The sequence below is a fragment of the Camelus dromedarius genome, chromosome Y (genome assembly GCF_036321535.1).
Source record: "Camelus dromedarius isolate mCamDro1 chromosome Y, mCamDro1.pat, whole genome shotgun sequence".
NCBI lineage: Eukaryota > Metazoa > Chordata > Mammalia > Artiodactyla > Camelidae > Camelus > Camelus dromedarius.
The window spans coordinates 18,747,300-18,891,478 of NC_087473.1; the positions used below are offsets into that span (position 1 = coordinate 18,747,300).

At 45.7% G+C, this 144,179-nt stretch overlaps 1 protein-coding gene, 2 long non-coding RNA genes and 1 other non-coding gene across 4 annotated transcripts; 1 reads left to right on the top strand and 3 right to left on the bottom strand.

The window, feature by feature from the left end:
- Positions 1 to 33,742: 33,742 nt before the first annotated feature.
- On the bottom strand, positions 33,743 to 42,580 carry LOC105097367 (uncharacterized). Its single transcript, XR_837922.3, has 3 exons — positions 42,526 to 42,580; positions 40,557 to 40,691; positions 33,743 to 38,307 (listed from the first exon to the last, which is right to left on the bottom strand). It is a non-coding gene; the product is annotated as an uncharacterized LOC105097367 (long non-coding RNA).
- A 1,634-nt stretch (positions 42,581 to 44,214) lies between these two features.
- LOC105097368 (protein kinase X-linked) lies at positions 44,215 to 103,447 on the top strand. The gene is made up of 9 exons (XM_064483568.1): positions 44,215 to 44,371; positions 68,547 to 68,715; positions 75,250 to 75,513; positions 83,426 to 83,545; positions 89,475 to 89,570; positions 92,943 to 93,000; positions 96,414 to 96,491; positions 97,107 to 97,255; positions 99,057 to 103,447. Exons 1-8 carry the CDS (start codon positions 44,215 to 44,217, stop codon positions 97,230 to 97,232), a joined length of 1,068 nt encoding a protein of 355 aa, XP_064339638.1. The 3' UTR covers positions 97,233 to 97,255; positions 99,057 to 103,447.
- Positions 50,611 to 50,742, bottom strand: LOC135320464 (small nucleolar RNA SNORA72). Its single transcript, XR_010379617.1, has one exon. It is a non-coding gene; the product is annotated as a small nucleolar RNA SNORA72 (small nucleolar RNA).
- Positions 68,777 to 69,764, bottom strand: LOC135320443 (uncharacterized). Its single transcript, XR_010379597.1, has 3 exons — positions 69,599 to 69,764; positions 69,448 to 69,494; positions 68,777 to 69,208 (listed from the first exon to the last, which is right to left on the bottom strand). It is a non-coding gene; the product is annotated as an uncharacterized LOC135320443 (long non-coding RNA).
- Positions 103,448 to 144,179: the final 40,732 nt, after the last annotated feature.

Here is a 144,179-nt window from a genome sequence, read left to right on the forward strand (position 1 = left end):
TCTTGACTAGAGGTACTTAAGGCTTCGTTGACTAGGACAGCCTGTGAATTATTTACATGCAGCATGAAATCTGTAATTGTGAATATAATTGATAATGCAATGCCTACGGCAGGAAATAAAGAACAATTTCCACAGTCCTGCTCTTAAACTTTTCCTTTGGTTCTTAAGACTGGTCACAGGGAGGGACTTGAAGCTTTGGAACCAAGCCAAGGCACCTAGGAAAGCCATCACTGTGAGTGATGAGAGATACGAGACTTGAGAAATCCATACAAAATTCAGCAATATAAGTTAATTTAACTCCTTCATGTCCTTTAGCAAGAAAGCTCTTACTGAAAGAGGCGGATTTGGGAGATGAAGCCTGCACGTTGATAAAATTAACGGATTCTTTAGGTATTTCCTCTTGCAAGGAACACTAATCTAACCCAATCTTTAATTTCTGTTACACGTACTATTTATTACTCACAGCATTTAACCACACCGTTATGAGGGTATCTCGTTGCAGGTATGTAAATGTGGGAGGTATTGAGGAGTAAAGGTGAATTTGAGAACAAAATTCCTTCTACAGTATCGATGTAACGTAAGCAAAGTGTCATCTGTTGCTGTGGTATGGCCAATTTCATGCTATATAGGGACAATACTATTGAGTATTGTCAACATTGCTTGGGAATTTCCCCAAAAGCTTTGGATTTATACTTTACCTAAAATACTGGGGAGCATATAGTTCAGTGGTAGAGCATATGCCTAGCACACACAAGGTCCTGGGTTCAATCCCCAGTACCTCCGTTAAAAATCAATAAATAAAAACCTAATTACCACCTCCTTCCCCAAAATAAATAAATAAATAAAACTTTAAACTTTACCTAAAATACAGACAAAACAACTGCCTTTTAAGTCCAGAGTCTCAATTTGAATTTGGGTAGGAAAAATAAAATAAAATGTTTGGCCTACTGCTTGTTTCTGAAACTCAGTGTTACACTTTTTCTGATACTCAGTCACACTTCTTGTCTGAGGTCCTCAGGGTTGCTCTAAAAGATGTAATAATTATTTCCCGGTATTTCAGAGGATAAGCTGATTCAAGGTCACCAACCTAAAAGGAACCACTGGGAAAGAGAGAAATAGAAGAGTTCAGAGACAACATTCAACCAATGACTGATAACGTTGAAAATGATGGCAGCCTTTGTGTTATCTTGCTCATGTTCAAACATCATCAGATTCTCTGGCTAGCCAGGTTACTCAATCACTTTGTAAACCTTTAGAATGTAATGAATTCCAGTGAGACTTAGTAAAGAACTTTATCAAAGCAGATGGGTTTAAAGGGTATAAAGGTCCCCTACTCCAAATCTTCATCTGCTTGCTTTTTTTTTTTTTTTTTTTTTGCTTTCAAATTCCTCTTCTGCTCTTGTCAATGAAACTAAAGAGGACGTGGATCTGTCAACATCCACTTGTGTGAGAATCCAGGAGTCCTGGGACGTCGACAGAGCCCACTGAGCAGGTGAGAAACCAAGATTGAAGCAGAAGAGAATAGAAATAACACATAAGCATGGGGAGAGGAATGCAGTGGGGTGTACATGAATCCTGAATTTAAAATAGATGGAGGTAGGGGGGAAGGTATAGCTCAAGTGTTTGAGCGCCTGCTTAGCATACACAAGGTCCTGGGTTCAATCCCCAGCACCTCCTTCAAAATTAAATAAACCTAATTACCTCCCCCCATCAATCAATAAATTAATTAATCAGTTAAATTTAAAAAATAGAAGGAAAAAATCTTTTTTAAAAGATGGAGGTAGGAATCCCAGATCAAAACGCTTGAGCAAAGTGATGATGGAAATCGGCAGGTAAGATAGAAAAGAGGACAGGTGAGACTTGGCATCTGGAATCAAGACTGAGCTGGGAATTCTATGAATCCACGCGGGAGGGCTGAGTGGGACATCTGCTAGGCCTTCCCTAAAGGATGCAGGCTTGGAGTAGCCAACCTCACATGGTGCACTTGGTGGCCACTTTTGACGTGCCAGGCAGATTGGGGATCCTTGCCTTCACAGAAAGCTCAGGAACCTAGGTCCCCCAAGACATGAGAATCAAGCAAAGGTGACGCTTTGGGGAAGGAGACGAGAGTTAGGAGACGTACATGATGGGGCAGACTCCAGCTGTGTGCTGTCCCCGCCATTTCCTGTTCGTGTCAACAGCACCCTGTGGAGGGCTTCTGCGACTTCCCCTTGAGACGTTTCTCTTCTGCTCCTCAGTGTGCTGAAGACTGGGACAGTCCTCTGCCAGTGGTTAACTGGAAACCGGATGTGATTAGCACGGCTACCTCAGACCATTGGGTGACAACCTTGAGTTCCCTGGGAGTAGGGGGTTTTGGTTGGCGACAGTGGCTCCTTTCTCTGGTTGTTATTCTTTCCTGGTCTCGCCACACTGGTCCATTACCATCAGGGTTTCTGAGATCCTAACCCACATAAATCACACCAGGAACATTCTTCAGCTCAGGGCGTGTTTCTGGGGAACCCCACCAAGACCCACAGTCCTTACGGAGATCGGAGAGGGGCAACACCATTGTGTTCATTGTGCTGAAGGGAGAAATCTGAGGGGTTTTCATAAATGGGCTGACATTTGAGTAGGAGTTCAAAAAATAAACCACATTTGGATAATCTGGGGAATTGGACATTCTAGGCGTGGGTGCCATTGTGGACAAGGATGTAGCAAAAATAGTTGGAATAAACTGGTAATGCAAAATAAGACCGCACAATCAGAAAAGATGAGTCCTTACTCTTATTTAACCTCTTTGTTTAAAAACAGCAAAATAAAATAAAATAAGATAAAAGATGTATTCCTGTTTCCCCACTACATGCTAAGCAGTAAGAGGAAAACCAAAAACCGGTGTCCTGGGGCTTCTGATTTAGTTAACAAAATCGTTTTCCCATGTCTTGCCAAAGTGGCTAACGAGAAAACCAGTGACAATACATTTACGAAGATGAAACACCAACGATGATCTATGTGGAAGCGTTAGCAAAAGAGCTAATTCCTCCAATTATTCTCCTTTATTTTACTGTTCAGCTTGGGCATGTTCTATGCATAATGTTTATTTGTAATTTGCTAAAACTTGAAGGCGCTAAAAAGAGTTTGATGAAAACTATTTGCTGCCCAATGAAATTATCATTTCTCTTGTGAGCTGCAATTTTTTTCTTTTTCTTTTTTTTTCTATATAAAGAAAACCTTATTAATTATAGGACAAAAACTTATTTGGGTTAATGTTCAAAAGCCGTAAGATTTGAGTTGCTTCTAGATTTGGAAAAATAAGTTATCCACACTCATCCGAATTTCTTCTTTCTTCAGTTACTTTTGCCAAACTACTTTTAAAAGTGAATGACAGATATGCTGTGTCTGGGAGTTCTTTATTGATGTGTTTATCTTTCAATTGAGATGTAATCTGTTGGTTAATAAAAAAAAAAAAAAAGAAGCATTAAATTCAAAATCTTTGAGGATTATACATAAAATTCGAGGTGAAATTTTTGGCCAGTCTCTCTTAGAAAAACATTCATTTAGGTAGAGTCACCTAAAATCAGTTGGAGAAAACCAAAACAATGTGTGATTGTTAAAGTACCTCCCTGTGGTTTTCCTTTGGTGGTTTTAAAAAACAAGAATGACATACTCCAAAGAAATGCAAAATCGTAGGAAGAAAACATCTATTCAAACTTTACATCCCAAAAGTCAGATGCTCCCAAATGATCATTTTTTATGTCCAAAGCCCTGGGCACATGTCTGAAAGAAAAGGTCAGCAAGTGCTTTCTGCAAAGAGCCAAAGAGTTAAAACTTTTGTGGGCTATAGAATCTGCTTCAAAATATCCAACTCAGCAGTTGTGGCAGGAAACAGCCACAGACAGTACTGATATGCAAATGAGTGTATGTGGCTGTGTTCCAATAAAACTTTATTTATAAAGGCAGATGGTGGGCCAGACTTGACGAATGGTTCACAGCCTGCTGACACTTGAAATAGAACAATGTGGCCGTTTCCAGGAGCTTATTAAGAGTTTGCAGCTGATATGTGAGGCCATGGAATCTCACTTAGATCCTCCGTTCCCCGAATCCTCAGTTAAATGTTCTGTTTCATTTTCAAAGCACGTATCTCTGCCTCTACACAGGAGCTTGACCACAAATCCATTTAAATTCTTAATGAGGAAGGTTCTGGAGACTCTCAGCGAGGAATTCTCTTTTGCCTCTGCATTAGTGACCACAGGCTCTCAGGAGCCTTTCAGGACAACGCCCTGCTCATTACCAGCAAAATTCTAGCTCTTAGCATTTCACAGGGAGTGATTAAAGTAAATCCCATCAAAGGAAATGCTTGTCTGTATCTGGCAGTGCTTCTCAAAATACACACGAAATCTGAACCAGTGCAGAAGTCCTACCCAGCCAGGCTCTAGAAATTTCAAGTTACAGCAACTCCTCACTCTTTCCAGTCTGACTTTGCATCAGTCTGTTTTTTTTTTTTTTAATTTTTTCCCTATAATGAAGAAATTATTGAAGGGTATCTTTAAAAAACAACAAAAGGAAAAGATTACTTTTGGATTCCAGAGGAAGCTCAAATGTTGGGGTAAAACAAGAAAGTGCCGATACACAAATGCATAACCTATTTTAGCTCCATTAAAGGAATTATCTGTGAAGCACGTGGCTTGCGCTGAAAGCCACTGCTCACCACTCCCAGTAGGTCAGCACCCTTGGGACGAAATGGTATCACTCTCTACTTGAACCTCATCAGTCAGCAAGTGCAGGTAACTCCTCCTCACATCTCTTGAGCTGTTTTTTTTTGTTGTTGTTGTTTTTTGTACAGTTGATTTACAATGTTAGGTTAGTTTCAGGTGTACAGCAAAGTGATTCAGTTATCTATATATATATATACATATATCTTCTTTTTCAGATTCTTTTTCATTATAGGTTATTACAAGCTATTCAATATAGTCCTCTGTGCTGTATAGTAGGTCCCTGTTGTTTATGTATTTTGTATACAGTAGGGTGTATCTGCAAACCCCAAACTCCTGATTTATCCCTCCCTGCCACCCTTCCCCTTCGGTATCCGTAAGTTTGTTGTCTATGTCTGTGAGTCTGCTTCTGTGTTGTAAATAACTTCATTTGTACTATTTTTTAGGTTCCACATATAAGTGATACCCTGTGATATTTGTCTTTCTCTGTCTGACTTACTTCACTTAGCATGATCATCTCCAGGTCCATCCATGTTGCTGCAAATGTCATTACTTTATTCTTTTTTATGGCTGAGTAGTATTCCATTGTATAAATATACCACAACTTCTTTATCCAGTCATCTGTCCATGGACATTTAGGCTGTTTCCATGTCTTGTCTATTGTAAATAGTGCTGCTGTGAATATTGGGGTGCAGGTGTCTCTTCAGATTAGAGTTTCCCCTGGATATATGCCCAGGCATGAGACTGTTGGATCCTATGGTTAGTCTATTTTTCATTTTTTTAAGGAACCTCCATACTGTTTTCCACAGTGGCTGCACCAAACTGCATTCCCACCAGCAGTTTACGAGGGGTCCTTTTTCTCCACAGCCTCTCCAGCATTTATTATTTGCGGACTTTTGAATGATGGCCATTCTGACTGGTGTGAGGTGATACCTCATTTTAGTTTTGATTTGCATTTCTCTGATAATTAGCGATGATCGAGTATCTTTCTCATCTGATCCTGGGCTCCTGTTACATCTCTTCTCTCCATTCTATAACTCTGGATCTTAAGCATCAAGGTCTCCAGTACAAACTTCAAGCTTTCTCCTGGGAATATTTTTGTTTCCTCAGGGTCAGAATTCAAAAAAAAAAATAGTATTTTATTAAGACAGCTTTTTCTAACTGCACAGATAGAAAGAACCAGTTTTGGAAGAGTTTCGTCTTAACGAGTTTTCTCCAAAGAATATTCTGGCCACACAGTGTTAAATCATTTTTTCCTTAGTCACAGGTTCATAGCTATCATCAGGCCATTTTTCAAAAATGTGTCCCAGAGAAAATCCAACTAAGTAACATGATTGCAGTGGAAGTACTAGGTCAGCCTTCCTGCCAAGCCCTCTGGAAAGAGATGGCAGGTACCCTCCATTTAGTCATTCTCTCACGCAACTGATAATTATTTGTGTTGGTACGGAGTGCCCAGGAGTGGGCTAGACACAAAGAAATATAATGGAAACAACCTAACGCAGCAGGACCAAAGTTCAGATAAGGAACTGATTTGGTTAATAAACAAGGTGCTACTGGAATGCGCAGGGAACTACATTCAAGATCCTGTAATAAACCATCATGGAAAAGAAGATGAAAAAAATATATATGTATAACTGAATTACTATGCTGTGCACCAGAAACTAACACAACATTGTAAGTCAACTATACCTCAGTAAAAAAATTAATAATAATAATAATAAAAACAGAACAAAAAGAAAAGAAAAAGAATGAACTGACTTTTGGACGTTCCTTTTGTCTTTGCAATGTTGATCCTTTTTTTAATGAATGAGAAACCTCAGGATGTTTTAACATGGATTCAAATGAGCTAGAACACACAACACATACACACACTCACATTAACATACATACAAGATGTGTGTGCATGTGTATAAAATATATTTTTTTTTACATGCATTTTTTCTGTGTAGATACAAACACAGGACATATATGCATGTACATTTATGTGCATGTACAAGTAAAATACATATATACAGATAAAAAACATGTGTGCACATGTATACCCATATTATGGACATGCAAATACACAGACATTTTTATCACTGATTCAGATACATCATACAGCTATATATGTGTAGAAATAAAGACACAAAAGAATGTAAGAATATACATATAGAGAGAGAAGGAACTGATTAGAATTAAATCAGTCATATTTAGATCAATAAAACCAGAAAGAGATTAGATATAGAAATAGACAATAGATAGGCAGATAAAAGATGATAGGTAGATAGATGATAGATAAATGATAGGTTGAAGAATGGATGGGTGGATTGGTGGGTAGCTGAGTGGATGGAAAGATAGATAGGAAGGATGGATGGATGGATGGATAGATAGATAGAATGGCTGGCTGGCTAGCTGGCTGGGTGGATGGATGGACAGACAGACAGACAGACAGACAGACAGACACACACACACAGATAGAATCTCTCTTGCAAAGGCAAGCTTTGTCAACCTCAGCACTAGTGACATTTGGGGCTAGACCAACCCCTGTGATGGGAGCTCTTCTGTGCGCTCCAGGAGGTTGAGCCGTGTCCCTGGTCTCCATCCCTCAGATGACAAAAGCACCCATCTGCACCACTTCTGACCCCCAGACATTGCCCAGCATCCCCTGGGGTAAAGCCACCTAGACTTTGCTGCAGAACAAGGGCGTCCCAGAGACCCACGGTGATCTGCTGCTGTTCCAGGGTTCCCCACACAGTCAGCCCCCAACGGCTCACATGGTTATAGGATGTGGGTGAGTCCTGAGGAGAAAACATCCCACAGGGCAGATACTGAGATACTGAAAGCAGCAATCTGTTCCTCAGCTCCGGGAGAGAAATGCTGGGTTCTGAGTTCATCTGCAGCTCCCCTCTGCCCTTGGGTGGTCAGACTTGCTGGGCAGAGGAAGGGTACATCTGTGCGTCTGTCCCAGCCTCATGGCCCACATGGTGAGGGACGAGACACTTGGAAGAGGCTGAGATCATCACGACCCCATAGCCAGGGCACGGGACAGGATGGACTGCCTTAGGACGGGGTGGGAGGTGCTGCAGTGACTCACCAGAGGGTGCAACTCTGGGGTGATTGGAGACAGAAGCACAAGCTGCCCTTGGCCAGACCATGGCGCTCACCAGCCCCCGATGTCAGCCACAAGCGCCAGCAGCTCCTGGGACGTCCTGGCGTGTAGAAGGGAGGCCCTGAGACAGCAGTGGACAGCACCGGGCAAGCTGGCTCCTGGGCTCCACTGCCTGGAAGGCACACCCACCCCCCTCTGAGCCCACATGTCACCTGCGGATGGGAGATGGCGGGAAAGTCATAAAGACAGCGTTTTTCCTGAACGGATGGTGTCGAGTCCTATATTGGACTCCAATAACTGCATTGGATGAATTTTAATTCCTTTATGCATCACCCTCCAATTAGCACACACATACACACCAGACACTCCCCACGCATGCACGCACACACACATGCGTGCCCACTCCACATGTCTGCAAGCATGTGTAGACATGACCATGTGCACACATCGATGCTAAACACACTGCACATGCACACAAAGCACGCCATACGTCTATGCAAACCACACATGCAAGCGTGCACACACACCACACACGTACATGCACCTACTAAACCCAGCACAGTGCACACAGGCACACAATACACGTGCACATGAATGCACTCCCCACACACACACAACCACACACACACATACCCAGGCACACGCACACATGCACACACACCCGACCTCAGCACTTGCCTCTGGGAAAATCAGATGCTCTGCATTTTCCCCGCAGATCCGAGCGCAATATGAACAAATGAACGCCACCAGCATAGCCGAGGAGAGGAGCTGCTGTGTGTGAGGAACCTCAGGGTCTCAGCCCTCACTCCTCAGGCTCTTGGCTCAGCAGGCCACCGCCTGGAGGTCCTGGGCTGGCTTGACACCCCCTCCCCCAGAACTACCCCCGTCTGTGTTCCTGGGTCCAGGACTGTATGTTCAACCTGGTCCTTCAGTCCCTGGAAGACAGCTGATCTGAAAGACTTTTCTGTTTCTGAAAATCAACTTCATGTCAAGATCCCAGTTTGGGAAAGACTTCCACGGTGATGCAGTTGTGAAAATAATATGACACTAGTTCATGGAACTCACTCCTCCATCTTCTTGAGTTTTCCTTCCTCGGTGGAATTAAAATGAAGGACTTCATGAAACGTGCTGGATGAAACCGCGGGCGACTTGCATCTGCGGTTGTAGACGCTGCAGAGGTGGGTCAGGGCGGGATGGAAGCTGCACTCATTTCTCCAAAAAGCCTCACTGAAATGAAAATATGGAACCACGAAAATCCTGCACAGTGAGACAAAAAAAAAAAAAAAAGCATGTGGCTGCGGGAGGGACGTTGCCAAATAAAAAATATCAACTGTTTTCTGAGAGACAGAAAGAGGAAGTGAGGAGGTGAAATCTAAAATCTAGAGTAATGGTGGTGACTTTATTTTTTTGGATAATGCTCGATATTGTAACACTTTTAAGCACGCATTCAACATGCGTACAGATAGACTTGTCAACATATGACATAATAGTAAGGCTAATTTTTAATTAATGTTTATTTTCTCCTGTTTAGCAAATAAAATAAATATAGATAGAAGGCATGAGATTTTTTCCATACCCAGATAGACAATCTTCCTTCCTCCCTGGGGGAGCCCATAGCTTCTTTATCAGCCACTAATTTAGAAGAGTCAGTGAGGGAAAAGAGAAGGTGGCCATCCATTGGCAGCTTGAAGGCTGTCTCTCCCCCAAACATTTCCAGCCTCAGGAGCCTCAGCCAGTGGAAGAATCCAAGTGACGTCTTATTTTCTGAGACCCCAAATTCAGGCACTACGTTGGCTGGAATCTGTGCAACGTTGGAAGACTTGTGCCTTCCTCTCCAAGCGAACGCTATTTCCTCTCTAGTTCTGAGCGCTGTACAGACATCCAGAATGAATCTCTCTGTGGTCCTTTTCAACACCCTGGGGTGGTGACATCAGTAAAGAAAAGTGACCCAGCGCCCACACAGTCATCCGTCCTCTCCACTGAGACAATGACCCCCCCAACAGTGGGACCCGCCAAATCGACTGCAGCCCCATGTCCCAAATGTGTGTCTCAGAACCCCTCCCCCACGGACGGGTGTTTATTGACAATACAGTTGTCTCTAAGCCGATCTAAACCACACCACACTTCTGAGCCAAAAAACTATAGAAAAAACTTGCCTGATCTTCTCTGAGCTTGAGCGGTCTTCGTGTTAGCTGAGAAGATGATCAACAGACCGTGAGGTTCAAGTGTTGGCATGATTAGCTAACCCACGGCTAGACCCCCAACAAATAACCCCACGTGGCAATTTCTCTCTCCCTACAAGCTATTTGCTAACACAAATTCCTATCAGGTAAATGAGATGGATTTTTGCCATCCAGATAGAGAAATGGGAATTATCTCATAACAAATCGATGGTTAATGGTTCCAAAGAGAAGTTGGATTCTATTCTTACATCCAGAGAGACAGAAAGCAGATGAGGGCCTGGAGGAAAGGGGATTGGGGAGTGCCTGACCAATGGTGGTGATGTCTTCTTTTGGGGTGATGGAATTGCCTTGGCATCAGGTAGAGGGCATTGAGGTTCCATGTTGTGACTACACTGCATGCCAGTGAACTGCACACTTTACAATTATATATTGTGTAATATGTTGTATTGTATAGCCAAATACATTATGTGACCTTCACTTCCATTAAAAGAAAAAGAGGAAGAAATGGCATTCTAAATGCCTGTGTCATCCAGAACCACAATCAAAAGCGGGTATTAAAGACCAATCAACATTTTGCTTCAGCGAAACGAGTCACACGCAATTTCAAGATGCCGTAGGTAAGTGGCAGCCCCCACAGCAAACCCTCAGTCCTGGAAGAACCAGGATTTCCGTCTGCCACGATGGCAAAGAAATGTCAACAGTGGGCAAGGAGCCCACAGTCTGGCTCAGTGAGGCGGGACTGACCCATCCCAGCAAACGCAAGGAAAAGAGTGAAAACTGTGTTTCATAGTCTCCCTCCTTGGAGAGTTACAGGAATACAGTCATTGGAGTACAGTAATGCCACCAGTGTTCCTCGATGCACCAGACAATCCCAACTGGCTTTCCAATAACCCTCGTCAACTTCATGGGGACTTTGGTATCGATTCAAAATTTTTAAAACAAACCAAAGACGAAACCACAGAGGGGCGTGGGTGTAGCTCAGTGGCAGAGCACATGCCTGGCATGCAGGAGGTCCTGGGTTCCATCCCCGGTACCTCTGTTAAAAAAAAGCAAACCAAAACAAAGCAAAACCACAAAAAATTAAAGAAAAATACCACAGAGAGAATAAAACATGAGGGATGGCCGGGGTCTTGGGGACGGAGGGACTTTAGGACCCTGAAACTATTCTGTAAGATGTTATGATGGTGGACAGAGTTCATCACCTATTTGTAAGAACCCCCAGGATTAGGCAACAGAAAGAGTGAACGGTCCATGTAAACTTTCAGTGAACTAAATTTTAGTTCACAATATTTCACTTATTATTTTAGTTTGTAATTTTGCCATTATAGTTGTAGGACTTTAGTTAATAACAGTGCAGCAATGTTGGCTCGTCAATGATCACACACGAACCCCACTCATGCAAGATGTGAAAAACAAGAGAGATTGTCCTTGCGTCAGAGGGAAGAGGGCATATGGGAACTCTCTGCTTTCTGCTTTGGGTTTTTCTGTAAACCTGAAACCCCTCTAAAAAAAAAAAATCTATCAGTTTTTAGAAATAGAATGAAGCTTAAAAATAAAAATGAAGTGGAATAAACCTCTTGTTCTCCAAATTTAAGTGAAGAATTGCAATTCTGTTGGTCCATCATGACTCCTTCACTGTTGAAATCAACATATTGTGTCTTTATCACAAGACGAGAAAAGATTGTAACTCTGTGTAGTGTCGACAGACGTTAGCTAGATTTATTGTGGGCTCATGGCTCACCATATTCAAATACCAAGTCATTACGCTGAACAGCTGAAGCTAATCTAACGTCATATAGCAATTATACCTCAGTAAAGGAAAAAAAAACTCATTAGATGCTCAGAATTTTGAGGGCAACGTCAAAATGAGCTGACATCCTAAGCGGAGATACCTCTTGGCAAATACATCCATTACGGTTCTGCCAACATTGGTATTTCTCAATAGCGTCTACCTTTTTTTTTTTTTTTTTTTAACACTCAAGGCTCCATGAACTTGAAAAGAAAATGTGCTCAGCACACAGTGTCCTTACATTTCATAACTGCATATTGGGTGCTGTTTTCTGTATCTTTTAAAAAAGATCTGTTTTTAAATTTTCTTTTCTACCTAAGAATGACAAAATCGTTTGAAAAGCCAGAGCATTTATCTAAAAGGATTGGAAACTCTTTAACCAGTGTCCCTTATTTCCACACATCAGCCACATGTGGGTTTTAGTGACATAAAAGGGCTGATAAAAACTGGGAAAACAGACTACAGATTAGTTACAAATAACACCCCGAGTTGCACAGCCCCAAGTAAATTATTTATGTTAAATGCTGAAATCTCTCAAAAACTGGGAGGTGCCAAGCAGCTCACAGGATCTGAGCACCCGTGTACTCAGTCACCTCCTGGGTGATCATGTTTGATACACTTTAATGTTCTCATGACTCTTCATGCTTGACCTGCAAATGGACGAATAATTTTTTTTCAATATTCATTTCCCACACCTACAAAAACAATGATACCAAATTCTACCACACTCAGCAAAACGAGATGGGTTTCTATTTGGTGGCACACAGAACTATCAAAATATGTGAAATACGAATAAATTTTATCATTAAAATTTATATATAAATACACGTTGAATTACTATTGATTATTCACTAATTACCAAACATTGGAACACTTCCTTGTCATTACTAAGCAGTGTAGCAAACATAAAAATGATTATCATTATCACCCAGTATACAAAACATAAGAAAATCTATTATTATTACAGAAATAGAAAAGAATCAAAAACGTATTATTATTGTTATTGTTAAGCAAGGCTTATGATGGGTTCTGCACTGAATACCAAACATTATGATAAACTCTTGACATTAAGTATCTTGTGCTGGTTGGACAACAGTCACGTGACTCTGTTCCTGAGGCAAAGCCAGAACCCAACCCCAGGCTGGTTGGATTTGAAGGCCAGTCTTCCTAACCCTGACAGTCTGATGAAAACATAAACATTGAATTAAAAAAAAAAAAAAAAAAAGACAATGCTTCTATTTACAACCACAGATCCCTTTGAAGAAGAGGGACTCTCCTTAAATAGAAATCTTGGAGTTCTTCGGGGTCTTGGGAGGCACTGGATATGTGCCTTGGGGAAAGCAGAGTGGATTTTCCAAAACAGTGGATAAGGAGAAGTTCAGGGAGCCAAAGGGTATTTACAAACGGGCTGCCTCACCTGAGAGGAAAAGCGTTTGCATTTCTCCATTCTAAACTATCCCCACCCCACCCCCACCACTGGCAGGCAGAAGACAAGGAGCATGAAATTCAATTTTGGCCTCAAAATATGCAACTATAGAAATAAAGAGAAACAGAGAATCAATGGAGAAATAGAAGGATGAGTGGATGAATGGATGAGTAAAAGGGAAGGGTGGATGGATGGATGATGTATGGATGAATAGATGGATAGATGGATTATGGATGGATGGATGGTGGATGGATGAACAGATGGATGGATGGATGATGGATGGATGAATGGTGGATGGATGAACAGATGGGTGGATGGATGGATGATGGATGGATGAATGGTGGATGGATGAACAGATGGGTGGATGGATGGATGATGGATGGATGATGGTTGGATGGATGATAATCTATACTTGTGTGTGTAAAACACTGAGATTTTTTAGAAACAAAATTTACAGGAAATCCATTCTATTTCCTTATTTCCACCCCTTCTATTCCTCAGCACCTGCTGGAGTGATTCCAAAAGTGAACACATTTGGTCTAATCTCTTTTCATGGAACCTTGTTTCTAAGCAATAAAAAGTAACAAACAGAGAGCAGACCAAAACACACAACATTTGCAAGAAGGCCCAGAGGATGAAGCAAACTCAACAGCTTTCAAACAACAAGCCTCAGGGAATCTAGAGCTGAGGTTACATAAACTTGATCTAACCTTGACATCAGATGCATTCCCCACTTTGCAGCATTTAACCTACAAGCTGAGATGCTCGTGTCTCTTGAGGGAAAAGCATCCAGAGGAAATAGCAAAGGAGGGTCCAGTGGTCTCGTATCCCAGCCAGGTAGCCTGCAGGCTGCAGCACCTGCCCTATTGACATAGCAATGCTATTCAGATGCTTAGAAACTTGGTGGGGAAACAATGCTCTTTTTTTTTTTTTTTGCACAAAATGTAAATGACTCAATGTGGAAACAAAACAAGTAAATGTATCACCTTTGGAGCATCTTCATTTCACCTAATTCAAGGTAGTTCAAATTTAAATAGGATGACTGGCTCTTTTTGGACGAGGAAGGGAGGTCTCTGTATTCCCAAAGGGTGTGGCAAAGTAGGAGCTTCCCTGGGAAGTCTTGGAAGGTTAATTCAATGTATCAGTTTCCTACAACAAGGAGGCAATTCTGTGTCATCTTTCTCAGAAAACTTGCCAGAATCCCGTGGAGAAGTATCTCCACCAGCAGTGATTTTCGCGTCTTCATTCTCCTTAGTTATGGGTTCTGCTTTTTCGCGTGGGGAGTGGTGTCGTTTCCTACCCTTAACAGCTTTGTAAGTGGACTGGGAGGACAGCCAGTGTCTGAGGGCGTGGATTCTAACACGGGTCAAACCCTCCAGAGACAATCTGTACGGAGAAGCATCTCCTGGTCAAAATTGTAGAAAAGGACATCCCATTTGTCACAGAGTCACTCTTGTTTGGTTGGGGGGCTGGCTGGTGTTTCTCTAAAGACCCAAGCCCGGCATGGTCACTCGGGGTGTGGTTGTACCAGGAAGCCAATGGCGGGTTGGCAATGCATTGAGTCTTGGAAGCTGAAACATCTGAGAACATGGAAATGTGAGCCGGGACTGGTCGGCCAGTTCTCCAAAGGGCTTCATGAGTGGCTGTTGACTAACGAAGATGACCATCAGCCTTAACACTGGTCATAAAAATCCCTAAAATAACCCCAGCCGCCAAAACGGGATGGAAGCCGCTCCAAGCCAAGGCGTCAACTCCTGTTGCGCTTTTTACTGACGTATGGTTGATTTAAAACGTTCTGCTGGTTTCACGTGTACAGCAAAGTGATTCAGATACACATACGAGATTCTTTTCCATTGCACATTATTGCAAGATGTTGAATAGAGGTCCCCGTGTTCTACAGTAGGTCCTTGTTGTTTGTCTATTTTATGCACGGTGGTGTGTATCTGGTTATCCCATATGCCTAGTTTGTCCCTCCCCAACCCCCTTCCACCCTTGTCGTCCTTGAGTGCATTGCTAAGGGTGTGCACTCAGGAACGGTCTCGAGGGGGGTCTCGAATGGTGGATAATCCCAGACTCAAAATCAAAACAGGGTCACTCCATTGCCCGAGGAACCCTGGTGCACCCAGTGGTGCCCTGAAGCTGGGGTGTTGTCATATTTTAGGGGAGCTTCCATCTGAATCTTTGCTCCTTTACTCCTCATTTAGGGCCCTTGCCCTGATCTTCCCTTAGGCTCCTTTGGGAATTGCCACATCCCGTGGAATCAGCACACAATTCGGAGTAAGGCTGTTACGGACTGAGTTATGTCTCCCCACCCCCAAATTTAGATGCTGAAATCCTAACCCCATGTGTGGATGAATTTGGAGACGGGACCTTTAGGGAGGTAACGGAGGTCTCACGAGGTCCCAAGGCAGCACCCTGATCCCATAGGGCTGTGCCTTTGTAAGAAGAGGGAGAGATACCAGAGCTCTCTGTCTCTCTGTCTCTGTCTCTCTCTCAGCATGTGCAGAGACTTGGCCACGAGAGGACACAGAGAGAGGACGGCTGTCTGCAAGACAAGGACAGACTAATCTTAATGTCAGATTCCAGACTCCAGGACTTCCAGTGTGGGACTGAGAGCTTCTGTTATGGGAACCCCCAACTGACTCATACAAAGAGTTTCCTGTTTGTATCGTCTAAGATTCCTTTAAGACCAACCCTTGTGCCCCTTATACATTATAAGCCCTTAATAGATTTTTACTGAATCAAGATACGTTTCTAAAGATTTCCTTCTCAGAAGGGCAATACAAACCATCTGAGGAAAAAAAGTGCTGGACAGCAGAGTGGTCACGTTCCTTTGGCCATATTATCAGTGAATAAAGCAAGCAGAATGGAACGATAATGTGTTACAGAGACCTTTTCTTCCTCAAATTTATCTTGGCAGTATCGCCTATTTGCACATCCCCTTTAAAGTCAGGTTGCCAAGCTTTTTAAAGGAAATCTTGCTATAATTACGATTAAAATGAGAGCGAACGAAAGAGAGGCTGCCTGCATCTTTATGCTACCAAATTTTCAAACGTTTAATATAGTACCTTTCTTAAACTATATTCTTCAGTTATGTCTGTCAGTAGGACATTAAATCTGTGTTGTTTTCCTCATTTGTTCTTGCGTTTCTTTTGGTAGAACCATCGAAAAGACCTTATTTATTTTCTCATTAGTATAAATGGTTAATTTTTTTCATATGATTAAATATTCTTGTGTCAGTGTATTGAAATGAAATTGACTTGGCTTAATGATGTTATAAACAGCAACTTGATAAACTGTCATTGATTCTATGTTTTGTCTAGAAGGGTTGTTTTGGTTTTGTTTTTTGGGGGGGGGGGTTTGTTCACATCCATATAGAAAATGACACTTGCAAATAATATGATTATCTTTCTTTCCAATTCTTGCACTTTTTTTTTTCTTGTTCTGGTCTGCTTGTGCTGGCTAGAACCTCCCAGGTAGTGTCACATAGAAATGACATTAAGTTATCCCTGAATTGTTTGTGATTTTAAGGGGAGCACTTTCAAAAATTTCACTATCTGGTAGAATGTGCAAGTACGTTATTTTGTAGGAAGCTTTTATTTATTTTTTTAATTTTTTTTAACATTTTTTATTGATTTATAATCATTTTACAATGTTGTGCCGAATTCCAGTGTAGAGCACAATTTTTAAGTTATACATGAACATATATATATTCATTGTCACACTGTTTTCTCTGTGAGCTTCCACAAGATCTTGTATATATTTCCCTGTGCTGTACAGTAGAATCTTGTTTGTCTATTCTACAATTTTGAAATCCCAGTCTATCCCTTTGTAGGAAGCTTTTATTCGATTAAGGAAGCTTTGATTTATTTCTGGTTGGTGAAATCATGAATGCATGCTCAATGTTTATCAGTTATTTTCTGCATCAGTTGGCAGGAGAAGTGCTCTGTTTTGATTTCATTTTGTTCTTTCCTTCAATTCGTTCATATTTAATGTGCAGTCAGACATTGTAAGGTTGAACCTTGCATTCCCAACATAAACCAAACTGAGTGAATGGCTTACTTAATTTGTTTTGCTGGCATGCAGCTTCGAAATTTGCCATTTTTACTCACAGTGAGATGGCTCTGTAATTGTCTTTCCTGTGCTTCCTTTATCAAGTTTTGGTATAAAAATATCCCCAGCTTCAAAAAAAAAAAAAAATGCTTTGGAGATGGTCCTTGTTTTTCTGTTGTCTGGAGAAATTTGGACAACACTGGACTTTTCTGCTGTTTCACGGAACTACATGAACCTAGCATTTTCTTGGTGGCACGCTTTCTAACTACTGACTCAATTCATTAAATTTCTATAATATTTTTCAGGTCTTACACAGGTATTTCAGACAGTTTTGGTAAAATACAATGTTTTACGAATGCATCCTTGTGCCCAAGTTTTTAAATGTAAAGGGACAAAATAATTCAAAATGATATTTTATATATATTATATATATAAAAATATGTAAAAACACTATTTCGTCTTAAGTTATATCTGAGTTTTATTATTCCATGGCACATTCTATTTCCTTTGTACGTTCAATCTTACCAGAATTTGGTTGATTTTACCACTTCTGTTTCAGTGTGCTTTTAACTGTATTACAAATTAAAATCTAATTTAAAAGAAAATTAATGTGTTAAAAGTAAATTTTTAAGGAGAAGAGGTAGAGCTCATTGGTAGAGGGTATGCCTTGCACACATGAGGTCCTGGGTTCAATTCCCACTCCTTCCATTATAATAAAAATTAACAAATAAACCTAATTACCTCCCCCCCCCAAGAAAAAAACCTGAAAATAAAAATAAGTAAAATTTTCGGGAGGTAGAGCGGATGCTTGGCAGGCATGAGGTCCTGTGTTCAATGCCCAGTACCTCCTCTAAAATAAGTAAATGAATAACCCTCTCCCCTCAAAAAAAAAAAAAAAGAAAAGAAAAGAAAAGAAAGGAAAAAACTTTAAAAAGCTAACAAAATTAAATAAATAAATTTATAATAAAGAATAAAAATTTAAACAAATTACTAAAATTCAATTTTAACTTAAAATGACGTTTATTTAAAAAAAATTTAGATGCTTTTCATCTTGTCTACGTGGTTCCTTTCTGTTTCATTTTGCTTTTTTAATACAAGAAACCCTGTGCTTTTCCTTTTCTTTCTTCCTCTTTTGTGTGTGTGTCTGGCTGCTCTTTTTCTAAGCTCCCAGGTCGGACGCTTGGCTCTTTTCGTCGATGCCATGTGTCCCTTCCCTGGCACAAACACTGCACCTTCCAGGTCACGTCCGCGCACCCCCCAGCTTCTGAACCGTGGACATGAGTAGCAAGTGGACAAAACATGGAAGTGCCAATGTCAGTAGAAGGGTGCAGCCAGGTTTCAAAGATAAACATTTGCCCCTCCGCTCCCCCGTGAAGGTGGCTGTGTTCTACCCTCTCCCCAGGGAATTTGGAAAGAACGGATGCTCTGGGACGCATTTAGGGAAAAACATGCGTGTCTGGGAGCGGGAAGCAGGGACAAGGGGAGTCAGGGGTCAGGGGAGACTTCTGCGGTCGGAACAAAGGAAGCAGGAAGATGCATCGCCGTGCCCTGAGCCTGGGCTCAAAGCATCGTGACTCAGGTGACCCGAAGTGGCACACGCCAGACCCACGTGGGGAAGCCCCAGAGGGACACAGCCTTCACGCCTGTGTCTTTGCACGTAGACCAGAGGATTCGTGGAAGATGCCTCACGCGTCCCACCTTCCTGTGGGCGGAAGACACAGGTGCTCGCTCTGTGCTGGCTTTGGAGAGCAGGGGCGATGGGGTTTGGTACCCGGGTGGGCAGTTCCGCAGGCGAGCGGGACCCAGGCCCCTCCCAGACTCCCTGGCATCTTTCCTTTTTCTTCTTCTTCTTTTTTAAAAAATTTTTTGAGGGAGGCAATTAAGTTTATTTATTTATTTAGTGGAGGGACTGGGGACTGAACCCAGGACCTCATGCCTGCTAAGCATGCGCTCTACCACTGAGCTCTACCCTCCTCACCCTTTTCTTCTCCTTTTTTCAATTTTTTTTTTAAATTGAAGTTATTGAGGTACAGTGGGTGTGCAATGCTACATAAGTTTCAGGTGTGCAACATAGTGATTCACAGTTTATAAAGACAACACTTCGTTTATAGTTACTATAAACTCCTGGCTCTATTCCCTGTGTTGTACAATGTATCCTTGTAGGTTATTTATTTTACACCTAATAATTTGTTCCTCTTCCTCCCCTGCCCCTGTCCTGCCCTCCCCGCTTCCCTCTCCCCACTGGTCACCACTAGTTTCTTCTCTGTATCTGTCGCTCTGTTTCTCTTTTGTGACATTTGCTAGTTTGCTTTATTTTTTTCGGTTCCACCTGTAAGTGGGATCAGCCAGCCTTCGTCTTTCTCCGTCCGACTCACGTCACTTAGCACGATGGCCTGCAGCTCCGTCCAGGTTCCTGCGTCCGTGGCAGCTTTCCGGCGATGCTGAGTGAAGGAGGGTCCGCACACCTGGTTCGCCTCCCCGGGTACAAGGCAGGGGGAGGGTTAACTGACCTGGTGAGCATCGTCTGTGTGTACTGACCACTGCCTTTTTTTAAAAAGGCTGTTCATCATTTTTTTTTTTTTTTGCATTCATTTTGATCTTTTTCGACGTTGCACTAACATCGCACAGCTCCTGACGTGGCCATGGGGACTGACTGCTATTGTGTCGTGTACAAACGTGCTGGCAATCAGATTTCCTTTTGGTTTCAAAACAACACCGTATCTTGTGTTCTTCACGGTCCTGGAACAACCCACATCTTGTGTCCGTCGATGGCACTTGGCCAACACCGGTTGACATCTTACCTTTCTTAATATCACATTTACAAACACGTATCCGTGATTCCTGATGTAGCATTTACACGTCAATCTGTAGCTTCTTTGCAGGGATTTTTTTTTTTAAATCTTCCCTTTTAATTTAGTTAAAAAGAAAGAAACCATCCATAAACACGAACTGGTCAAATGGAAATTGTAAAATGTTCTCGCTTGCTAGAAGAGGGTTTAATTCCAATAAGCACTTTTTTTTTTTTAAAGTGTAGTATCATTTCCTTGTTTTAAAAAAAAAGTCTGTGGTTGTCATGACTGAGTTTTGAAATCTCTTGTGGGGTCTACTGTGTCCCCCAGCCGCCCTTACCCCCCAAAGATACCCTGAAATCCTAACCCCAGTATCTCAGAAGGGGACCTTATTTGGGAACAGGGTCTTGGCCGATGCAATCAGGTTTCAGACATTGAAAGAAGCCAGACCCGAAAGGCCGCATGGGTACGTGGTTCAGTTTATACAGAATGCCCAGAACTGGCCAGTCCGCAGACACAGAAGGCAGATCCATGGTCACCAGGGGCTGGGGGAGAGGAGGGAGGAGTGACCGTTTGATGGATACAGGGGCTCCTGTTTTGGGAGGGGTGATGAAATGCTCTGGAACTGGACAGAGGTGGTGGCTGCACAGTGTGGTGAACACACAAGCTGCCCCTGAATTGTCTGTTTTATGATAGTTCAAGCAGCAGGGGAGGAAGGTTGGGGCACTCTCAGAACCTCTGTCTCTTTCTCTCTGTGTGTATGTGTGTCTTTTACTCTCTCTCCCGCTCCCCAAATTCTGACAACGCAATGTGTCACCAGACAGTGCCAAGTGTCCCCTGGTGGGGCTGCAGGAACAAAGCCCATCCCAGCTGAGAAGCGTGGGACTAGGTCTAGCAACGCAGAGAACCGAGTCCCCCGTGTGCACCCCGAGGCCCTCCGCCCTCCCTGCCCCGCATTGCCCACGGCTGCGACCACGCCCGCGCGGCTGGGTGTTCCTTCTCTGCCTGCCACCCCTGCCCGCTGCCCGGGCCCGCCTTCTCTCAGGCCACCGCTGCCCACGCGTCCACCTGCTTTCTGCAACACAGCTCCTCCGTCCAGCCCCAAATGCACCCAAGATGCCGAGATGCCACCACACCGGCTGGGGGCTTTTCCAACAGTCGCCGTCCCCTTTTTCCACCACGAAGAGTCCAGAACCTGGTACGCAGACCCCCCCCCCGTCTCGCACCCGGGGTGGCATACGCTTGGAGCTTGTTGGATACAGTGCAAGCGAGAAGCAGCCTGTGGCAGCTTCCAGGAGCCTCTTCGGAACGGCCGGCTCTGGGCCACATGTTCTTCTTCGAAACCTCCAACCTCCCTTGGAGTAAAACAAAAATAATTCTGAATTCTGACGGTTTGACCTCTCTTCTTTCTCAATTCTGTTTTTAATTTCAGCAGAACCTTCTGGAAGATGCTCGGATCCCAGGAGTTGCCCCAAAGAAGGTCGTTTCAGGCATCATGCAAAGGGAACCATTTTTTTTCCCCCCAAACCCTTCAGCCTTATTCAAGTCGGACACCAGCATGAGACATGGGCCCCGCCGGAATCTGTCTCCTGGTTTACGTTTATTGCAACACCTTATACACTAATAGTAATTACGTTCTGATCATCGCTTGAGAGAAATGCTTTCACATATGTTCTTGAAGCCTCAAAACATTGCTGTGCAACACATCTCACTGCTAACGTTTCCAAGGAGGAAGCAATTTAAAGCATCGAGGTTCTCCAAGGTAGGATTCCAATCATACCACTTGGCTTGCAACAAATAACCTTCATTTAATCATTAAAAAAAAAAATGGGGATGAGCTTTCCTCACTCTGTGACAAACACACCACCTCATCGAATGCGATTCAAAGCTCTTCTTTGAGATCTAAACACACACGCGCATAAAGAAGCACTTTATTTAATAAAGCATATCGAAAGTCAAACAAAGAAAAACAAAAATTACCTTTTTTTTTCTCCCAAACCACTGAAACAGAACTAAAAGGACGACTGCAAACACACGCACACACACACTCCTTTCCTTGCAAAGAAATGTGCTCCCATTAGCTGGAAGAACGTCTGATTATACATAATTACACAGTGATTAGGTTTGCAATGGCACTTTTATTATGTGTTGCATTAGATGGTTAGCATAATTACAGCAACCCGTTTCAAACTGTTATTAAAACCACGTAATCGCTCGACGGGGCTGGGTGACAGCACAGAGCTGACGCTCTCTGGAACACATAGATGCTAAATAAAGCCTCCCCCAGCCCATCGAAAGTTCACTCCAAACACAGCGATTTCAGAATGAAGCAACTGCTTAAGCATCGAAATGCAGCTCAGAGGAGCCTTTCCTGGTAAAACCTAGAATAGGAAAGGAAAAAGAAAAAAAAAAAAAAAAAAAAAAAGACGAAATCGGCAGATGGAAGAGACTTCTGTGTGAGGATTTTTAACGCGTGCTGGGTTGGAAATGGGCAAGTTGTCAGTGATCAGAGGTGTGATTGGATTGAAGGCTATTTGAGGAAAAATACAGAAAGGGAGCGATGCAGATGAACTTTTGTGTTTCCTGGTCAGGAAATACATCGGAAACAGGTTGCGGTCAGCAGAATTCTCAGGCGGCCTCAGTTGTGGGGTGAACGAAGGCCCCCCAAAAATGTATGTCCACCCAGAACCTGCCAAAGGGACCGTATCTGGAAACAGGGTCTCTGCAGATGGGATGACGTGAAGGACCTGAGAGGAGGTCCTCCTGGAGGAGGTGACTCTACATCCAAGGACAGTGTCCTCAGAAGAGACAGAAGAGGAGAGACAGACACAGAGGAGACGCCACGTGGAGACGGAGGCAGAGACGGGAGGGAGGCGGCCACCAGCCCAGGGATGAACGCCTGGAACCCCCAGAAGCTGGAAGAGGCAGGAGGGACCCTCCCCTGGAGCCTCGGGAGGGAGCGCGGCCCTGGGACACCTTGACCTCAGACGTCTGGTCTCTAGGACTCGGGGATTCATGTTGTTTGAAGCCCCGCAGTTTGGGGTCATTTGGTGTGGCCACCCCAGAAAATGAACAGAATAGCGCTGTGTCCTCACCAGCCGGTCTACGAGAAGCAGAGGCCAGAATTCCACCTTCTGCAGGATGGGTAGTCAACTAAAAAGTCGCAAGGTTTGTTTACACAGTGTTCTCACCCCGAATTCCCCGTCCCTGGGGCTAAGGGTGTCCTGCTACCTACGCAGGCAGGGAGGGCACCTTTCATAGCGGAGATTTATGGGCCGCTTTCAGACAGACAGACAGGAAGGTCAGAGAGTCCTTCTTGCACGGGCTGTTTCTTAAGTAACTCTAATTCAAAATCATCTGTATGCCGTTGAGGCCTTTTTGGGGGGGGACCTGCCTTGGGTCCCAGCACCCCTAAGGACAGAGAGGGGAATTGGTCCCGTCCTTAAGAAAGCCATGGCTCTCACACGTCACAATCCCGGAGGCCACCAAGACCTACTTTATCCACATCACTTCCTCACGTAATTAATTCTCTTCTAATTCTGTAAGGAATGGGCTCCCCGGCCAGAAGAGTCGGGTGCCCGCAAGTGTCCACGGCCCCCGAGGCTGCACCCCAGGGGAAGAAGCCACGGGGGACACGGGCACCCAAGCAGAAACGTGGGGTCCAGCCGGGGAACGAAAAAATCTTGCCAGCCGTATCAGTGCACAAAGGATGCTGCGGCCATCAAGGCATCAGCTGCCACCACCTTTGCCCACAGCGAGAGGGCGGGACTCAGGGTGCGGACAAGCAGGCAGCCCGGCCTCTGCAGCCGCCCCCGGTGGGGCCCCCTGAGGGAGCTCAGATGTGGACGAACAGGACCCTGGCCCCGGAGAGCTGGGTGCACATCAAAGGAGTGATTTCAGTGAGCCCAGACCTTTGCACCTTCCCGTGCACGGAAAAGCGCCAAATCCCTTACCGTGAGATGTCTGGCTTTCTTGCATTAACAGTCATCTTCTGATGTTCCCACTACCTGGCCTTTGTTGCAAAAACTCCTGTACATCCTGGCTTCTCCCCTGCCTCTTTGGGACAGCCTCGTAGAGCATCTGAGAGGCTGTGCGCCGGGCTCAAGCCCTCAGGAAATCCGTCGAATGAGACATAACTCTCAACTTTTAGGTTCTGCCGTTTATTTCAGTCCACAGGCCCAGCAGAACCCAGGTGAGCCCAGCCAAGAGCAGGCTTGGATTTCCAAGTCTGGTGATGTCACAGGCAGCAAAATGAAATGTCATCTGTGGGGGAATAAACCACGTGCAACTTCTCTGTGCTCACAGTTCTTGAATAAACGCTGTGTTTTAAGAGCTTCTTGTCCAGAGAGAGAAAATGTTTGTGCAATTTTCTCTACCACTTGCCAGGGAACAAAGCCAACATATGAATCCTAAAATGCCTTTTGAATGGACCATACAAAAATACTTCACATTTTCATTCATCAGTATACACACTGTTTTTTGTTTTTGTTTTTTTTTTTTGGCTTGATTTGTTGGAAACATTTCACTCCGCTCCAATACCCAAAATATATTTTAGGAAAATGCATGCGGGTTTGGTCCTGCAATGTGGCTAAGCGCACCTGGAGCAGACCTCACGACTGTATCTCTTTATGTAGAAACAGAAGATCACACGTCTTGGTGGGATCACAGGATATTTAGAAATGATGGAACGGACACTTCTGTGCCAGGCGTCTCAGGGAAACGCAGGGGGATGAACACTAAACTCAGAGTTAACATTACGACTCACTTCAAATCCACGTCCTTAAGTCAAGGAAGGACTATTAATTTCAGTTGCTAAGTCTACACTCAGGAAAAACAGCCACGTCTCACCCACGTCTTCGTAAGAGTCGACTTAAACAGTGCAGGCTGAACGATACATTGTTTTATATCTTTAAAATACGTTATTACAATTATCCACATAGTAGCTTGTAAGCTTTGTTTTTGTTCTGAAGGCTATGTCTAAACAAAATATTAAATGGATACAGGCAGTGACATGTCCTCGTTCATAGAGCTTGGGGCTGCTTTATCCATTTGTTTGTTGGTTGGGTTTTGGTCCATGTGTTAAAAGGACCTCCAGTTCAATAAAAGACAAATGAGAGACATTCATGACTAAATGTTCCCATCTGAGTCACCCTGAGATAAGCAATTAACATTGGGAACGACAAGGTCTACGGACACAAACCATCTCCACCCCCAGAAACCGGGCAGCAGTCTGTTTAGAGCCCAGCGAAGTCGCGTTAGACGGACAAGATCAGAACTCCAGTGAAAAAACTCAGGACGAACACGGTTCTTTTTTCCATGTTTCCTGCAAGTCCCGATCGCTCGGTATCAAACAAGACACACAAAAACCAAACAGTGTTGATGTGTCCACGGATACCTTCAGGGTGATCAGCTCAAACATTTTAAATATTTTTAAATGTAATCATCACCCGGCTTGCACCTAGCCTTAAGCTGTTCATTTATAACAAAGGAAGTTCACCATGGAGGCAAGATTTATTTGGGGGGTTTTGTGACGTTGGAAAGAGACACTGTCATTCTAAGTGAAGGAAGCCAGAAAGAGAAAGAAAAATCCCATATGATATTGTTAATATGTGGAACCTAAAAAAAAAAAAAAAAAGGACACAAATGAATTACTTATTATTTATAACCTGGTTGACTGATTTCTCGAATATGTGTCAGCACATTTATGACTGGATTACCAACTTCTGTTAATTCTTATTTTGGGGTTGGCTTTATTCCCTTGATAACCATGCAAGTTTAGAAAGCCAAAGTTCTAAACTGTTCTTGGAGACAATGAATAGTACATATATGTAAGTTTTAAAACGGTTTTTTCTCTCAATGAGTTGTTCTTTCTAGAATGAACTTTGTTTACCCCTCCCCCCCCCCAAAAAAAACTGACATGATTTAAAAGTCTCAAGAAAATTAAAAAAAAAAAAGGGAAGAAAAGTAAGAGGACTTTGGAGATTTTTTGAAGCTGTTCTTTCCAGAGAAAAGACGCTACGGGTGATGTCTCCTCGAAGATGCGATCTAGTTTTTGCTTTAGTCCTGCGACCTTATAGAGAACTAACAAAATGAGCTTGAGAGAGACTGAGAATTAGCAAGTGAATGTTTCTCCTAATTCTCCGAGGATGCTTTGCAAATGGAAGTAATTCACATGTAGGCAATGGTGGGATGATGCTACCCAAGGGGCTGCAAACAAACATAGGTTTAAAAAAAAAAAAGAACTTCTTTTCCTTAGAGAACTTCTACAACTTAAAAAAAAAATAAAAGCAACATTGAATTAATTAAGTCTGATTTCTGCGTTGGGCACAGGTAATTGGGGGGAGGTATTCAGGCTTCCTTATGTTTTAATGAATTTTTTATTTTAGTTTTTAGTGGACGGACGGGGGGTTGAACCCAGGACCTTGTGGATGCTAACCACATGCTCTACTGCTGAGCTATGCACCCCAACCCTTGATTTAGGCATTGGATTTCTTGCTGCATGATGTTTCTATAAAAATATAATTTCAGCTTCCCTGAATGGAATTTGTTTCAAATTTGAGAACTTCACAAAGCGTGTGGGTTTGAGGTTTTGCCTACACACTGTGATTATGACTTAGTTGACTGACTAAGCTCCTCAGAGGACAGACACCTGGATGTGAGCTACGTATGTAGGATTATTTTTTCTTTCAAGGTTAAATGGAGACAAGTCAAGATAAGGAGGGTTTTGTTTAAATGAAAATTGTAGCCAAATTAAAAAAGATAAATTTGGGACTTTCTCTCTGTATATAATTTGTCTACTATATATGAAAAGTGTCTAATATGTAATTCTATATATCTATCATCTATGTAACTATTCATCCATCCATCCATCTAATCTATCTATCCATCATGTCTGTCTATCTATCCATCCATCCATCTAATCTGTCTATCTATGTATCTATCTATCTACCCGTCTATCCATGTATCTCCCTAAACCTATATACACACACCCACATATAAAAATTATATCTGTGATCTGTGTTGAATACCAACAATACATTGTGCTAAGCCAGTGGTTCTCAACCAGCAGCAATGCCCTCTCTTTCCAGGAGACACTTGGCAACGTCTGGGACCTTTTTGGTTGTCACAATTGGGGCTGCGGCCTCATTCCTGGCATCTGGTGGGTGGGGAGACCAGGACGGCTGCTCGACACCCAACAGTGCACAGGACAGTCCCCACTACAGCAAAGAATCACCTGGCCCAAACACCCTTGGTGCCAGGGTTGAAGAACTCTGGGCTAGAGGTTAGTGGGGAAGTATTCAGCGGGCCGCATTGAACGTGCACAGCAGGGAACGGTGCCCACGGAGCGACGGGCAGGACGACACAGATGCTGGAGGAGGATCTGAGTCGTGCCCATCTCCCTGGGGCTGCCGCCACCGGCCACCTGGCTAGTGCCCTGCCAGCATGTCTCTGCAGGCAGGGTCTCGCTCTCCCGGTCAGTGGCATGCCGCATTCACGGAGTCGAGCATGACTCTGAGCACTACATGCAAATAATCCACAAAGTCCCTAGACAATTTTTAATGAATTTTGAATAAATTGTGTATTTTCTTTTAGAGTGTTTTTTTTTTAATGAGGGGGAAAGTGGATGAGCCAGGGCTTAAAAAATTTTTTTTCATTGAAGTGGAGTTGATATATCATATTTTATAAGCTACAGGTGTACAGTAGAGTGATTCACAATTTGTAAAGATTATGCTCCATTTATGGTTATCGTAAAATATGGGCTGTGCTCCCCGTGTGGTACAATGTATCCTCGTAGCTTATTTACTTTCTACGTAGTGGTTTGTACCTCTGACTCCCCTCCCCCTGTCTTGCCCTCCCTCTTCCCTCTCCCCAGTGGTCCCCACTAGCTTGTTCTCTGTTCTCTGTGAGTCTGCTTCTGTTTTCTTACATTCACTAGTTTGTCGTATCTGCTTAGATTCCACCTATAAGAGATATCACGCGCTATTTGTCTTTCTCTGTCTGACTTATTTCGCTTAGCATGATGCCCTCCACATCCATCGAGCTTGTTGCAAATGGTAAACTTTTGTTCTGATTTTATGGCAGGATAAAAACTTCAAAAAAAAAAAAAAACAAACAACTTTCTTGAACCTCCCAAACCTCAAAACATGTCTCGTTTACCCTTCAAGATTGAAAACCTTCAGATGGCTTTTGAGTGCAAACGAAAGCAGGAAGTGTTAGGGGTGGAGTTGGGTGTTGGTGGCCAGAGTGTGACAAGTCGGGGTGACGATATTAAGGAAGGGGTATCAGATGAACGTCCTTCGGGCTTCAGTGGTACGTGACAGCTGCTCCAACGCACTGCAGAGCAGTCAGAGTACTTCAAATGGGTCACGTCTCCTTTTTCCACCATCCCTGAGAAACACGCGTCCTAAGGATGCTGCAGCTGATTGCATTTTCCAGAGACGACCTGACATCTCCCACCCACAGGTCCTTACCTCGCCGGGCCTCCATTAAGAAGTGGAGTCCAAGCCCCTCCCCTTGCAGTTGAGATAAACCTACTACATCTCACCCATCTTGGTCTGCTCGGGCCGCCATAACAATGCATCATGGACGGGGGGGTGGAGGGGGTGGCTTAAACATCACACATTTATTCCTCCCGGTCCTGGAGGCTGGAATCTGAGACCCAGGTGTCAGCAGGGCTGGTGTCTCCTGAGCCCTCTCCCCTTGGTGTGTGGACGGCTGTCTCCTCCCTGCGTCCTCCCGTGGGCGTCTCTCTGTGTGTGTCTGGGTCCTCATCTCCTCTTCTTTATAAGGACCCCCCTTCTATAGGATCAGGACCCACCTAGTGACCTCATTTTACCTTCATCCCCTCTTTCAAGACCCCATCTCTTAATACAAGCACATTCTGAGATGCTAGGGGTTAGGACACCAAGATATAAATTTTGCAGGAACACAGTTCAGTCCACAACATCACAGAACCTGATGGAAGGGACGCTTCCAAGACGAGATTAGGAAACCCCGGGTGGCCTCCTCCCGTTTCCTCAGGGATGCCCCCTGGTGGAAACCAGCCCCCAGGCCACATGGAGGTGGTCCCCAGGACAGCCCCTGCCGAGCCGTCTTCAAGTCATCGCGTTCCAGCTCTCGATGGGGTGACCTCTGAATGCTCATTCCAAAATAGGACCGGCTCGGGGACGAGGGAGGGATAAATTGGGCGTTTGGGATGAGCAGATGCACACTACTGTATATAAAACAGATAAACAACAAGGACCTACTGTACAGCACAGGGAACTATACCCAATATTCGTATAATAAACCATAATGAAAAGCAATACATTATGTATAACTGAATCACTATGCTGTACGCCAGAAACTAACACCACATTGTAAATCGACTCTACCTCAATTAAAAAATAATATAAGTAAACGTTGAGAAAACCAAAAACAAAAATAGGACTCGCTCTATCTACATATGGGACTAACCTCATGGCAGCTCATGAAAAACCCGAGGGTCAGTGGGAAGACAGAGGGCACCACTCGTACACTTTCGTGTCTATTCATGACGGGGGGGAGGGGGGGGGAGGAATCCAGCCCTTTCCTACATTCGACTTTTCTGGCCGCCTTCCCTTGAATGTCCCCAGGCTGGTGTGGCACCGGGTGGCAGCCAGCTGTGGGAGCACACGCGTGAGCCTGCCTTGCGAGCAACGGCTCCCTGGGGCCCCAGCTCACCGCAGCCCCACGGCCACCCCACAGCCACCGCGATGCAGGGAACAATGACATGCCGCGCCGCTGGTCGTGAGCCCTGACGGCGACGCTGCTGGTGTCCTCTGGGTCTCCGCCCACGGCAGACACAGTCCTACAAAGAACTCTGAGAGCAAGAAAATCGGTAACACTAGCTCCAAAGGGAGGTCGGAGTTTTGAAACTGTTCATTTTTTTTTTTTTTTGGAAATTTAAATTTTTCATTGAAGTTTACGAGCTGCAGCATATTATAGAATTTACAGGTATACAATATAGTGAGTCACAGTTTTTAAAGGTTAGAGTCCATTTGTGGTTACTATAAAATATTGGCTGTAAGCCCCATGCAGGACAGTATGTCCTTGTAGCTTATTTATTTTGTCCATAGTAGTTCGTACCTCCTAACCTCCTTCCCCTGCCCTCTCCCCACTGGCCACCACTAGGCTGCTCTCTAGATCCGTCAATCTGCTTCTATTTTCTTATATTCGTGTGTATTTTTCAGGTCCCATATATATGTCATATTGTACAGTATTTGTCTTTCTCTGTGTGGCTTATTTCATTTAGCATAATGTGCTCCAAATCCATCCATGTGGCTGCAAATGGCATGATTTCATTCTTTTTCCTGGCTGAGTAGTACTCCATTCTATAAATACACCACATCTTCTTTATCCAGTCATCTGCTGATGGACAGTTAGGTTGCTTCCACATCTTGGCTGTTGTAAATAATGCTACTAAGAACATGGGGGTGTGTGTGTATATTTTCAGGCTAGTATTTCCTTTTTTTTTTTTCCAGTTATATGCCAGGAGTGGAATTGCTGGGTCATATGGTAGTTCCATTTTCAGTTTTTTGAGAAACCTCCATCCTGTTTTCCACAGCGGCTGCACCAATTTACATTCCCACCAACAGTGCACCTGCCAACTGAAGCCATCATTCTGCGACAAGTGCATGCTTCATGGGTGGGCTGGATCCCGGAACATTCCTGCACCATCAGCCTGGGTTGTGACACCTTGGCAGACCGCCCCCCAGCCCCCCGGCACCCCCCCCCTATCATTTTGCCCTGACAGCAACGTGAGCCCTGACAGCGACATCCTGAACACTGATGGCCAGCTTGGGGGTGCCTGCGAGGATGCGTCTGTCCTTAACAGGAAGCGGCTCAACCCATTTCATCAAATTCTCACACGGATCTAAAGTAAGACAAGCTGATGTGCTGGATGTCTGGGGCTGCTGAAACAAAGTGCCCCAAAGAGCGGGGACTGAAGGCACCAGAAATGTATTGTCCCATTGTTCTGGAGACCAGAAGTCCAGAGTCACGGTGTGGGCAGGGCTGGCTCCTTCCAGAGCCTCTGAGGGAGGTCTTTTTCAGCCTCTCTCCTCTCCCAGTGTCTGCTGGCAGCCAGCAGCTCTGCTGGTCCTGTGTTTGTAGGGACATCACTCCCGTCTCTGCTTCCTTCTAACCAATGCTTTCTCCTCTGTGTGCGTTTCTTCACCCCCCCCCCCCCACCGTTTTCATATAAGGACATGCATCCATGCATCACTGAATCTAAGGCCCACGTGTTTCATCCAGGATAATCTCATTTCAAGGTCCTTAATCACATTCGCAAAGACCGCTTTTCCAAATAAGTTCCCACTGATAGGTTCCAAGAAGACATACCATTTTTTAGGGGGAGGGGAGTGGCGTCACTATTTAACCCAAGATCTGAACCTCATGTCCATCAACTTTATAAAGACATGCTAGAATCTCAACCTTTTGGGCAAAGATTGTTGAACCCCCTGCCGGGAATTCACATTCATCCAGATACCTCCATATTCCTCAGTGGTAACACATTAGAAATATGAGATTAATAAACATTTTCTAGTACATTGTACAATGTAGATCCACATCCTCCAGTCGTAGTGGCTTCATGGTCTGCAATAAAATGCCCCGTCTGCCCCCACGGAAGGCTGGATCCATTGACGGGTGCATCACCCTCCAAGCCACACATCTCCATCCCTTGAACACTCCTGTGACTCTTCTGGAAATCTGGAAGCCTTCTCACTGTCTCCGGACAAACCCATAGCCACTCCTCGCTTTTCACAGCTTAGGGTCCATGTCTGATGTTCAGTGAACTCCAGCTCTGTGTACATCCGTTCAGCAGATTAAATTTCACTTCTAAATTGTTTTCTTTTTTTCATTCTGTACTCCTCAGGGATCTCACACCACAGAACACCCTCCACCCACGAAGGTCTCTGTCTCTCCGTATTTTTAACTTCAAGCTTATCGGGAGCCCTCGCCTCATGTTCCTTCTCGCCTAAGAGGGCAGCCACGGATTCAGGAAAATTCAAAACAAATGATACCAAACCCCTGTCTTGTCCTAAAGTTCCACTGTTTAGTATGCAAACACATTGTCTTGTTGGTGGCGGCGCCGGCCCCAGACACACACCATCTACGCGTGCTGAATACTTCCTGTTGTTCATTTTACCATGTGGACGTATCTTTGCTGTTAAGTCCACAGATGAGGTAAGGCTGGCCTCTTTGCTTTCTGAACATAGGCGGAAACTTTTTGTTCTTTCAACGTCCATCAGATGGCAAGTTTGTGGGCTCATTTTGGATACTTCTGGCATTGCCTGTTTTTATTCAAGTGTACCCACATTTTGTAAGAATGTGCTGACTCACAGTTCTTGTGCTGCATGGTCATGCCCTTCACTGAGACCTACCCCTTCTGCAACTTTCCCACAAAACAAAACAAAAAACACCATCGCCCTTTCCACTTCTCTCTGTCCTTCCCAGGGCTGTGCTGCACCTGCTCCCTCCTGCACAGAAGGCTTTAGACGCACGGACATCTTCCACTATTCAATAGGGTCTCCGTATTCCTCGGGGTGTTAGTCTGAACAATTGTAACAATGACCTGCATGACATGTTGTTACCTCAGTGACAGAGTCCACCCGGTGGGAAGGCTGTCCCCCACCAGGAGCTGAGTTTTCCTAGTTCCAGGTGGGTCTTCATATGCCATTCTTTGGGGCTCTGCTTCCTTATTTTGCCCAGCTGTTTTGGGGAGGGGGGCGCTCTCAAAACAAAACCCTCGACCCCCTCCAGACCCAGTGCCTACAGGATCTTCACTCCTACACTGGACAGACAGAGGATTCCAGAATCCCATCAGTTCTGCAGAAATCTCATACCTCCCAGTGTCAACAGCACAAACACTGCCCGGTTGCAAAGTGGCAAACCCCCCTGGTGCCTGCAAAGCTCCCCCACGTTCTTTACCTCTCCCGCCCCAGATCCAAATCCTGGTAAAACAAAGTTAGCTGCGTTGCTGTCTTTCCCAAGAGCAGAGCTGAGTCTTATCTTACCAACCAGCCACGTCTTTTCCTTAGAAGGACATGGACTGCACGGTTTCGTTTCCTCTCTGTGGGTGTTTTCCTTCCCTCCCATATCTCAAGGCATCTTAACAATAAGAAGCGTTCTTATGAATTCAAAAATAAACAGTAATTAGCGGCATGAGGTATTCACAGCCCATCATTTGGGGGCTCACGTGGGTTGGTCTAATTATACCCAAGAAACCATAAAAAAAAATTAAAGTGGGAAATCTCTAACTCCACTGAATACAGAGTATATGGTTTTCTACCATGTCTTTATTTTAGGTGTCTTTTTGGTTCTGTTTTATTTTTGCCTCCATCGTCTTCATGGATACAGACTGAACTGTAGGAACAACAAAAGTGGTCCTAATTATGTGTCTACATGTAGTTTGTAGTCTCCCCTCCCCCCCCCCTTTTTAAACTAAGACAGTCCGTCATCTCTGTTGGGCATTAATAATACTGTTACTATCTCTCTGTCTATAAAAAAAAAAGTATGACTGCACCAGTTGTCTGGAAATAATACTCTTCGACCTGTTTTTCCAATGACAATGGCACTTCTCCTGTTTCATCACCATGCTGGGACCTCATGGACTTTATGACCCTTGGACATGGCCGGAAACTGGACCGCACGTACCTTCAGAACCTGGCAGCTCTCATGATTCCTTTATTTTAAAAAATTATGATAACACAGCATCGCCTGGGAGGAAACAAACTGAATAGAAGAGGATGAGCTGAAAAGAGTGAATGTTTCATCTGCCCTGGGTAACGCCCGCCACGGCCCCGAATCAATGCCCCTCTTTATAGGAAAGCCTTGCTTTGCGGACCCACTCAGGATTTTCAACGACTTCAGAATCAGTGCTGCTACACCTGCTTTCTTGGCTTTTCCATTTGCATGGACTATCCTTTTTTCCATCCTCTTATTCTCACAGTCTGTATGTGTCCTTCTCCCTAAAGTGGGTCTCCTGTATGCAGCATATTGAAGGTACTTGCTTCATTATCCAGTCTGCCACTCTGTGTCTTTTGATTGGAGCATTTAGTCCATTGACATTTACAGTAATTAATGACAAATGTGTGTTTACTGCCATTTTGAACTTAGTTTTTGCAGTTGATTTGGTATTTCCTCTTCGCTCCTTTCTTCTTCCTTTTGTGGTTTTATAATCTTCCTTTGTCTTATCTTGGATTTTATTTAGTTTTTGTGACTCAACTGTCAGTTTCTGGCTTGTGGTTACCCTTTTTTGTAAGTCTATTAGCCCATTACTATTATTGTATTAAACAGATAGTAATATAAGCTCAAACTCAACGACTTCGGAATCACCGTTGCTTTTACATGACACAAACAGACCTTACACTCTAAGTTGTCCCTTATCAATATTACCTGGAGATCTTTCCAACAATCATGTGCAGAGGTCATCCTTGTTTACTTCTTCAAACGGTTGTAAAGTTATGCATCCATTTATTTCTTTTACTGAAGTAGAGTTGATTTACAACACTGTCAGTTTCAAGTGTGCAACAAAGTGATTCAATTATATATTATTTTTTCATATTATTTTCCATTATAGGTTATTAAAAGATATTGGAGTTCCCTGTGCTCTACAGTAGGACCTTGTTGTTTATCTGTTTTATGTACAGTAGTGTGTATCTGCTCATGCCAAACTCCTATTTTATCCCTTCCTCTCCCTTCCCCTTTTGGTAGCCATAAGTTTGTTTTCTATGTCTGTGAGTCTCTTTCTGTTTTGTAAATAAGTTCATTTGTGCCATTTTTTTAGATTCCACATATAAGTGATACCATGTGATATTTCTCTTTCTCTGTCTGACTGACTTCACTTAGTATGATCATCTGTAGGTCCATCCATGTTGCTGCACATGATTTTATTTCACTCTTTCTATTTTTTTAAGTGGACTATTCCTTAGAGGAGAGCTAACAGTAAAAATCAACAGAACGTACACATGGTTCTGATGTACCCTTTCTAGCTGTGCACCCAGCTTCCCCCATGATTAACATCCTGCATTTATCACAACAAGTGACTCAATATTGACACATCATCATGACCCACAGTCCTTGGTCTACATGATGGTCCACTCCTGGTGCTGTACATTCTGTGGGTTTAGAGGAAGGTTCCACGTCGTATAATTATGACAGTCTCTCACCGTGTCACAGCTTCAGTGCCCCAGCCTTCATTAATTCATGACACCCCCATCATGTCTCTCTGCATAACTCCAGCAGCCTTCTGCTGGGAATCTCAGCTGTCAATATGCACCAGAGTCCCCTGAGGGAATGACAGAAATATCTACGCCTGGGTCCCCATTCCTTGAGACTAGATTCAGTTGGGCTGTGGTGAAGCCCGGGTACACGCAGAGTTTTCTAAAGCTCCAGCTGGTTCTAACCACTGCTGTAGGTCCTCGAATCTTATTCTCAACTCAGCAGGCAGAGGAACCCTTTTAAAATCGAAATTCGACAGTAACTCTGCATTTTGCTCAGAGTTAGGGTTGCCAAATAAAATGACGAAGGAGGCTGATTGAATGGTAATTTCAGATCAATCGCAAATGACTTTTTAGACTAAGCAGGTTTCAAATATTGAATGGGACTGACTTACACTATAAAAAAAATTATTCGTGGTTTATCTGAAATTCAAATTCAACTCAGCATTTAGTGTTACTATGCCCCAAAGATTGGATGGGACATATTTAGAATAAAATAATGATTCAGTGTTTATCTGAAATTCTCATTCAACTGAACGTTTCCTGTAAGTCCCACATATTTTATGGACATACTTTTACTGTTTATCTGAGATTACAATTCATCCAGGCGTTAAGTATAAGTAAATCCAAAGATTGCATGGAACATGCTGACACTAAAATTCAAATTCAGCTGGGTGCTCAGTCTAAGTACATCCCAAATATTGCACGGGGCATCCTTACACTAAAACAATAGTTTGTTGTTTGTCTGAAATTCAAATTTAAGTGAGTGTCCTGCTTTTTTATCTATTCAGTCTGGCAACCCAACCCGGAGTAAGAAGCAAAATCCTTTCGAGGTCCTCCCGGACCGCACCCTAGCCCTGCTGCACCCCCCAGCCACGCCAGCCACGCCGTCCCCGCCACCTCCCCACACACCTGAAGGTCACGCCTTCCCTGCGTCTACTTAAATTCCACCCCTCCTGGGGGACCTAATATATGTACATACAGATATGTGTATAGACATATATAATCACAGAGATAAACACATGCATATATTCTGTAACATAAACTGCTAATATATACTTACAGACATGGGACTATGTAATTATGAACATGGGTAATGACCACACGCTGTGGTACGCTCTCCCGCCTCTGGTCCTCCCACGTTGTTATTCCTCGTTTAGTGCCCAGTACTTTACATCCTCTTAACAATTCTGAGTGCGGGTTGTCCACCCCCCTCCATGCAATCTGAGTCCATGGGTCCCAGGGTTTTCTCTGCTTTATCCAAATACCCCTATGTCGGGTGCCTGGCACTCGGCGGGAGGTGGGGGGGACTCCATCAGCACCCCCTTGGCGGACAGACTTGCAATTTCAAAGTCTGCTGGAATGGACCGTTTTCCCCCAACACCTCCACGCACCTGGGTACCAGTCCCAAAGCCACTGCAGCGGGAGCTGGAAAGCGGGAGGATTTCCACAGTGCCTTGCCGATGATCCGCTGTAAAGTCTGCACCCCTTGTAGGGTGGGGCAGTGCCTGTGGTCCCCAAACCAGGCTCCGTGGGGTGCTGCATTGTTAGAGGTTGTTACAGGATATTGGATATAGTTTTCCGTGCTACGTATTAGGACCTTGTTTATCTATTTTATAGATACGTGTTTAGTCTTTTTATTGAAGTACAGCCAGTTACAATGTGTCTGTTCCCAGTGTACAGTGCAGTGTCCCAGTCACCCACACACAGACAGACGCTTCTTGTCATATTGTTTCAATCTCTTGCTTCCCTCGCCAGCACCAAACAACTTTAAAAAACAAACAAACAAAGAACCCTGGCTTTATCATGAGACAAGCTAGTGGCCACCTCGTCACGAGAATTTCAGATTTTCTGAGTCTCGTCTCCACATGGGTTCTTCCAGATCCACGGTGGCTTCGCTTTGCCAGATCCCCACACACGCCTCGGAGGGGGGGACAAGGGTGCCTTCGTCACCCGTGAAGGAGAAATTACCGCCGCAGCCGCCATCCTCCAAGGTCGGGGCTTGTGTTTCTTATTTCGTCACATCTTCTTTCTGTTTTCAAACTTCCTCCTTGGACCGATAAGGACTGGTGACTGCAACAATCTGTATTTCTCAGGTAAGAATTACCAAGTGTTTTCTTACTTCCCTCCAGGGAGTTAAGATAAACTCAGACCTCAGCAAGGTCTACGATAATTCTAACCTAATCCATCACTTTATAAAAACAAACAAACAAAAAAAGCAAAACAAAAAAACCCCACCAGGTTTCCAAATCTCTCAATCCGTGTCTCCTGCAAAATCTTTTAGGGCATGCTCTGAAGTCTGTGTCCTCATTACAAGAACGTCTGTGGAACATTGGGAAAAAAAAAATAGGAAAGAATATCCTAATCCAGATGTCACCTTTTGGGGACATCTTCCTCCCTTTTGGGCAATGTCATCTTGTTATACAATGAAGACCAGAGTGTGTTATAAAATTTGGACGACTGCTTATAATCCTTGCAATTTAGGCACAATGCTCCCATTTCGTTGACTATTTATGAAAAGTTTGAAAATTCCCTTCCATGAACAGACCTGCTTAGAAGTACACGTTCCCTGATTTTTCGGATGTTGAAAGTTATCTCTATGGATTCCTCTGTGATAAAAACTGCTCTGACTCACGGGTGTCATTGTCCGATAGGGTCATTACAACAGAGTGTCACGGACTGCTGGGCTTAAACAACAGACATTTGTCCCTCTCGGTCCCGGAGGCTGGCATCTGAGACCAGGCGTGAGCAGGGCTGGTGTCTCCTTGGTGTGTAGACGGCCGTGTCCTCCCTGTGTCCTCCCGTGGCCGTCCCTCTGTGTGCGTCTGGGTCCTCATCTCCTCTTCTTAGAAGGACCCCATTCCTGTGGGATCAGGACCCACCTAGTGACCTCATTTTACCTTCATCTCCAAACACAGCCCCATTCTGAGGTCCTGGGGGTTGGGACGTCAACATCTGAATTTGTGCGAGGCGGGGAAGCACATTTCATCCCATGACCCCGGGTAATTTTGCCCATGAAGCATTCAATAGTCCCCAAAACTCAATTCTGAAAAATAAATTTCGAGATAAAGAATTACAGGACCAAAGTATTTGATTGTTTCTAACACCGTAACGTTACAATGCTCTCATCAGCATGGGACATTTCATCTTTATGCTGTCAGGCTGATTTGAAAAAAAAACTAAAAGGCCCAAAACTCCGTCACATTTGGTCTCAGTCCCATTTCTTTGATTATTAGTTAGCAGAAAGATTTTTTTTTTCTCCCTGTGTGAAATCCCCATGGCTGTGCCCTTTTCTGATGCGCTCTGCTTGCTTGCTGTAAATGCGTTTCTATTTTGATTATAACTCCATTAACGTTCTTACATTTTTCGGTCGGCAGCTCTGGTCACCCGTTAATCCTATGACTCTGCCTCTCTCCACTTTAGAATGTCCTCCTATGATCAGCCAGGGATTTGCAAACCTTCTGCAGTACTTTCTTCTAGCCTTGTTTGATGTTTGATTTTTACCCCTCTCTTGATTTATTTTTTAAAAATTCATCTTATTTTTATCAAAAACTAAAAAAAAAATTATACAATATTTAGATGTTGTGATTTTCCATTGAGAGTTATTATAAAAGACTGGCTATCTTCCCTGTGTTGATATATATTTTTCCTCTCTTTAAATCGAATCCTCCTGAAATTTGAGTTTTCTTTCATGGTCACATCTCTTGTGCTTCTTTTTAACAGCATATGAGGTGAATGTGTTAAGCAGTTTTTAACCTGACATAGGTCACAGCTGACGCTAGAATATTATTTCTTACGTCCAGAGACACGCATGATGGGATTTGATACAATATTAGTCATGTTACTTTGCAGTACTTGGAGTTCCCGGGACGTTCCAGAGACCAGCAGGTGAGCTTTAGCTCCCTTTTAAGAGCGTGAACACTGACCCAGGTGATCAGGTGTAATTTTGGAGATTCTAGGTCCTCACACTGTGCACTGACTCATTGACACTCACGTGCTCAGACTGCAGGTATGAATGGAAACCCCGCTGACATAATTTGGAACAGAACTACGCATGTCTTTCATGAAATCCCTCTTCAGTCATCACAGTTACTAACCTGCTTACTTTCTAACCATCCCTGTGATCCCTTGGGCAAAACGTAACCTTTAAAGTCCAAGTTCAGAAATTCCATTAAACAGCAACCACAGGGGCGCAGAATATGAACTTCTCTTTCAGATGAAGGATGTCTCTTTCTGGCATCTGGGTTCACGTTTCCGGCAGCATTATCCACCTGTGTTCCCTCAGGACCACAGCTTAGATCCTCCGTGAACCCCTCTGGCATCTGAGAACTAAAAACTTCCCTGCCGACCTTGGGTGAGGAACAAAATCCACATCTTCTAATGACAGGCTGGTCTAGCCCAGACAATGTTATATTTGCAACGCTTACCTCTAGGGTTTGCTTTGAAATCTCTTAAGAAAAGCCTCGGAGTAAACAGACACACGTAAAAACATTGTTTTTAGAAGTCAGCACGCCATACGTGAATAAGAGCAGGCTGACAGCCAAACATTCTCGTACTTTTACAGATTTTCAAACTTCCACTTGTAGAGAAGGTGGCTGAGGGTTCTGTTTGATTTTAGTGACGGAGGATTGACTGACTTAACCTAAACAGGCAAATATTTAACCACCTGGCATTCCACGTTGGATGCGTTCACGGCTCTAAGCCCATTTGGGAATTCACGACCTTCCCAGCCAGGGCACCGTGTGTGATACCCCCATGGTGAAAACGTCCTTTCTGTCAGCAGAGACGGCATCGCCAGGTCAGCTTCAAGGAGCATGAACACGTATGTTGGGTCCAACACCTGTTCAACAAGTGAAGTGGATGGGGGGTTCTGCTTTGCATGAGATAGCTCTCGAGAGCCAGGAGCCAAAACACAGCCCTGCGGATGCTTGCAGACATGGGGATGCAGCTGGGCAAGCTTTGGATTACTGTGGGGGTCCTCATCAGAATGTAAAATAACTTTCACCACCTTTGATCAATCTTGATGGACCTGGTTCCATCCGTGGAGGTGTAAGTGCGCAGGATTGTAACAGAACACAGCCAACTAGCTGGGTTATCATGAACTCCTAACACACTGAACCAACGCACGCCCAGCACAGGGCTGTCCGCGACCAGGGAGAAGTAAGAAACGGGATCCCAAAGCTACCAACAACGGTGAGCACTTACAAATCCTTGAATCACTCCTCGCCGGGAAAATGTTCATTGGTGACGAAGGAAGATAGCCAGGCGCCCAGAAGTGGCTTTGCAACAGCTTACCTGAGAAATGGGGACGAGGTGACGGAGCACGGGGAGTGACCCGGGCTGCTCCCGCTGCGCGACTGGCCTCAGCTGAATGAGGGTAAAATCCAGCCGCTGAAACCGGAAACCGTGTTCCTGTGCCTAAACTCGCCTCTGAATTAGAGCACAGAATAGAACATGTTAGAACATATATTCCAGGATGCGTTAGAACAGAATCAATCATAGAGCATGTCATATCTAATATTATATACAAATTGTAGAGTCTGAGGCAGCCGAATATTTCTTTTGGAATATATATATATATATATTAGGACATGCAATAACACATATTATAATATATATATCACAGAACAGATTAGAATGTATGTGATATAAATAATACCTAATATTATATATAAAGTCTGAAGGCAGCTGAACATTTCCCTTGAAATATATGTATTAGAACATATAATAAAACATATTAGAATATACACCACAGAATAGATTAGATCTATAATATTTAGTAGTTATATATATATATACACATTGTAAAGCCTGTGAAGGCAGGAAAACACTTATTTTAGAATATATTAGTACATTAGAATATACTGGCATGTAATATGTATAATTTACATATAAATTGTAAAGGTTGTAAAAACAACGTATTGTTTATTTTTCATTTATTTTTTAGCACTTGGAACACATTTATTGATTTATTTTTTAACATAAGAGTCTACGGCTTTATTAATAAAAAATAAAATTTTCAACTACTTTCAGTTTTCAGCTTTATATTATTTACCTTGTGGAGTACATAGCAAAATCCTGCCTAAACAGACCTACAGACTGACACTGATTTCTCTGAACATAATCATTTCGGAAGAATGCGTCTTCCTAGTTTATTGGCAGTGGTAAAATATATGTGTCCCTCAGTTATTATAAACGTATTATTGTTTATTTTAACTCAGAATAGATACACGCCTCCTACACACACATACAAATACACATTAACAATTTTATACATACGTGTTTTGTATGTTTGTTTTGGCAGGGGGTAATTAAGCTTATTTATTTTTAATGGGGGCACTGAGGATTGAACCCAGGACCTTGTGCATGCCAGGCAGGCTTTCTAGCGCTGAGCTATACCCTGCCCCACCACGCATACATATTTTAAAAGAAGTGTCCAGCTGTCTTCACGGACCACCATTTTTACCTCTGCTCTATTAACACCACTACCCCTGCTGGGGCATTGAATTTATAGCCCATTCTAGGTCCAGGCAGAAATTACTCTTTCCGCATAACAGAGTTCAGTATCCGTCCCCCCCACCGCCCCACCACAACCAAATGCGCATCCTAAAGACGGTGATCACCCTATCATGCCTCGCTTGCAGAGATTTTTTCCTCTTTTTTTTTTGCCTTTCAAGTCATACGCCGTGGTTTTCCGAAGAATTTTTACGGTCGTCCCAGATGAAAGCTGCTTTTGTTCTGCAAGGTGTTGCGAAACCCTCCCAGGATATTTATAGGAACAGGTAGGTCTGTGGGCACGCTCAGGGCGGCAGAGGAAGGGTCAGATCAACCCTGAAATCCAGAGTTTAACTCTGAAAGTTTGTTACTCTTTTTTCTTTTTTTTCCTTCTCTGGCTGCCCTTAGAAGGGACAGGCATGCCTTTCATTGGGTGTGAAACCGGAGCCTCGACCCGCGGCCCTCAATGAGCCAGCAGGACCGCGGTCACCTGGCTGACTCCGCGCGGAGAGGGCGCGCGCTCCGCGGGGAGGCGCGCACGGGCCCCGCGCGGACCGCCTCGGTCGCCCCGAGGCCCTCGGCGGGGCAGGGCCCGGTGGCCTGAGCGCGGGGGACCAGTCCTTGTTCTTCCCAGGCGCTCAGGCGACGCCGTCCGCTCCTGGAGCGCATTTTTCGCATTCCAGCTCAAGATTCGGCAACCGGCAGAGAGCAGGCGTCAGGCCCGAGGGGTTGGGAGTGGAGGGGGGGAGTGTGGAGGAAAGCCACCCACCTTGTGCGGAGGAGAGCTGGGGCGAGGCTGGCAGCTCGGGGCCAGAAAACCACACCCAGAGCCGGTTCTGATTTCCTGTTCCTCCCACCAGCCCCCGCCCCTCCCAATTAGCCAAGCGAGGCAGGCCGGGCCTGGTCTCCGTAAAACGCGTCCGTGCCGAAGTTGACCTCACGCGGCCTGACCTCTGCGACAGAATGCGCCCCCCACCCCGCCCCGCCCCGCGGACTCAGAGGCCGGACACCCCCTTCGAAAGGCGGAATAGCTGGAATCCCGCCGAACAGGGGGGTAGGCACCGTGCCCTCTCGCTTCTCAGACTGGGCTCCGCGGACCGGCTGCACGGATAGTACTCGGGATCGTTCAGAAAAGCAGCTTCCAGGCGCTCCTGGCCGGGCCTGCGAGGTCCAAGCTGCATGTGACCAGATTCTCCCCGGGAAAAGGTGACCAGATAAAATACAGGACGTCTAGATACATTTGACATTTTTTTTGGTGTCACTATAATCAAATATGCCCTAGGAAAAACAAAAACTATCGTTGTGTGTCTGAAATTTAAATGTATCTGAACGTTCTGTGTTTCTTCTCCAAAATTGTCCCTGGTGTGTCCCAACCAGCGGCCCATCAAAGTTGCAGGCAACTGCATCTGGCTGTTCTCTGTCTTATTTTTAAAAACAATTCTTTTGGGATGATGATAGATTTTTCGGATGCGGCCAAGAAACGCACGGGGAGGTCCCGCGAAGCCCCGCGCCTCCCGCACCGTGCGCATCTGGCATCACCCCAGCCCCACAGGCCAGGGCTGGAAGCCGACGTGGTCCGGGGTGGGGAGGGGGGTCGGTTATCCGCCAAGACCTGGGGCCCGCCCGCCGGGACGCGCGGGCACCGCGCGGTCTGTGGGGCGCCCTATCCGCTTCGAACTCCAGGTTTATTTTCTAACTTTACTTTTCTTTGGACCACGCCCTCCGGGTCCCCAGTCGGTCCCGCCTCCCAGCCTTCCGGGCTGGCGCGCAGCGAGCGCCGCGGCGCGCCCGCGCATCCCCCGCGGGAGCCCGGCGGGGACCCCACCCCCGGGGCGGCCCCGGGCGCGGAGGGCGCGCGCGCAACCCGCTCCCCGCGCCCGCCCCTGCTGGGGCGGCGGCAGCCCGGGCGCCCCGGCCCCGCGGCCGCAGGGCGGGGCGCGGCGGCGCGGGCACCACCCCCGGGCGGGCGGAGGGAGCGGCGGCCCCGCCCAGGCCGCTTCCGCCCGGCCGCACTTCTGCGCGCACGCAGCGCCCGCGCGGGTGGCGGTGGACGCGGGACCCGAGGAATGAACAGGGAGCCGGGCGCCCGCGGCTGGGACCCCGCCTCGCCCCCGCCTGCCCCGGCCGCGCCCCGCGCCGAGGCCGCGCCGCCGCCCCCGCCGCCGCCGCCGCCGCCGCCCCCCCCGCCCGGCCCGCCGCGCCCGCCCCCCGAGGCCGCCGGCTACTCTCACCAGCTGCTGCTGCTGCTCCTGCACTGAGCGCCGGCCCGCGCCCCGCCATTGTCCCCGCCGCGCCGCCCGCCGCGCCCGGACGCCGACCGGGAGGCGGGGGCCGCGCATGGGTGGCCGCCGCTGATGCCGCCGCCGCCGCCCCGCCGCCCTCCGAAGCTGCGTCCCGGGAAGGCCGGCCCCCCGCGCCCCCCGGCCCGGCCCGGCGCCCGGGACCTGAGCGCGCCCCCATGGAGGCTCCCGGGCCGGCCGCGGCGGCCGCCGACTCCCGAGAGGGCCTGGGGGCCGCCCCCGACGGGGCGCCCGCGCGCGTCCCCGGCCCCGAGGCGCCGGCGCCCCAGCCGCCCGCCTACCGCCTGCAGGACTTCGACACGCTGGCCACCGTGGGTGAGTGCGCCGCGCGGGGCCCCGCCGCAGGGGCGCGTGGCGCCGTCCGGGACGCCGGCGTCAGACAAAGCGCTCGGGAGCCGCCGCCCGCGGGGGCCTGTTCCCGCCCGCTCGGGGGTCCTCGCGCGCGGCTGCCCCTGCGCCCGGGGCCCCCCGGCTCCCCGAGACCCGGAGGGCTCCACCCCGCGCCCCGCGAGCCTCCCCGCCTGCGGGGGCTCCGCCCTGCGTCTCCAAGAGGTCCTTACTTAACCTCCCCGCCCGCCCCTCACCGGCCACCCCGGTGTCTGGGCACCCCGACTTCACAGAACTTCCTGGGGGCGTCACCTCACATTGGGGTCCTCGCGCGCCCCCCAGGCAGGGACGCTCAGGGACGGAGGCGGCGCCCGGGAAGGCACCTGCAGACCTCACCTCGGCCAGCCTCCCCCTCTGCCTGGCGGCAGGATGCGCCCGCGTGGACTTCAGACCTTTTCCTGGGTTTGGGGCTCGGGTATCCCGTGGCATTTTGGGGGCGCTGGGCAGCGTTGGCGGTGCATTACACATATCTTCATACCGCGGTACTTTCCTTCTGTGCACCCGAAACTTGGCATTCTTTTCTCAGACACAGATTTCCTTTTGTCGTCTACCTTTGAACCTAGCCACTGTTAGGCAGCTGGAGGTAAAGGTTTCCAGTTTCTTGGGCGCCTGGACCCCGAGAGGTGTTTGTTTATGGGGCTCCTCCCTGAGTAGGGGCAGAACATCCCGACCCCACAGGGGCGCTGGATTCAGGCTGCCGGCACCAGCCAGCCTGTGGCTTCTTAGCAACTGTGTTGCTAAGTGGGCTCTGCCAACCTGCTGCTTGTCAGGAAGAGTGAATGGGGAAGGGGGGCACGCCCTGTGTGACTATGGGACAGGGGTGTTCAGGCACTTTTTGAGGTCCTCCTCCTCCTCTTTTGGAAAGGAGAAAGCATTGGGCTCAAGATAGTGGCTTGGTTTTAATAAGACGGAGAGGCACCGCCAGAGTGGCATTGAAGCCTTCTGTTTTCCTTTGGTTTTTCTCTTGCTGGTGAGGAAGGGGTCACCAGGGACCCCTCTCAACGTCTCCATCTTCCCTTTCTCTCCCCCTTTCTTTTTCTTGGTCTCTTTCTCCGTCTGCCTCTCCCTCCCTGTGGGACGCTGTGCTGGGCTGATGTAAAAGCTGGCTGTGTTTGGCAGGGCCGCAGAGTAGGGACAGTAACCCAGACCCGTGCAGTCACACCGATAGGTGGAAACACAAGCCAACAGTGGAAAGTCGTGCAGGACCTGCCAGCCCTTGGCACATGGCTCCAGCGGCTGTCTCTCCTCGGGGCACTTAGGCAGGTCTCTTGTGAAAGGTGCCGGGGCACTGGGCGGGGCCCGGGGAGGTGTGTGTGGCGGGGAGGTGGCTGGAGACATGATGCAGCGTGTTGTCTGCAGTCCTGGAGTTGAGGGGGGCTGGGGTGGGGCTGGGGTGGGCCTGTGGGGGATCTGCCAAGTGGGTATAGGGTGCCCGGTGAGTCGTCTTGTCCTTAAAAATAGACGGTCACTCCCCCTGGGGACCAAGAGGTGCCGAGCAGGGAGGAAAGAGCTCTGCAGTTGCCTTTGCCTTTCTTAATGAAGATGCTTGTTCCTCAAGGATAACTTCCTGTGGGCCCCAAGGGTGAGAAGGGAGAGCCAGGTCACCCATGTTCAGGATGTTGGACCAGCAGGGGCCTGGGACTCAGGTGTGCGTGTGTGTCTGTGTGTCTGTGTGTGTGGTGTGTGTGTTACTTTGCAGCTTTGTTGACTTTATCACCCTTCAGCAAAACCTCTTTCTTTAGTATTAAAGATTAATTTGAGCATGATAAATCTGAGACTGGGAATAAACTTTAAAAAAACTCCCAAACTCTCCAGAGCTGTCACAGTCACCAGGAACTTCAGATCGCAAGGTTAAACACAGTCGGCAAATAATAACCCCCTCAGCCCCGGCTTGACGTCTCTTCATCCTAAGCTTCCAGCTCAGAAGACTGAGTTCCCTTTTAAATGATCCTGCCCCCCCCCCCCGTTCCTAACTCCCCCATTGCAGGCAGGCACCCCCAGCAGCTCTGCATCGCCTGAGGGGGTTCTGTGTGCAGCATTCCAGCTGAGCAAGGCTGTTCTCCACACACAAAACAAAACCCAAACAAACACCAAGCAAACCACCCACCCACCCCCTGTTCGCAAACCTCTCCACCTTTCTTAACGCTCTACAGTCCCCACCCCTCAGAAACTTCCAGAATGAGTCAGGCTGGAAGGACCATGCTGGCTGGGCTTGTCCCCCACCCCCACTTTGGATGTTTTAAGTCCTGGCTTCACACAGTTGTGCATTTTTATCTGCTCTGATCTCCACCCCTGTGGGTGAGCTTTTTTGTTTTTTTCTTTTCTCTCCTCCCTTCCTTTTCGCTGCGAGCTGGACCCCCCGGGGGAGGCGCCTGGGGGACAGAATTGCTGACTCACAATGCCCCAAAGATGGTTGCAATGACTCCGACATCTCAGCGCAGAGGCAGCAGGTGGACACAGGTGTGCTTCTGCCTGAGGGAGCAATCATACCGGCGGTGGCTTTGCAGATGGCGAGACCCCGGCAGGAGGCACCGTGAGGCCAAGACCCAGCTGGGAAGACGGCCACGTTCACAGGGTGACCACGACACCTTGGAGGCAGAATAAGGAGGCAAGCTGGGGATTGTGTGGTCTCACGTGTCCTCCTCCTGTGCTCCTGCACACACTGTCTGTGGGAGATGGTCCGGGTTTCTAGATTGACCACTTCTCCGCAAATCCAGTTCGGGAAGGATGCTCGGCTTGTGTGGGCGAAAAATCTCAAGATGGGTATTTTTCAAAGAGCATGGACGGCACCCTGGGGCCCGTCGCAGGTAAATTGTGATTTCATAGGGTGAAACACTCCACCTCCTTGGCCACGTCACCTGTGACAGAGGCAATGGGGTGCAGCCCCCCTGGGCCTCGTTCCTGGTCCGTGTAACCGAGCTTGAGTTCTGGCCGTGAGCACGCACGATCGTGCTGTTAAAAAGAAGTGTTCTGAAATAATGATAAATGCACAGGGGGTTCCCCACCCCCCACCTACAGTCCGTCCGGCATCCTTCATGAATTTTTTTGACATCCTCCGTAACTGTAGCGTGATCTTTTTACCAGGACCTCAGCATCCTGCTAAGATACCGCAGACCCTGTTCAGCGCTCCCACTTTTCGGTGAAACTTCTGAGTTTTGGAGTCGGGGTATGTGTGTGGTTTTGTGCAGTCTTATCCTTGGCGGCCACCACCGCGGAAATCAAGGCACAAAACCCACTGCCTCCCGACGGACCACGTGCCTACACCGGACACTTTATTTTGTGTTTTGTTTACTATCACACACATTGCACCAGTGGAAAGTCGCAGTTTTTTAAGTTCTAGAAGACCTTCCGTGATGAGTAATTCATCAGACACTGTTCTCTCTGAAAGCTCTGGTGGTCATTTTTCTCCACACTGGTAGAGTTCCCTCCTACAGTTTTGGTTCCCTAGAATCGGCCTCCCCCCCTTTTTTTTCTGCCCTGTCTCCCACCTGGGCTGTCATTTCCTCCCCAAGCATCACCCAAGCACACCCCTGGGTTGGGTGGAATCCGGACCGGTGAGATTTTGCCGTGCACGTGAGTGACTGGCGTGGGGACAGGGTGGACAGAAGCAATTGGAAGGGCATGTTGTTTATTGCTCAGCGATACCCAGAAAATTGCTCCTGCCTTCCTGCCTTCTAAGCGTATTCATCTCGTGTGGGTGCTTTAGAGGATGTGGGTTCAGCGCCGTGAATGGTAGTTGCAATTTAAGAGCATTGCAGGGATTTAGAAAATTAGATGGAATATGACGAAAGAATATTTCTGAGTAAGAAGTCCTTCAGGCTGAGCTTCCTCATTAAAAAAAAAAAAATTGAAATGAAATTCAGACAGCGTAGAAGGAACCATTCGAAAGTGGACCGTCCAGTGGCATTTCAAACATTCATAGTTAACCAACCAGCCCGTCTGCCTGGTTCCAGAACATTTTTGTCACCGTCAGCGGACACCTCGCACCTGTGAGCAGTCATTCCCCTTTTCCCACTGCTCCAGCTGCCAGTAAGCCCCGTCTGCCTACTGTCTCCGAAGATTTGCCTGTTCCAGTGACATTTTCCACACTTTTCCTTTTCAGTTTCCATCTCCAAGGGGGACGGATTGGGGGGACTTTGGGAAGAGAAGCTTAGGAGATGGAGAGACAACAGTTCCTGCTCAAGAGGAGAGGAGGAAATGGGCTGGTGGAAAGAAAGTGTGGGATGGGAGAGGGCCGATGAGGACAAACTGGGAGGAGAGCCGTTCAGTCAGTGAGAGAGACGGGGGTGGGCAGGCGGGTCACAGACATGTGCACACACAACCTGCTGTCCTGGGTTGGTTGAAGTCTCCGTACACCGCTCTCCTGCCCCCTCAAAAATTCATACCATCTTAGGACCTCAGGAAGGGACCTAATTTGGAAACAAGGTGTTTGCAGACATGATGACGTGAAGGACCCGAGAGGAGGTCCTCCTGGAGGAGGTGGCCCTGCATCCAAGGACAGTGTCCTTAGAAGAGACAGAGGAGGAGGGACACCGACACAGAGGAGACGCCACGTGAAGACGGGAGGGAGGGGACCACCAGCCCAGGGACGCCTGGAGCCCCCAGAAGCTGGAAGACACAGGAAGGACCCTCCCCTGGAGCCTCGGGAGGGAGCGCGGCCACCTCCCCACACCTTGACCTCAGACTTAAGGTCTCTAGGACTCCGGGGAAGATGAATTCCTGTGATTTTAAGCCACAACAAAGCCAGAGCCCCAGGAAGCTCCTCCACCTGCCAGAGAGGACTGCAGAGCGGACTTCCCCGTGGCCTTAGCGCGTGGTCCATGAATTGGTTTCCCCGAATGCCTCCCTGGGTGTGGGGACAACCCTCCCCAATGACTTGGGGCACGCATGTGGTTGGGGACATGAGGCCTCGATGCTGGTCTCAGACCTGGCTCTGCGATGGGTCCCTCCACCGCCCGGGACCACCAAGGAGGCCGGCTCTGTCCCTGGACGCAGAGGGCGGATGCAGTCCCCTGTCCCATGACAGAGCATTCCCCTCTGCTACCACCCCCGCCCCGGCGCCCTGGAAGCTTGTCAGCACAGAGCTCTTCCTGGGAGACGCGTCTTCAGAATTCTCAGTAAACCTCCTTCCGTCTCTTTGGGAGTGACTCCCCTGGGGCTTTCGTGGTAGTTCCCCCAGGTTTTTCTTTTTATGGCAAACACCCGTGTGTCACCACCTTCGCCACCATTGAGAAGCATTTCCCCTTTTCCTTTTCTTTGAAACTGTCCAAATGCTGGCTCTTGCTGGGAAGAACAGTGAAGTACCAGGAAATAAAGTTTCGCTTTTTCAAGGTCACGTACGGCGTGCGGGGCAGCGTACAGCCATCCGCCTTGATTTTCTCAGGGACCTCCAGGAGGGGCGGAGGACTGGCGGGTGCCTTTGGGAGCTTTTCCCCCCAAAAGATGAGGATGCTGGCTGATTTGGTTTCTGCTGAGAGCACTGTTCCTGGTTGCCAGGTGGCTGTCTTCTGAGTAATGTCCTCACCTGTCCTTTGCTGGGGGAGTTAGGGCTTCACCGTATGAATTTTGGGGTGACCGAGACAAGAATCATGGGTAACTTCCAAGGTTCTGGGGCTAACGAATCAGAAAGGTGGTGGTACCATTGGGTTATATTGGGAGGGCTCGGAGGGGTGGAGGCGTATTTGGTGGGAAAACACCAAGTGTTCCGTCCTGGGCATGTTAAGTTTGACTTATCTGTGAGATGTCGTGGGCACAATCTCCATCATCACTAGCACCTTAATCACCACCTCTCCCCACCTCCCACCACCTCCCGCCACCTCCGCCATCTTCATCACGTCTGACACTTGTCAAGACGAAAGTTTTTTCTATGATGTTACCCAAGTTACAAGTGCACAGCACAGTGACTCACAATTTTCAAAGGTTACACTCCACGTATGGTTATAAAATACTGGCTAGGCAACTCGTCTCGTACAATATATCCTTGTAGGGTTTTTAAACTTTTTTTTTCTTGTTACGATTCATTTCATGGCAGCTGGTAATCATCACATTAGCAATGGTGGTTTCAAAAGTTGTCACACACCAGCTGTGCTGTCATTGCTCGAGGTTGATCTGATAACCTGGTGTCACAGACATTGGCCATGTAAGATGCGTCATACAAATCAGATCTGGTTTATCCCCAGCGTTTATGAAAACAGACCAAGGAAAAGAACTAGGTCTGGGGACACACGCATGGTCTTAATATAGTGAACGTTTAGCCCTCCCTGATTATTACAGAATCACGATAGTGAGAATATTTGCAAGTAGCTTATTTATTTTATACGTAATAGTCTGTACCTATTAATCCCCTTCCTCTATCCTACCCTCCTCCCCCTCTTTCCTCTCCCCACTGGTCACCACTAGATTGTTCTCTGTGTCTATGAGTCCATTTCCTTTTTGTTAAGTTCATTAGTTTGGTTTATTTTTTCCGATCCCACAGATAAGTGATGATACAGTGTTTGTCTTTCTCTGATCATGAAACTTTTTTTTAAAATTGAAATTCACATAATGTAAGGTTTTTTTAAATTCAACAATTCAGCGGCATTCTGCGCGTTCACAGTGTTGGGCAACCACCAACTCTGTCTAATTGCAAAACATTTCCATCATCCCAGAGGGATCCTCTACCCATTAAAGAGTCACTCTCCACCCCCTCCCCCAGCCCCAGGCACCACTAATCCACGTGTCTATGGAGTTGCCTGTTCTGGGCGTTTCCTATAAATGGAGTCACATCCCATGTGTCTTTCTGTATCTGCTTCTCTCTCTGAGCATCCTGTGTTCAAGGTCCATCAATGATGTAGCTTGTGTCAGAGCTTCACTCCTTTTCCTGGCTGAGTAATATTCCCCCCATGTGCATGTGGACCCCATTTGTTTATCCCATTGTGTTAGATTGCTTAGAGAAACCATGTATCACAGATTTGGAAGCTTAAACAGCAGAAATCACGGTCCTGCAGGCTGGAATATGAGATCAAGGTGTCAGCAGGGCTGGTTCCTCCTGAGACACCTCTGTTCTTCTCCTCCCTGTGTCCTTAATGTGGTCATCCCTCTGTCTCTGTGTCCTAATCACCTCTTAAAGTGACACCACTCCTGTTGGACTAGAACACATTCATTTTGCTAGTCTCATTTTACCTTTAAAAGATGTTTTTGGGTTTTTTTTGTTGTAGTTTTGTTTTGTTTTGGCACTGGGGGGTGATAATAAGGTTTTTATTTATTTATTTTTAATGGAGGTATTGGGGATTGAACCCACGTATGCTAGGCATACACTCTGTCACTGAGTATAACCTCCCCCACCTCATTTTACCTTAATCATGTCTCTGAAGACCCTGTACCAAATGCAGTCTCATTCTGAGGTCCTAGGGGTTAGGACTTTAACATAAAATTCTTCGGAGGTGGGAGGACACAGTTCAGCCCAAAACACCATGAATCTTTTAATGCATCAGATGATACCTCAGACCCTTGGGGATTCCCATGCTGTATAACTGAGCTTCACCCAAGGGAGATTCGGCTCATTGGAAGTAGGCACACCTCACCAAGGCAAACACCACCAACACCACCACCATCGCCATCATCACCATCACCACCATCACCGTCATCACCACCATCATCTTCACCACTGTCACCGTCATCACCACCATCACCATTACCACCATCACCACCATCATCACTGTCATCATCACCATCACCAGTCATCAACATCATCGCCATCACTGTCGTCACCACCATCATCACCACTGTCACTGTCATCACCACCAACACCACCATCACCATCATCACCACCACCACAATCACCAATCATCAGCATCATCACCACCATCACCACCATCGTCACTGTCATCACCACCATCACCATCAACACTGTCACCGTCATCACCACCATCATCACCACCATCATCACCATCACCACCATCACCATCATCATCGCCACCATCACCATCATCAACATCATCATTTCCCAAACATAATGCAGGCTCATCTCATCTTCAAGGACAGATGATGGTGGTCTTGCATGGATCTGGAGTTTGCTCTTTTCAGCAGGCATGTCATGCAGTCACCCCTTTGGTGCACAGAGCATCTCCTGGTTCTAACTCCTGAGTTAGAGAGCTGAGGGCTGGGTGGGGCCCCGGCAGAAACCCTCTGCAAGGTCATCCTTCATTGGTCTCCTGTTCTGATCTCTCTCGTGGTCCTTGCCACCGTTTCTGTGTCCTATGGAAGCGGTAACAAATTACCGCAAACTCAGTGGCTTAAAACAACATGGCTTTATTATTCTACGGTTCCAAGGGTTAGGGACCTGAATGTGGGGATGACTGGGTTAAAATCAACGTGTGGGCAGAGCTGGGTCTCTTTGGGAAGGTCCAGGGGAGAATCTGTTTCCTTGCCTTTTTCAGCTTCTAGAAGCCGCCCGAATTCCGTGGCTTGATGGCCTTCCTCCATCACTGACAACGGCATTGCTGCGTCAGTCCCTTCTCATGCTGCCATCTCTGTTTCTCTCTCCCTTGTCTCTCTTAGGCTTCTGAGAACCCTTGTGATTCTGCTGCAGTCAACCCAGGATCATCTCCCTGGGGAGGATGAGGGGATTAGCATCTGGCACCAGCTCCCTGAAACTCAGTTCCCCCTTTGCCATGTAAACAGACACATCCCCAGCTTCCTGCGATAAGGACGAGGCCATCTTTGTGGTGCTGGTGGGGGCATTACTCTGTGTGCCACACACTGGTTTTTCTAACGTGCTGTGCACCCCTCGCCTGAAATGTGCCACCACTTTGGAGAAGGCGGTGGGCTGGGCAGCTGCCCCCAGGGTGGCCTCGGTCCTGGTCCAACGGCATCGATTTCCATCAATGGGAAAACCATGGTAACAATGAAAAGTTGTTCCATGACTATACAGAGGGAGAAATGCTGGATCTGTTTACCAACGAATGGGGCTGCATGTTTGTGTGCGTGTGTGTGTGTGTGTACACACTTGCTCGAGCACTGGGAAAGGAATTAACGAGTTAATTGGGGCTGTCACATCTGTGCCCTCTTCTGCGGGGCTGGAATGGTGTCCACCACTAATTGCCACCTCCGTGGGCCCCTCCCCTGTGCCGAGCACGCAGAACCAGTTCTGATGTTGCAAGGGCGCCCCAGGGACAGAATGGCTCAGAGGTGGGATGACAAAGCCTTACCTTCCAGGAGCTTCCGGCCCCAGGAGGGACCTTCTGACCCGCAGCTCTGAGCCACGTGACCCCAGGGCGGGGAGGTGGGGTGGGTGGGCACGTGGAGTCCCCAAAGCCAGGCTTGTGTCCACTTGTGGGACGGAGATCAGGTCAGAGAGGGAGGACTACTCTACAGGGGTCTTGAGAATGTTCATGAATTTGAAGCATAAAACCAACACTGCGAGAGCTCTGTAAGCAGCTTCCAATTGTAGGAGCATTTCCTTGCATTTCACGGGTGGGGTCTCCCATCCTGCACTGGGTTAGGTGGACACGATGCTACATCTTTTTCTACGTCCTTAAGGCACTGAAACAGAAGTCCACTTGGCATTTGGGTCACATTCGAATTGGAGAAGACGTTGTAAGTAGTCCCTCTGCTTTGGAAGTTTCCAGCGAGTCTTCCATTCAAACATCCTAAGTGTCCCCGAGGCTTGACCCGTCAGAACACCCTTTATCAGCCATGACCGTGGGTGGGAGAGAAGGTGTGTGCCCTGTGGTGCCAGGCGGAGCCCCGAGTCTTGCTGCCAGTCCCGTGACTCAGCTTGTCCCCAGGTGGGAGTTCCCTGTCGGACACCTCGGGGGGCGCTCCTCTCAGCCTTTTATCTCCTGCCAGGGGCTCCCGGGGCCTCCCCAACACCTGCTCAGCCCCTCCCGTCCCATTTTCCAGGAGGACTGTCCAGGCTAGAATCGTGGGCATCTGAGGTCCCCGCCCACTGGGTGGTTCCACGTTTCCAGAAAGCTCTGCCTTCCACGTCTTTTGTGCTGCTTCCCCCACATACCCATTTGCAGATTCACACTGGCGTTTCCAACCAGTTAACAGCAAAAGCGCACTGTCTCACAGCGTCCCTGCTAAAATGCAGAAGAATTCTGCAAATGGATGCTGTCGTGTTGTGAGCTCATCTCACGGGCGGGCGCTGTATGAATTCTCTCGAGGTGGTTTGTTTGGGGAGGTAAATATATATATTATTTTTGGTGGGGGGACGTAATTAGGTATTTATTTTTTAGTGCAGGGACTGAGGATTGACCCCAGGACCTCATGCATGCTAAGTACCTCCTCTACCACCGAGCTCTACCCTCCGCACTGGACGTGTTTTTGATGAGACAAATCACAGAGGGAGTTTGGACGGCCACCTCCCCAGGGTCCTTGTCAGATGGCTGACAATTATTTGCCTGGTGATTTCAGCCTGTTTGGATGGATCATTATCTCGAGAGACTCTTCGCCGAAACAAAGGATCCCTGCAGATCTGAGGCTGGGTGTGGCTGGCGGGGCTCCGTGGAACAAAGTCCTTTGTAACGCAGACGCCACCTGGGGTCTGAATTGGGAGGGGGCGTCGCAAAGTGGGACTTGGGACTCTGAGCCCAGGCACGCCTGCCTCTGCCTGTGTGCTCACTGCCACCCCTCCCAGGGCGGACTTGGCTTGCAGGGAGGCAGGGAGAGGTGGGTGCTCAGCCCCTTTACATTTGGGGACAATTGCCAAAAAAAAAAAAAAAAAGTCATTCAGCGGAGATTGAAAATTCTATCTTGGACTGATACTCTCCAAAATCAGAAGGGCGTCAGGAAGGCAAACTTTCTACAATTTCCTCTTTTGGAAATTCTGCCTGAGCAGTGTTCAGCCTTACCCCTTAAGGGAAAAAAGTATATATTACCCAGAAAGAAAAAAAAAAAAAAAGCAAACCGTCTAATGACTCAGAGTATCGCCTGGATCCTCGCGTATAAATAGTTCTAGTTGGAGGTGGCGTTCACTCAGGAGCACTGTCGTTTAGTTTACCCTTAAGCAGGTTAGTTAGCATTTTATTTTGGTAGCAGCTTCTGGGGTATCCATACACTGTGTTGATTTTGGTCAAAGCTTCTGGTCTACCTTTTTTCTTTAATTTTTGTCTTTTTTCTAGATTGATTTTCTTGTTTTCAGTTTCATTGATTCCTGCTTGAGATTTTTTTGTGTGTGTGGTTTCTGACAGTGTTGTATTTTGAACGAGCTTCTGCGCTGCTCCTCTTGAGGGTCCCAGAGAGCCGCAGAATTGGCACTGGGACCCAAGAGAACTGCAGAGCCAACGCCATCTCTTCCCACCGCCTTGCAGGGAGCCTGGTGGGTTCTAACCCTCGCGGCCGGGGGACCCTCTAGCGGCGCCCTGCTTTCACGTGGGTTTCCGCTTCTCTGTCCCAGCTGGTGCTGGCCTAGTTCCCGTCCCCCCTGCACGTAGCAAAACCCCCCAGCTGCTTCCCCGGACGGCAAAAATTAAGCGTGGAGAAGGGGAGCTGGCGGTCACCTGCTCCAGAAGCCTGTCTGTAAACACAGGGCACTGCAGGACAGCTGCTTGGTTTCCTTAAAAGCAAAGGGAAGATGAGGCCGCAGGCAGAACATCCTGCCGTGCGCGCGGACTCCGGGTTAGCGTCAGAGTCTCCGTCCAGGACGCTGGATGCTCTCGGCAGAACCATCCCCGGGCCGGGTGGGTCCTTCACCTCCTGTGTTGTCGGAGGGAGCTCTGCCCTCTTTGTAAAAGGGGGAGCCTCCTTCTGCACTGAGCTGGCCAGTGCAGTCGTGTGCTTTCCTTTCTGCCCTCAGCAGTGCGTGGTCTGAGTGCACACGCGAGAGTTCCCGGAACATGCACAGGTGTGCACACGCCCCTGTGCGTGGAAGGTTTTTGGTGGATGGGGTGACAGCCCTCCTGGCTATTGAAAACACTCCGATTGTTCCAACTTGAGCACTCTGGTGAAGCCTGAGACCGGCCGCCTCTTTGTAGGGCAAAGCAGCCTCCATCCTCTTCCAGAGCTCGCCGCCTGGGTTCCTGCTGAGCGAGCAGGGCGGGTGGTTCCCAGGTGCACAGGCCCGTGATCTGCCCCAGAAGCTGGTTTGCGAATTGTCCCTTTAGAACGTCCTTGCTCCAGAAGCAGTGCTGCGTGGAGGTCCAGGCTGCTTCATTTGCAGCCCGGAGCAGACGCCGATGCCTCGTGACACACATCCCGTGGTAAGAAGGAAGCAGCAGTGGCACGAGCACGGAGGAGGGCGCCAGCCAGCGCAGTGCGGGGGTCACTCGGGGGCCTTGGGTCTGACGCGTGACAGAGGGCACGCCTTACAGGAGGGCCGTCAACAAAGAGTGACGAGCTTTCCTCCCGACCCCGGAGGAGTGGACGCGTCCTCTTCCTGTCGGCTTTATTTGTTGCGGGCGTTGAACTTCACCTCCCAAGTGGGTGGCGTGGAGGCACCGTGGGGAGCAGGTCCCCGGCGTGTCCCGGCCGGGCCCGTGGAGGAATGTGTCTGGGGGCAGGACACCTCCTCTTGCTCCAGCCAGGCAGCTGCCAGGCGCGGGCACGGGGCGGCGGACTCGTTTCGGTTTTCTCAGTACGTGTTTGGATTCCACGTGCTTTTCCAGGACGCAGTTTGCCTGCATCACCCAGAGATCAAGGGTGGGTTCTAACCCCGATCCAGGGCCACAGGGGACATTTTTAAGACAACTCCCATGGACCCTCCTGGGGGTTGATGCAGGCTCACTCCTGAGTCTTTGGGGAAGGAGGGTTGTGCGGTGGGAACTGGACATCCCTCAGCACAAGGGAGAAAATCCCGGAGGAAGATTGTTGCGGGAAAGCATGTCTCTGTCACATGCTCAAATGACGCCTTTGATCTTGGAGAAGAGGTTGTGGTTGGAAGGGGGGACCTTCAGAGAGACTTTCAATGGAAGACATCTGTCTGGCTGCGATGTCATGTGTTCAGGGTTTTCTGAATGCCTGAATTTAGTGCCGTGGGCTCTGAAATGATAGTGGAATCAATACCAAAAGGGAGTGAAATGGGCAGATGCAGCGGTGGAGGAGGGTGCAGAGTGTGTGCTTCGCGTGCACGAGGTGCGTCCCCAGCCCCTCCATTAAAATTAAACAAACAAACCTAATTACTTCCCCCCGAAAAGTTAAAAAACGTTAAAAAAAGAATGCAAAAAAAAAAAAAAAAAGTAAAGAAATAAATCGTAAGTAGTCTTTCTTGGCCTTCACACCAAAGGCGAGGGTCATTGTCACGTCGCTCTGCCCACACCTGTCTTCTGAAGGCCCCCGCCTGACGGGTGCACGACACCCAGGGGAGCTCACCGGAGGCTTGGCCGCTGCCATTACGAGTGCTGGCCGGCTGCCGGAGCCCGCTGAAATCGGGGTCCAGCCCCGCGTGCGCCGTGGCTGTTTCGCATACGTAGAGTCACGTATCCGCTGACCTCATTAGACTGACTCACACGTCTTCTAGTGACCGTCCTCAGCATACACCCTCCTGTATTGGCCCCCGTTCCTCAGCCCCGCCTGCATGGAAGTTGGAGCCTTGATTTCATTATTAGGTTGACCCAGTTTTTGCTTAGAGAGCTAGATTGTCTTCATAACGTGGACCACGTAAACCATCTGCTGTCCAGAGGCGGACCTCCCAGTGTCTCCGATGGGGCAGCGGACACTTGCCACAAGAAGTGAGCGAGAGCGGAGTTGCAGCAACCCTACGGCTGTCCAGTGTGGTGGTCCCCGGTCACGTTCAGCACGCTAGAAACGCAGTCGCCCCAAATCTGGAGCCGCCGTGAGCTTGTGGCCACTGTGCTGGACAGCATGGACCTCGACTGTGTCTGTCGCCATAGAAAGGTCAACTGGGTTGTCTTATTCCAAAGTCATGGTTCTCAACGGGAGGTGATTCTGCCCCCACTGGACACTGGGCAGTGCCTGGAGACATGACTGATTGTTACAATTGGTGGGTGGAGACCAGGGACACAGCTCCACACCCCACGGTGCACAGGATGCCCCACATCAGAGAGTCCTCCAGCCCCGGGGTCAGCAGTGCTGAGGCCGAGAGCCTCTGGTCAATTCATGAGAGACTGTCTATCAATCAGTCAGTCATCTGTCTCTAACATCTATTTATCTGTCTGTCTGTCATACCTATGCATTCATCCAGGACATTTGGGAACTCTTGTCTCTCTATTCCCTAAATGTTGGTGTTTTCAGAGCAATGAGGTAATGTCACCCTCCAACTGGAAACCTGTTGACATAGGTTACTGCAGCTCTCTCTTTATCTGTCTGTCTATACATCTGTCCCTCAGTCCATCATGTCTATCCATTCGTCTATTCATCCATCCATTTATCCATCCATCATCCATCCATCCATACATCATCTATCGATCATCTGTCCATCCATCTATCTATCCATCCGTCTTTCCATCCATACACCCATCCATCTGTCCATCTATTCATCCATCTCTCCGTCATCTGTCTATCCACGCATCATCTGTCCATCCATCCATCCATCTATCAGTCCATCCATCATCCCTCCATCCAGCCATCCGTCATCCATCCTGTCCGTTCATCTATCTGTTTATCCATCCATCCATCCATCCATCCATCATCTATCTATAGCAGTGGTCTTCCACCAAGAGCAGTTCTGCTCCTCAGGGGACACTTGGCAGTGTCTGGAGACATTTTGATTGTCACAACGGCAGGAAGGGAGCTCTTGGGATCTGGTGGGGGGAGGAGACCAGGGATCCTGGTCAGCATTGACCCTACAGTGCACAGGACGCCTCCCACCACAGAGAACTGCCTCACCCAGAATTTAGTAATGCTGAGCTTGGGAAACCCTGATCTGAAGCAGGACACATTTTTGATAACTTTGGGGGGAACTTTGACATCATCACATGCCACCCCGGATGCAGTTTAGGTGGCTGCATCTTTAACCTGCTCGGCTTGTGTCGTGAATGCACAACAGAAGAGCGACCTTTGTGCTTCTGGGTGATGACCAAGCCATCTATGCAAAGCTGCAGATAGCTGCTTTTGGAAAGCCCCCGGGCAGAGCCGGGAATTCCAGGCATTTCCTCGGGTAGCCCTTGTTAGCGTCGGGATCCAGGTGGCGAACTTCCTGCGTTCCTTTTTTTCTTTTGTGCTCACACACTTTGTGTCTTTGCCCGGGAGAGAGTGTAACTTCGTAAATCGTCTGTAAATGGAGGAATTGTAGTTCTAAAATGTCTATTATTATCTTGTCCATTTTTTATCTTTTTACAGTGGGATGCTGTGAAACTGGAGGTTGCTTGACTCAGCAGAATCTGGGAGGAGTTACTTGCTTTTGTTTTTTTCAGATCTGTCTAGACTAGCAAACTCACAGAACTAACCCCTCCCTCCCAGGGCTGAGCCGAATCCTGTCCAGTTTATTCAGCAGATCTTTGAAGTTACATATTCCAAGTTAAAAAAAAACAAAAACCTTCAGAAGTGTATCCAAAACACACACTCTTTATTTTTTTTTGTAAATTTTGCCTATCAAGATGCAATTCACATAGCAAAAGATTCCCCGATTCAAGGTGTCCTGTTCTGCAGTTTTGAGTTTATTTACAGTTAACACATGTTCTTTTTCAAACACCTTCTAAACATTTTTTTCCCCATAAAACAGAAGTTTGACTGTGCTTGGAATTTGCAGCAGTAATTTCCCAAATCCAACTTTTTAGAGGAGGACTGTGTGCTTCAAATACTTAAGATTTCATATATTGCAGTTTATGTATTTATAATCTTTTCTGATATTACCACGAGGAAGAAAAACCTCACGCGGTTTCACCACGATAAATTCATTCCTTATGACCTAGCCATTATTTTGCAATAATTATTTAACATTTTTTTTTTTTTTTTGCAAACAAGACACTTTACTGGAATAATTACTGAACAAGGAAGTACTAAAGGTAATACTTACACATTTTAGAAATTAAATTATGGGCAGAGTATTTAGAGAATTCACAGATTCATAAGCATATTAATTGTTATGTTTCATTAAGTTGATCAGTTTAACATAAACTTAACTATTCTGTAGATAAAAGATTTGTATACTTCATAAATAAAAAATTAAGAAAGTTATACAGAGCAATGCATCCCGTTTTTGGTCCCCAGGTGTCCTCTCCCCCTGACTCTGTCTAGGTTCCTGTCCTGGTCAGTCTCTTGTATCTTTCTGCAAACATGTTTTCAACATACAGAAGCAAATACCATTGTCAGGAGGGGACCGACATTCTACTAACATGCTGCCTACTTTCAGCCTGCTTAGATATTATCTTAATTTTTTTTTTTAACGATTTTAAACATTTCCAAACTAATTTCACCAGCCTAACCAGTTAAAGAGATAAAACCTTTGCCTCCGTTGGGTGGAGGAGGGGAGTAACTCCTGACCGCTGGCAGCTGGTGTTCCTGGTAAAGGAGGATGATTGCTGGCAACTGGGGTGCACTGATGATGGGAGGGTGTGAGAAGGGCCCCCCAGCTTTCCCCAGGGTGGCCACATGCCCCCGCTGACTCTTGGCAGCCCGGCCCCTGGGTACCAGCCTCTCCTTAGGTGTCTGCTGGATTCCTTCCCGCCTCCTGGAGCTGCTGGGGAACTGTGTGGGCTGTTAGAAATGGGACTCTGGGGAATTGTCAGGTGGGCTGTGATGAGCTTTAATCTCCCATTGGGGAAATAGGCTTACAAAATGCGCTTCTGTCTGCATCTGTCTGTCAGCCGTCCATCTGCCTGTTGTCTGTATGTGTCTGTTACGTCCATCCCTTCCTGTTTTATTTAAACAATTCTAAAATTTTAAAAATTGAAGTACAGTTGATTTACAATGTTGAGTTAGCTTCTGGTGTCCAGCACAGTGATTCAGTTATACATGTTATGTATATATAGATCCAGTTGTATATATAGATTTTTCATATTCTTTTCCATTATAGATTATTGCAAGATATTAAATATAGTTCCCTGTGCTCTACAGTAGGACCTCGTTGTTTATCTATTTTATATATAGTCATTTCTATCTGTTAGTCCCAAACTCCTGATTTGTCCCTCCCCCCACCTTTCCCCTTTGGTAACCACAATCTGTTTTTTTTTATGTCTTATGAGTCTGTTTCTGTTTGTAAATAAGTTCATTTGAATCATTTTTTTTAGATTCCACATATAAGTGATATCATATGTATTTGTCTTTCTCTGTCTGACTAGCTTGAGTTAATATGATCATCTCCAGATCCATCCATGTTGCTGCAAATGGCATTCTTTTATTCTTTTTCATGACTGCATAGTATTCCTTTGTGTATACATCTTCTTTATCCAGTCATTTGTCAGTGGACATTGAGGTTGCCTCCCTGTCTTGGCTGTTGAAAATAGTGCTTCTATGAACCCTGGGGTGCAAATATCTTTTCTAGTTAGTTCCCTCCAGATATATGTCCAGGTGTGGGATTGCTGGGTCATATGATAATTCTGTTTTTAGTTCTTTAAGGGAACCTCCATACTGTTCTCCATAGTGGCTGCCCAGTTTACACTCTCACCAACAAGTGTAGGAGGGCTCCCTTTTCTCCACACCCTCTCCTGTTTTTTTATGGAAGTGAGCGGATACAGTCAGGTGAGAGAAAAGCAGGCAGGTGGGCTGGTCCCATCACTCCGGCTGCTGGACCTCCAGGAAAATAGACTGAAAAGCCGTGTTAGGATGGAGAGACCTCTACAGATGCCTTTAGCAAAATGTCTCTGCTCACATCTGGAATCTGGATTGAGGACGCAAGGCTCCTTGAAGATTGTCACGTGCGACAGAGGACTCATTAGGGTCTAAGATAGAGGCGACATTTTAAAGACCTTTTTACTATGAAATAGTGTAAGACTATTAATCCAGGAGTTTAGGACTCACAAGAAGTTATAAAATAACACAGCGAGGAGAGTCCCTGTGTGGCCCCTCACCAAGGACCCAGTGATAATATCCTCTGTAAACAAAGGACGTTGTTAAAACCACAAACCTGGTTTGTAGGCTCCCCCGAGTGGGCCTTATTGGGGTAACTGTGGAGGTAATGTAAAGGCTCTTTGCATGAAATCTGAGCTAAGATTCTGGGTTTTTCCCTTGGAAAAAAAATTGCACCTGGGATGCCACCCTGGAGATCTTTGGGTTAAAAAATGAATTGGAAGCTTAGAAATAATAATTAGTACATATATGTAAACTACAAAAAAAAAGCTCAGTATACTGTCTGTATGTATTTACATGCAATATAATGTGTGTGTGCAGTCATTCTATAATGATTCTACCTAATAAAACTGAAAAAGGAGCAAAAAATAAAAAAAGAGTGGGTTAGAAGGATGAAGCTGGTGTCTTCACTGGTGGATTAGACACACGGATGTAAAAGACGGATGTTGACATCTCAGACCCCCTCACCCATCTCCGCAGCCCTGCGTCCCCTGTTCAGAGCTGCTTCGCTCCCGGGGTGGCCCGACAATGGGAAATAAGTGTGCGTCTGTCTGTGCATATTTAAGAATTGTTTTTTTTTTTTTTAATGACCTGTTACCTGCCCCTCCCTGGCTGTGGGCACAGGACTTCAACTTCATCCTGTTTACAGCAGACCCTTCAAAGCATGAACTCAGTCATGTGTAGGGAACCGTTAACAGCTTCTGAGTCTCCGAAAGAGGAAGAAAAGAAAAAGGTGAAGCCTCGTCAGGGCAGAGGAGTGGTTTTAATTCCCGAGTTCTCAGCAGAATACAGGAAATCCAGGTCTCAGTGATTATGCACGTTTAACAGATCTTTGCTAATTTCTCTTTTGATTCTCGTCGACAGATGGTCGTGAGCCTCCTGCTATTTCAAGTTTTCTCCTTTATTTGTAAAATCATGTGTCTTCTTAAACATGGGCTGCAGTGGTTCATTTCTACCCCTTTTTCATCCTCAAAGAGTAGGTACAGCCTTTGTGACGGGACCTTTCATTGTTTATTTGATTCCTGCAGTTTGCAGGGAAAAAAAAATTGGGAAGCCAGTGTAGTCATTGGGCAGCATAACAGTCAATTTAACTACCTCCATTTTTAGCGGAGGACATTATGCAAATTTACACAAGGCTGTGGAATTTCCTCCCTTGCCGTTAAAAACTGTGCTTCAATAAAGCATGAAAAAGTAACACGGTGGGGAGGGGCTCTCTCAGTGGTGGAGCGCACACCTCGCACGCACGAGGCCCTGGGTTCAATCCCCAGTATCGCCGTTAGACAAAAAAAATAAATAAAATTAATAGACCTAATTACCTCCTTCAAAAACAAACAAGTTGAAAAAAAAAACACCAAAGTTAAAAAAAAAATACTCCTTTACTGTGGGAGACATAATTTAAAAAAAAAGCAAACACAACTTGTAAAAAGGGATGTGGAATTTGGCTGCGCTTTTGGTGAAGCTTCCTCTTTCAGAGTCTCCAGGAGAATTCCCCTTCCCTCCGGGGGCGTGTTTCTGGCGAGGACAGCCAGGGGCTTGCCCCGCCGGAACACAAACCCAGGGACATCTCCTTTGCCCGGAGAACAGGGCTCTTCAGTCATCGCTTTCTTCTCTCCGGGAGCAGACGCACTGTTCACAGGTTTCTTTTGGATAAGCTTTTGGAAAGTTCATCCCTTCTTTTTTTTTTTTTAATCAATTCTGATTGATCTCTTTGAGTTTCTCCTCCTCAGCTCTCTGGACAAAGACAGTTGAATGTTTGTGGTGTCCTCAGTGTTGGCCTTTGAGTTGCCCCCAGTTTCCCAAACCACATCAGGGTGTCAGAGACTTGCCCGGGAGCCCTGTTGGGATATGTGAAATATGTCCATTTGCATTTCCAGATGTCCTCAAATAGGAGGGAGCTCACAAGTCAAAATCCTGTTAGGTTCTGTGTGCAAAAATGTGCATGTGTAGTGTTGGGGGGTTAAATAACTAGGAAGCTAGAAGAATTCTGGCCATTGCTTGGTTAAATTTGCACGTGACCACCAAGCTGGGAGGCTTAAAACTAGATATTCACCCTCCTCAAGTCTTGGAGACCAGAGATCTGAGGTCAAGGTGTCCCAGGGCCACGTTCCCTCTGAAGGCTCCAGGGAAGGGTCCCTCCTGCCTCTTCCAGCTTCTGGGGGCTCCAGGCGTCCATCCCTGGGCTGGTGGCCGCCTCCCTCCCGTCTCTGCCTCCGCCTCCACGTGGCTTCTCCTCTGTGTCTGCGTCTCTCCTCTTCCGTCTCTTCTAAAGACACTGTCGTTGGATGTAGGGCCACCTCCTCCAGGAGGACCTCCTCTCAGGTCCTTCACTTAATCCCATCTTCACCCCAAATAGGGTCCCTTTCCCAGATGCCAGGGTTAGGAATTGAACCTGTCTCTTGGGGGACACAATTCAACCCTCAGCAAGTAGGAGGAGAGATACAAGGACTGCGTGTCGGTGACCCAAACGGGGCCAGGCCACCTGTGGGGTCCTCCTTCCAGCACCAAGGTTGAGCGGAGCCCAGATGTCCAGATGTAGACTTTCCAGCATTTCGGCCCATTAGTGGATTTGCTGGGAGAAAGGAGGAGACCCGTGGGGGTTGGAGGGTCCTGCCAGCTGGGTGGAATCAGAGGAGGTGGCCCCCCCTGACACTTCTGTCATTACCTGCACTGATTCCCAGACCCCAAAATGAACCCAAAGTAGTTTATGTTCTTTTCTTTGTCCTATTGTGACTTCTGAGTAAAGAGCCACCTTTCAGTTCCATGTGTGTTCGTGGCAATCCCGTTCATAATTTACTTCTGCAGGTTGTCTAAACATCCAGGATGGAGCTGCCCGCGTTTCACGGACGGTCATGTGTGTGTCTCTGCATAATCAGGCGTGTATCTGTACTGAGATGCACCCTGGGATAGGCTGATAGCGTTCTTCTGGGTGGGCTGGAATTTTATAATGTCTGCTGGTTATGAGCAGAGAGTCTGTCTGAGTTTTCCTTTCCCAAGCCCCCCCCCCCAAGAATACAAACCTGCATGGTTTTGTATGTGAGTCTTGAGTTTCGAGGGCTGGGAGGGAGGGCTGGGTGTAGAGGAGGGAGGCGGCTGGGGTGGTGGAGGAAAGCAGACAGAACAGAGAAGACTCAAAGGCTTTGAAAGGATGGGGGATTGTCCCGGAGGAGAGGGGAGACCTAAATGTGTCCCATTCTCCCATTGAAAGACCAGAATCAGACTCGGAATGGCCCATAAATCGAAGCCACCTCCCTCATCTGGAAACAAAGACCTCTTGTAATGTTGGAGGAAAAACCGCTGTATTAGACTGACTATGAAAAGGATGTGCCCACCTTAAAAGTGGCTCAATTTTGCAGAGAGATTTCCACGGCTAACTCCAACTGTCTGAAATCCATGGGCCGGCTGGGCTTTGGGATTCGGCATTTTTTCGGAATTTGGGTGCTGGTTCTTTGATGACACCCTCGATGGAGTTTGGGCAATGTGATTTTTTGACGGCATAACTATTTCTCTAGTGAGAGGAATGAATATTCACCCAAAAGGGGGAAGTGAGGACCCCGTAGCTTCCTGTTAAATCAGATCTGCTTTTCGTACTTGGGTGAATTTGTGAAGACACTTTCAGACTAAGAACTGTGTTCGATTAGTTGATTTTCATCTTTAAAACTTTAACTGTGGGAATAACCTTGACTCATGAGTAAAATCTCTTTCTCTTCTTTATATGACCGCCCAGCTTTGGGTGGGAGGAGGGGTTGCCAGAGTCAGGAGACAGTGTTTTCTGGAAGGGTCTCCCTTATCAGGGAAGGAAAACGTAGCCCAGAAGCAGTTGAAAGGACTTCTTTAACCATTTTTTCCCCAGTTTTATTGAGATGTGTTTCACATTAGATGTTATATTAGCTTCAGGTGTGTAACATGGTGATGTGATCCTGGTATAAATTGCAAAATGATCCCAGTATGTCTAGTTAACATCCATCCCTGTATAGTTACACATTTTTTTCTCTTGTGCTGTTAACTTTTAAGATCTACTCTCTGAGCAACTTTTGAATATACAGTATTGTTAACGACGGTCATTATGGTTGTATATTGTATGTGTGTGCCTTATTTATAATGTAACTGTTAGTTTGTGTTTTTCAACCCTCTTCACCTGTCCTCCCCATACTCCACCTCCCACCTCTGGGGACCACCAGTCTACTCTCTTCCTATGAGTCTGGCTTTTTGAAAAGACTCCTCATATAAATAAAGTGTCTACAGTATTTGTCTCTCTCTGTCTGACTTACTTCACTTTGCATAATGCCCTCTAGGCTCATCTATGTTGCCCCCAATTGTAGGAATTCCTTCTTTATGGCCGAATAATATTCCATTTTGTGTCTTAACGAGCAGAGGTGGGTCACACAACCATCCTTACCTGCAGTAAAGCTAAAAAAAAAAAAAAAAAAGGACTTTTCTGCTTCCTAAAGGGAGATGTTGGGAGCCGGGGATGTGTATTGGAGAGCCTGCTCTCACCAAGCGGGAAAAGCTCTATTTGCCCTTTTTGACTGCAGTAACGACTCAACACCACCACCATTACTTGCGTTTTCATCTTCAGTGCATTTAAGCCAGTCGGCGTAAAAATTACAGCGTGCTGGCTTTGCCTTCAGCGAGGAGGTTTTTCTGTGTCATCCTGTAATGTGATTGTGGCGTTGAGGGACTCCCCCCGTCCACACGTAGCCTGTTTTGAGATCTGTGTGTTTATAGCTCACGCAGAAAGCTTGAAAGGCATCTCGGATAGAGATGTAAGAAGGTCTGCTGAGTCATAGCTGTGTTGTCATTCTTTTCGTGATTAGAATCCAGACTGTTGATACATTTATATTGTAATCTACCCATCCTATTGGACAGATGGGAGCAAATATGAATCCAAAAGGGGTTAATTTCTTTGCCCAAAGTCTTGCTTAGGTATAACTTTAATTCCCTTTTTGTGTTACCACGTGCAATGAATGTCATGCCCAAGGCTGTGAGAGAAGAAAGAGAAGCCCTGGGTGCTGTGGTTCTGTTGGGGGTCCTTTTAACCATTGAGCCATTCTTGAATTCCTGTTTCCCGCTCTCTCATTAGGTTGATTGCCATTTTTCCATCGTTCTCCACATCTCCTTCCTCAGAAACACCCCTTCCTCTGCACTATTTCTTAGGTGGACCGGGGCAGAAAAGATAGCTGCCTCGGATAAGCTTCCGGAGTCCGGGCACTTAGCAGCTCACCCATACAGATCTCCACTTCTCTACCCTCTGATTTTACCTCCTCTCTGGCCAGAGATAAAATTCCTTTGGATCTTTGATCTCATAACTGCATCAAGGGATTGCCAGCCTGGGTGAGGGGTCGAAGATGGAGTCCATCCCCGTACAGTGAGGCGAGGAGGAGGAGGAAGGGCTGGGGGGAGGCGGAGGGGGCGGGCAGGAGGGGGAGGAGGACGAAGCATTGGGTTGAAGAAGTCACGCCAGGGTGCAGAAGAGCATTTGACTTCCCTATTGCATTTGCACTCTTGATTTCCCGTCATATTTGCAGTGGTTGCAATTTAAAAAAAAAATGTTTCTCTCCATGGGTCCCTGTATCACCAGATTCTGACCCATGGCAAGTTTTCAGGTAGACCAGGTGCGTTTAGCTGGCGTTAGCGTGTTAAAGAAAGAACCGCGCGCGTGTGTGTGTGTGTGTGTGTGTGTGTGTGTGTGTGTGTGTGGTGGGGAGCGATGGCTGTCTTTCTCTTGTCTTCATCTACAAGACCTGTAGACAAAAAGGGTCACTGAAGGAATGCACTTAGCAGACTTTTCCAGTCTGCTTCGCCCTGTGTGTATGTGCTTGTGTATTCTTTTCTGGGACGACTCGCTTGCAGAAAAGATTGTCAGTTGCCCCCATTAAGAAGCAATTCGGGGGGAGGGTGTAGCTCAGTGGTAGAGCACATGCCTAGCATGCACAAGGTCCTGGGTGCCATCCCCAGTCCCTCCATTAAAAGTAAAACTAATAAATAAATTAAGTAAACTAATAAAATAATCAAGCAATCAGATTACCCCGCTCAAAAAAATAAAATACAAAACCGTTGACCGGCTAGCGATCCGGGCAGGTGCCTGCGCTCGGGCCGTCGCCCCGCCGCGCATCCCGCGGCGCGCAGCCGTCCGGGCCGCGGGTTGCGCCCGGCCCCCCGCCCGGGTCTCCGGTCCCGGGACGCGCCGGAGCTCACGCCGGGCCCCCTCCGTCTGCAGGCACGGGGACGTTCGGGCGCGTGCAGCTGGTCCGGGAGAAGAAGGCCAAGTGCTTCTTCGCGCTGAAGGTGATGAGCATCCCGGACGTCATCCGCCTGAAGCAGGAGCAGCACGTGCACAATGAGAAGTCCGTGCTGAAGGAAGTCAGCCACCCGTTCCTGGTCAAGCTGTGAGTGCCCCCCCTCCCCGGGGTCCTGCCCCCACCCCGCCTCACCCTCCCGGGCCCCACGTGGGTTTTCTTGCAGCGGGTGGGGGCGCAGGGTGCGGGCGAAGCCTCGGCCCGGGGTGGGGGGGTGGTGATGCTCCTGAGCCGGCTCAGCTCCCGGTCGGGCAGGTGTGACATCCTGCAAGGACCCCTGAGCCTCCGCCTGGCCGGCTCCACGGGCAAAGGCGCTGTTTCCACACGTGCCTTCCCCGGGGCAGCGGGGTGGGGGTGCCTGCCCCGCTCCCGCCCCAGCCGCACATCTGAAGGGGCGCGGGGTCCCGCCCGAGGCTGTGTCCCCTCCTGGCATCTCCATCTCCCTGGAGAGCCTGCCCGGTGGCTTCTTCTGGGACCTCACTCACCTGCTCAGCTTCCCTCACTCACGTCCTTCGCTGAGTCCCCTGTTGGCTGTGAAGCATCTCCATGCACGGGCTCCGCAGAGCCGTCCAGCTGCACGTGCCTGCCATGCACCCAGTAAACCCCTCTTTCTCCCAAGCTGCTTGTTAATAGAGGGTCCGACCAGCTCCCACGGAGGTGCCGGCGTGCGGGCGTCCGCAGAGGGCTCTCTGCCCCATCCGCAGCTGCCCTCCATCCGATCCCCACCTCTCCCCTCCTCATGCCCCTTCTCAGGTGTGCCCGCCGCCCCCCGACCCCCAGCAACTCAGGGTCCTAAGGGCTCCTCACGGACTCAGCCTTCACCTCTTGTCCACTGCTTTTCCCTCCGTTGTCCAGTCTTGGAAGGACACCTGCAGTAGGAGGTGGGAGGCAACGTCCACCTGGCAGCCTAGGGCCACCCCGTCCCCTGCAATGCCTCCTTCCCCTGCCTCCCCCGGCCCCTGACCCCTCCTACCTCACCAGTACCTGCCTTTCTTCTGCGATACCCCCGCCTAGGCACACTGACCGGTGCCCTCCACCGTGGTCTCAGAGCATCTTATCCGTCCCCCAGCAAAGCCACCGGGGCCACGTCCCCAGGTCCTGAAACAGCGTCTCACTCCGAGTGGGGACGGGTTGCGTGCTTAATGAGTGAGCATAGGGAAGTGGCTGTCTTTTCGTCCCCCTTTCCTTTTATGGAGCTGAAAGGCAGTCTTGGGCCGATGTGAGTCTCATGCTTTTGAGTCACAAAAGCAGAAGGAGCTGGTGCATCCATGTCAGCAGCCCTCACTGGTCAGCTCCGCTCCGTCCCCATTTGGCCGGAAGAACATCTCGTTTTGTCTCTTCTGTGAACTGAAATAGCGACTCTGGGAAAGGACTTCAGTTCGCTCGGGTTTTCAATACACATTTTATAAAGGAGACGTGCTCTCCTTCACCTGCTGCCCGATCATGCTCACGTGGTTTACGAGAACGGTCTTGGACTTTTACCAAATGCAGTTAAGTCTCAAGCCATAAACTCGGGGTGTGTCCCACAGGGTGCTTTGCGGCTTGAGTTTTCTAGCAAGGCAGTGCGCCTGGCGGCTGGATTTCAGTCTGCTCTGGAAACCAGGTGGCATGGTCTGTCCCGTGTTTGCAGTGAAATTAGGAAGAGAAGCAGACGGAATTGATGGTGGAGAGAAAAAAAAATCTGAGACGCTGTTGTTGAGAAGACAGAAGTTTGGGGAAGAGGGAAGAAGCCAATGGGAGGAGTGATTTTCAGGGCTGAGTTCTTTCCTCGGCTCAGGCGCATCCCCCTGGAAACGTTAGGGTGATGCTTTAGGGAACCTTGGGTGAGGGCTTCCAAGGCTGGGAGTTCCACCTTATTGGGGGTTGATTGTGTCCACCCCGTAAAGAAAAGATGTGCTGAACTCCTTACCCCAGCGCCTGTGAATGTGGCCTTATTTAGAAATTGGGTCTTTGCAGGTGTGATGAAGATGGAAGTTGGGGTCCTATAGGAATAGGGTGGGTTCATCCTGCATGACAGGTGTCCCTGTAACAAGAGAGGAAGACACACAGAGACACACAGTAGAGAAGGCTGAACTTGGGGGTGACGAGGCCACCAGCCAAGGACCCCCAGGGATTGCTGGCAACCACAGGGAGCCAGAAGAAACCAGGATGGACCCTTCCCTAGAGATTCCAGAAGGAACCGACCCCACCGACACCTTGGTCTTGGACGTTCAAGCCCCAGCACAGTGAGAGGTTACGCTCGTGCTGCTTAAGCCTCCCAGGTTGGGGTCTCCGCTGACGGCCGTCCCGGGAAACCAGTCCGCACCCCATCACCCACCTGGAGTGGGGACCAGCCCAGCAGGTGGGCTCGGGGGAGGCTTTGTGACTAAGCCAGAGACGTCCCCAGGATAGAACCCTGGAGCTTTGGGGAGTTAAAAAGGACAGAGTTAGCGGTTTTCCTTCCCGGGTGTGGTAGATGCCTCAATCCAGAGGGACCTACATTCTGTATCTCGATGCTCCTTCTTTTCAGATAAGGATGGAAGCTGTTGTCTCACAGAGGCAGTCGGGTGGAATTTGACCCTGAGTTATCTAAGTCAGGTTTTTTTTTTTTTTTTTTTGGTGGCGGTGGATTAGGTTTATTTATTTGTTTATTTTTAATGGAGGGACTGGGGATGGAACCCAGGACTTTGTGCATGTTAAGCACACGCTCTACCACTGAGCTACGCCCTCCCCTCTAAATCCCTTTTAGGGAGTGTGGCTTCTCCACACCTGGGTAGCTCCGTAATGTGACAACGTGTGTGCTACCTTGATAATCCTGACTCCCATTCAGCTCACTGGGTACGGGGTACAGCTGAGTCTGGTCTTTTTATACGTCAGGTCCACCTGGAGGTGTGGCCAGGGGGCAGGACTTTTTCTTTGTTGTTGATTCTATAAGGTCATCCATCTGAGGGTCTGTGTTCACGTTCTGTCTTCTTACAAAGACACCATTCCTGTGGGATCAGGGCCCACCCTAGTGACTTCATTTTACCTTCATCACATTTTTAAAGATCAAATTTCCAGATGCAGTCATCTTCTCAGGTTCTGGGTGTTAGGGCTTCAACATACGGATTTTGGGAGAGGGGATGCAGTTCAGCCCAGAACACCTATGTAGTGACTTGCTAAGAGTAGGTCTTCCAGTGCATGAGGCTCTGTTGACAGTGTACGTGTAGCATTTGGATAGTTTCTGTGTAACAGGTGAGCGACCACGCAGTGTTTAAAAGCTCAGTTTATGAAAACAAGACTTATCCTGTGATCCAGCAATCCCACTCCTGGGCTTATATCCAGAGAAAACTCTAATTCGAAAAGATACACACACCCCAGTGTTCACAGCAGCACTGTTTACAGTAGCCAAGACATGAAAACAACCTAAATGTCCATCAACAGATGACTGGATAAAGAAGATGTGGTATATTTATACAATGGAATACTACTCAGCCATAAAAAAGAGTAAAATAATGCCATTTGGAGCAACATGGACGGACCTGGAGAATGTCATTCTAAGTGAAGTAAGCCAGAAAGGGAATGACAAATATCATATGATATCACTCGTATGTGGAATCTAAAAAAACACACACACACACACACAAATGAACTTATTTACAAAACAGAAAGAGACTCACAGACGTAGAAAACAAACTCATGGTTACCAAGGGGGAAGGTGATGGGGATGGAGGGATAAATTAGGAGTTTGGGATTTGGATGTACACACCACTGTGCACAGAATAGATAAACAAGAAGTTCCTACTGTACAGCACAGGGAACTATATTCAATGTCTCGTGGTAACCTTTAATGAAAAATAATATGAAAAGGAACATATGTGTGTGTATGCATGACTGAAACATGATGCTGTGCACCAGGAATGGACACAACATTGTAAACTGACTATACCTCAATTAAAAAAAAAACTAGGCTTAAATGATTTAGGGTGTAACTGGGCTCTTGAAATGCCCCGTGCACAGCCTGGGAGAGAGATCACGCTGTGTCAGACCAGCCCCGCCAACAAGTGAAGTTGGGCGCTCGGGGCCACGTGGTGCGTCACACGATTCAGTGGGAAGAGGCCCACGAGTAGCGAACCGCCCGTAGCGCAGTCTCTCTTGGAAAGCAGCCACTTCCCCCAGCATCTGCTTTCTGCACTCTCCAGAAACGTTGAGAAGGCTTCGCTTGTCTTTACTCAAAACCGCATGGAATTCTGATGGTACCAGATAATCTCACAGAACAGAGGCTCAAGTTTGAAATTCCACTCGGATGATCTGGCAAGCCCGCCCCGTGGCGTTATCAGCGTTGGGTATGTGAAGGGCTACTGGTTGTATTTTTGAAAGTAGGCCAGGACATTCATTACACACACATCAGAGAACGCATTCTGTTCCGGGAGACAGCCGTTCCGAAGGCCAGCTCAGCCACTGTGGAGATAATTTTAGAAGCGCTGAATAACTCCCTGTTCACAGTGCAGAAGAGTATGTCACACGGTCAAGAAGTCCCGGGGAGAAAGGCTCGTGTTCTGTCCAAAGACCATGACCCCACGTCTGCTGCTCTCCTCTTATGTGTTTAGAAATTGCTGGCGTCTTATTTAGAGCTGTTTGGATCTACAGTAGGGCACTGTTGACATCTGGGGCCAGATAATTCTTTGTTGTGGGGGCTGTTCTGTGTAGTGTAGGGTCTTTAACAGCATCCCTGGTCTCTGCTCCCCCCTGTATGCCAGTAGCTCTCATTCCCCAGTGGTGATGACATAAAAATGTCTCTAGACATTGACAGCCTGCCTCCTAGGGTCTGAAATAGTCCTCAATTACAGACCACTGCCATAGCTAGATAGATACGTGGATAGACAGATGATAGCATTAATAGATTAGAGAGATGGATGGATAGGTAGATATGATGGAAGAATGGATGGATGATGGATGGATGGATGGATGGAGGATGGATGGAAGAATGGATGGATGATGGATGGATGGATAGATGGATACATAGATGGATAGATACATAAGATAGATGGGTGGGTGGATGGATGGATGGATGGGTGGGTGACATGGGTAGAGGGATGGATGGATGGATGGAGGATGGATGGATTGATGGATAGATGGATGGATGGATGGATAGATGGACACATAGATGGATAGACAGATAAGATAGATGGGCGGATGGATGGATGGATGGATGGATAGATACATAGATAGATACACAGACAGAGAGGTAGGTAGGTAAGAGGAGCTGCTGGCAGCTAGTCGGTGGAGACCAGGGAGGTGGAGACCTACAGTGCACAGCACAGCCCCCCACCGCCCCCAACCCGAAAATGAGTGTATTAGTCTGCTATGACTGCCATGACAAAGCACCACAGAGTAGATGGCTTAAACAAAAGATATTTACTGTCTCCCCGTACTGGAGGCTGGAATCTGAGATCCAGGTGTCAGTAGGGCTGGTGTCTCCTGAGCCCTCTCTCCTTGGTGTGTGGACGGCCGTCTCCTCCCTGTGTCCTCCCGTGGTCATCCGTCTGTGTGTGTCTGGGTCCTCATCTCCTCTTCTTATAAGGACACCAGTTCTAAGGGGTCAGGACCCACCTTAATGACTTCATTTTACCTTCATCTCCCCTTTAAAGACCCCATCTCCAAACACAGCCCCATTCTGAGGTCGTCAGGTTAGGAGCCAACATATGAATTTGGTGGGGGCAGGAGGGAGGAGACACAGTTCAGCCCATAACAGCTACAAACCAGTTTATTTACTCTTGTCCATGCTGAGACCTTTGCACATTCACAGGATACTAGTATCTCAGCAGTATATATACCTGTGTCTTAGCATCTGTCTGTACCTGAATCTTAACATCTGCCTATGGATCCATCTTCCCCTGTACCAGGACTGCTTCCATCTGTCTCTGCTGAACCTTTGCGTCTGTCCATACACGTATTTCAGCATCTCTCCATGTGAGCACCTTAATGTTAACATGTGCCTGTACACACAAGATAGCCTCTGCCTGTACCCATGACACGTCTCTACCAAATTTTAACATCTGTCTACACGCAGATCTTAGCCTCTGTCCATCTCTGTGGGACTCTTAACATTACCTAGAGGTTTATCTTGACCTGTAACTACACATACCATAACATCTACCACTACCAAATCTTCACATCTGTCTGTACACGTGTCTTGCCATCTGTCCATCTATGGGACTGTCTCAACATCTTTCTAGAGATACATCTTCACCCGTACTGGGACTCATTCCATCTGTCTCTACCAAATCTTCACATCTGTCTCCATACGTATCTTAGCATTTGTCCTTCCGTATGACTATCTTAACCTGTAGACTTATCTTACCTACAGACTTTAATCTACCTGTAGATTTATCTTGACATGTACCTATGCACCTAGCATCACATCTGTCTAGACCACATCTTCACTTGTGTCTGTACCTATCCCACCTGCTTCTACCAAACCTTCATGTCTGTCCACACACGTAGCTCACAGAGGTCCATCCACAGGAGTATCCAGACACACATCTCACCCCGTGTCCGCACATGTCAGGTAACTTCTGTCTACGCCACATCTTGACATCTGTGTCCACCCGTCCCCCTCCGTCTGTCCGGGGCGCAGCCTTCAGTCCCACTGTGGTCCCACAGGTTCTGGACATGGCATGACGAGCGCTTCCTGTACATGCTGATGGAGTTCGTGCCAGGGGGCGAGCTCTTCAGCTACCTGCGGAACCAGGGCCGATTCTCCAGCACCACCGGGCTCTTCTACTCGGCGGAGATCGTCTGTGCCATCGAGTACCTGCACTCCAAGGAAATCGTCTACAGGGACTTGAAGCCGGAGAACATCCTTCTGGATCGAGACGGTCACATCAAGCTCACTGACTTCGGCTTCGCCAAGAAACTGGTGGACAAGTAAGTGACCGTATCTCTCCTTTCCCCCCAACTCCCCGCCCCCTGCCTCTGGCAACCAGCTTTCTGTTGTCTGTTTCTGTGAATTCATTTTTGTTTAGATCCTGAATATAAGTGAGATCATATGGTATTTGTCTTTCTCTTAGTATGTGCTCATCTTTAGATACGTCCATGTTCCTGCCAATGGCAATAATTCACCCTTTTCATGGCTGAGTAGTATTCCATTGCATACATATACCACAACTTCTTTATCCAGTCATCTGTCAAAGGACATTTACATTGCCTACCATGACTTGGCTGTTGTAAATAGTGCTGCTATGAACATTGGGGTGAATGTTTCTTCTCTAATTAGTGTTTTTTTTTTTCCTGGGTAAATACCCAGAAGTGGGATTGCTGGGTCACATGGTAGTTCTATTTTTAATTTTTTGAGGCACCTCCACACTGTTCCCCACAGGGGCTGCACCCATTATGGTCCCACCAACAGTGCACAGGGGCTCCCTTTCCTCCTTCCTTGTCACTTGTCTTTTTGAAGGTAGCCTGGCTAACAGGTGTGAGGTGATGTCTCAAGTGAGATTTTCTTTTCTATGAAGCCTTTGCTGCACATGGAGTCAAGGAGCCTTCTCTACCCAGACTCCCTTCTATTTTTCACTCTCAGGTCTTTTCAGACGGCTTTCCTGACTCGTCTCCTGGGCAGCTTCCACTCTCTGGCTCTCAGCTCCTGGTCCTTCTGCAGCCTGGTGGGTCACATGTTGCACAGTTTTGTTTTTTTTTTTTTTCCATTATTTTTCATTGTCTTTTGGAAGAAGGCAGAGCTGAGTTCATGTAATCCACCACCTTTGAGAAGAAGGGATTATGCTTTTAAACATTTTGAGGTCATCTTTATGTACTTAAAAAAATTCTTTTTATTTCTTACAACAAAACACCAAAATAGTCCTCTTGTGGAACAAATCTGTGATTAGTTCTACTGGCATCCTCTCAGTAAAGGCACAAGTACGTACACTCTTTGTAAATAAGTGGGGTTTTTTTTTTTTTTTCAGGTAGACTTCTTTTTTAAAAAACATTATTTTATTTTATTTTATTTTTAATTCTTTTTATTGACGCGTAGTCAGTTTACAATGTTACTTTCCGGTGTACAGCAAAAGGATGCGGTTAAACACCGTAAATATGTGTTTGAGACGGATTCTGTAAGGTAGATTTCCAAGAATGGAATTAGTAGGACAAATGTTTTCAGCCTTGCTAGCACCAGACAGTTGATCGCATTAAGCACAGTGAAATAAAGTCTAATCTTTCATAGTTCAGGATAACGATACCTTTTGGATTAATTCACCCCAGTGATCCTGAGTGTTCTCTTTAGCAGAGGAGCAGTCTCTGTAAGGAATCTGAAAAATTGTGTAATATACAGCGGACAAGAGTGCAGAATTCAGCAGAAGTGAGGCTGAGGCCTTTGCAAAGCCGTACGTGTTGTATTTTCATGCCTCCTTTAGAGCCCCGTCTATAAAGCACATACTCTCCCCAGATGCAACGATGCCGCCTAGCATGTATAGAATAAAAAAGTAGCTGCTAATGTTTTAAATCCTGTGCAGTTAAGCCAGGACCACCCCTTTAGAGGAAGCACTGGGGGCTTCTGTTGGGCCCTAAAGGTTTTTTTTTTTAATTAGTTTTTTTTTAATTGAAGTATGGTCAGTTTGCAGTGTGTCAATTTCTGGCATACAGTGTAGTGTTTCAGTCATACATATACATACATAGATTCATTTTCAGGTTCTTTTTCAAGATAGATGACTACAAGATATTGAATATGGTTCCCTGTGCTCTGCAGTAAAAACTTGTTTATCCATTTTATATATAGTAGTTAGTATCTGCAAATCTCAAACTCCCGATTTATCCATTCCCACCCCCTTGCCCCCCTGATAACTGTAAGTTTGTTTTCTATGTTTGTGTGTCTGTTTCTGTTTTGTAAATAAGTTCATTTGTGCCATTTTCTTAATAATAATTTTTTTTTAATTTTTATTGAAGCCCGATCAGTTCACAATGTTACATCAATTTCTGGTGCACAGCATCAAGTTTCAGTCATACACGTACATGCATATATTCCTTTTCATAGTCTTTCCCATTATCGGTTACTACAAGAAAAGTTTGGTTTTTGAATGCAATCCTAAATTTTTATTCCAAAGAAAGGGGCAAGACCGCAGGGGTTTAGATACACTTTCTCATGTTCTGTGTTGGCCGTTTCTCCTCCTTCACATCACACCTTCGCTTTCTAGGATTTTGGTTTGTTTTGTTTCGGGGCGATTTTGCTGGGGCTTGTGTTTTGTTGTTGTTGTTGACCCCTCATAAAAATGTAAGCTTTTTTTTCCTCCTGTATCCCCAGCGGTCCACCCAATCAGCCGGTACACACAGGCATTAAATAGAGACACTCAGACAGAGTGGGCGATACACCCAACTCTTACATTTTTTAATATCATCACAGCCGCTGAGAGCAACGTGCATTCATCCAAAATTCATACAGTGTTCCATGTCAAAGGTCAGAGATGCATATTTTGTTCCCCTGGACAATTTTAGCTAGAGCAGCCCTGTGCAGTATAAATCTGATGCAGACCTCCTGCGTTATTTGAAATGTTTAAGTACCCCTATTTTAAAAAGGATTATTTTATCCATGTAGTCGATTTAATTCAATATATTCCAAACATGGTCATATCAATATATAATCACTATCAACCCCGAGGGACTTTCCTAGAATTTTGGCTGCTGTGTATTTGAAATTCCATGTGCCTTTTTAGCCTTACGATGCTGTCTCAATTTGGGTGCAGGATTTTCATCCATCAGAAATACGGGAAATGCTTTATTTAGCATCCACGACATTTGTAGTTGGGGGAGGCGTAGATTCACATGACCAAGCTCTTCAGAAATAAAGGTTTTCAGTAACTGCACCCATATAGGCTAAATTAAATTGAAGTTCCGATGAATTAAAATCAGATTAGAATTTCAGTTCCTCTGTACGTTTGAAGTGCTCAGATGCTATGTGTGGGTAGTGGCTCCTACATGGTAGGTCGATGAGGAAGATACACCAGAGTCCCATTCCGTGACGGGATGGATCACTTTGTAATGCAGCTGAATTCAGTCTGACTTTCCCCCATAGAATTTCATCTATTACATTGCTGAGAATAAAATGGGATGCTTTTACATATAGGAGTGAAGACCATTTATATATATGGTAAAATAAGAATTCTTTTTTATGGAATGAAAGATTCTTTAAATTCTTGAGTGATTTACAATTTTCCAAAGTGTCACGTACTTGATTTCCTGTATTCCTTTTTAAAAGTCGGGTTTATAACATCGATGCTCCCCCCATAGGTATACCCTGTCCTTTTTGTTTTTTTGAAGTCATTTTAGAACCTCCCAGTTTGCAGATTACTAACTAATAAACATAAAATAGACACGCAAGTTTATACTGTAGAGCACGAGGAGCCATATTCAATATCTTGTCATAACTTATGGTGAAAAAGAACATGGAAATGAATCGATGTATGTTCCTATATGACTGAAGAATTAGACTGCACACCCAAAAGTGGGACAACATTGTAAACTGATTATACGTCAATAAAAATATATATATATTTTTTAAAAAGTTGTTTTATTTGGAATCCTCCGTCAAACAAAGCAGAAATAAAATGTTTCACAACTTCCCTGGGTGACATGTTTGGCCCGTGAGATTCCCATCAGTGACCGTGTCCTGTGCATTTAAGATGACGTGGATGGAGACACTTCAGTGCTCCTTTAGGTTTTGGTTTCTGGGATCTTGCTAGCAACGACATGGAACTTGATCTTGTAAAATCACGACTTCACATTCTCAAACAGACACAAAAGTGGAGAGAACTGTGGATATTACATCCTTTTTTTTTTTTCACTTTATTTCACTTTATTTAGCGTTTCGAAAATCATTACCTGTGGCCTCAGTGACCACCAATGGTACTAGCGCATTTAAAAAAAAAAAACAAACTTAGTCTCATGTTATTTTCAATCCAAGCAGCCTTTTTCTTCTTAAATTGAAATCTAGTTGATTTACAACGTTGTCTTAGTTTTTGGTGTACAACAAAGTGTTTCCATTGTATGTATGGTTTTTTCATATTCTTTTTCATTATAGGCTGTTACAGGATCTTGAATATAGTTCCCTGTGCTGTACAGTAGGGCCTTGTTGTTTATCTGTTTTATATACAGTATTGTGTATCTGCTCATCCCAGACTCCTAATTTATCCTTCCCTGCCTTTCCCCTTTGGTAGCCATAGGTTTGTTTTTTATGCCTGTGAGTGAGTCTGTTTCTGTTTTGTAAATAATTTCGTTTGTATCATTTTTTTTAGAGTCCACAAGTAGTTAATATCACATCATATTTGTGTCTCTCTGTCTGACTGACTGCACTTAGTAAGATAATCGCTAAGGATCCTTGAAGTAGTTGCAGTCTGTTTGCCATCAACACACACACAATTTTAGAACTCATCTAGCCACACCTCTTCATTTCACAGATGAGAAATCTGAGGCTCTGAGAGGTGAGACGATTTGCCCCCTTTCGGACAATTGCCAGGTGTTAGTACCTTCTGACTTCCAGCTTAAATGTGTTTGCATTACCAAGGGCCTCTGTCAGTGGAAGCACCTCAGACCAGCAGTTAGGAGTGAAGGGTGGTGGCCATGGGGACCACTTGCCATACGTTGGACCCCTGGTTCTGCCACATTGTTGTATGTTGTCCTTGCCCCTGTGTGCCTTACTGTGTTCACCTGTGAAATGAGAATTGTTCCTGCCGTATAGGATGATGGGTGAGGAGGGCTGGACCTGCTCATTGGGAAGTATTTCCTAAGGTCAGTTCCTGTCACATAGCAAGCATTGAGTAGACAGTATGTGCTTCTGACTTTATCATGCCCAAGCTCCCACCATCACATCGTCACCGTCGCCATCACCATCACCACCATCATCACCACCATCACCACCACCATCATCACCACCACCACCACCACCACCATCACCACCACCGTCGACATCATCACCATCTCCATCATTGTCACTATTGTCACCATCACAATTGTCATCATTACCCTCACCATCACCACCATCACCAACATCTTCACCATCTCCGTCTCCATCACTGTCTTCATCACCATCATCATCAGTGTTATCACAATCACCATCGTCACCATCATCATCACCATCTCCATCATTGCTGTGGACTGAACCGTGTCCCTCCAAAATTCATGTGTTAAAGCTCTAACCCCCATTGTAGCTGTATTTGGGGATAGTGTTCTTAGAAGGTGAGAGGTCATGAGAGTGAGGTCCTGATCCCATAGGATTGGTCACCATAGAAGGAATTTATTTCTCAGCACTGGAGGCTGGGAGTCCACCATCAGGATGCTGGCTGGTGAGGGCTTCTTGCTGGCTTGTAGATGGCGTCCTACGGCCTCCTCACATGGTAGAGAGATCTTTATCTCTTCCTTTTCATACAAGTCATTGGGTTAGTTCCATCTTAGTCTAGCACAACGTCATATTAACTTGATTACCTCTGCAAGACCCTATTTCCACATAAAATCACACTCACAGGGTTTAGGACTTCGGGGGAAACACAATTCAACCCAGTACAGATGCCATGGAAGGAAGTGGGAGGGGGGGGTCAGGAACACACGAGCAATCTGACATCTGTCCTTTACAGAGAATCCTGTCTCTCTTTGGGTAACACAGCCCTGTCCCCCTGGCTCTAGTGGAGCTGATAATAGTGAGGAAACTTGAGCACAGCGGGTGTCACCTTCTTTTCTCTCCAAGAGCCAAGTGAGCAAAAAAATAGAGAAGACCAGGGGCGTGGATAATTCACAGCCAGGGCCAGCAGTCTCGCAGTCCCATCCCGGGCTGTCTGTCCTGCAGTCTGAAGCTCTTTCTAGCGATGTACGTCTCAGTGCATCCAGGAAGCCTGGGGACTTTGTGCAGGAAGGTTTCACGTGAGCAAGGTGTCAGGCCGCCTGAGTTTACTTAGAAACTGAAAAGTCACACAGCCTTCGATCTGGGCCTCTTACCCTAGGATGGAGCCTGGAAGAGACTCACCTTTCCAAATGTACGTGGAGATGGTGTGCCCAGCGCGGATACGGTTACCTGCGGCCACCTCCACCTGGCCTCGATAGCCAGCTGAGATCTCTAGGCTTCCAGCCGGATTCGGGAGGCCTTACACGTGCTACCCAGGCTGCGGAGAACAACATAACCAATTACTTGGATCATTCAGCTGAGTTAAAGAATTCCATGAGCCAAAACCACCAGGGTTGACTGAACGGAACAGGCAGATCTACTGTGACGGCCTTGGATTTTTGCCCTGTGTTAGAAGACAAGATGGACCCAAATGATTTCCAAGCCGTCTTTGCTGCTAAACATCCCAACAGTCTTAAGTCACACTTTTAAGAAAAGACAGGCACCATTCAGAGCTTTTGCTAGAGGATCAGGGATTGCTCACGGCTCCTGTGTCAACATTGTCCTGATTCTTTATTTGCTGTTTTTGATGGTGACCCAACCACTGCTCTGTCATATACAACTTGCACCTTATGTTAGTGACTTATTTCCCTATGCATTAGACACAGAATTTTTTTTCTTTTTCTTTTTTTTGGAATTTCTCACATTTCATTTATTTTTTTTTAGGGTTAAAATTTTTTTTTTAATTGAAGTATCGTCAGCTACAATGTGTCCATTTCTGGTGCACAGCACCATGTCCCAGTCATGCACATACATACATATATTCATTTTCATATTCTTTTTCGTTAAAGGCTATTGCAAGGTATTGAATATAATTCCACCTTTTTTTCTGTTTGAGGTACAGTCGATTTAGAATGTTGTGTTAGTTTCCAGTCTATAGCAGAGTGATTCAGTTAAACATATGTATGTATTCTTTTTCATTTTTTTCATTACAGGTTATTATAAGATATTGAATATAGTTCCCTGTGCTCTACAGTAGGACCTTGTTGTTTATCTATTTTATATATAGTCGTTCGTACCTGCGAATCTCAAACTCCCAATTTATCCCTCCCCACCCCTTTCCCTACTAGTAACCATAAGTTCGTTTTCTATGGCTGTGAGTCTGTCTAAAGAGAATTCTGTTGCAAGGAAAAGCATGAATGCTTCGTCCATCTGTTGTGCAAAAAACACAGACCTTAGGCAGCCCAGGGAAGGGGGGGACCCAATAAAAAACACCCACTCAACGAATCAGAAATCTCCACCTTCTCTGCTGAGTCCGGCTGGGCTGCTAAGAATGTGTTGCTTTCGGCCAGCTGTCCTCTAGGTGGGGCTGAAGACTACATTTTTGGCAAGTTTCAGCTCATCTAGGGGAGAAATCCTTTGCAAACTCTCCACTGGTATAAACCCCAGACATCCCAGAGCCCCTTAACCTAAGGATTTCCAAAAGCCACCCCCCGATACTAAAATGACAGCGAACCCTGGAAAGCACGGAGAACACTTCCAGCCTTTCGCATAGCAGGTGGGAAGCATGCTCCGACGTAGCTGAGTTTCGCCTGGGAGGACGGAAGTAGCCGTTGCTTCGTGGAGCAGACGTGTGGGCTCCTGCGGGTCATTCCGAGACGGGGCTCACGACTCAGTCCTTGAATGCGTCACTTTATGGGAAAACAAGGATCGTAGGCTTTTTGCTTCTGAGTCAGAAACACAAGCACGCAGAACAAGACACAGCCGTGACCCCAGGACCATCACTTGGATTCTGTTTTGGCTCATGAGTGTCTACAAAGGGAACGTGTCAGCTAAGACCACATGGCTATTCTCCACGGGGTGGGGGGGGGGGGTCTAAGGCGTCACGTCTCTCCCCTCAGTTGCTGTAACATCCAGTGCTTCTACGAGGCATGCCTTCGCCAAGCGCGGCTGACATCTGTGGACCCCCTTCTCTGTCCTCAGGACGTGGACCCTTTGCGGGACGCCCGAGTACCTGGCCCCGGAAGTCATCCAGAGCAAGGGCCACGGGAGAGCGGTGGACTGGTGGGCGCTCGGCATCCTGATATTTGAGATGCTCTCCGGGTGAGTACAAGTCTCCGGCACGTGCCTCCCCTGCTCGCCTGTCCTGGGATTGTCAGCCCCTAGGATGGGGCATTGGGGTGGGGTGGGTGGCGAGGCAGACTCTCGGGGTGCAGGCTCACCGCAGTTTCCCACTGCAGCGATCAGCGTGTGAGCCGACGATTTGGTTTGCTTTCCAAAGAGTAAAAGCACAGGCTAGAAGGACCAGCAGTGCACATCTGGTGAGATGTCTGTTCTGTCTCTCAGCGTCCCACTCTCCTGAGGATACACTGTTCGTCTTCTGCACGGACTCGGAGTTGTTTGTAGAGCTGGGTGATGTACCTGTTGGATAAAGATAAATAAATGCGATTTAGGACTTTACAAATGGTTGGCCGGAAAAAAAAAAAAGAGAGTGTTCTTTCCTGAAATCCCACACATGCCTTGAGGGAGGTTTGGAATCGGGTTTCCCCTGGTCCAGATCCTGAGAGGTTGACCGCCTCTCGGGCGGTCGGCGTGAAGTGTTCAAGTCTGGCTTCTGAGTAAGGCGGGTCTCTGGGGGTCCTCCAGCCGGAAACAGAAAGCAGCCCCCCCCTCTTGGAAACCATGGACCTAGGGGTTCCCCTCATCCAGTGAACTCGGGGCTCTTCTGTCTGATGGGGTGGCTGACAGGCAGGGCAGGGGGTGCCCAGGACTCTTGCCAGGGGCCCCTGGACGTGCTGCCTCCCCACCTGCACCCACCCTCTCTCCCCTTCCCGGTGTCCTGCTTTCTTCGGTGTGTGTGCTTTCTGCTGGCCAGTCTTGCAGGCACTATGAGTCCTCTCTGGTTGTGGCAAAGCCTGGACCCTGTTCCACACCTGTCTGGTTCCCTGCAGGACAGGCCCCCAGCTTTCAGGTGGAAAGGAGGAGAAAGAGGAATTCTGTGTTGAGCACATGGCCAGCCAGGCTGGAGTCTAGGAAGCCTTGTGTTTGTCGTCCATCTATTTACCATCTGTTTATCAATGTGTTTATCTATCATCTACATCTACCTTCCTACCTGTCCACTATATATCTGTCTATGTATCAGCCATATCTATCGATCTATCATCTCTCAATCTGTCAGTATCAACCTATCAATGTATCATCTATCAATGTCTCTCTGTCTGTCAATCAGTCTATCAAATCTATCTGTCCATCCATCCATCCATCCATCTGTACTTTGATCCATCCATCCCTCCCTGCATCCATTTATCCATCCATCCATCCCTCCATCTATCCATCTATCCATCCATTCATCCATCCATCCATCCATCTAGCCATCCATCCATCCATTCATGTATCTGTCCATCTAATCTATATGTCTGTCTGTCTATCTATCTATCTATCTATCTATCTATCTATCTATCTATCTATCATCTAAACACCTATCTATCTATCCATGCATCCATCCATTTATCCATTTATCCATTTATCCATCTATCTATCCATCTGTCTGTCTATCTATCTATCTATCTATCCATTCATCCATCCATTTACCCATCCATTTATCCATCCATTTATCTATCTATCTACCTATCTATCCATCCAATCTATCTATCCATCCACCCATATACCCATCCATCAATCTATCTGTTGATCTATCTATCTACCCATCTATCCATCCATCCATCCATCCTGTCGTCTTTCTGTTTGTCTGTCTATCCTTTTGAATTTTCCAGTGCTCTTCACTCAAATGCCTCCAGCAAATCACATAGAATCAGATTCCTTCACGTCCACCCTAACGCAAGGCATCCCAAGCTGAGCGGTTGGTTGACATGAGTTCCATGAAGCATCAGTCCACGAAGAAGAGACAAAAAATTGTAAATACTCCTGCAGCCGTATCTGATCACACAGACGCCAGTAGCATTTTTTCCTTCCCTACCATTATTGACCACGAGAGGGCAGCGTTGCCCGAGCAGAATTGAATCCTGGCGCCCGGTGAGTTTGGTAGAATGGGGTTCCTGTGTCCTCTTTTTCGTCTTTGCTGTTAGCATAGACTGTCGTACTAGAGGATGTAATAATACAGCCTGTCGTTAGTAAAGACAAAGATACTGTGACATCATGATGTTGACAGAATGTCACAGAAAATTGTTAGACTGGAATTACTAGAATAATTATTATCAGAGCAAATAATAATAATGGTTAAAATAGAATAGCATAGAATTACAATGTAATATTAGGATATACTAGAATTATTATTAGGGATCTTAGATAAACGTAATTATTAGAACGTTACTAGGTTACAATATATTACAATGTAATAGAGAATTATTAGAGTAGAAATGTTAGAACAATAATTAATATTAGTGTAATGATAATTAAAATAAATAGAATAGAATAGAAATACAATATAATATTAGGGTACATTATAATTATTACTGTTATTATATACGCATACTATTAGAATCGTATTAGAATATATTACTACATTAGAGAATATATTTTTATTCTAATAGTAAACAGAATGTTAACAGAGTATTTCTAGTATTTCTAGTATCCTACTGTTAACAGTCTACTAGAATGTTAGGAATTGAATAGAAATAATGTAACTAGAATCTAATATATTATTAGGTGCTGTTATTAGAATAATTGGAGATTAATGATTAAAACCCTCTCCTGACCCCAAACATTGTAAGTTGACCGTTGCATTTCGTAAAGGGAACTGTGTTCACAATCAGCATGCTTTTATTTTGCACAACTCCAGTTAGAGTCAGGGTTTTCTGAGTGGCTATTTTCAGAGCCATCGGTCCCTGTATACACACTGCAGCCCCAGCTGGCCCTTCCTCCACGTTGCTCGGCTCTCCCCGAGTCCAGCCAGCCTCAGCCCTCGCCTGGACCCATCCCCAATGTCCTCCTGTCTCCTCCGGCCACACGCTCTCCTGCCCACAGCATCTGTCCCAGGCAGCCACTTAAGGGATCCCCCACTGACACCAGCCAGACCACGCCGTCCTCCCTTGCAGCCCTCGAGTGCAAAGACGCAGAGCTCCCTACTGTACGAGGCTCTGAGGTGGTCTGTCCACGATCCGCCCATCTCAGACGGTGACCTGGCCCCTCTCCTGGCATTGCTAGCCTTCCTGCTGCCCCTCCAACACACCATGAGGCCCTCCGGTCCCTCTCCCTGCCAGCCTCCTGCAGGGCATTGCCCCTGCTGGTCCCTTCTCTTCTGCTCTCAGGAAGGCTCACCTGCAACCTGACCTCAGAGCCCTGCCCCCCCTCCACAATCTGTCCCAGCACCTCCTTCTCTTCCCTTTATAGCACTCATGGGGATCTGAAACCAGCTGGTTATGTGTGCTGACTGCTCAGGAGGTCACCAGGTGCAAATTCTGCTTCTTGAACCAGGAGACTCATGGCGGCCGGTGGGAGGACGTTACTGTATGGAAGGTGGAGATGACTTTGTTTTTTCAAAGTCCTTGTCTCCAGTTTACTTGGATTTCTGTTTCTCTGTTTTCACACCTGCAGCAGGATCCAGCGCAGACTGCCTTGTCTGTTCATTTATTGCTTTCAGTGGTTGTTTAAATCTTTCTTGAAGTACAGAAGAAACCATGTGTTAGGTAAAAGCTGCTGTGTGATTACGGTGGGAGAGCATGTCATAGCTGGGGTTTTATTTTCATCCAGTAAGAAATGTAAGGTGCGATTGAAAATGTGTAGCACATTGCAGAAAAGTCACTAGTGGGTTTTCCCAGGAAAACCCAGCTCAGCTCTTTTTTTTTTTTTCCCCCATCATCTGCTCCTTTCAAATCCACCCTTGTGGAGAGTTGACCAGCACAGACGTGTTTTTAGGGAAGGTGGGATTTGTGTGCATTTGGACCCACATCCACATGGCATGTTAGCTGCAGTGCGGTGGTTCTCAGACATCTCGGCCACAGGACCCTAGAAGTTTTCAGCAACCACGTATCCTAAAAGTTATTACATTCCTAAAACTTATAAACACTCGTAAGTGTTACTACTGACCCCAGAGAGCCTCCACTGATGTGGGTTACATCTGCCAGTGTTTACCACATTTGAAATTAAAACGGAAATTTAAAAAAACTCAATTTGCATAAAATAATACACTCACCAATGGTTACCACGAATCAGGTTTTCAACGATACGGTAACGGTACTTCCTGGAGTAAAAAATCTTTGGAGAGATGAGTGGCCTGGTTTCACATTTTTGTTCCTCCCTTTCGTGTCCAGCTTAATCCAAGGGGGCTGCTTTCTTCTGTCTCACTCTGTCCGGCACGATGTGTTGTGTTGAGGGATAGGGAGAAAATGCAGCCACGTTCAGATTTATAGTCAGAAGAAGGACACCACCACAGAAGTCGTAAAAAAAAAAAAACCTCCTTGGGGGAACCCCCTCAGGGTTCCTTGGAACCCCACTTTGAGAATTGGGGCTGCCACGCCAACGGCAGGGTACGTTTGCCCCCCGACGAGCTCATGCAGTGGGCGCGCCCACACGGCCGCCACCCCCGACGGCAGCAGGGCGCCCCGCGCCCCGCGGGAGCAGGCAGCTGCCGGGCGGGGGTGGCCGGCGCCTGGGCGCTGTACGCCGGTCACGCTGGCGACAAGCACCACTTCCCACCGGGGCGGCCGGGCTTCGGAGCTCATCACAGCCAGGGACGCAGAGGGATGCGGCCCTGCCCTTGCCAGCGCGGCACCTGTGCTCACACCCGAGTGGGATGATGTCACGTGGTGCACAGCCACATTTCTGCATTTATTTGGAATCTTTCATTTTTCTGATGGATCTACCTCTGCTTCTTATTCATTCATGTCTGTTTTTGTACTTCATACTTCTTTTATTCATTTATTTGTTTGTTTTTCTACTTTCTTTTCTCTGTAATACATTTGTGTGTCGGTTTCCTGGGGCAGCTGGAACAAATGACCACAAACCAGGGACTTAAAACCACAGGCATCCATCCTCCCCCCCTCCTGGAGACCAGACGTCTGAGGTCAAGGTGTCGCAGGGCCGCGCTCCCTCCGAAGGCTCCAGGGGAGGGTCCTCCCTGCCTCTTCCAGCTTCTGGGGGCTCCAGGCGTCCATCCCTGGGCTGGTGGCCGCCTCCCTCCCGTCTCTGCCTTTGTCTCCATGTGGCGTCTCCTCTGTGTCTGTGTCTCTCCTCTTCTGTCTCTTCTAAGGACACCGTCCTTGGATGCAGGGCCACCTCCTCCAGGAGGACCTCCTCTCAGGTCCTTCGCTAATTTCATCTGCAAAGTATATTTCCTCTTTAGTCTGTTTCACATTTTTTCCTGTTTCCAGATACTAGAAGGGATACTAGTCTTAGTTTGTGTTACCTGGACTACAGTCTTTATGTGTGGGAATATGCCACAGACAGTACATAAGTGTACGGCGTGGCTGTGTGCCAGTAAAATTTTATTGACAAGAACAGGCTCGGGGCCATAGTTTGCTAATCCACAGGGTGTAGATCTTTGTGCCTAAAGATACCAGCTGGAAACCAGCCTGACTGTCACTCACCTCCCAAAGTAGGACGTAGGAGAATTCATCTACTGTGGAATCAGGTGTTGGCTTCTGTAGGGTTGCAGACAACCTGAGCCAGAAGAAGACACAACACAAGGTCAGCCATCCTCTTCGATTTGGCCTCAAAGATTCGTTGAGCACCTACTGTGTGCAGGGCGCTGTGTCTGCAGGAAGAAGACGGATGTCCACTCATGCTCTAGTGGGGGGGGCATTTTTAATGCCACCCAGGTGACCACATTGTTCATCAGATGGTCTTGGGGTTCTTGCCTTTTCTCTGCTGGCCTGTGGTCCATCATGCTCGGCCTCTTGGAAGTGACCCCTCGCCTCTAGTCCCGAACTATCCACCACTCCTCCGTGTCAGGAAAGAGCTCACATGAAATAATTTACCTTCTGCCCGTGGTGGGCAGAGAGCGTCATCCTTAATGCGACAGGGGTGATCCACCCTTGCTCGCCCACTAAAAATCCATGTTTCTGTTTCTTAACAGGTTCCCTCCGTTTTTTGATGACAACGCCTTTGGCATTTATCAAAAAATTCTTGCGGGCAAGATAGATTTCCCCAGACATTTGGATTTCAGTGTCAAGTAAGTAAACCAGTTCCCTCATCATTGGATGTGTTTAATTTTAAAGCATATTAAAAAAAAAAAAAATCACAGCCAAGGCATCTGCCTAGCCGGGTCCCAGCCCTGCCTTATCCCCTGTGCTGTGCTGAAATGATTTTGGGAATTCATCTAAAGGCATTTGTTACTGTATTTAATGAGAGAACCGTTTTGTTATTTGGCAAGTAGGGCCTCCCTCCGCCCTGCACCACCCGCAGGTTTTGTGCTTGGCACAAGTGGTGATGGATTTAGCAGAGTTTATCTTTTCTCTCCCGCTTCAATTAATCTCATCCCTAAAATCTTTTCCGGTGAAAACATTGAGTCATGAGTTTGTTGCTTCAAGACTTTCTGCATTGCTTCACTGTTACTCAGTTTGGGTATGCATTTTTGTGGCTCTGGGTGGGGGGAAAGAACTAATTTTTTTTTTAAAAGATAAGGGTGCTCTCGGTTTTCCAAATACCTTACTCCATGAGTCAGCTCCTGGCCATCTGGACCGTATGCTGTTTCACTGTCTCTCCCAGATACATCGATAGGTGCCCCACACTCCTGCTGATGACAAAATGGAGTTAATTATGGTTAGCTGAGAACTAAGCTTTTGTCTCTTTTTCTTTGCTACATGTTTTAAAAGTAAGCCATGGAAACTGAGTGCAGAGAAGTCGTGTTATTTCATGACAGTGTTGGCCTTCTAGGACCACTGGCTGCATCCACGTCTTGTTTCTCAGTGGTCGGTGCGCTCACTGTCCGGAGAGGTCCTTGGTCTGCATCCTGTGTTTCTCTTGGCTTGTGTGGGCCGGAGGTTGTGTTTGACGCACCAGGCAGGTTCTGACAGATTTTAGGAAGAAAACGAGGCTCCAGCTAAACATAACCATCCAGAAGGGACACTCTATACCATGAATGGTCAGATAGCGAGGTGACAAGGGAACTATGCACCCCAAAGCCTGTGGCTCTAGGAAGACACGAAGGAGCATCCTAGGATTTCTCTCCCACGTCTCACATCCCATCAGCTTCTAGTGATTCTATTTCAAACGGATGGCAAAACATGTTTAAGATGGGGTTGCGCGTGTACCAGCAAGTCGCCGGTGATTGGATGGGGTTAACGTCTGCCGACGCCCACGTCCAGCCCTGCCCCAGTACGCTGCCTGGGACTCTTCCTGGGAGCACTTGTGCACGGCTGCCATGGGCGCGACTCAGCTGAAGCCAGGGAGACACTTGCTTTTGATCCGCAGGAACTCTCTCAGCGTCCTCACAGTCAGCCACCTTTTTCTGTAGGCATCTCCTGGTGTTGGGCAGTTCAGAAGATGCCCTGATGGAACGCCCTTCCTCTTCCAAGGAGTGTCTTAAATTCTCCCAGGAGATGTCTCCCCAAGACAGGGGAGGGTCCATAAATCTGAGGTCGTTTATTGGGTTCTGTTCATCCACTGAGTAGGTTTCCAACATTTTGGGGACAAGAAGGTGTTAGAGAAACAGAATAACCCTAACCACAGTTCTGGTCTCCTGCCGCCGCCTCCTCCTTTTTCTCTTGGTTTATCTTTACTTTTAAGAGCGAAGCAGCAGAAGCTCTTCTGGAATCCTTTGGACCCTAATGAGTCATTTCTTGCCCAATTTACTGTCCCTCTGTGGCTGTGAGTGTAGAATTCTGAGTGAATTTTTCAGGTGGTGTGTTGGTTCATGCAGCCTCAGCATCTGACCACGTCCGTCTGTGTCTCGGGATGGACGTGAAGATTCTTGATAAGATTGCATCTAATTGAAGAGGATTGAAAAGCTTTGGGGCTGGCTGCCAGCTTGGTAGAACTCATCTTCACAAGCGTTTCTTCATGCCTGAAGGTGGTCCAGGAGACGCCAGCTGGCACCGGGATCCGAAGTAAGATTTAGAATTTCAGCCGCGGTGAATCGAGGGGCTGCCAGCAGACACACAGCCCGTCCCAGGAGCGATCTGCGCCCCCACACCCACTCACCTCTCAGATGCTTCCCGAGTACCTACCTGGCTTTGACTTTTCTGGTGACCCCTTTTCCTCTGCACCCTTTCCTTTCAGGGTTGAGTGAGGGTTTTACAAGGCTCTGATTTTGTATCTTAAATACGTCTTTGTCTTCTTGGAATCCCAGTACAGGCAGCTTTAATTATAATTCACTGCTAGGGTGGCAGAGGTGTTAAAAAAAAAAAAAAAAGCAAAACAGGAAGAAGAAAAAACACAGGTGTTTGGAGATGTTTTGGGAGTGTGCTATTTGGTGACATTGTGGTTGGGTTTTTTTTTTGCTTGTTTGTTTTGTTTTGTTTGGGTATGTCAGAATACTGCAGGAGACAGTCCATAAGTACAGGAAAGGTATCTAAATGTTTCAGCCCTCTTGTGTTCCTCTTCCCTGCTCATGAGTATGTGCTCTGTACGTGATGGGTACAAAGCCCCAGCCTTCCGTAAGCCAGTGTCCCCAGCTTTTCCCTTTGAGGTGGAGCTGCGGAGAAGCCTTCAGGGAGCCCGGTTCTTCTTAAGGACGTGTCGTGTTGGGAAACTCTGTTCCAGCTTCTCCTTGACAAAGTTTGGGATCAGTAGGAACCTGGGAGACTCAACCAGTCCAGACCTGAGGGACCCCGGGTCACCAGAACCTCACATTTCTCACTTGACCAAGCACCTGAGCCTCCCCGGCTGCACACGGACCCCAGGACGTTGCCCGAGTCTGGGTCTGTGCTCCTGACCCCAGAGTATGGGGGGTCAGGAAAGTTTAGATGTTGAACACTGACTCAGGGGTTTTGATTGTCCTGGAAAAAAAATCCTTATAGGCTTGAAGTCCTCGAATATTATTAAACATAATATATTCAGTGTATTACACACTTACACACACGCGATACTTTTTACCTCCTTAACTGTTGCCCTCTGAGCTAGCCTGTCTTCTGAAGGTGCTGAAACCCATCAGTTCCCACCCTGACTGACCGCCTGCTGAATTCCGACACCGTCTGCCACTTAGAAGGAAGATCTAAGTGACCCAGCAGATGCGAAAAAGCTCCAGTAATTTGTACGCTTCTGGGAAAGCCAAGTGTGGCAAAAGAAGAATGCCACGATGAGCAGACTCCCGGGGCAAAGCGTGGCCGTTTATTTCGGTAAAGGCACATGGCAGGGACGACCTTGACAGGTATATTTGAAATGAAGCCTCAGAGTCCCCGGGCCAGGTTCATTTTCCGCTCACGTTCAGAGGCGTCTCTTCTCTTCCATGATTTAATCAACGTCTCCCCCCTTATCTAGGTCCCCGTGGGCTGGCAACTCCCGGCGTTGCATAAATCGCTCAGGCTTTTATGGCCGTCAGCCTGCCGCGTTGGCCGGCGTCCATATCGAGATGTCTGTGTTTCTGTCTCCTTCCCCCATGCAGAGACCTCATCAGGAAATTGCTTGTTGTCGACAGAACAAGGCGACTGGGAAACATGAAGGTAAGTGTGTTTGCGTCCGCGTGTCTTGAGCAGGGTGCTCCCAGTGCGTGCCTCACCTCCACTTCATACACATCAACAAAGGCAGAGCATTTACATGCAATTGTTGGCCACGTTTCCGGTCTGGGATTTTGGGGCATTAAAAATCAGACTCGGTCTACACCCTGTCTCCTCATCCCTCCACAGGAGCCCGTGACTCCATGGTGATCTCGAAGTTACTCATCATTATCTTATTTATTTACTTTTCTATCTTTAAATAGCATCATTGAACTAGAATTCACAGAAAATTCAGCTTATGCATTTAACGTGGACAGTCTAGTCTCTTGTACTATATTTGCAGAATTGTGCAGCCATCACCGCAGTCAGTTTTAAAGACTGTTTTCATCCCGTCCAAATGAAACCATGTGCCCTGGAGCTATCACCTGTCCTTCTGTCCTTCCTTGCCCTGGGCAACCTCTAGTCTACTTTTTGTCCATATAGATTATCCTTCTCTGGGCTTTCATAAAGATGCAATCATAGAAAACTTGGCTTCTTGTGTTTGGCTTCTATCATGGAATATCCTGTGTTCACTGTCCGTCCACATCGTAGCCTGTGTCAGAGCTCCACTCTTTTTCATGGCTGAGTAATATTCCCCTGTGTGGATGGACCCCATTCTGTTTATCCATCCATCCATCCATCCATGGACGCTTGGGTTGCTTCCACTTTTTGGTGGTGGTGAATAGTGCTGCTGTAAACATGGGTGTGGAGGTTTGTGTGTGAGCTAGTCATTATTTTAGAAATCGTATGCCATGTGTGATTTTCTCAGACTTTTCATCTGGAGGGAAATATATGTAAGGGACTGACTTGTGTAAGCGGTGTGATGTTCCCTTTGCCTGTTTCAGTTCTGTATTGACACCGCTGAATTTGAGACAATCCAGGGACCTCTTCTTAGCTATTTCTAGGCCTGGGTGTCTGTGGAGGAACTTGGACACGGATTAGTGTCTTGGCCCTGTCAGCTGCAATCTTGAGAGACAAAGTAGAATTGTGCATGAGACTTGAACCCCAGAGATCTCTCAGGCTCTCTAGTTTTGGGGGTGTATTCATTTCTTGGGGCAGCTGTAACCAATAACCACAAACTGTAGGCTTCAAACAACAAGAATTCATCCTCCCCCAGTCCTGGAGGCCAGATGTCTGAGGTCAAGGTGTCCCAGGGCCGCGCTCCCTCCAGAGGCTCCGGGGAGGGTCCCTCCTGCCTCTTCCAGCTTCTGGGGGCTCCGGGCGTCCATCCCTGGGCTGGTGGCCGCCTCCCTCCCGTCTCTGCCTCCGTCTCCACGTGGCTTTGCCTCTGTGTCTGTGTCCCTCCTCTTCTGTCTCTTCTAAGGACACTTGTCACTGGATTTAGAGTCTACCCTAATGATGTCATCTTAACTTGTTTGCATCTATAGAAACCCTCTTTCCAAACAGACTCACATTCACAGGTCCTGGGGCTCGGGGACTTCCACGGAGCCTCTGGGGCAATGGGGCAGTGATGCACAATTCAATCCGTAACAGGTCACATTTGTCCAAGTCATTCATGGACCTTGGCCCGTGTGTTCAGGTCCTCAAGGAGGGGGCTAAAAGCTAACTTGGACATCACTGGTGAAAGAAAGAAATCTGCAAAACAAGAAAGTTGTTCATCCAGTACCGGACTGCTCCTCTCCTCCTGGTGCTACTCATTCGGACTGTTTCTCTTTTTCCTTCCAAACATACCATTGTGTTTAACGCCTTCATCCTCTGTGGACAGTGCCCTGTCCTCCACACCTGGGGGGTTTCTAGCAGCTACTTTCTCTTTCACTTCACTTTCTATTTGTTAAAACTATCTGTCTACCTACCCACCTACCTATTTATATATTTATTGTCTGTCTATCTGTCTGTCAATCCATCCATCTAATCTATCTATCTATCCATCCATCTATATCTACCTACCTACCTACCTACCTATCCATCCATCCATCCTTCCATCCACCCAACCATCCATCCATCTGTCCATTCTGTGTCTTATCTGTCTATCTACCTATCTTTCTATCATACCTGTTTATCCATCCATCGTGTCTGTTATCTGTCTAGCTAGCTAGCTTGATTTCATTTATCATTATACGTGTCTGTCATCTTTTACCATCTATCTAGCATCTTTTCCTCTATCACTTATCAATCATGTCTGTGTATCTATCCATGTGTTATCTACCTGTCTGTCCGCTATCTACCAGCTTATGCATCTGTCATCTGTCTTTCATTTATCAGTCATCTCTGTTACCTTTCATCATCTATCACCTATACCTCTTTTATCATCTTCCATCATCTGTCTATCCATTATCTATCTATCTATCATCTGCCGTCATCTGTGTCTAGACGTCATAATACCGTAGCATCCATTCCAGGTTTGAACTTCTAGAGAGTAAAGTTTCAGTCTTATTTGCCTAGTCTTAGCATCGCTCAAGGGAACACTCCACAGATACGCACTGTTTGACTTACATAGGGATGGAGAGAAATAGGGAAAGGAAGAGAGCTGTCAAAGTGACAGGGTTGGAAAAAAGCAGAAAACACTCACATCCCTGTTTCTTTCCTTTTGTAACTGAGGATTTTCTTTTTTGAGAATAAGTCACTTAAGACTTTAAAAAATATGAACTGATACAAGTTTTAAAAACAAGCTTAAATTCAGATGCATTGGCTCCTGTGTCACAATAGTTCACATATTTCTATCTTACAACTTCACACCTTTAATTGATTAAAAAGTGGCTACAAATATGATTTTTAAAAAAGGAGAAGGAGGCAGTTGAAGGCTTGCAAGGCACTTGGGAGGGATTTTCAGAGGTCGTGGTGCTGCTGGTGTCTGCCAGCTGGCCTTTGGTGCCGAAGCTGAGGCCCAGGCAGACAGACCTTAACGCACATTGTTATCTGGGAGATGATGCTGGGTGGCTGTCAAGCTCTCCGTGGCTGCAGTCCCGGTCACGTGACTTACTGGCTGAGCACGTAAGCACTTGCTTGGTACAGCAAATTGTAATCTTTAGTGAACCTCGGCTTCTGTGTTTTTTTAAGTGAGCATACTTTTATCTGAAGAAAACAGCTGACAGACTCAGACCTCACCGTGTGTCAGTCTAATTTTATGACCAGAGACTGAAGCACAATTACATTTTGGTCTTTGTGGCCCCGAGTAGTGTACACACACGAGCATCATGGCTAGATTTGTTTCCACTGTGAAGGAAAGCAAATGGAAAACAACTGCATTCATGTTTTCCCCTAGTAGCTCACACTCTAGGTACGAGGACTCGGAACATAGCAACCTCTTGTTGGTTTGTTCCATTATTTGTTTTCCTTATACTAAATCGTGTAGAGATTCCTTGGAATATTTTCTTCCCTGTCAACGTCCTGTACACTGACGACACACGTTTCTTTCAAAGAACGGAGCAGAGGACGTGAAGCGACATCGGTGGTTCCGGACCGTGGACTGGGAGGCTGTCCCACAGAGAAAACTGAAGGTACAACCTCCGTCAACAGGCAGCTCCTAGCTGGGTAGCTCTCCTGAGCCAAACACAGGCTCTGACGCTGTGACTGACTGACTTCTGACTGATATGTAATCAATTTGTTCAGTGCAACCATTCATCTCAAATTGTTCATAAGCCAAGTTCCCCGTTCAGGGGCCATCTTAGCTGAACAGTCACCTCATGGCGATTAAGACCCTGGCTTTTGCAGTTGGATTTTTTTTTTTTTTTTTTGAGACCTGGCTCCATCCTTCGCTAGTTCTGTGACCATGTCTTATGATCTGTCTCACCCCTTTCCTTTCTAATGGGGAACAGTGGCTGGAATAACACAGATGATGTGTGTGTCCAGCTTTTAGGCATATGGCGCAATGATGGTGGTAGACGAAGAATATTCTGAGGCTCACCTTTCTTTGAGCTGAATATGTTTCTGGCAGGTGTCCTCAGTGGTAATGGTCTCACGTTTTCACTTTAAAGTCAATGATGAGACATAAATAATGCCTATGCCTGGGCCCCAGACAAGACTCTAGAGACAGAGCCTAGATCAGCCAACATGTGATAACCTAACATCCCGTTCCTCTCCAAACACGGCTTTGTGTCTTGCTGACCCCGCAGCCCCCCATCGTGCCCAAAGTGTGCAGTGAGGGCGATACCTCCAACTTCGAAGCCTATCCTGAGAACGACTGGAACACGGCCCCTCCGGTGTCGTCGAAAGACTTGGAAGTCTTCAAGAATTTCTGAGGGCAAGAATCCCCGTCTGGAAGGTGCAGGTTTACTCTTAGTAATTAAAAATGTTAAAAAAAAAAAAATCTACCCACAAACAGGTGGAGCATCGAAAAACAAAATCTGAACCAGAATGCCTAAGTCAATAAAAGTTTTTATAAAAACAAACAAGAAAAAGTCAGCAGGGTTGACATGACCTCCCGTGAAGGAGATACCGCGCTGACCGGGCAGAGCACCTCTACCCCGTGTGGAGCGGAGCAAGGCAGGGTCCTTCCCAGGGGCAGCGTGGGGAACACTCCGGCGCGTGTGGGCGGCGGGGCGGGGGCATCAGCGCCACCGTCGGCATCTCATTCCCCGGACCCACCCACCTGCCGGGACAGAGTCTGTACTGCTGAGTAAGACCCCTGGGAGGTGGGTGTGCGCCTAAATATTGGGAAGCACAGCTCCGCGGTTCCTGTTTGGGAATCCCTGAGTTCTAGACCAGAAGGCTTGCTGGGTATTTGGCTGTTAAGAAGGCATCATGGGAGAACACCTCATAGGGGATTTGCTAAGCTGAATTTGAGATTTAAAGGATGTGATTTTTTTTCAGTCTCTTAATTTCCGTGAAGCTTTGAAGGTCTTCGACTTTATGACTTTGAAGGTCTAGTTTGTTTGTTTGTTTTATTTACCTTGTATTTTTCGCCCCCATATCTAAGGGCTTGTTTTTGTCTTTTAAATTCAAAATTTTTTATTTTTTATTAAAGTAGAGTTGATTAACAATATTATGTTAGTTTCAGGTGTACAGCCAGGAGATTCAGTTATACATACAATTTTCTAGATTTTTTTTCCATTATAGGTTATAGGATATTGAATACAGTTCCCTGTAATATATAGTAGGTGCTTGTTGTTTATCTGTTTTGTATATTATAGCTTTTAATCTGCTAATCCCAGACTCCTAATGTATCCCTCCCTTCCCTGTTTCCCCTTTGGTAACCGTACGTTTGTTTTCTATGTCTGTGAGTCTGTTTTGTAAGCAAGTTCACGCCTCATTTTTGTAGACTCACAGTGAAATTATTTTTCACGTACTTTGGCCCATGGCGGGGGACACTATTTGATGACATTCTTGATGAACCTCTGGAAGTCAGGGGATCATTTCATGATCACATTGCTTTCTGTTTATTCAGCCAATCTGGATTTTGCCCTTCTAAAAGCCAGGCACGTTAATATTTGAATCTATCTCAGAGATTTAACGGGGAGTAACTTGCACATGAATCAGGACAAAGATCTGGTTGTTTTCCGGTAAGGGTGGTTCGGTGTGATGATTCTGTGCACAAAGGTAATTTCTTCATGAAGCAGAATTCTGAGCCCATAGGTGAGAACCACGGTCGGCTTAATTACAGGATTCCGCAGTGGCGAGGTAACCGTGTGATTAGGTGTTCGGTTTTGTATGCGTTATCACTTTTTGGCACGGGGCGGAGGTGACTGGGACAGCTGTCAGGGGAACGCTCGCCTCACTGCGCCTTGATGTTTATTCCATCATATAATATTTTCTCCGACTGTGAGGTCGTCCGGCGAAGCACGTTGAACCCAGGTTCCGGTTTACTCCGATCTCGGCGTGGGTGAGGGTGGGGTAGTTGTGGAGGAGAACGTCACAGAACACTGAAAACCCACCTTGGAAATCCTGATCGATTTCTCTCATGAGACATGTTCTGTCCTTAGAGTTCAGGCTGGTGGATCTTTGCTGTAAGAATTCCAAAGGAAAGCTTAGTTTCTTTTGTATGATTATTACTGTTCTTGTTAGAATTACAGACGTTCCCCAGGTATTTAAAAACGAACCAGATCTTTCATCTTGTTTCATGCCAGAAACGGGACAATTGGAGCCTGCCTGGGACAGGTGGCTGAGCCCGTGCAGAGCTGAAGAAAGGTCTTGACGGGACCAGGACATTCCCACGTTTCTGGACGTGTGGATGTGGACCAAGACGCTGCAGCCCTGTTGGCCTCCGTGCATCTGTCATCGTTTAAGCAACTGGAAATCCACTGCACAGTAGGACGTTTAGAACAATTGTTTGCTGGTTGATTTTATCTTCTGTTTCAGCTTTTGTGTTCCTACTGTGATAGCTTGGTTGTTTTTTTTTTTTTTTCCTCATAGACTTGACGTTACACGTTTGAGCTGAACTTGTTGAGATACAACCACAAATTGCGTGTGGGTGCGTGCGCGTGTGTGTGTGTGTCTGAAAAAGACAGTGTGATTGGAGCACAGTTTGTCCAGTGTTTCTGCTTTCTAGAGGTTATGGTTTTTATGTTTCAGTATTTTTTTTCAAGAATCTATTCTCTTGGGGACAAAAGTCTAAACAGTATGATGTGTGCAGTTCTGAATCATCTTATATGCATTTTATGGTTCTACGTGAAGAAAATATTATATGTCGGTCTGTATCCAACACCTTTAGTGCTTCGTGTCTGGAAACCTCGGGTCTTGAAACCAGAAAGAAAGGGAAGGGGATGGGGGTTTCAATTTTAGTACAAGACTCGCCATTGACCATGAACGTTATTCAAGGAGTTTTTCTGTATCACATTGAAAAAATGTCATGCTCCGCAGAGGGACGGCTGCCTATGAAAAATGCCAGCTGAAGTCCCTCGCCTAGAACCCATTTCCTAAAGCATGACAAGTAGCTTTCCGATTGGCTCAATGAGCTTTCCCGCAAAGGTTCTCTTTTCCCTTCGGTTTTGGGAAAAGTGAGAAACGGAACAAAAAGCGATGGAAACATCTGAACCCCTGCTCAGTTTTCGGTTCTCCTTGGAACCGTTCAGCGTGAGTCTGTGTAACCACACGCTCTGGTTTCGTAGACCTGGTGGGCTTGTGCAGAGTGACCACTGACTGAGATGTCTTTGTCTTTGGACCTGGTTCTGACGACGCCCCGGAGGTTTACTCCGCCGTGTCCTTCCCTGAGGAGTGACCCCACGGCGGCCGGCTGTTGAGTAGGCGTCTTCTCCAAGACAGGCCATGAGTAGAGGTCCTTGGGGCTCGTGTGGTCTCCAGTTCATTTCCTCCTCTACTCTTCTGCTCCTGCTTCCTGGTTCTAAACTTTGCTGTGAAAATCTGCGGGTTCTGCGTGTTCTGGGTTGACTCCGAGTGGCTGAGACCTGTTGTGCATCCGGCCATCGGACCCAACCGTCACCTCCCCGTGGGGTCTGGGCATTCGAGGAGTGGCTTCCAGAGCCGTCAGGGCGCGCAGGGCTTCGCCCAGCAACTTCTTTCCTATTCCTCTTCTCTCTTGCTCGGCCAAGGAAGGTCCAGCTCCTCCAGCAACCGGGATGGGGGCAGCGTCTGCCGTGGAGGTGTGCTGGTAAAAATGGTCTGGGGGACCCCACAGCTGGCAGCCCGCTCCCAGGCCCGCGCCGCTCGGGTGCACTTGGCTCAGCGGCCGCTGATTCGCCGGGCCGGGCCAGGAGGGTGCTTCATCCCGCCGTCTTTGCCACGTCTCTTTCCTGCAGCCACGTCTCGGGGTGTGCGGAGCTGCCTTTTGGGAAAACCATACATTTTTTTTTTCTTAAGCAGCAAAAATGTCAAAGGAGGTGCAGCCCCCTATCAGATTTGGCCAGATTCCATTACAAATCAGAAGGGAAGGCCTGCCTGGAGGGTGATGGGAAGACAAGTTACACCCATAAAAGCTTTAAATTGAGGGCACTAACCCCCCCCTTCTCATTAATGAGCAATTCTTCAAATACAAATCAACTCTGTAGGTGAGAGTGAGTCCGCGATTTAGTAAAACAAACTCTTTACAATGAATAACTCAATAAAAAGTTATTTCCAGAGGGCGCGGCTGGATGAACGTCACCGTGGAACTGTGTTTTTTCAGCCTGTGCTTCTGAGTCGCCGTGCTGTTTGCATTAAGCGGAGGCCCAGCACGGACTGAAAACCTCGGCACGCCATTCCTGGGCTGTTTCCGTCCTTGGATGTTAGGACGTTAAATCAGCAAAGTGAACTCGGACTGAGACACCAGGTGCATGAGGGAAAAAGCCCCAGGCTCGTGTCCTCTGCCTCTAAAAGTAAATCAGAATGATTATTTTGGAGAGCCTTGGGCTTAAAAAAATAGAAAATAAATGAAACACCTTCCTTGAACACAATACCAAATTGTACAGGACACCCGTTGCCCCCCAGACCTCTTTTTGGGTTTCATTCTTCCTGTCCGGGGCTTCCTATGTGCTTACATGAAGCTAGTGGCAAGAATGCACCACAGTGCATTGCCTTAGTTTCAGACAGATACGCCGGAGAAGCAAACTGCGAATGCATCAATGTCTTTGTTCTCGGAAAACACAGGAATCAGCCATCAGGCATGCAAAACAAACTGAAATTCAAAAGGATTTCCAAGAACGCCAGACGGCGTTCAGGTCCCCTTCAGGACACTCAGGTGCATTTCAGCATCCAAAGTGTGACCTGCCCGTGCGTGGCTGGGGTGATGGGGCCGTAAATTAAACGGTGTGATGTAATGCAAAAAATTGGTGTGACCAAAACGTGTCTTAAACTCGTACATCACTCAGGACGTACAACTGGAGAATAATTTTTACTTGGTGGAAATTCTGAAATTTTCATGTACGGGATTGAAAATGATCAGCCTGCAGAGTTTTGAAGAAGATTCGTGGAACTCAGCACAACCTTCAGAGCTGGCAAGTGATAGATTTATTTTGTCCTATGCAATTTGACACGTTGGCAATGGTTTCTTAAGTGAGGACGCTATTTAAAATGTCTGTAGGAAACGTGTACATTGCAAGAGGTGGATGGAGTGTCGCCAGCCTGCCTTGTTAGGCACCTGTAAAGCCAAGAAGGATGTAAAACCGCAGCTCGTCCTACAAGCGTATCGTCCGCGGTCATTGGCCGACGTCCAGTTCCTTCCCCGCCAGTGTCAGAACCCTTCTTATCAACAATGTGTCGTCTGCCGGCAATGGGAAAAGTGTGAAGTCTGCTGTCGGTGACACACAACATGCAAAAGAAGCCCCACCAGCCACATTGGGGTGTCCATGCCCCCATCGCCACGATGCTTGAAAACGCCACGCTCCATTCCTGGTCCTGGGGCGGCCGCAGCATCACACGTTTGTACGTGTCTCACACGGTGTCCTGTCTCAGTCTCTGCGTCAGGCCTCACCTGCTCCCGATGGCAGAGTCCCCGGCAGCGCTCGGGTCGAGCGACGCGACTTTCATTTGCCACTTCTACGTGCCGTTGACCCACGTTACCTCTCGATTTGGAACCACTGTAACCAGGATCCACGGCTCCATGCTGTCCGCTGACCACGCTGAGGGACCACTTTGTCGGCAGCCAGGACCACTCCCAAATCCTCGCCCTGCCCTACGAGTGCAAGGAAGATTGTCTGTTTTTTTCCCCTCATCCCTGTGATTTTGCATCAGAAAATGGACACCATCCCAGAAGCCCTCAATCGCCCAGTTGAGATTTGAAATGAGACGCCTGTGTTGTCCTTTTCCCAGTGGTCCGTCTACCCAGCGAGTATTTCAGACCCGTTGGCCGCATCCTACGTGCTGCACCATGTGTCCCTGTTTCTGACTTAGCTAATTCAACTTGAGTGGATGTAACCAAAAACAGAAAAAAGCACAGGCATAGTTGTCTTAATAATGTGTTTGAGTCGGGTGTGTGTGTGTGTGTGTGTGTGTGTCTTGGTGGAGGTGGAGCGTGGAGGGATGTTTCCCCCAAGGACGACGTTTTGGTGTCAGGTTGGTTTTTGCAGACCCAGGGAGCAGCCCTTCGTGACAAAAGGGAAATACCCCGTAACGGTTTCATCTCAGCTGTGTTTCAAAACGTTCCGTTGATCTGCTGTTTGATCCGGTGGCCACCTCTGTGATTTAAGTAAAAGTCATTCAGGCTGTGTTTTCACACCTGGGATTTGAAGCCTTTCGACTTCCAGGCTGTCTTGCTTCGGTCCCTCAGATTGGTTCCCAGCTCTGCAAGGCGGTCGTGGCTTCCTTCTTTCCGGTGAGAATGGACCCCCTTGAGCAGGTGCGGCACGTCCCCGGCGTGTCCCCCACCCGCATCCCTGCCGGGTCATCCCAGCTTCTCGTGTGCATAAAACAAACAAAACAAAACAAAAAACAACAAGAACAAAAAGCCTGTTTCTAACCCTGTCAATTCCTTGCACAATGAAAATCACTGTGATTTGTATATATAAAATTTGACTGCTGTCTAATTTATGGAATGATACTATGGATTCCAAATTTGTTTAATAAACTTTGTATCTTTGAAGATAAAGTCAGTCTCTGGTCTGCTTCTTCTGTCATGGGAAAACCTGTAGCTTTTCTGCTCTCATGGTATCTGGGTGTTAGCACTCTTACCTTTTCTTTTGAATTTCGTATATTTATTGAGATGCAATATTCAAAAAATTGTATTTGTCTCAGGTTTGCAACATAATGATTCTACATACGTGTATATATCAAAAAACACCCCACGTCTTTTTAACATCCATCACCTTAACGTAGTTACAAAGTTTTTTTCTTGTGCTGAGAATTTTTAAATTCTGTTCTCTTAAAACAACTTTGAAATATAAGATTTAGTGTTACCGTCTCTTCTTCAACTGAGGGACAGATGGTAAATGTTTTTGGCATTGCGGGACACACGGCGTGCGTGAGCAGCCCTGGACAGTATGTAAATGAAGGGGTGTGGCTTGTGTTGAAATAAAGTTTTATTTATAAAAAGAGCCTGGGGGGCCAGATTTGGCCCTCAGGCTGCGGTTTGCCAACCTCTCATCTCATGCCTGAGGGTGACTTTGCAAATCGCCTTTGCACCTGGTTAAAAATTTGCTGTCATCACGGTCATCAGTCAATAAAATAGTGGGTTTTATTTTTTATTTTTATAAACTATAGTCAGTTTACAATGCTGTGTCAGTTTCTGGTGTAGAGCACCATGTAGTTTTTTCAATCGTAAGATATTTGGCATACAGCATTCTGAGAAGGTGTCCCCTGTGTTGGTTTGATACATTTATGTATTACAGCATAATCATACTTGTAGTACACAGCCATCATTTTTTTTTTTATGGTGAGGAGAATTCAGAACTAGTCTCTTAGCAAGTGTGATATTTATAATACAGTATATTGTGTATAACCACTGTGTTGCACATTGGATCTCCAGGACTTACTCATCTATGGCTTGTAACTTTGTGCCCTTCGACCAGCATCTCTCCTATTCACCCCTCCCCTCCTGGCCCCCGGTAACCTACATTTTATACTGTTTCTATGTGTTTGGTGTTTTTACATTCCACATATAAGTGAGATCATGCAGTATTAGTTGTGTTTGTCTGTCTGTCTTATTTCACATAGCACAACGCCCTCAATGTCCATCTATGTTGTTGGAAATGGCAGGGTGTCCTTTTTTCATGGCTGAGTAATATTCCACTGTATGTATGTAACGAGCCATACCTTCTTTATCCAGGCATCCATAGATGGACACTTAGATTGTTTCCATATCTTCGCTACCGTGAATAATACTGGGGGTCAGATACCTCTTTGAGATGCAGATCAAAGCCACAGTGAGGCATCACCTCACCCCTGGCAGAGTGTCTATTATCAAAAAAGACAACAACTAAAAAGTGGGGGTGCAGATGTAGAGAAAAGGGAACCCTCCTGCACTGTGGGTGGGAATGTAAATTGGTGCAGCCCCTGTGCAGAACAGTTTGGAGGTCCCTCAAAAACTGAAAAAGAATTAATTTACGATTCTCAATCCCACTGCTTGGTGAATACTAACATGAAAAATATCGCAAACTAAGATACCTGCCCCCCTTTGAAGGTAACGAAACCGAAGCCAAGGGAAGCTAAGGTATTCCCACGAGATCTCACAGTTAATATGTCATGGAGCTGAGATTTAAACTCATTGGAAGGCCTGCTCACCCCAGTCACCCTGTGACATTTCAATCGTGAAAATATTCGGAGGCTCACTGAAGAGACAAATTCTGGATTCTCTATATTCTGATGAAAACATTGGATACTGGGTCAACCGTCCGGTGCTCAAGACCTCCAAGGAGTATATTGATAAGAGCATTGAGGATTTGACATTTTGTTTCCTCTTAAGGCAGAAAACCATAACCTGTTGAACCCCTTTGAGAGTCAAATTTATTTTCACAGGCAAGGGACCTTCCAGAAATACAAACAAGAGGCCGTTTTATAAACCTGTGCAGCTTCAAGTTTTAAAAAGCTAAACTTGAACAAAAAGAAAAATTATGACCTACCCACATGCAACCCACCCTTCATAGAATGGTAAGCACAAAGTATAGCGTTAATTATGGCACCACCGGTAGGGCGGGCGGTGAGGACGTATTGATCTCACATCACAGAGGCTTTGTACCTGTCGAACAGTGAGTGACCCCCTCCTCCCCTCCTCCCTCCCTCCCCCGCACACCCCTGGCACCCACCGTGGGGGCTGCATCTCAAGATTTCATCCTGAAACATTTCCCGTTCTCAAGGACATCTTGGAGAGGAGACTCCGGCTTCAGTATCTGGTTATAAAGGTCTGGCTTGGAGCCCACTGCAAAGTCAGCTTTTACAGTCCCCTCGGGGACAGTGTCTCGGAAAGCCGCTGGCCGGACTGTGATTCTCCATCATGAGTCAGAATTTGTGTGCAGACAGACTGCTTAAAACCAGTGCCTTAGAAAACGGGAGGTGGGGGAAAAAAAAACCCACACAAGGCAACGTGTTTCAAGTGATGTCATTCCAGAAAGTGGGAAGGAACAAAGGTTCCTTTGGCCCAGCAAGATCGAAATTTTTTTTCATTATCCTCATTTTCGTCAAACTGGGGAAGCGTGACCCACGTCCCTGGAAGGCAAGCGGGGCAACAATTGTCCTGGTGCAGAGGACATCCTCATGCCCGAGAACTCTCCGTTTCGTGATGGACGGATATTCAGATCCTTGTCTCTTCCCTGGGATCTGTTGGCTTTCCCTCCTAACCCTCCGGGAAGAAGCCCCTGCTGATGTGTCGGGGGGAAATTTATGCCACGTTCAGAATGTAGTCTTGCAAAGAAGTGGGGCCTTACCACAGGTCCTCGACATTATGTTTTCCAAACTTTTCCTGTGGCCGTGGAAACCTAGTTGGCAAAATTAAGCAAACCATCCAGAATTCTCTCCCTGTCTCTGCCTCACCCACACCCACACACATGTGCACACATACGCACACACATACAGACACACACACGCCTGAAACTCAAGTTGTCCAAGACAGTTGTAACATTTACAAAATGAATGGTGGGAGGATGGCATTCCTTCATAGGACTTTATTCATGGAGGAGCCCTGTTTTATTTCAAATTACCTTTTTTATGCTAGGAGGGACCCACAAAATTGCAACCGTGTCTCACTCTTGGGTCTGCCTCAGGGTTTTAAGAAACACTTTTTTTTAATCCTTCCCCACCCTTTCCTCTTTGGTGACTGTAAGTTTGTTTTCTGTCTGTGAGTCTGTTTCTGTTCGATAAATAAGTTCATTTGTGTCCTTTTTTTAGATTACACGTATAAGTGATAACATATGGTATTTTTCTCTCTCCTTCTGACTTACTTCGCTTAGAATGATGATCTCCAGCTCCATCCACGTTGCTGCTAATGGCATTATGTTGTCATTTTTAATGGCTGAATAGTATTCCATTGCATAAATTATACCACAACTTCTTTATCCAGTCATCTGTTGATGGACATTTAGGCTGTTTCCATGTCTTGGCTACTGTAAATGGTGCTGCTGTGAACACTGGGGTGCAGGTGTCTTTTTAAATTAAGAGTTTCCTCTGGATATATACACAGGAGTGGGGTTGTTGGTTCATATGGTAAGTCTATTTTTATTTTTTTAAGGAACCTCCATACTGTTTTCCACAGTGGCTGTACCAGACTGCATTCCTACCAGCAGTGCAGGAGGGTTCTCTTTTCTCCACAGCCTCTCCAGCGTTTGTCATTTGTGGCCTTTTGAAAGATGGCCATTCTGACTGGTGTGAGGACAGAACTGCCTTAATTTGCATTTCTCTGATAATTAGTGATACTGAGCATCTTTTCATGTGCCTGTTGGCCATCTGTACGTCTTCTTTGGAGAAATGTCTGTTTAGGTCCTCTGCCCAGTTTTTGACCATGTAGTGTTTCTTGATGAATTCTCTCTTTGCCTTGAGACAGCCTCTCACCTTCCACACCTCCCTGTCCAGAATCGTACCAGGCTGTCTCAAGTTGGGTTGACAGGTCTTCGTCTTAGATGGGAAACTTTATATGAGACGATACCAAATTCTTTTCATCTGCGTGGCCCCTGCCTGGTGCAGTGAACACCTCGTGCGTTAGGGAAATGTCACATGAATTCAAGTTGACTGTTCGTTTGGTCTTAGCAGAGTTAGTGTCAATACTTACTTTTATAGCCAGTCATCATCAGAGTTGGGGAGGGTGGTACATACAGACATGTGTTAGGCATTATAATCATGCGTGCTTAAGGAAATAATTGAAAAGGAGATAAATTACAATCCTTCAAAATATGCGTAGGCCTCCTCTTAAATCAGAATAATTGGAAAATTACTATTATTTAAAAATTCAGCTGAAATAATTGCAGGTTCCAAGCAAGGGTATAAGTTTTGCAGCATTCTGCTCCGTAACCAGGTAATTACAGATTATCAGTAACGACTCCATTCTGACTTTGGCCCGTGAAATGGAGAATAATTATTATTATTATAAGTTTTTATGGTTTCTTTTTTTTTTAATGGGGCTATCAGCTCTGAAGTCTGCTCATTGTTTCATAAATTGCTTCTTGCCAGATCGTTTTAGGATCTATTTTGGGGTTATAATGTGGTGGCTGTGGCCTCTTCTGATGAACTCATATGTTTTAATTTACTTCAGAAAGTTGTGGGACTCCAAGGCAATGGGTATTTCTGAAATTCATTTTCATTCCGTTCCAAGTCTTCACTCATGTGTTGAAAAGATGTGTTTTTACTTTCATACTGCTTGGGCCACCCAACCCAGATTTGAGTTTCAACATCAACACTGGTCTGCGCTCGAATGTTTTCTGAATTCCCTGCTTCATGCAGATAAGGACAACACACTGTTTAGGTGTTTAAAAAAAAAAACACCAAAACGTGCAACATCACTTTGACAGTTATTTTCTGAGTTACCTGGAGAACTTGACTGAAATGTAGGACTCTCAGCATTTAATTGGGCCACAATCTCTCTCATTAGGGAACTGGTCGTTAAGCCTTTTTTTTTTTTTTAACATTATGCTCTATTTATAGTTATTATAAAATCCTGGCTCTGTTCCCTGTGCTGTACAATGTATCCTGGTAGCTTATTTATTTTATACATAATAGTTTATACCTCTTAATCCTCTGCCCCTGTGGTGCCCCCTGCCACCTTCCCTCTCCTCACTGGTTTGTTCTCTAGATCTGAGTCTGCTTTTTTTTTTTTTTTTTATTACATTCACTTGTTTGTTTTATTTTTTAGATTCCATGTATAAGTGATATCATATGGTGTTTGTCTTTCTCTGTCTTACTTCTCTTAGAATAATGCGTGCCCAGTACATCCATGTTGCTGCAAATGGCATTATTTCATTCTTTTTCATGGCTGAGTAGTATTCCATTGTATAAATATACCACGTCGTCATTGTCTTTTTTTTTTAAAAAGCCCTCAAATCTTTAATTTTTTTTGAGTTATAGTCAGTTTACAATATGTCAATTTCTGGTGTACAGCACAATTTTTCAGTCATACATGAATACACAAATATTTGTTTTCATATTCTTTTTCTCTGAGCTACTACAAGTCTTGAATATATTTCCCTGTGCTATACAGTATACACTTGTTTGTCTATTCTATATATACCTGTCAGTATCTATAAATCTTGAACCCCCAGTCTGTCCCTTCCCACCTCTCTCCCCGCTGACAACCACAAGTTTGTGTTCTATGTCTGAGTCTGTTTCTGCTTTATGTTTAAGTTCGTTTGTCTTCTTTTTTTGTTTGTTTTAGATTCCACATATGAGCGATCTCATACGGCATTTTTCTTTCTCTTTCTGGCTTGCTTCACTTAGAATAATGATCTCCAGGTCCATCCATGTTGCTGCAAATGGCATTATGTTGTCATTTTTATGGCCGAATAGTATTCCATTGTATAAATATAACACAGCTTCTTTTTTTGTTTGTTTGTTTGTTTCGGCTGTGTCTTTTTATAAAAAGTGAGATTACATCGTGCAAATTACAAATATCCTTTCTCGCTCAGTAATGCATCACTGATATACTTCCATACCAATTGCTGTACATGTAACTTATTTTCAGTAGACCCTAAATATGAATGCACTTCAGAATTTTCCCACCTATTGTTTTATTCTATTCTATTATTTTTTTAACATTTTTTTATTGAGTAATAACAGTTTACAATGTTGTGTCAAATTCTAGTGTAGAGCACAATTTTTCAGTTATACATGAACATACATATATTCATTGTGACTTTTTTTTTGCTATGAGTTACCACAGGATCTTGTATATATTTCCCTGTGCTGTACAGTATAGTCTTGTTTATCTAATCTACATTTTAAAATCCCAGTCTGTCCCTTCCCACCCCTCCACCCCCTACCCCCTTGGCAACCACAAGTTTGTATCTATGTCTGTGAGTCTGTTTCTGTTTTGTATTTATTTATTTATTTATTTATTTATTTATTTATTTATTTATTTATTTATTTTAGATTCCACATATGAGCGATCTCATATGGTATTTTTCTTTCTCGTTCTGGCTTACTTCACTTAGAATGACATTCTCCAGGAGCATCCATGTTGCTGCAAATGGCGTTATGTTGTCGGTTTTTGTGGCTGAGTAGTATTCCATTGTATAAATATGCCACCTCTTCTTTACCCAGTCACCTGTTGATGGACATTTAGGTTGTTTCCATGTCTTGGCTACTGTAAATGGTGCTGCTATGAACATTGGGGTGCAGGTGTCATCCTGAAGTAGGGTTCCTTCTGGATACAAGCCCAGGAGCGGGATTCCTGGGTCATATGGCAAGTCTATTCCTAGTCTTTTGAGGAATCTCCATACTGTTTTCCATAGTGGCTGCACCAAACTGCATTCCCACCAGCAGTGTAGGAGGGCTCCCTTTTCTCCACAGCCTCTCCAGCATTTGTCATGTGTGGCCTTTTGAATGATGGCCATTCTGACTGGTGTGAGATGATACCTCATCATCTTACTTTATTTTTTTTTTTTCATTTTTTTAGCAGGGGAGGTAATTAGCTTTAGTTAATTATTTATTTTTAGAGGAAGTACTGGGGATTGAACCCAGGACCTTGTGCATGCTAAGCATGTGCTCTGCCACTGAGCTACACCCTCCCCCGCCCCACTGTGGTTTTGATGTGCGTTTCCCTGGTGGTTAGCAGTGTCGAGCATCTCTTCATGTGCCTGTTGACCGTCTGCATTTCCTCTTTGGAAAAATGTGTGTTGAGTTCTTCTGCCCACTTTTTAATCAGGTTTTTTTTTTCTCAACATTTGAGTCGTATGAGCTGTTTATATACGTTGAATATTAACATCCCTTATTGGTCACATCATTTACAAATGTCTTCTCCCATTCAGTAGACTGCCTTTTCATTTTGTCCATAGTTTCCTTCACTGCTGTGCAAAAAGCTTTTCAGTTTAATGAGGTCCCGGTTGTTTATCTTTGCTTTTATTTCCTTTATTTTAGTAGTGGTAGTAGTTTGTACCTCTTCATCTCCTACCCCTAGGAGACAGGTCCAAAAGAAAGTTGCTACAATTTATGTCAAAGAGTGTTCTTCCTGTTTTCCTCTAGGAATTCATAAAGCGTTGATTTTTCAGCCAAGTCCGACTGAACCCTTTAACAGTTAAGAGACAATTAACACAAATTCAAAAGAGTATTTATTTACCAGCACAAGGAATAGTCTAAGCCCCTTTCAGAACATTCCGTGATTGTATTCATGAGCTCTGATTAGGTCAAACACTTTCCTAACCCAGATTCTCTTTATTTGTTGAAAAACAATGGATACAAAAGAATACAGACCCAACGCCAACCACAGAGACCAGACCCATGTTTATCAAAATGAAAACCACTGGATTATATGCATTAACTCATAGAGTGGGCTGCTCCAGAGATGTCTTTGTAGTTTTAAAGTATTTGTTGTTCCCAGGAGTTAATGTGTTGTAGGATCTCCCAGGCTGCCAGGACTACAGATAAATAAATTGTTTCAACATCACCAGGACATCCTGTAATTATTGATCATGTTTGTGCAATGTTGCTTTTTGCAGTTTTTTCGGGATCTATGAAAGGGAAGCGTCATATGTCTCCTTTAGCAATGATATGCTTAGCAAGTCAGGCGGGGCACACATGGACCCACCCCGCACACCCATGTGGTTACTTGAGAGCCTACAGCAGGGCACCGAAGCCTCGTTTCTCCCGTTTCATTCAGTAATCTGCCAGTTCTCATCGGGTACAGTCCTAGAAAGCTTGCCCTTCTTAGACCTACTCCAGAAGTGAATAGAAAGTCAGTCCATGTCTTTGGACTCAAGGAGAGTGTTCAGAATGACTGATGTAACTCCGTTTGCTGTTGTCCCGTGTCCGCTTTTATCCCCTAAATTCTTATACCGTGAGCGGATGACATTGGCCACCAAGCTCATGGCGGGCAAGGCATTTTCTACCTTCTTCATCCTTTTATTTTATTTGAAGTAGAGACGATGGACAGTGTTGTGCTAGTTTTTGGTGCTCAGCAGAGTGATTCAGTTATCTGTATATATAGATATATGCATATTCTTTTTCATTATGCTTTCCATTACAAGTTACTACAGGGTATCGAGTAGAGTTCTCTGCGCTTTACGGTAGAACCGTGTTGTTTATCTATTTTATATACAGTAGTATCCACAAATCCCAAACTCCTAATTTATCCCTCCGCCCCCTCCTTTCCCCTCTGATAACCGTGAGTATGTTTTCTGTCTGTGAGTCTAATAGTGTTTTGTAAATAAGTTCGTATATATCATTTTTTAGATTCCACATATAAGTGATATATTTTTCTTTCTCTGACTTACTTCACTTAGAATGACAATCTCCATGTCCATCCATGTTGCTGCAGATGGCATTGTTTTATTCTTTTTTATGGCTGAGTAGTATTCCATTGTATAAATATACCACAGGTTCTTTATCCAGTCATTTGTAATGGACATTTAGGCTGCTTCCATGTCTTGGCTATTGTATATAGTGCTGCTGTGAACATTGGGGTGCAGGTGTCTTTTCAAATCAGAGTTTCCTCCAACTCTATGCCCACGAATGGGATTGCAGATTATAGAGTAACTCCATTGTTAGTTTTTCCTAACTTCGTCATTCTTGCATCATCCCTCAGGCCCCTCACGTAGGGGCTGGTTACTGGGCGTGTTTTTGAGATTAGTCTATGTACATAGCTCAGGGCACCAAGCTAGCTAGAACCTAGAATGTCTTCCACACTCCACAGCCTCAACAATGCTCATGTTCCCAGCCAGGCTCCCTGCCTATCTTGTCCATCCTCTTTAACCAGCACCCGCCCCCGACTCGCCCCCAGCAAGGGCAGGAGCCCTTCACACATGTTGGGAGAACTGGTGCTCAGCCTCACCATCCCTGTAAATGATTGGATTGACGGTGCTGTGAGTCAGATGGTTCCCTGCATCAGGATAGAGGACGGAAGTGACCTGCCCAGTTTCAGAGGGTGAGGATGGGACTCACTTGGGTCTGCGTGAACCCAGGACCAGCTTATCTTTCCGTGATAGAACACCATGATGCTCACAGGCTTGCTTTCTTTCCTGGGACCCGCTTAGACAGCTTGGGGAGAAATTGCTGGTGGGACCGGGGGCCTGGATGTCTCGGGAAGGGACGTATCGGGGGTGCAGGGCATCGCTTCTGTGCAGACTTTGGGACAGCCATTGGAGGCCTTGCAAGGTAGATTTATTTATCTGTTTTTGGTTTTCCTAATGTCTCTTTTAAAAAAAGACTTTATTGAGGTATAGTCAGTTTACAATGTTGTGTTACTTTCTGGTGCACAGCACAATGCTTCAGTCGTACGTGAACATACATCTATTCATTTTCGGTTTTTTTTTTTTTTCAACGTAAGTTACTATAAGATATTGAATATAGTTCCCTGTGCTGTACACTATAAACTTGTTTTCCTGATGGCTCTTATTTTTTTCTTTTTTTATTGAAGTGTAGTTGACTTACAGTGTGAGTTGCAGGTGTACAGCAAAGTGATTCGGTTATACATATACATACACATTTATTTTATTTTCAGATTCTTTTCCATTATAGGTCATTACAAGAAATTGAATAGAGTTCCCCATGCTGTGCAGTAGGCCTTGTTGTTTGTCTCTTTTATATACAGTAATGTGTGTCTGTTAACCCTCAACCCCTAATTTATCCCTCCCCCACCCTTTCCCCTTTAGTAACCATAGTTTTTTTCCTATGTCTGTGAGTCTGTTTTCAGTTTGTGGATAGAATCTAAAAAACAAACAAAACAAAGCAAAACAAAAAAACAAATTCGGAAGATTTATTTTCATTCGTTCTCTCCTCTCTCAGGGAATTTAAACGACTGCAGGTGGCACTTCCCAGTGAGATGGTCTGATATTTAGTTACAAGTGATTTCCATGGGCATTCAGTGTTGCAAATCACCACCCTCCCCATCTTTGCAAATTATCACTGTGAGAGAGTGAAGGGAGAGTTTAGACAATATCCTGGCTTTCGAAAGTAGCTTCCAAGAGAACAAGGATTAACTATTTCCCCAAGACCGAAATGGTTTTATTATAGTAACATCTGCTACTTACCGCCCCCCCCCCCAAAAAGTATAGCTTTAACTCATAACAGTAGGGTTTCCAAGCAAAACACAGGAAGCCCAGCTACATTGGAATTGGGCATAAATAGTGAATAGTTTTTTAAAGCATAAACGTCTGTCTCGAATTCACATTCGGGACCTAGTTATACGTACTAACAAGTTATTCATTATGTACCCCCAAATTAAGATTTAACTGGTAAACGTCACTGGTGATAAGTGTCTCAGTATTTGGGACATACTTACCCTAGCGGGCATCTTGTAATTTTGTTTGCTAAACCAGCAGCCCACCCGCAAAGGGCACTGTTGCAAATTGCTTGTGGCAAACGGATACTCATCTCGGGAGCTCCATATGCTTTCACTCAGAAAGGAGTCTAAATAGGACTGACTTAAAGAGAACAAACCTTCACACATAAGGGAACAAGCCTCACATTCATTAAACAGAAGGGATTGGCAGAAAAAAGCAACTGGACTTCAAAATAGCTTGGAGAATGACACCACCTGGACCTCCGCTCTGGAAGCCCTCGTGGTCCTTTGCTAACCAGGAAATACTCTTCTCTCGGTTGGCATTTATCCCAACGTTAGCAATGCTCTTAACGCTGGGGAGAAAAAAATATATATATATGTATATATATATTGCATGTGTGTTTGTGTCAGAGTCCATTGTTCACCAAACGCGTTCTCTGCAGGTCTACAGCCCTACAGATTAAAAACCCTAAATGATTTCAGCATTATGTAAAGTAACTACCAGCAAATACATCTGTGCAATTTTTAGTAAAAGCATCGTAACTCCCCCTATCAAGTTAGAGCCTCACATCTCCTCCTGCCATTGCAGTGGATTTAAATATTATTTCATGTTGAAAAAATAAACACTGGATTCTCCTTCCTACTGTCTTGAAGGCTTTATCGTAATAAGGAAACAGTTTTTTCCTGCTCATCAAATATTTAGACAGGTGGAGTGTTATTTCTCTGGCCAAAGGAAAACATTTTGAATTGATACATTCATCTGTGACATTCTATTTTTGTAAAACAATGACCTGGGATGCAAAAGTCTATGTTGAATCGAAGTGTGGCCAACATGGAAAAGACGTACTAACTTTAAAGTTGTTTTTCGTTGAAACCAGCGCCTAGCACAATGGATGCAGACACAGTAGACACACTGAACACTGGTTCCTACGCCATGTATACATCCTTGGGACTTTGGGGACGACCAAATTTTTATTGCAATTCTAGAAAAGAGAAGGCAAGCCACAGCGTGTCTCTTCCCATTGTCTGTTGCCTGCGTTCCTGCTCTTAAAAATATTGGATATCGATGAGATGTATTCAGTGTCTGGTTGACGTGATGATGGTGGAATGATGGAATTCCAGGATGCTGGGATGGACGGAAGGAAGGGTTGGATAGATTTGCTAAGGGGAAGTTTGTGTAACCACTTAGAGAGCTTCCCTTTGTGGATTCAGGACACCAGAACCTTTTTTCCAGGGGTAGACTCCATCTCATACAAAACCCTTCAGCTGATGAGACCTGTGTTGGTTCTCTGGAGCATTGTATCCCCTGAAACAGCACGTCAGGCTCGTGGGACTGGAGTGGGTTTTGCGTGGCTGCCCTCTCTTCTCTTACACAGACCTCCTACCATGGAGACATCTGCACCTCACGGCTCTGACACACAAACGTGGTCTTCTTAATGAACAGAAAGGGAGTCTGAACCAGTAGTAACGGTGTCCACCGTCCTTTTGCTGGTTCTGGACCAGAGGGTGCTCACCCTGGGTTTTAGAGTCTTTATCTTACGGTACTTTATTTCCATGTGGGGCCATGAGCCGCAGAATAGAAGCAAATTACCAGGAGGTCAAGGAGGAAAGAAGAAGATGGAGGGTCATTAAGAGATGACCAGATGGTCTCGGGTGCTTGAGACAGAGCGATGGGCAGGACCGAGTCACACAGAGGACGACATGTGGGTTGAGGAGGTGGGACGTTGCCCCTGTCCTAATTTAGTGGACCCCACTCTCTGTTGTGGCCTGTCTCTTTCTCCTCCTTCTTTTTCTGATCTTAGATGATGCCATGGTGGTCATGGGCACCTAAAATACGTGCTATCGAAAACCTCTATTGTGAGAGGAAGATAATAATATTACAGCTTTTCCCTTTTTTGAAATATATAGCGTCAGAGAGCACACCTTAGGTTCCCATATTGATGGAAGAGATGGAATAGTTTCAAAAAGGTTTAAAAAACTAATGAAAGGTTCAATTCCTATTTTAGTTACCAGGCATGTCTTGTATATTTCATTCCACATGCGTGTGTGTGTGTGTGTGTGTCTGTGTGTGTCTGTGTGTGTGTGTGGTCCTACAGTACAAAATAGTGTGAAAGGCTCTCGTCCATGTGGGAATACAACCGTTGTGGTCCAGCAAAATTTCAGCTCAAGAAACTCAATATTAATTAACAGAGGCATCTAGGAAGAAACAGAAGTGAGAGTGGATTGACCCTTGCGTGCACTTGGGCGGTGGAAGGGGACTGATGACTTCAGTGATGTTCGTCCTTGACTAGAGGAGGAGGACATGCTTTGTTGGAGAAGAGGGCGACCTCGGGATGTTCATGGAGCACTGTTGGCACGTGCCCTGTAATGAAGCTTCTGCAAGGAAGCAGGGGAAGAGTCAAAACCACCCAGCTCCCGCTCCTGGGGTGGGTTGTGTGTAAGCTTCCACTCAAGCGTCATACAAGAGACCAGGTGGGGTTGGGGTGACAGGCAAGAAAGGCTTTAAAAAGAGGTCATAGGCGAACTTAGAAGAAAACAGTACAGTTGATGGCAGAAACCAAGAAGTTCCGCAGGATGTCCCACCTCAAAGAGACCCCAGAGACTCATGGTGATGGGCAGACAGATATGAAGACATCCTTATGTTGAAACTTTCTCCTTCCCTTTATCCCTCCCCATTCTTCACTTCTGCCCCCCTGGGATCACATCCCCAGTAACTTACCTGCACACGGCTTTTATCTCATGTTCTCCTTTTGTGGGATCCCAGGCCACAATAAACAAGAGCATTCTCTCTCAAGTTAATGTATAATTCAATATGCTACCGATTAGTGATTCGAATTTTTGAACAGTTGTTAAACTGGTTCTAAAAGATACACAAGAAAAATACATCTGAAAAAAAGACTACAGCTGTCATGGTGGGGGGACTCATAGAGTGGAAATGGGTCCCAGAAATATTGTACTTAAATGCCAAAGCAGCAAGAACGTCAGTGGTTCTGTTGGAGAAGCTGGCAAAGGAAAAATGGAACAGGGTGGTGTTTCCCTGAAATTAGCACATTCTTAATAAGGGTTTTTCATGTGTGAGACATGGGACATCACCCATTCATGAGGAAAAAGGTGAGTTGTTGAGAAGATGGTGTTGGGGAAATGAATTCACTTGGAAAGTGGGGCTGGGTCCACACCTTATCACCACCTACAAAGATGATCTCCAAAGGGATTAAAGACTTAAATAGTAATGGTCAAAGGATAAAGCCAATCAAAGAAAATGAAGGAGGGTATCTTCCTGGCCTAAGAGTGGGCACAGATTTACTTCTTCAACAAGATCCTAGGAGCACAGATCTTGAGTGAAAAATAGAGAAATTCCACTCGGTCAAAATTAGGACTTTCTGTGAAGGACGTCAGAGACAGAGTTTAGTGGATGGTTGAGAGATGCCAGTAACATCCAAATATTCTAAAACATAGATTCTCTTCTAGACTATAGATGGGACTTCTGCAATTAACAGGGGAAAAAAACCCACTGGAAATTCTATAGAAAAATAGAAAACAGCCAATGTATGGGAAGAGGCAATGCACAGAAGAGTGAGCCCTAGCAAATAATGAGCTAAGGATCTGAGGATTGCAAATTAATGCAACAGTGAGACACACTTTTGTGTGTGTTCGTATTGCAAGCTCCGTGAATGGGAAATATACTCGGCGTTCCCAAGAGCATGAGAAGATGGAAACTTCTCTACCCTGATGGTGACAGTCAACATGGCAGCTGCGGTTGTGAAGAGCGTCGTGGCCAGACTTTAGATCTGCACAAAAGAAGCGGACATCTCATGACCCAGCCATAGCCCTTGCAGGTTTACGTCCCAGAGAAATTCTTAACAGAAGTGTGTAAGGTCACACGTCCAGGATATATGTATCATGTGCCCCAGCGAACTCAAGGCTGCCCTCGGCGGCCATCACCACATAAAGCTCACAAAATGTGGTCGGTGCCTGCTACAGACAGATACACAGCACAAGAGTTGGAGATTCAGCTGCATGATTAGGTCTTAAAAGCATTTTGTCGAGTTAAAGACGTTCAGAAAAGAGAGTGAGATTTACAGCACTACACTGTTGATATAAATGAAAACCACATACTCACAAGGCATCATGATGGAACTGACAAGCCACAGGCATCATTGGGGACATATGTCAGGCAGATTGCAATGGGGGACGTGGGGGCTGGGGATGGAGAGCTGGAACCCGGTGCAAGGAGAGGACACACGTTAACACGGGAAGAGTCTCATTATGGGTGACGGCGACTGTGAGTAAAGATGGTAACTCAACTCTTGGTACTGAGGTCCAAGTAACAAGAACCTCAAAAATGCGTGAATAACTAGAATCTAACCAGGTAAACACCTAGGAATGAGGCGGAAAAGAGGTTGGATGTTGAGATAACATGAGAGGTTTAGTTCAAGGTGTCTCCACCTTGGAACCCGTAACATTTGGGGGCAGGATAATTCTTTGTTGGAGGAAACTGTCCTGGGCAGTGTAGGGTGTTGAGCAGCATCCCTGGTCTCCCCCCAAGAGATGCCCAGAGCATCCGCAGAACCTCAGTGAGACAACCAAAAGTGTCTCCAGACATTGCCCATTGTCCTCTGGAAGGGAGGGGGCCACCATCGCTCCCACTGAGGGTGGTTGATGGAGGAGGAAGCAAGATGGTGTGAGACAGGGAAGTGGCCGAAGAGACGAGTAGGATTCTGAGAGTCTTACAGAACACTTGGGGGCCCGTTTGAGCCATCTGCGGAGCGTAAGAAGGAATTTCACCAGATAGACAGTGACACGTTTTGTCTGAGTGCTTTGAGCTCTAAAAACATTGGTGGTCACCTTTCCCCTGGAATCCCAAATCAAAGAATTCAAGTATAATTCCATTGCAAGAGGAATTTCGTGTCTTACCAGTATTTCTGGGGTTATCTGGAGATGCAGATTGGCAGTAATGGGTCTTATATGCCCCAAAGCCCATCTTCCTGAAATCCCTTCTCTTATCTCCACCACTCTTTCCCTCTTCCTTGTGTTATCTGTGGACAGAGACCCAGTCTCCACATTCCTCAAGTCTCACCATTCCTTCTCAGCCAAAACTGAGTGTATTATATACTACTTACAATAGACAAGACATGGAAGCAACCAAAATGTCCATTGTTGGATGACTGGATAAAGACGTGGTATATATAGACAATGGAATATTACTCAGCCATAAAAAAGAATGAAATGCCATTTGCAGCAACATGAATGGACCTGAAGATTATCATAGTAAGTGAAGTGAGTCAGACAGAGAAAGACAAATATCATATGATATCACTTATATGTGGAATCTAAAAAGCGATATAAATAAACTTAATTTACAAACCAGAAAAAGACTCAGACATAGAAAACAAATTTATGGTTGTCAAAAGGAACGGGGTGGGGAGAAATGAGCTTGGGATTAGCAGATACAAACTACTATATACAAAATAAGCAGCAGATCTTACTGTATAGCACAGGGAGCTCTATTCAGTATCTTGTAACAAACTATAGTGTTAAGAATATGAAAAACTGAATCACTATGCTGTCCACTGGGAACTAACACAATATTGGAAATCAATTATACTTCAGTTTAAAAAAAAAGCTGTGTGTGCTGTAGACATCATGTGTGTGTTGGTTACCCTGTGAGGGTAGACACCCCCACACAGAACATCAGACCTCACTGCAAAAATCCTTCATCGTCTGCACCAAGAGGCATCTCTCCCAACCCTTCCTCCTGAAGACCTGCAATGCTGTGGGGAGTCCCTGTCTCACTGTTGAGACTTTTTCGCATTTACCCTCTTCCCTTTGAAGGACTGTGATCATCTCATGTTGCCAGGCAACACCTCTCAAATTCCTTTACTAAATGAGGCAGACCATGCTTCACAGGCGTTTCCTAACATAGACACGGGGATTCAGATCCCAGGTGTGTCTTTCTCTCCTGTCCTCCATGCTCTCCTGGCTCTGGGCTTACGAATCCATGTAATAGTTGGATATCCAAGTGGAAGAAGCCCCCAAAGAGAGACAAAACGTACAGCACACAGGAAACAGAAGGAAAATCAGTCCCAGGGAGCGGTGAGGCTGGGCAGGGGGCTGAACATCTCCTGTATTTGTGGGGGTCGGGTGAGGCAGGTGGGCGAGAGGTGTAGTGACAACTCGGTAGTCTCTGGGGGAAATAAGACTCTCCAGGCTACATACGGGGTCTCTAGACAGGTTCATTTTTACTTGAACAAAAAATTTTGGATTATAGAAATTATAATTGTGAATTTTAAATATAACTCAATGATAATTATATTCCTATAATTATAGACATACTAGAGTAATGACTATATTATATAATTATATACATAATATACATTATATGCATTGTACATAACTACATAATATAATCATATAATACAATATATTATATAATTATATATAGTAATTATGTTGCATAATATATAATAATTATGTAATTATTATACTGTAAGTTGTATTGTCTAGAGAATTATGGCACTGTAATAGGGAAGAACAAATCTGACTGCATATTGGATCTGTTTCTTTGACTTTAACCTTCATATTCCGTTGCTTTTGCTACAAGTTAGTCACTAAAGGTATGTTGCCTGTAAGCTTAAATGACACATAATGGCCCATCTCTGGGAACGCTGCCTCCTAGGTAAAGGGCGCTAAGCTAAAATACCTTTGTTGAGCTCACGGGAAGCATCCTGACCAGGTCCACCTGTGAATGATGGCAGGAAGGAAGAAATTAACATCTCTCCTCTGGAGTCTGGCCTCAACCAGGAAATGTTTGACTCTACTCCCTCCACTTTTAGTATAAAAGAAGCCTGAATCCTAACTCGGGAAAGATGCTTCTTTGGGACATGAGTCCCCCATCTTCTTGGTCTGCTGGCTTCCTGAATGAAGTTGCTATTTGTTGCCCCACCAATCTGCCTCTCCATTTATTGTCTTGTCGGGCAGTGAAAAGTAGGAGCTTGGACTCAATAACACCACCTCCAGCCAGCACCCCAGCACGAGAACTTTCCATTGCAACCTGTTCAGTCTAACTTCACAGGCATCTCCAGCATTCACAGCTGCATTTCTCAGAGTCCAGCTTCTGGACCCAGTGGCCATTCCCGTGTACAGACCTTCCACCACTGCCATTCACCCTCCAGATTTTATCAGCAAGACCTTGTACACTTACTATCTTATTTCAAATCTGCCATGTCATGTCTTCCCATCATGGATGTTTTTGTCTTTTGAGTGAAATTTCAGAATGACTGGATTCGTTACTGGTTACTTCTTTAAATTCCGTGGATGTCTCATCTGCTGACGCAGGTCTGCCAACTCAGAAAAGTTTTCTTTGACTACGTCTTCTGTGCTTTTTTGTTGTTGTTGTTGGATAGGCTTGTCTTCTTGGATGATTCCATTATATGGGATAGTGCATCCTTTCTCTGTATTAAAACAGTCACACACATCTGACCATTTTCAATGCATTGCGTGTTTCTTCTGCGCTTTGCGTTTCCTGAGTTTGTCTTCTGCCTCTCGGATGTGATCGTCTGTAGGGTGTGACCTGAGATTTGCCACGTTCTAAGGACTTTAATTTTCGTGAGTCTGGCTGTTCATGTGTACGATGCACTCCATCCCAATTTCAGAATATTTCTCATGCTTTCAAAATAGAAGTGCTTCAGAAATAGCCATTTCCCCTCTCCTTTGGGACTCCTCCCTCACACTCCCCTGCTTTTGGATAGTGAGTTTTTTTTGGGGGGGGAGGGTTCTGTGTTAACAGAATTGATTGAAAAGTAAGTTTAGCTGATGGTGTCATCACCCAGAAAGTACATACCACTATTGTGGCCTTTGAGTGTCTGAGTACCCACCTCGTGGTTGGTTCTTTCTTGCAACCTCCCCGTACCATCTTCAGTTTAGTTCTATCTGCCAAATTACAAACGTTACAGATTCTTTAGCACTTTGGACAGGTGCTAAAGGTGCATTCTGCCCACTGCAATCCTTTGAAGATCTTTGGACTTAACACACCCAAACTTGTGATTCCTAAAATTTTACCTGGAAGTTGGTTGACATTTTAATATGACTGTCTCTCTCTCTGTATATATTATGAACTATGTGAATTTCTATCCTTACATTTATTCTGCATCATGCCCAAGATATGGTAAGACTCAATAATTATTTGTGTCTTAATTCAGCTCAGAAAAAGCAGATTTTCTTGTAAACAGCAGACAAAAGAAACAGGGAAATATTCCATTTCGATCTTGTACTCAAGAGAAAATGCAGCATGTTTCTGATGAGATCCTTCTGGGTAAAAAGGATCCTTGCCGATGCTAAGGAAAGCAAGGAGGGGTTGGGGATTGCTTCAACAAAGACAATTTGCTCAAGAAGGAGTCAAACCAAAAATGATTTTTTTTTTTTTTGGAAAAAGCATAATTTCCTTTTCTCTAAGTTGATCCAATATAAAGGTAATTTTGCATGTCCGATGGGGTGACCTTTGTGGGCTGGGAAGTGAGACATAAAGGCTGGCCCTTAAACGTGAGAAATTGAACTTCAGGGATGGATGCTCAGGAAAATGATTATGCCCTTGGGAATGTGGTTGATGCGTTTAACCACAAACAGCTGTCCCTTGCAAACCACTGGGCGATGGTCCTCTGTCTGCAAATCTTAGGTGTGGTTGGTTGGTTCAGAAAAAAAAGACTTTATTATAAGCCACTCTTGGGAAAAGGACCAAGGCCATGTGGATCTAGAAAGACCCCCTCCCTGGACAATGAGTGCAAATATTTCTCCAACTCATGCTTTGTGTTGTTTGCAGTAATTTTATTTTCCTAAGAACAGCTTGAGTCACACCCTCTGTGTCCCCATGAGCTGCCACACCAGGGCATGCATCCCACAGGAGTCTTCATCTAATGCTTCCAGGAAGCTCCAAATTGCACAGAAATGTCCAATTGATTCTCCGCTTGGAAGATGCGGATTCTTATCTGCACAGAGAAACGCCTTGTTCAGAGAGCATCTCCTGTGTCAACAGGCAGATGGTACCACGATCTGACAAAGCCATGATCACGCATGTCAGTGATGGACCATGTGAATGAGTTTACGATGGAATTGAACCTCTCCCTTCTTTCCAGATTTGGGGGAAGATTTTTGCTTATTAAACGTTTTAAATACTAAAAGTTATGTTAAGAAGCTGACATGAATTGTGCTTTTGCTCATCTATCTGTATAGTGTGCCTTTGGGGTGGATTTATGACGTGATCCATCTGCACCAACAAATACGCAGGGCATGGGTTTCAAAGGGGATAACTTGACTAGAACAGGGTTTTACGTGGGTCTAAAGAAGAGATTTGTTTGGAGTATCCTTGTTTCGCCGTAGTATTACCTCTCGTTTGATAGCCCAGGGTTGACATAGGATGTGTTAAACCCCTCAGCATGAGTGCTTGAGACAGGAATGTGGGAGCCTCATCGTGTGGAGGCCCATGGAAATCAGAACCAGAGCACAGCCACATGTGTTCATCAGCTCAGCTCATGGAGAACAGACACTGCTTTTTCCTCCCAATGCAAAAGCACACCACGTCCAACACAAGAAGAGCAGCCTGCGTTTTCAGCTACAGATACATCAACTCATAGACCCACTGCACTGGAAGGCAGTTCGGCAGACGTGTAGCCAAGAAACTTGGACGTTTCAGTAGCAACTTTCACTAAAATCTGCACGGGCTTGAGCTGTGGGTACCCATTCGAGATTTGGTTTGCCCTAATACTACAGTATCGAATATATTTGCATCATTTTATAGAGTGGGAGGACTGGAAAGAATCTTGGGCTGAGTAATCTTTTCCTTAACTCTCTCCAGGAATATGTGCATGAATCCTGCAGTGCTTCAAATGTCACGGTGTCATAATGATGATGTTGACCTAAAACTTCCTCTGTGGATTTGGAGATGCTATAACCTCATACTTCCTACTTTAATGACATCTCAGGCATCAAGAACAATCCTAGAGGAGGTCAAAGCACAAAACAAAGACAAAAGCCCCATCCACAGTACATAAACATTTGGTGTAGAATTAAAATTAAAATATAGTATGTTGAAAGATATATTCCATGGAAGCAACCTAAATGTCCCTCAACAGATAACTGGATAAAGAAGATGTGGGGTGTGTGTGTGTGTTTTATATATATATATTTTTTTTCATATATATGAAATACTACTAAGTCATAAAAAAGAATAAAATAATGCCATTTGAAGCATGGATGGACCTACAAATTATAATATTGAGTGAAGTCAGACAGAGGAAGACAAATATCACATGATATCACTTATGTGTGGAATCTAAAAAAAATACAAATGAGTTTATTTACAGAAGAGAGATAGATTCACAGACATAGAAAACAACCTTATGGTTATCAAAGGGGAAAGAGGGCAGGGGATAATTTGGGAGTTTGGGATTAGCAGATAAAAACTACTATATATAAAATAGATAAACAACATGGACCTTCTGTAGAGCACAGTAAATTATATTTAATATCTTGTAATGACTTATAATGAAAAAGAATCTGAAAAAGAATATACACACACACACACATACATACACTGAATCACTTTGCTGTACACTGGAAACTAACACAAGATTGTAAATCAACTGTACTTCACTTAAAAAAAAAAGTATTCAGCATGAGAAACACTGGCAAGAGTTTAATCTCTTGGAAGTTCACATGGTCACATCAAGATTTCAATCAAAATCCTTCAGTGGCTCTGGGTTTTCAGCAGAATCTAGTATGTGCCTCTTTGTTTCAGTAACAAAGGTTTTGAAAATTGTCCTTTCCTATATGCATTATTATTACTATCAATTGACTTACGATTCCAGCCACCTACCCTCCACCACACCTGAATGAAATGGTTTTGCTTTTCAGAAGTAAGGTTCATGCTTTGCCTCATTCATGAGTTTACTCCTGCTGTTGGCTCTCCATGTCTTGTGTGCAAATAAAACCCATTTTTCAGCACCAGGCGAGAATGGGTGTTCCTCCACAGAACCATCTTGGGTTCCTAGGAAACTCTCTTTGGTTCCCATCATGTGTGGTTTCTGTGTCTCTGAACCAGGTATCTCCTGCCAGCTTGTGGTACCTTTAGGCCGTGAACCCCACGTGTACATGAGTTAACGGGACAGCCCCAAAAAGTTCCATCAGCTGAAGCCATTTAGGACATCAACCCGACTGTAAGAACACTCACTCTTCTGGACACATGGGATCCAGATGCAACAGCTCGGACTTCCATTTTTAAAAATTGTTTCCATGGCAGAAATTCCCTTTCAGAGGGTTGAAGCATATGGAGACACTGTATGTAGCCAACAACGTGGGTTCGACTATGTGGAGGGATGACTTAATCCATCAAACATACACACAGACCCCCAACGCATGAGCACAGAGGAGTCGCGTGCGGGGCAGCCAATGGCTTCCTCCCTGACGATTTCCCCTCTACCATATAGTGGGATTTTCTCCCTTTTTGTGGCATCATGCATCTCAGGATCAAGAAAATGTGGGCTCACATCTAGATTAGAATATACATATTCTATATCTTGAGCAAAATCTATTTCTTCACGGGGAACCATGCTGCCTTCTCATTGGCAACAAACATGGATGGAATCCTTTTGGTGTGATGACATCTGTCCAAATTTTAATGGGGAAAACCACAAGACTTCACTGACTATTGTAGATTCTTCATACCTTTTTTCGTGGGACATTCGATTTAGAATGGAGTTTCGAGGAGTTTTAAAAATATGTGCGTTCAGTTCACCCTGACAAAAACTCGCACACGGTCAGCTCATTCATCGCAAACCCTTGTAGCTCTCCACCTGCTGCTCCCTGTGGACCAGTAGCTTCTGTGAACCTACGAACCATCTTCACAAAGGTGTAATATTCTCATCTCCTCTCCAGTCCAAGTCTGGTCCCTCCTTCTGCCTTCACAGACCGCTCTCCAGTTCCGTATCATATTGGGTTGGGGTGGTGGGGGGAAGGGTTTATATATGCTAGGAACTGCTCTCAGTGGATGCTAGGGAACTGGGATGGATAGCTCAGGTCAGTTTCCACCATGACCAATTCGAAGATGCCAGCATGAGGTCATGGGATAGGGAGCTGGGAAGAGATGGGCACCTTGGGTCTCCCAGCTCTGACCTATATGTCTGCCCCTGCCAGTGTTTGGCAGAAAATAACACAGCTCATAGTCTGCCTTAGGGGATAGACAAGACAGGCTATGTATTCAGTTCCTTTGCTTTTGTGGTAGGTGGAATGATGGTTTTCCCGACCAAACACGTCTACATAGTAATCCCTGGAACCTCTGATTGTATTTAATTATATGGTGGAGGGGGATTAACATTCCAGATGGAACTGAGATGGTTAACTAGCTGATCCTTAAAATACGGAGATTATGGTAGATTATTTGGGGGGGGGGTCCTCGTATAATGACAAGGGTCCTTAAAAGTGAAGAGGGACCCAAAGGAGAAGTCACATAGTGATTCTGTGTGACAAGGACACAACCCACCACTGGTGGCTTTGAAGACTGAGGAAGGGGCCACAAACCAAGGAAGCAACAGCCTCCTGGTTCCTCCTAGAAAAGATGAACGAACAGATTTTCCCCCAGAACAACCCTGCCCACACCTTGACTTTAGCCCTGACAGTGAGATCTGTCTCAGGCTTCCAACCTCTGCAGTTGCAAGAGAAAAATTATGTGTTGTCTGAAGTCAACAAAGTCTGTGGCCATTCCTTATGGCTGCTCTGAGAAACCAGTATGGTGTCCTGTATTGGTGACTGTGGGCCAGTTGCTTAAATTTGCTGAGCACCAGTTTGTGCCATATAACAAACCCTGGATTTGCTCCTAATTCTGTGAATCAGCAACGGGGGCTGGACTCTGCTGCGATATCCTGCCATTGGGATCTGTCAGGAAGCTTCCATCATCTGGATGTTCTGGATGAGACTGGATGCCCTAAAGTAGATGCACTCATGTGCCTATTGGATAATTCCACCGATCAGTCTAGGGGCCCCAGCTTGGGTCATCCATCCATCTTCATCCTTGGTTAAAACAGCCAGTTTGACTGCTGTCGTGGGACAGACCCAAGAGAAGACTAAGAAAAAAGCCACCCAGTTGAGACCGGGCATGGCCAACACATGGAGACGTGAGCAAGTAAAATGGCAGTCGTCTTTGGCGACAGGGCTTGCTTGTTACGCAGCAGCGATAGATCTGATATGGGTCCTTAACTGACAGTTTGTCTCATGGATGCCTGGAAGCTCTCACCCCTCTGTTTATAATTAATTTTCACATGGAAGAGAAGTTCACCCTTGGTTCCGTAGGGCTGGAAGTGACATGAGGGGAAGGGACAGGTAGAAGCGAGTTTTAGCTGCTGTACATTCACAGGAGGGCGTATTCCTCCAAAGTGGCTGATTGTGGAGCTGGGCCAAGGTCAGCCTGGGCTTTGAAGGGAATTCCCTTAGACTTGGGGAAGTTGGACGGAAGAAAGGAATGCATTTGTATTAGGCAACATTTTGTTAATCAGTTCACTTGGATATTGTAAAATGGCTTTGCTGCTGATCCCTAGTGGTTAGGTAACCCAACCGATGACCCCTTCTTTGGGTTTTCCAACTGAGCACTGAAAACGTATGTGGTTGAGATTCCACGTTGTGTGAAGATGGAAGACACGACATTTTGGCTTTTGTTGTGAGTGAGAGTCTGAACCATAATTAAAGCTTTTTTAATGTTTCTCTCTGGATAATTGATAGTTTTTCATTGACCTTCTTGTTTTTTTAATCCCTCATTTTCTTAACGCCTCAATGGTTGCATAATTCTAAGGGAGGATCAATCTATCTGTTTCTGATTTATTTTATATTAACTCACTGAATTTTTTATATGTACAAAAAGTCTTCTGAGAGCATTTAATATACTATTTTGATCTTTCTTCACTAAAACCATGAAGCCATATTTTTTCCCCTAAGGGTAGAAATCTGGAAAAAATTTAAATTATGATCAAAACAGCAAACTCATGAAGTTTGAATGGTTTCTAAACTTGGAAGGAAAGAATTTCTTTAGTCTCTTTTATTTTAGGAGAAAGTCAGAGTTTTTACTCCATGGCGTTTCACTAAAGGTACGCATTTTTTTCCCCTTCAATCTGTGTGTGATTCACTGTTACATGCTGCATTGATTTTCCTACCAATCGTATGTAACCTTGTTAAAATATTTCAGAAATATGTAAATAATCTAAATGATCATTTTTAACTTTCTTTTTCCTCCCTGGCATAGGGAGATACTTAAAAGACATACCGGATTTAAATCTGCTGTTGAACTTTTAGGAAATTCTAGTCATGTTGCTTCCAATCAGAAAGTAGGAATTGAGCAAAACAGGGAAAAACACAGGCAGAGAAATGAAAATTAAGTTTGCATCCAGTTCTTTGTACGTATGTCAAGGGGGAGGGCTGCTGAACAGGTACACAAAATTATCCCCACGCCCTTGCCACACTAGCAGGTATCAGAAAATTCCACCAACACACGTGTATGTGTACATGTGTGCCGTGAAGCCTGGTAACAAAGCACGCTTAACTTTGCTCTGAAACAGAACCAAATGCGCTGGCATCCAGCTGGGGGAAGGTCTGGCTGAAAAAACTCTCCAGGATGTCTATTTTACTGCACTTGATGCTCAAGGGATTTTTTTTAAGGAATGGGCTGCTTTCGCCATGCTTTTCAGTCATTCTCTGGAGCAGGAAATAAACTCCCTAGCTGTTGTGTCTTGGATCTGAGAAGCTGAGAGTCCGAACCCTACCTTAGGGCTCCTTCAGTGGCCATGGTCAAAAGAACTCAGTGCGTGTCTTTGCTTGGACATTTATCCGGGGATGCTTGTTGCCAGTGTTGGGTCAGGTGTGGGAAAAACAGGTTGAGGGAAACCCGTGAGCGTCTGGGTGCTATCAGTGTTGGTGGGGGGGGGGCTCATTGGGAGGGGCAGAGGTTGGACAAATGACCAACCAGCAGAGTGGACGTCACGAGCCATGGAACTGCAGGGGCTGGGGACACACACAGGGAACGTGCGGGGGGCTCTGCAAAGCCAGACTGGCCAGGGCGCAGGGCGGGAGGGTGATGGTGATGTTGGTGTTGGCGTTGGGATGGTGTGTTGAGGGGAAGCAGAGGGAGCGAGGCAGGCTGCCCCAGAGATGCCCCCTGGCAGCGTCTGGCTGCAGGATTGAACACAACAAGCATCAGACCCAGCGCTGGCTCATTCCCCCCAGAGTGATTTCCGCTGTTACCAGGGTGCCCGTCTCACCCCGCAAACGTGTTGCACTGTAGGTACTTGCACGTCTTGCACATTATCCATGTGTCTGTAAGTATATATAACACAACAATAAATAGATAGGAATACATAGAAGAGATAGATCATAATATATAATAGGAAAGAGATTAGCTAGATTAGATAAATAGTAGGTAGGTAGGTAGATACAGATACATGGAGAGAGAGGTGATAGATATTAGCTAGGTATCTAGCTAATTAGCTAGATAATAGAAACAAGTAGATAGGTGAATACAGGTAGATAGATGGCAGAAATAGACAGTAGGTAAATAGGTAGATAGATGATAGAAAGAAACAGGCAGATGATAGATGGGTGGGTGGATGGATGGATGGAGAGATGAATAATAGATTAGATAGATTAGATAGGTGAGTGGGTGGATGGATGATAGATAGATAATAGACAGATAGTTGTATGTATGGATGGATGGTTGGATGGATGGATGGATAGATGAATGATTGATAGATAGATAAATTTTTATCAGCTTTCCAAGATTTTGGCAAATGCTTGACCATTTTCACTGGTCTTAAAGTTAACAGCAATTCATATCTCACCGGATGCTTTAAGCATCTATTGAGGAAATCAACTCACTATTCCTTGACTGGTTTTTATTTTGCTTTCCTGAGAGCTCTCTAAGGAGTGTCTGATCTCTCTCTCTCTGACCCAGCTTTCAGCTGCTACAGAGGAATGAGCTGGGGCAGAGAGGAGAGAGGACCCTGTGCCAGGGGAAAGACAGATAGACAGACAGATGACTTAGCCTCTGGCCCAGCCTGCAGCTCTGCCTTCCCAGGGGTCATGAGTAGCCCCGGGAGCCTGTTCTTTGGTAAGTCAGTAAAACAGATCATTTCTGGGAATCGATTCTCTGGTAAATTGGCTTTTGGAGAACTGACCTAAGACCAGAAGGGAGGGGATGAGGATGTGGGGGCAGGTCGAAGGGAGCAAAGCTGGGAGACAGTGGATCCGTGACAGACACCAGGTTGTGGCCGGCGAGACAGACAGAAGGGGTCTGGGTGACAAGTCCAGCTTTCTTCCAGAAAGTGCTGGGAACCTGCCCAGGTCTGCAGGACCTCCCACAATCGAATAGGCCTCTCATATCTTTCTCAGTTTTCTCTAAGGAGCACGGTACTCCTTTTTTTGTTGAAATATATTTGACAAACAGCAAAGGTGTATAACATGTTGATTGGAGACATTATAGTGCATTATGCCCTTGTAGTGACAGGTACACAGCATGTCTACCACATTGTCTTTATCCAGGTATACCAGATGGACACTTTAGGTGGCTCCCATATCTTGGCCATTGAGAGTAACACTGAGGCGAACATGGAATACAGATACGTCTTCAGGATCCTGTTTGCGTTTCCTCTGGGTATTTAACTCCTCCTTTTAACTCTCCAGAGTTGACACGCATTTGCAGGGACATTGGAGCTGTCTTTCTGAGCATAAGATCCACTTGGGGAAACCAGGTTTTAACGCCAGCCGTTGTGTGAACATCCTGCGTGTAAACACCACACCCCAGGTATTTCTGTGTGTTCTTTAGGGCACTGTTTCTCAGTCTCTGTATTATTGACATCTGGGGCTGCAGGACTCTGTGATGGGGGCGTCCTGTGCACTGTGGGGCGTGTAGCTCTGTCCCTGGTCTCCACCCACCACATGCCTGGAGCTCCCCTGGCAACCCCATTGTGACAACCAAAAAGCTCTCCAGGCATTGCTGAGTATCCCCTGGTGACCAAAATCACCCCTCTTTGTAGACCACACCTTTATTACCCCTCAAGGTGATAAAATATTGTTTTCTTTCCCATATCTATATCTGAAATATGTACTGATGACTAATGCCTAATTAATACAGCCAGGTGAATGCTATCATATACGATGTCATTCGGTGACTTTTTTTAATAGTTTTTTTAAACTATAGTTGATTTATAATGTTGTGTTAGCTTCCAATGTACAGCATACTGATTCAGTTACACATACATATCCTTTCTCAGATTGTTTTTCATTATAGTTCATTAAGGAATATTGAATATAGCTCCCTGTGCTAGACAGTAGGACCTTGTTGTTTATCTCTTTTATATACAGTAGTGTGTATCTGCTAATCCCAAAGTCCTAATTTATCCCTCCCACTGCCTTTCCCCTTTGGTAACCATAATTTGTTTTTTTATGTCTGTGAGTCTGTTTCTGTTTTGTAAATAAGTTCATTTGTGTCATTTTTTTTAGATTCCACATATAAGTGATATCATATGGTATTTGTCTTTTTCTGTCTGACTTAACGTCACTTAGTATGATCATTTCCAGGTCCATCCATGTTGCTGCAAATGGCATTATTTCATTCTTGTTCATGGCTGAGTAGTATTCCATTGTATAAATATACCACAGCTTCTTTATCCAGTCATCTGTTGATGGACCTTTAGGTTGCTTCCATGTCTTGGCTGTTGTAATTATTGCTGCTGTGAACATTGAAGGGCATGTATCTTTTCAAATTAGTGGATCTTTCGGGTATATACCCAAGAGTCGGATTGCTGCATCATACGGTAATTGTATGTTTAGTTTTTTTGAGGAACCGCCATAGTGTTTTCCACAGTGGCTGCAACAATTTACATTCCCACCAACAGTGCACAAGGGTTCCCTTTTCTCCACACCCTTGACACATTTGTTATTTGTGATTTTTCTGATGATAGTCTGAATAGTGTGCTTTCAAATGGTTGTTTTTATGTTGTGTGTCTTTATGCTCAATTAAAACAAAACACAACAGAATACTGCCAGCTCAATTCTTCCTCAGTCCACATTTTGCAAGAAAATGAAAGAGAAGTCTTTTTTGAACCCAGTGAATTTCCTGGTGCCCAGATGGCAGTTTAAACAGAATTTAAATATCCCAAGAAGACATTCAAACTTCAAGTTGGGGTTACAGACACAGGAAAGTGATTTTTAAAGTGAGGGTCCTAGGAGACATCCAGACCGAATGTCTTAACATGGCCGAGAGTTCCGGACTCAAAAGGCTCATAGAGTTGCTGCTGGGAAATGGAACTTGGAGGGAAACGATGAGTGTGTAATGAAAGCCTGGATTCTTGGATGAGGCAATGGGAGAGAGAGCTCCTCTGGGGACTCCTGTAATCACTGTGCAGTTCACCCTTGAGCATCATGGGATTTAGGGGTGCCAACACCCCCCTCAGCCATGCAGTCGGAAACCCACATCCTGCTCTCTGAGACTGAAATAGAGGAATGTGTAAATGACCACGCCTCTCCCAAGGGCGGGAAGCTAGGACACTTTGGATAGATTCAGGACTCCAAACCGAGTTCTTTTGGCCCAGCCAAATCGACGTATAAAGGTAACCGTCACCTACCATGGTGAGCTGAGTCACGCCTGCTGAGAAAATGAGGTTACAGGTCAGCATCGCTGGTTGTCATTTGGGGCGGTTCTGCCCCCAAGGGACATTTGACAATATCTGGAGGGGTTTTTTGTTTGTTTGTTTGTTTATTTTTTGTTGTCAGGCCTGAAAGGAGGGGAGGCTACTGGCATCTCGTGGGTGGAGACCAGAAATGTTGCTCAACACCCTACAGTGCACAGGATTCCCCCACCACAGAGAATTATTTGATCCAAATGTCAAATAGTGCTAAGATCGAGAAACTCTGATACACAGTAAGTGACAAAGTTAGAAGGAGTCAGATAAACATCTTAGAACTTTGTTGGTTTTATGTCTGCTTTCACAATCATGCAAACTTTTTTGAAAATTAATGTTTTTTTTTATTTTAGTAGATATTTGCTAATGCATCTTGCTATTTTTCCATGTTATAAAAATACATCTCTTTCTACTTCTATCTGTCTCTGTCTATCTGTCTGTCTATATATCTAATCTGTCTATCCGTCCATCCATCCATCCATCCTTTCTATCTACCTATCTACCCATCTATCTATCTATCTATCTATCTATCTAATCTATCTATCTATCTATCTGTCTATCAGTCCATCCATCCATACATCCATCCATCCTTTCTATCTACCTATCTATCTACCCATCTATGCATGTATCTATCTATCATCTGTCTATCCATCCATCCATTCATCCATCCATCCATCCATCTATCTAATCTATTATCTACCTACCTATATGTCAGTACTCCATCTATCTGTCTATATCTAGGTTAAAACATCTGTTCATCCATCCACTAATTATAAACCTGGCCAGCTACCTCATCCTTGCAGATGAAATTAGTTGTGCAACTTTCTGCGGAACAATGAGTCACTAAGAGCTAAATCATTAACTATTATTTCCATAAAAAGTCATACATATGAGGGGAAAAAAAAAAGCACAGCAAGCATTTTCTGAGCTCATCCCAATTTTTAGTTTCTGAAGGATTTCTGAAGAACTGACCACTGGAAAGACAGAGAGCTTGAATATGCCACATGTCACAGTCAGTTAAAACCCAGATGGTTGAAAAATACATCTCCACAGGGATATAGAGCTGTTCCTTCAACTCATTATGTCCTTCTTTGTTTTTCCCAAATGCAAGACTCCATGGTTTGGTGAATGGGTCCAAATTTAAAAGCCTCAGTCAAAATGTATATTACAAAAGAAACTTTTTGTAAATAACACCCAGATCATTTCGCTGAAGATAGCGCTGTGGCTCATTTTTTTCTTTTTAATGTGAGGACATCCTTTAGTAGCCAGAACCTATTCTATGGCTTCAAATTTTCTATTAAGAGGAACACCTGATATTTATATAATATTGTAAATCATTTATACCTGAATTAAAACAAAAAAATTTTTTTAAATAACAAGTGAAAAAAAAAAGGAGAGAGAAAGAGAAGATGGCATCGAATTCTTCCATCTGATTGGTATTCCTTCATGGTCTATTAAGAAGAGGGGTTTCCCTGGATATATGTGTAAAGTCCTGTCAAGTTCTGTGTTTTACTGTTCTCATTGTGAAGAGCAAAGGCAGTGTAATGCAATCATAAAGGACAGTCAGATGTGCTTACACATATTCAAGAAATCAGAATAATAATCAGTTCATTTGTGTCCTTAATATGACGATTATTATTTTTTCAGATTCCTCATATAAATGATGTCATATTGGCATTTTTCTTTCTCTTTCCGGCTTTCTTCACTTAGAATGACATTCTGCAGGAACATCCTTGTTGCTGCAAATGGTGTTATGTTATCATTTTTATGGCTGAGTAGTATTCCATTGTATATATGTACCACATTCTGTTGCTCTTATTTTGCGGTTGGCTTTATTCCTTTGATAACTGTGTTTGTTTAAAAAGCTAAAGATCTAATCTGTCCTTGGAAACAATAATTAGTAACTATATGTAAACTAAAAAAAAAAAGTGCAGTATATTTGTATATATGTATTTACATGGAATATGTGTATGTAGAGTTGGGGAAAAAAAGAAAAAGAAAGAAAATCAAAGACAGTGTCCTACGTACAGAACCAGAAAGTTAGGTGATCAATGTCATTTAGTAAATACCAATATTTGCACAGACCCTTAAAAGAAGTGTGTACACGAGATTTCGGTGTTTCAGTGTGTTGGGTCACATATGTGGCTGAATGCTGCAGGTCTGCACTCAAGAGCGTCTCATAGGTGGCCTGAAACTGCCTACCTGGACGAGGTATGGAGGGGTGCTATAGACTGAAAGTGTGTTTCTCCCCGGAATTCACCTGTTGAAATTTAATCCCCCCATGGGATGGTGTTAATGGGTGGTACCTTTGGGAGGTGATGAGGTCAGGAGGGTGGAGCCCTCAGGATGAGATTAGTGCCCTTATAAAAAGAGACCCCCGGGAGGTCCTTACCAGACACTAAATCTCCCCTTGCCGGCATCTTGGACTTCACTCTCCACAACTGTGAGAAATAAATGTATTTTATGTATAAGGACACAGTTTGATCTAGCTTTTACATTCCACCTATACATTTTATTTTATTTCATTAAAAAAATTTTTATTGGCATATAGTCAGTTTACAGTGTTGTGTTAATTTCTGGTGTGACACATAGTGATTCAGAAATACATATGTATATTCTTTTTCATATTCTTTATCATTATAGACTATTACAAGGTACTGGCTGTAGTTCCCTGTGCTGTACAGTAGGACCTTGCTGTTTGCCGATCCCTTTTCACGAGCATTCCACCCACTTCCCCTTATTGCTAATCCTGAAATGCTTCGATGTATATTGCACCTCAGTATTTTATGCTTTCTGTTGGTTTCACATTTGTGTCATTCTTCTCTCTCTCTTCAGCTTCTTGGTCTACATTCGAATTTATCTCCCCCCACCCCCCGCTTCTTTTTTCTTTCCTTTATGGTTTGGAAGTGAGTTTTTTCAATTACCATTTATTTATGCCGTGCATTTATTAGAGCACAACCAGAGATGTGCCGTCATAACCAGCTTCTAAGGGTCCGGTCTGCTGTAGTTAACGATAGTTACCGTGGTGTGAGGCTGATGGCTAGAGTTGACTCCTCCCTGCGTAGCTGAATGTTTTTACTATCGAAGAACCCCCTGGCCGCCTCCCCGAGCCCCTAGACTCCACGGTTCATCTTCCTTGTTTCTATGAGTTGGATTATTTTATGTTTTATATGCCTCATGCACGTGGAACCATGCAGTAATTGTCCCACTGTGACTGGCTCATTTCACTCAGCATAGTGTCCTCCAGGTCCATCCACACTGTCCCATACGGCAGGAATTCCTTCCTTGTGAAGGCTGAAGTTTTCCCATTGGATCTCTCGACCACATGTTGGGGCTCCGTTCATCTGCTGATGAATACCAGGATGGTTTCCACATCCTGCCAACTGTGGACCATGCCGTAGTGACCATGGGAGTGCGGCTCTCTGAGATCCAGACTTCCATTCTTTGGGGTAAACACCCAGAAGTGGAAATGGCTGTCTCCTGTGGTAGCTCTTGGGTCATGCTCAAAAATCTTCAAAATAGTAGTTACCTTTTACTAAAGCCACCCAGTAAACCAGGGGTTGAATTGTTTGGCCTCTAATTCCCCCTCTTCTAGCTTTACACTCTTTTCATCCAGATTATATAACTCAGTTCTGTTTTCACAAATTATCCATTGTGTTGCTGGAGGTCTGCAGGAAGTGTATATCCCAAGGTGGGGGGAATGTCTGTGAAGCATAATTCAGTTCATGGTGTAGACCATGAAGAGGGGTGGGAGGAGCCTAAGGCCGCAGCTGAGCCCCGAGGAAGTCACGTCCAGTCCCCTGGGGAGGCCCAGAGCCAAGACAGGAGTCCTGAGTCAGGCAGACATAGCCCTCTCTACTCCCTCCCCGACCCCATCCCACCCAGCAATGTCTTCCGATATTTTCCAAAGCTCTCCAAGTTGCCCAAGCAGTGCACTTCCACAGCTGTGCATCTTTGCAAAATTTCCAAAAGTAGCATATGTTTGAATTATTTTTTTCAAGATGGCCACTGCAAGCAAAGAATGTTGCCTGTCAGTAAACAAATGTTGCAGTCATCAGCCACTGCAGCCACCCTCAACAGTGCACACTTGGATGGAGAAAACCAGGACACTGTCCCTACACAGTTAAGGTGCACTTCAAAGGAATAATTTCAATGAGCCCAGACCCTTCAATCTTCCCAGACATAAAGAAACACTGAAATCATTAACTTGAGATGTCTGGAGTTTTGTGATTAGCAATAATCTTTTGATACTCAACTACATGGGCTTTTTCTTTCTTTCTTTCTTTTTTCCAGCAAAAACTCCAATATATCCTGGCTCCTCCCTTAACTCTTTGGAGAAGTCCCTTAGAGCCATCTGAGAGGCAGTTTCCAAGGCTTACGTCCTCAGTAAGGTCCTGAATGAAATATAATTCTCAACTTATAGGTTGTGCATTTTTTTTTCAGTCAGTGTCCCCCAAATTCTGTAAGCTTCGTCCTCCACAAAACCTGGATCTTGTCCTCAATGCAGTCTGTTCCTCGTTGCAGTGGTGGTACTTAGGTCGGTGGTTGGTTTTGACTTCTCAGTCAAGGACACCCTGGGGTTATCTGAGCATGTCATTCATGCACAGGATTCAGTGCAGAGTAAACCAGTTCATCTGCAGAATGTGTGTGGAGTGCTTCATCTTTCCCGGAGCTGACTCCTCCGTGAAAGGAACTCATTTCCTGTCCCTCTTCACCATCCTCCAACGCCGGTCATGCCTTGGACAGACTTAATTTTGCTGGCTCAGTGGAATTAGCTTGAAGTTCTTGGGCTAGGCTCTGTGTACTGATAACAAATCTCCATGGACCTTGGAAATACGGTTTCAATCACAGCCTAATTGCATTCTATTTTCAGAATAATGACAGACACGAGACAGGAAGCACATAGGAATACGCCTGCATTTGGGGTTGGCACATTTTCCCTCTTCTTATCTTTTGAAGGCCTGATATCTATTTGGACTTAAATCTGAAATGTCAGATAATGATCCCTCATTTCCTGAATTATTATAGAATTAAGTTGTATTCATAGTTTCCATTTTATAAGTCTAGCTGCTTTCCAGGACAGTCCTCTGGGGCTATCCTGGGAAATAGCTGTGTCTATTTAAATGAAACTTCTAACTTTGGTTAAAAAAAAAAAAGAAGGAGGAAGGTGAATGAATCCCATCTGAGAAATACAAGTGCCCTGGTCCATCTTTTTACATCTGGTGTGCCTTGACAACCCTTCTTTTCTCAAGCCCCTGCCAGTCCCCTTCCCTGGGCAGTGGTGTTTTCCTAGAGCAAGTTATGATGGAGGCAAAATTTGTTTTTCACAGTTTTTTATACATCTGTTTATTCTCACACGCCAGAAACTCGGGGGACCAATTTGTCCCAACTTACCTGGGACTTTCATGATTTTAGAACTGAAGTCCCCACCAACATGGAAAACCCTCAGTCCCAGAGAAATCTAGAAGGTCCCTCAGGATAATATTCTTTGTCTTATGCTGAGAATCCGTGACTCAGATTGTGATGGTCTAATGGTGTCTTTATTAGATGGTCAAGGGAAGCTGATTGGTCTGAGTCCAGCATTTATTGACAGAGGAACTTTGGACCAGGGTCGAGATGACTCAGTAAGGGGGGTCGTCTCAAAAATCCATTGGGCTGCTCTGCTGGGGCTCCAGACTGCCTGCCCACACACCCCAGTCTTGCCTACTATCCTGCTATTCTTGCTGTTATGAATAGAAACAGGCTTTCTTCCATCAATACCATGGGCATTAGTCTGGGTTCTTAAGAGAAACAGAACACCAACAGTAGTGAGAAAGATGGGTGGATAGATAGATAGATAAGATGCATGGATGGATAGATAGGTAGATAGATAAGACAGATGGATAGATTAGATGAGTAGACTGATAGATAGATAAAATGGATTGATGGATGGATAGATAGACAAGATTGATGGCTAGATTAGATAGATAGATTGGGTGGATGGATGGATAGATAGATAAGATGAATTGATGGATGGATGGATAGATAGACAAGATTGATGGATAGATTAGATAGATAGATTGGGTGGATGGATGGATAGATAGATAAGATGAATTGATGGATGGATGGATAGATAGACAAGATTGATGGATAGATTAGATAGATTGGGTGGATGGATGGATAGATAGATACATAGATTAGATAGATAGAGATAAGGATGGATGGATGATGGATATATATGGATGGACAGATGGATAGATGGGTGAATGATCTATGGATGGATGGATGGATGAGCTATGGATGGATGGACAGATGAGTGGGTAGGCAGATAGATAGACAGAATCTCACATACTAACATAGGGCTCCTTGCCCTCAGCAGCACTGACATTTGGGTCTGTATCATTCTATGGTGGGGATGTCCTCTTCACTTTTAAGATGTTGAGCAACATCCTTGGTCTCCATCCACCAGATACCAGTTACACCGCCTACTTCCAACCCCCATTCTGGTTGGAGACAACCAGAATGTCTCCAGACCTTGCCAAGTGTTCTCTAGAGGGTACTGTCATCCCTGTCAAGGACCACAGGGTCAGATGAGCACAGTGAAGACCCTTTAGGATAGGATGCATTTTGGCCCTTCCTTGTCACCCACTGGAACCAGAAGGCACCACAGGCAGCAGCACCATCTTCTCCTGACTCCATGTTTCCTGCCACAGCTCCTTCCCAATGCTCTGGAAAGTCCCTGGCTCTCCCAGGGACTCAGATCTTCCTGGCTTCGTTGATCCAGACATTAAGTATTGCCACATACTTTTTCAGTTTGAAAATTGTTTGTGGAACCAGGAATGAAAAAGAAAGGAAGGAAGGAAGGAAGGAAGGAAGGAAGGAAGGAAGGAAGGAAGGTGGGAAGGAAGGAAGGAAGGGAAGGAGGAAAAAAGGAAAAGAATAAAAGAATAACCAAGCAGAAGAAGGCACAGAAAACCCTGCTCCTCTTATCTATTGCCTTCAGGGGTCTTCACACTTGTTAAGATACTTTCAGTGACTGTAAAGCCGTGTAGAAACACCAGGCATGGTTCTGCGGTTGCTGGCAAATTGCGTTACAGTGTGATGCTGGCGGATCTTGCAAAGCTCTTCAAAGATAAGCACATCCAACAGATTGAACTGTGGCCAATTTGAACATTGAAAGAGAAAATGTGTTGTTGCCTAATCTTTGGAAAAAGGAAGAAATAGTTTGCTTTATAGTCATTTCAGCTGCAGACCCACCAGTCATGTGCATGCAGAGTATCTGCTGGCCTTGACGATTGTGGTCTTGCGGGTGATTAAACAACTGTATGAATTGCCGAGAAGCATTTGCAGATTTGTCTTCTCTCTTTATGCTGGAAATAGTCTGTCTACAATGAAAAAATATTTTTCATCACAGGATGGATGGATGGATGATCTATGGATGGATGGATGATCTATGGATGGATGGATGATGGATGGATGGATAGATGGGTGAATGATCACAGGTCCCTGGGATCTTTCTGGCTCGAATAGTCTCCACGATGGGGCAGTGATGCCAGTTAAGTGTCTTTCCCTGGGGATTTGGGAGGGATATTTTTATTTGTCCGGTAGATTTCTCTCACTCAGGTTTTAAAGTCACTTCCTTCTCATGAGCTCGAACCCTCATAGAAAGTTGAGTGACTTAGAATGTGCAAAGTGGTCTCAGCCAACCCCACCTTCTACAGCTTCCAAAGGACAACATTTGCACACTGAGGTCTAAACCCTCTACCTTGATTATCCACACTAGTCAAAACATTCATGCCCTGAGGGGCTGGCACATGGCAGGTGTTCTGCATTTTAAAACCCAACAGACACTGGAAAGATATCAGCCATTCCTGTTGCAATCTTCAAATACGTGTTGCTTTGGGCTTAAAAAAAAATAAGGGTACACATGTCTAGATGTTAAATAGGATGATTTTGTCCATACACGCATCACCAGCTTGATTCATTGACCAGTTACAGCCATGTGCAGCCTCCCCTAGTGAAGGTTGGCTCATTAAAGAATACCGACGTGCGCCTCCCGTTCGAGTTTGGTTGGCTTTGGATTTGTACGCAGTCCTTTAAGCCAGGACGTTGCAGCACGAGTGAATAATCAGCTCTGAAAGAAAAATATTTAATGTGCCATGGTGCGCAGGGCTCTTTGTGTAGGACACAGAAAATGGCAGCTGGACCTATGGGACCCTGCCATGGGGCCAGTCAGTGGCCAAATCATTCCGAAGTGTGTGTAGTCATCTGATGTGGCTGCTTGAAAAACGTTCAGCCCCTGGTCCGGCCAAGAGAACCCTCCCTGTTCCATGCAAAACTTTCAGCTATTCGCCACTCCCTCTCCTTGGAGTTAGGAAGTTGAGGACGGCAACAGTTTTTCAGAAATAAAATAACACCTGTCTCTGCCTTGCAACATTTTTCTTAAATATTAATTCTGAGAACCTTCTGGAACTGGTGGAGTTGAAAATCCAAACATAATGCAAATAGGTTGTCTATTAACTGACCCGAGAGCTTTGGCCCACAAGTTTAGTCATTCTCCAGATGTCAACTCTGCCAGTCTTTTGGTGGTTGTCCCAGATTTCCCAATACACACACATGTGTCGTATTTTATCATTATTACTATTTTTGAAGAGGAAAGGATTTAGGAAAAATTTTTTTTTTACTGTGCCTGTTTGTCTTTTAACATAAGATACACAAAAGTTTATTTCAGTAAAATTCATTACAGTCTGTCTGTCTGTCTATCTATCTTTCTATCTACCTATCTGTCTTTCTACCTACCTGTCTATCCATCCACCCGTCTTATCTATCTATCTATCTATCTATCTATCTATCTATCTATCTATCTATCTATCTATCTATCTATCTATCTATCTACCTGTCTATCCATCCATCCATCCATCCATCCATCCATCCATCCATCCTATCTATCCATCCATCCATCCATCCATCTACCTGTCCAATTATCTATCTATCTATCTACCTACCTATCTACCTACCTGTCCATTCATCCATCCATCCATCCATCCATCCATCCATCCATCCATCCATCCTATCTATCTATCCATCCATCCATCCGTCTACCTGTCCAACTATCTATCTATCTATCTACCTATCTACCTACCTGTCTATCCATCCATCCATCCATCCATCCATCCTATCTACCTGTCTATCCATCTATCCATCCATCCATCCATCCTATCTATCTGTCTATCTGTCCATCCATCCATCTGTCTACCTGTCCAACTATCTATCTATCTATCTATCTATCTATCTATCTATCTATCTATCTATCTATCTACCTATCTACCTATCTACCTATCTACCTATTTACCTATCCATCCATCTGTCTACCTGTCCAACTATCTCTTTATCTATCTATCTATCTATCTATCTTTTTATATGTCTATCTATCTATCTATCTATCTATCTATCTATCTATCTATCTATCTATCTATCTACCTACCTACCTACCTACCTACCCATGTATCTATTTATCCATCAGTGATAAAAAAAGTCTCCCACGTGCCCCCTGGGGAACTTGCCACATTACCACCACCCCTGAGGGCTACCTTCTCCCCAGGTATCCCTGCATCCTGTATATATCTTTTTTTTTCCTCATATTTTACCTCATCCTTCAGTTTTCCATCCATCCCACTAAACCTGGAACCTCTTGAAGATGGGCTGCCCTGGTTCTGCAGGGCTCCACACCAATGATTTCTTTAGGAAACATGCACCAAACACACAGAAGCCTAGTTCGGTCTGTTTGCTTTGCAAGCCTTCCTGCGTGCATATACAGATGTTTCTCTGCCAAAGTCCTGGAGATCCTACTCCCCAGAAAAGTCATCTCTGCTAGTAGTGCAAAGATGATAGAACTGTGTGGTCCAGAATAACGTGGGCGGGGGTCTTGTCCTGTAGGGCCCTCTCCTGCTCGCCTCACCCAGGCACATGGACCACCCAGTTCCAGCCTCTAGTTGCTCACTCTCTTGTCTTTGTTTCTGTGGGGCTCTCCCGGGGGACACTGTCCAAGGCTGGGGTTTCAATTAGCGGCAGACTTCCCTTGTCAAGTTCTGCTCCTGGTGGACGACGAGACAATCCCAGCCACAGTCAGGACCAGCCAAGGGGCCGAGGTGAATGTTTTGGAAAGATGCCCCACTGTTGATGAGAACAACATAACCCGACGGGGGGGCCGTTAAAGCTGAGCCACCCAGAGAAGGTGTTGGCCACTTGATTTGAGACAGAAAGCTCTGTAGGATGTAAAAAATAAAAACGAAGCACCTGCAGGTGCGTAGGGGTCCCACGGTGACAAGCCACGTGCGGGATCCAGTGGGTGAGGGTGCAGGGACGACCAGAATGATGAGTGAGTTGAGAGAGTTCCACCACTTCTTGCCACATGCAGGGGGTTTTGATGGTTCTTTATGATCTTGAGTCCATTTTTATTGACTCTTGGAAGACGAAACAGGGCTGTTTCTTCTCACTGCAGGTCCCGGGGGCAGGCTGGGCCCCCAGGACTTAGAACTGGGGGATGACATTGACCCCAGCTCCAGGGCTCCAGTCATCGGGATGGTGGCATTATCCCTGAAATTTTAAGTTTCATGGCAGTCAGCCTCTGACCACAATATTGCCACCGTATTTCTCTCTCCCCAAAGCCCCTGATGGCCTTCCCACCTCCTGTCACCCCAGGCGAACAGCCTCACCTGACATCCTGGGTCTGCTCTGACACCTTTGTCTGCCATCAGCCCGTAGCCTGCAAGCTTGGATCCGCCCAGAAGAACACATTCTCTGAGGCCACGCCTGGGTCCTGATCCCCGCAGAGAGAATCGCTTACTGATTGATGGTGTCCCCGCCCTGCCAGGTCTGCAGGCTGCCCTAGAGTGTTTCTCCACACCCAGCGTAATGCTCTTCTCCGGGTCGCAGAGTGGGCACTGTAAACCTTTGCAAATACGTCTGTCCTACTTTCTTCTCTCTTAGGAGACAGAACTACCAGCCCCGTCTTGATGCAGGTTTCAGGCTACCAGGACCATGCACTGCTCCCCACGTATCCTGCCCCACCAGCCACGCCCCATCTCCCTTGACATCCTTCTCCATCTCGTAATTCCCTCTGGTCCAAACCCCTATCGTATTGCTTGAATGATCGTAAAGGAGAAAATGCGAGTGTATCACTCTCTTGAATAAAATCCTTTCCAGTCACTCCCCGTCATTTAGAGCAAGAGTTGGTGCATTTTTATTAATTTTTTTTTTTTTGTAACTGGCCAGGGAAATACACA

Coding starts and splice junctions, on each gene's coding strand:
- LOC105097368 (XM_064483568.1), top strand. CDS start 44,215: ATGGAGGCTCCCGGGCCGGCCGCGGCGGCCGCCGACTCCCGAGAGGGC. Junction 75,514..83,425: donor GCCAAGAAACTGGTGGACAA/GTAAGTGACCGT, acceptor CTCTGTCCTCAG/GACGTGGACCCTTTGCGGGA. Junction 96,492..97,106: donor TCCCACAGAGAAAACTGAAG/GTACAACCTCCG, acceptor CTGACCCCGCAG/CCCCCCATCGTGCCCAAAGT.